Source organism: Oreochromis niloticus, linkage group LG20 (assembly GCF_001858045.2).
Source record: "Oreochromis niloticus isolate F11D_XX linkage group LG20, O_niloticus_UMD_NMBU, whole genome shotgun sequence".
NCBI lineage: Eukaryota > Metazoa > Chordata > Actinopteri > Cichliformes > Cichlidae > Oreochromis > Oreochromis niloticus.
This window is the reverse complement of record NC_031984.2, coordinates 35,821,722-35,958,385: the sequence shown is the minus strand read 5'-3', so window position 1 is coordinate 35,958,385 and position 136,664 is coordinate 35,821,722. Positions and strand designations below refer to the sequence as shown.

The window sequence follows — 136,664 nt, the reverse complement described above, 5'->3', positions numbered from 1 at the left end:
CTCACGTAGAAAATAGGTAATTGGTGAAGTGTGTGTGACTGTGAAGTCTCAATTGAATATAAAGCCGGGCTTGGACATCAATAGAATTGCTTGTGTGATTTTATGTGGTGTTTTCAAAGTAATTAAATTATTTTAGGACGGGACTGGGTCCTAGGAAGCGCATTGCTCAGAGGTAACGCTTGCCAACGGTTCGGACGCGCGCCGTTGTCCTCTATGACGGATAGTCAGCTGGCTACTGTGGAATTTGGGGCACTCCAGAACAGCTAGTGATTGGATCACTTTTACTGTCCGGGACAGTAGGTTGCGCTTTTTTGGTCAGTAGAAACCGGGTTTCGGGCGTGTAACCTTAAGACTTAAAACTTCCGGAAAGTCTTGGCTGAGGAAGGCCAAAATAGAGCTTCAGGTAAAGTTTGGGTTGGTTGACGCTTTTAAATTGTGTTAGGGCACTAGAGATAAGGCCGCGGTCCGGGACCGACAAACGGTTAAATTGATCGTAAAAAACATGGGGTTTATCCGCTGGGCGGTTATCGTAAATTTGTCAAAATTGTGTAGGTGTTAAGAGGCCTAAAATCTGTGCAGTTGTAATTAAAAGACGTCTGTGTAATATAAAATAAGAAATCTTTGTGTGAAGGGAGTCTCTGTGTCAGCAGTGCACTGCCTGTTGACTTCTATTTTTAGATGGTGTGTGAGAATGCAAATGAGGCAGCTGCTGCGGAGCGCATGAGAGGATTGTTGCTTTCGGTTTCGTGTGTTATCTAGCTTGATAACTATTGTTTGTAGATGTTCTCAAATGCCTGTGACTAAATAGAGTTTGAATTCATTACTGTGGATGTGTAGTAATTCACTGTGTTTTAATATATATATTGAGTGCATTGTACAGTACCTAAGACCACCATATATTTTTCTGCAGTAACCTCTCTTGAGCAATAAATGCTGGTGTGTTTTAGTTTTTTTTAGTTATGTGTGTGCTGTGAGAAGCTGTGAGGATGATGAGAGGTTTCAGTTGTTTTTCTTTGACTTGCTCTTTCTGATTATGAAAAGCATGTCCAAAATACTCGTATGAAAGCGTATTTTGAGTGAATTTAACCGTGTCAGTGCTGTCAGTATTTGATTTGAGTAACTCTGCGTGATTTGTGCCAAATAATAAATAGGTAATAATAACATTACGAAGGTTGATAGTAGAGTGAGTGAAAAAGTGGAAGTTTGAGAGAAAAGGCAGTGTGTGTGAGACAATTCATGATGTCTGAAAGAGCTTAGAATATTTAAAAGTGTGCATGAAATAAGGGTGTATTGTTTTTAGACGAAGATTTAGTAGAACTAAAGAGGGTTTATGGACTGTAGATATAGAAAACAAGAGTTTGATTAATCTGTAGAAACAGGAAAGAGAGACAGAAAATACTGTGCTGCTGTGTGTGAGAGGAAGTGGTGGTTGTGAGAGGAACTTTGCATGCCCATAAAAGGAGCTGACTGTGTCAAGACAGCTGACAGAGAGAAACAGACGAGTTAAACTCTAAGAAGATGAAGCGAATGAATGTCTTAAGAAGAAAGTAATACAATTATATTAATTACATGTTTTAGAAAAGAGAAAGACCGAGAAAATAAATAGAAGAACTAACAATTACATTAATGAATTGAAAATGCACGTACACAAATTGTTACATGTGAAATTATTGTTGGAAAGTTTAATACACACATGAAATAAAGAAAGCAGTTTACACTCCTTTAATTTCCTGAACCAGTGTGTCCCCTAACCTGATAACACCATTGTCCAGTTGGCCCCTGTATCAGGCGAGTATGGAAGGCTGGATAGCCCATGACGGGTAAGATCCCACCTGAAAATCCTGGGACAACCTAAGGCAGGCACAGTCACGACTACTTGACCTAAGTCCGTGTGAGCTCGGAGTCACTGGTGGAGACGGGACTTCAAGGGTAAAGCCGCTGGGCAGAGGCGGAGGGGAAATGTCATTAACAATGACCAGTGATGAGCCAAAGAGAGAAAACACACCCTGTCTAAAAGGAGTCTGAAACACAGTAAAAGAAACATTTAAAAAACCACACATACAAACAGAAAATGCACTAACCTTACAGAGACAAGCTCAGGAAGATTAATGCATAGATAGTGATTAAACTTGGCTAAGAACACAAACACATGTAATTAAATCAGCTTGCTAATTTCATGAGTGTTAAAATGGTGTGAATGTTGAAGAAAATACACTTGGATAAAATAGAGTTGAGGAATAACTCAAAAGAAGCTGTATGACAGGGGAGTGAGTTATGGAAAAAACAAAAGAAAAGTGATTAAAGTAGTTTTTATAAGAGTGACTTAGGAGTGCTCTTGCACTGATTGATCAAAGCAAGTGATTAGTATAGAAAGAAAATGAAAATAATTGAATAATGTGATAAGGTTTAAACATGTATTTCTCTTGTCAAGTTAACTTGTTGAGATATGACTCAGTATGCAAATTAGCTGGAGTGAGGGGTGACGATGAAGCTTCCTGTGTGTGTGTGTGATTGAGGCTTTCAGTTGAGGAAACAGAGCAGTGACTGAGGAGAATTGTTTGGCCAAATATATAATGGTAAAGTAACAGGATAATTGATTACGGTGGTCAGGACTGTTCAGAGGTGCAGATTTGGACAGGAAATTTATAATTTAGTGATGACACATTGTTTGAACGTGTTTATATCTTATGCTGAATCTAAGTATGGCACAGTGCTAAAGGGGGACATTGTTGTGTGCAGAACGGTGCAGCTTTTGATGAGGTACAGGGTGCATTGAACGGGTGAAATTTAAGATTGTTTCAGATTTTTGAGGCTGTTGTTTTTATTTTAATAGAGGGAGTTTGATTAAACATGGGCATGTCTGAGAGGGGCCCATAGTTTTTGTAGTAGTGCACTCAGAGAAAACCTGTCAGGTGATTTTGTTTTGTACTTTGATGAGCTAATAATCAGCTCTCTTTTTTCTCATTTTGTTCTAAGCAGGCCTGGAAGAGAGTGAACTAACGGCGCTGACAAAATTCTTGGGAGAACAAATATAAGGTGGGCTTTACAGATTATAATTGGCTGAGGAGGAGACCGGATTGGCTGTGAGTCTCTGTTTAAAAGGATTGTAGCGACTCAATCCAGTCAAAAGCATAAAGAACTATTTTTTTAGAAGGAAAAAACAAAATAAAACAAATGAATGAGCTCAATTTGCTATTGTGGAGTACCTGAGTATTTGCACAGGAGGCTCCAGTATTAGAAAAATCTTGTGTGAATGCATGGGAGTGAATGTGTGTGACTGGACCAAGGTGAGGATTAACAAATGTCGACAGACATTTCACCCAGGCGGTAAGAGAAGAGTGGACGTTTTGTCCTGCCTTGTTTTTGTAGGAAAATAACAGAGACTGGAGGGTGAGAATGTAGCTTAACATGAGAGTGTGGAGCTGCAGACTTAATCCTTTAGTTGCTAATTTTGAGTTATTGATGGTTGCATTAAGAAAATTGTGTGGTATTAGCTGTGTTTCGATTAATGTATCACATTATGTTGTTGGGAATGTTAAATGCTACAGTGGAGAAAAGGTTTGATTTTACTAATGACTGAACATGTTATTATTAACCATAGCAGGTCACTGTAAAAAGTCAATTAACGTTTATAGTGAAAAAGCAAAAAACTTAAACAATATCTATGAATAACAGGGAAATTGAAGACTTAACATTTAAACGGAGATATGTAATAACACACACTGGTCCATGTGAATTAGGTTCTTTCTTGAAACGGTCAGGAATTTAAAAAGTAGAATATAGCCGACAGGGGCATATGATAGGATGTGGTACTGGAAAAGGACAAGAGCAAAGTGAAGAAAGAAAACCTATTGTGTTTCGTGTATTTTAGAAATTCAAATTAAATGGTACCACTAGACTCAGAGGATCAATATGAAAACATGATATATGCAAATTCTGTATGAAGTACATGACTGATGACTGTTCTGTCCTGAGCTTTTGTTTCCTATAGCGCCCACTTGACCACACCAACAGCTTTTCGCCAACAAAAAGGAGGGTAATTGCGAATATTCGAGGGAGAAATATTATCAGTAGTGGGAAAGGTAAGCCCCGATGGGGGTGATAACACTATAGCTTTCATTTAAATTCTTATAATTTGGCACCAAACATAAAACTTCTCCAAAACTCTGTTGTTGTTGTAAAACTAGTTTGTCTTGCATCTGAACTGCGCAAACAACCCTAACCCATTATACATGTGGTCCACTCGTTAAAGGGGGGACCGAGCACCTTAGATTTAAGAGGAAATACTGTTGTACTAGAAGAGAGCAGAATATACCGGAGAGGTTTTCTGGCTCATGTCATCAGGAGGAGATAAAACGGGAGCCAGGGCCGCTACTTAGGCGCCGTGTGGGAGAGAGAATGTGCATGTTTAGGCTTTTACGATGGTTTATGCTCAAAAGTGTTGTCCTTGCTTTAGCCCAAAGACTGAAAGAATTGGGAGAACTTAACAACTCAAGATTCTTCAAATCTTGACAACAAGCATAAAATTTTCCAAAATGTAGAGACAGAGTGGAGATTTAGATAAACATAATTTAGTGAACCACAGAAGGATGGAGTGTTAGAACCTATAATATGGTAAAATAACACGCAATAAAATGTGGACCATGTGGAGTATGTTTATACTAGTGTGCAGACATTGGCTAATCTGACCAGAGAATGCAGTAAAACAGGATTGTCGAAACAGTCGGCGTTAAAGTCACCTTTCACAGTCCAGACTAGGATGGCGTTGGACATGCTAAGGGTGGAGAGAGGTTGGAGTGACCAAGGTATGGTTATGTATATTTCAAAATGATACAGCTCTGGATAGCCCAGTTACCAGGGCATGGAAGGATGATAGACATTATTAAAGGAGGAGAAGAAATTTTCTGGGATTGAGGATCCTCTGGGTAAGTGGTTGACTTAAACATGCATAAATCAAAAGCTATCATTTTAGTATTGAATGTTAATTGATTGATAATTGGCCACGTTTACAGCTGTACTGACTTGTTATAGACACAGTCTAGTTCATGTTGAAGAACTGTAACTAACAGATTGAAAACAGTGACACTAAGAGAGGAATATGCAGTGCCACACTATCAGATGCCAGTGACGGTTGGGCTCAGTGATGAATCAGGTGAGCTGGATTAATGGCTGAATAAAGACATAGATTCCCCTGATGTGGTCAGTGAGGGAAAACCAGGGGGGATAAAATTTAAAAAAAGAAAAAAGAAAAAAAAAAGGTGTTTTTATATGTGAAGTTCATATTAGTATAGGTTTTGTTTCCAGGAAGTTCCAAGGATCCAGACTTTGAAGGGAGCAGGAGTTCGAGGAGATGTGACATGATGATTAAATTGATTTTGTTCCTAAACACAGGTTTTCAGGGCCGGAGCAAAATGCCTGAGAGGAGGATTGCTGAGGTGTTTGGAGAGATGATATGACTAACCTTTTTTCCCTTTAATTTCTTAAGCCCGGGTGACGCATTTTGAGTTTTATTTGGACACACATGTGAAGTCCAAATAAAAAAGGGGGATTGAAATGGGGTTTAGGATCATTTAATGACATTTTGGGGGTTTTTGATAATTTAGATATGGCAGTACTGAGGCAGAAATTGTTATTTTTAAATAAAGTTATTTTAAAGTAAAATGAACTGAATTCTGTTCAGAAGATAAAATGCTGGTGTTCATAAGAAGCTGTACACCAAACTTAAAGGGAATTGTGGGACACTTTGAATAGAAGACATGCTTTGGGGAGAAAAGCATATTTCCCCAGTTAAGATTTTATGAGTAGAAAATGTGTGATTTCTTTTTGATTTTTAGAATAAGTTGTTATAATGTAGGCTTTAAAAAAAAACCAGATAGTAAATAGATTTATTTCTAGGGTAAAGGAGAGCTTGTTATGAGAATGCTAAAAGTGCCGCTGACCCAAATGAATAGCATTCAAGATTACACACATAGAAATGATTTCATACACATTGCATTTTTTGGCGCTATGGCAATTTATTGTGCAAGATGACAGAGCATGGAAGGTCGTACACGCTTACAGACATATAGAGTCCATAAACACACATGACAGTATTGATTCCAGGCCAAAGGCCTCAAATCTATTTAGCTTCTAACTGAAAAGGAGTTTCGCTTGTAACCAAACTGTGTGACATGTAAAATATTGAGATAACACATGCAGCTCCACATGAGTCTTATTATATAAAATGCAGCTACAGAATAACGAACGCTTGTTGAAGTGACCAAGATTTTTCTTTTTTGCTTTAAACCAGGAGCAAAGGGGGGAAAGTTTATATATTTTGGTTAAGACTGATAAAATATAATTAGAATGTACCATTACATTAAGAGCAGCAAAATGAAATAAAATGCTGTACCAAAACAGGTTATAACACAGGAAATGTGAGTTCTAAAATGAAGTTAGTGTCAACGTACAGAAGTTGTTTCTAGGCAGCTTTTAGCTATGATGAAATTTGTTCAGGAGTGATTGATTATATGCTTAAACTTAGTTGATTAAAATGGTTGTTTTCCTTTGATCTTTTAACAGAATAAGTGTTTATGATGATTTTCTTGTGAGAGGTGACTTTAGGTCAGAGCTACGTGCAGCTGAGGCAGTACAGGACGTTGAATAGAGTGAACAACAGGAAACATGTGTGAAACCAGCGCTTTAAGACTGTTAAAATGCTGTAGATTGAGATGAGTGAAGTTTAAGACTGTATATGAACAAAAGTCAGAAGGTCAAAACATAATTAGGTTCATGCTTTTGAATAAAGAGAACAATTGAGGAACAGAGTAAGTTGGCGAGCCGTAGGAGGAAAAAGTGTTTTGTTTCCTTTGCAGGAGGCCTGATGGACCACGAGAGAGGGACCGAGGAAACACCTAATCTTACGCATGGAGTGTTCTTAGGGGGGAGCTGGCGTTTTATTACTGGACCAACTAGATGACATGAGGTTGTTGTCTGATTTGCTGAGCCAGAGGACGGCTAGAGAGGGTCAGAGGAATGACACAAGTGAAGTGTGGTGACCCTCTTCAAGGGTCACCAAGAGAGGGAATGTGAGGAAATGAGGTGTTATTTTTCTGCCATTTTTATTATTTCAGTTTACTATTTCTAGTTTCATTATTTTGTTATTGCTATTGCATCATAATCATATAACAAGCATTTGCATTGACGCATTTATTAATAGTGATATTGCATTTAGATGTTTAAACATATTGGCACCCAATTAAGCTTTATTACAGGTGCAGTTATAACCACTTTAAACTGTTGAGTTGGATTTATAATCTTAAATGTTTATATGCAGACTGCAGTGTGAAAGAGTAACTCTGTGCCAAAATAAGACAGGAAGTTACATGTTTTTGAAGTTACATGCTTTGCAGGAAGTGAAACCGAAACCAGAGTCTGAGTGAAAGTTAGTCTGAGGAGCAGTTTCGATGATGCTATTATCTTTTATACTTTTATATCTTTTGATTAAGCTTTTAGTAGAGGTTCTTGATTAAAACATTTATTCAGTAGAGTACACATACATAGTTTCGGTTCGGTTATTACATACACGAGAGCGGCTTCTGTCTCTCTGTCTGGTGAGAGGTCAGGAGCTAGTCGGCAGGTGAAATGGGGTGCGATTGTGGTTAGCACATAGACACACACGTAGACACCCACACACACACACACTTAGAGGGATCATTTATAGGTGAAAGTTTAATCTGTTTTGCTTGGGGTTGCTTTTAGACTATATTAGGAGGAGCGAACATATTGGCAACCTTTGAAACCTTTGGAACTTCTGTTATGAAAATGATTATAATCATCTATACACAATTGCATTTTGTGCTTATGAAAGAGCTGTCGCTCCTTGGTCAAGTGAGGGTCAAAACTTTTGGTTGGCGTTATGATCAGCAAATCTACTGTGAGTTTGACTGGAGCTGTGGAAGGATCGCAACACACGCTGACAAGACATGTATATCAGGTTATTTTTATGATCTCTTATTTGTTTACATTCTTTGATTAAGTTTTAAGTAGTACCATTTAAGTAAGACATTTATTCAATATATTACTGTAAAAAGATTTTTATTAAATGCATTGCTGTTTGTGATTCGTATTGCTTGCCGGAAGCTCGTCCTTGGACGGCCTGCTGGGCGGGAGAGCACGCCTGTGTAACATGTCTTGATAAAAAGAGGAACGGAATGTTCCAGTAAGATAGCCACATACTGTTGTATAGTCATTTTTCTGAGAAGAGCGAAAATATGCCGCCCTGTTGTGTGGGCACCAGTGACTATAAATGCACGAATAAAAAGGTACACTGTGTGACTCTCTTCTGAGACGCTCACCCATGTACATGTGATTCATTACGCTGTCTCATTGTGTTCTGTTTATATTTGCAGTTTGCCATTTGGGATTTTCCCTGAACATTTCTTGGTCCTTCGAGCCGGATGGGACGGGCTATTTAAAGCAGCTCCCATAAGAGGCACCTCACCAGGTCCCGTCGGTGCGAGAAGCCCACGTTGAAGTCTGCCGGCAGCTCACGCACTAGGTGTGTGATAAAGTCCAGGGACGTGAATTCGGGTCTTGGCCAACGTTTTACAAGCGGTCCGCACCGTCGGGGGCTGATCAGGTGCATCTGAAGAAACCACCACTAAGGTAAGACGGAAAACTTTGAGACAGTGAAAGTTTGCGTAAAAGCGAAAACGAAACTTAGAGAATAAGCTCGCCCAAGAGGGGCTGGAAGCATTAAGCTCGTCTAAAGGACTGGTAGCTAAAGATAACGCGCGTCTAAAAATTGTTTGTTCTATACTGTTTGTTTATGTTGGTGGAATAAGTTGATTTTTACAGCACAATAAGGAGGCTGAACTATTCCACTAATTTGTTTACTGTTGGTCGCTGAAGTACTGGTGAACTGAGAGGAAGGTCGTGTTTCATCACGTAAAGGTGACACCGCTTTCAAGAATAGCTTGAAAGTAGAAGGGCGTGTCAGCTACCTCTCTCTGTTCTCGTGCCAGTGAAAGCGCCGCAGGTGTGTGTGTGTATTACTAAGCGCTAAAAGAAGCATAAACTAATAATGGGTAATAAAACAACAAAACTCAATGCTGACGAGCAGTGGCTAGAAAAGAAATGTCCAGGCGCCGGACAAATTAGTGCATATAGATGGAGAAATCCAAAGAAAACTAAATGTCCCACGTGGGAGGGAAAATGCATTAACTAAATTATAAGAAACCCTCCAAGCAGAAATAAATACTGAAAAGGAAGCTAAAAAGAAATCAAAGCATACACAAGAGTTGTAATATTTTAAAGCATGGAAAGAGGAATGAAGTGGAATAAACAAAAGGTTAAATTAAGGTTAACTTAAATTAAAGCAATGAAACAAAATTGGGAAGACAACCAAGCTGAATGAATAGAATGCGTGAAACCAGATAATTCACACAAAATATATCAAATAAAAAAGAGAGATGCATAAGGCATATTAAGGCTGTGTCATTGTTCAGCCAAGGGAAATGTCTCCAGCTTGGGAAGGTGTGAAGCTGCAGATTCACACAGACCCGTGATGGATACATAATAAAATATAAACTAATATACTATTGTATATTAGTAGTAAAGTAGTGTATTGTAATATACTGTTGCTGTTATAAAAAAGGAAAAACAATACAATAATAACATTAATAATGACATACTATTAATAAGAAGAGGCACCTCAGTCAGTTATGATGCGAGGTGGAAGATTGTTAAAAGTAGTCTGATTCAAGCTTAAGGTTTGCTCAAACTCAGTACAATGATATATGAGATGAAGAAAATAAGGAAATAACTACACTAATCAGGTGCATAGAGACACTTGACCTGCTTGTAAACCTGTCATCTTAGATGAGACTTTGTTGAGATGAAGAGCAAACCTATACTAACAACTAATGAGCCAAACCCTGTATACAACAGCTAAAGCTACAAGATTGAGAAGCTGAATTAAATATGTGGACACTACCAAGCTGATGAGGAGCGGTGATGCGCATGGAGATGCTGGTTTTGCTCACTACAATTGTATAAATAGAGTTTGAATTCATTACTGTGGATGTACAGTGAGTGACCTCTATATATCTAGAAAAGCATGTCTGAAATACTCGTATGAAAGCATATTTTGAGTGATTTTAACTGTGTGAATGTTGTGAGTAGTAGGTTTTGAGTGATTGGGTGTGATTTGTACAAAAATAATAAAACATAAGTAATAATAACACTACAAAGGTTCATAGTAGAGTGTGTGAACAAGTGGAAGTTTGAGAGAAAAGGCAGTGTGTGTGATGATTCCTGATGTCTGAAAGAGCTCAATTTAAAAGTGTGTGTGAAATAAAGGTGTATCGTTTTTAGATCAAGGGATTTAGATTGTTTTTAGTAGAATTAAAGAGGGTTTTTAGACTATAAATACAATGGAAGACAGAGTCTGCAGAAACAGGAAATGTGTGCCTGTCGGTGACAGGAAACCGTGTGTGTGTGAGGAGATAGGTTGAATTTAGAACTCAGTGATAAGATGCATGAATTAAACCGTATTGTAATAAATACTTGCAATGAAGAAAGCAGCTTACACTCAATTAATATGAACGCAAAGCCTTGATGATGCCATAGGCAATTTGTTTTATTTTTGTTTGTTTGCTTAGTAAGTTTGGAAAATAAATCTGTGATCATACTTGTGGATCACAGTGGCACATAATGATTAGGCATATGATTTACTAATGCAGATGTAATAACTTTATTCTAAAATTCAAGGAGAACAAACAAGAACAACACCTTCAGTTGTGTCTTGTTGTTGTTCTCTGTGTGCTGAGTTTTGTTTTTGTTCCTTTTTTGAAATGTTGCTTGAGTAATGAGCACTGTAACTTCTGAAGTAGCTCTCACCATGCGTCCTTGATGATGATAAGTCCAGAGCCAGCTGAGAGCTGGGTTGTCTGTTTTGTTTTATGTGACAAGGCTGAAAAATTAAAACTTAGTTTCTTGTTTTGAAAAAAAAAAGAGAGGTTTTGTGTTTCTCAGCCAAGAACAACTACAATTTCATTTTCTGTTTTGAGACAGGATAATAATAATAATAATAATAATAATAAAACAAAGAGTGATGTTTTGTTTAAGTGTTGAAGCAGGCTAATACTGCAACATACCGTCTAGTGCATGATCTGCGAGCAATATATGAAATCATCTTGTTTATCTTTAAATAAACTCCAATTATGGAGACCTGAAGTCACATGCTTAGGGCACACCCTCAGGTGAAGGCAGAAAGCTACTAAACAAAGAAAAGAAGCTATACAGAATGCACCACAGCCAAAAAACTAAGTATTCACATTCTTTCTGACTCTTAGTGAGCCTGAGTTATGACCTTGGCTCCCTGTTTTTCTGCTTCCACCAAAGGTGGGGGTGACGCTCCCGTGGCATGTGCTCTGTTCTCTTTACTATCACAAAGAAAAAAAAAAAAGAGAGGCCTCTGCTCTCTGAACACAATACTCTTTTCATAACTCAGCGGTATGAAATGTCATGAAACAATGTAACTCACTCACAGTAAATCAGCAGTATAGGATAATACAAACCTATCTAATAAATCTAATGATTTTCACATTCTTTTAACTAAGAAGTGTGATGCAAACTAAAACTACATCATGATTACACAAGAAGTATGATGTGGCCTACAGCAGTATCATGATTCACTCATTTTGATTACAGGTATAATGTAATATATGACAGCATAATAATCTCTCAACTGCTACAAGCACATTTGCCTTTCTTAACACACGCGAGTGAAAGGCAACTGTTAAGAAAATGCCCTTTTGGGTGAGACAGGCCCAGAGGCCCTGCATGCAAGCGTACTAACACACATACATGCAATGAAGAACAGCTTACACTAGAGCACACACTATATGTGCGCCTCTATATCTCACATTGGTGTTAAAACAGGAAAAACTTAATAGTTTTGTTATCAACTGCTGAATTTACCCACTACTGACATTTAACTCTCCAGCTTGCAGGACAATAGGTGAAACGTTTGTGAAAACAGAGAAGGAAAAATAAAGACACAGAGAGAGTCTGGTATGACCAAGCAGTGACCAGACAATAAATTTAGTTGGTAATACAATAAATTGTGAGATGCTTTCTGCTTGATTGATGCAACACAAGTAATTTACTGTATGGAGGAAATTCTCTTTTGTGATAATCTTTTGAACGTGCATTTCTGTTGACCTGTCAATTTAGCACATTATAAGCTGATATGCAAATTAGTTGATTGATATTAGATTTGAAAAAATAACTGTATTATAAAATAAGTGAATAAGATGTAACAACGGTTGAAATTAGTTTTTTGTTTCTAGTGTGTAGAGAAGGTTTTATCATGGCACACATCTGTTTACATGGGAGGAAACTCCTCATGTGATGCGACATTTAGCAATTTGCAAGTGTGCAGCACATCAGAAGAATGACTATGAAATTACAAAGGGAAACAATTTTACTGACAAAGGATGAACAAAAAGCAGCTCCCACAGCTGAGCAAAAGAAATGGCTGAAATGCGGAGCGCAACTAAGAGATGACTTGATGATTTGTGAAGGAAAACCAATACTTCCAAAATCTCTACACAAAACAGCAGCCTTAGTGACACATGGAGTTACTCTCCATGTGTCAACAGGAGGGAGAGGAGATATAATCTCCAAAACACTTTTACACTCTAAATTTCGAAACTTCAGCAAAAGAATTTGTAAGAACATGCATGATTTGCCAAAAACACAATGTACAAGGAAATCTTAGACCAAAGAGAGGTCATTTTCCCACACCACCTCATCCTTTTCACACAATCCACATGGATTTTATTGAACTAAATGAATGCCAAGGCTCAAAATACGCTCTAGTGATCATAGACGTATTCTCAAAATGGCCAGAAATCTACCCAGTAAAGAAAGCAGATGCCATTTCAGTAGCAAAATGCTTATGTAACCATTTTATTCCAACATATGGCATCCCCACTCTGATCAGATCAGATAATGGGACACACTTTGTCAATGAGGTAATCAGCAAAGTCTCTGAAGCACTAGGATTCAGCATCAAATATCACTGTGCTTATCACCCGCAAAGTGCAGGATTAGCGGAAAGAACTAACGGCACAATAAAACAGAGACTTAGAACATGTATGGAAGAAACAGGGAGACCATGGCCTGAGTGTATAGGCCTAGTAAAAATGTGGATGAGACTAACACAGGGTTCTCAGAAACTGACAACTTTTGAAATCATTCATGGCAGACCATTTCCACTGCCAATCACAAGTGAACCTTTAGATAAATCAATCAGAGAGACCACACTAGCAGAATGGATGTCGAAGCTACTAGAAAACAAAGATATTGTTTTGAACAATAAACTGCCTTCTGAATCTTCTCCAGTATCTTGCAGGTTGAAGCCAGGTGATTGGGTCCTGATTCGAGTTCTCCAGAGAAAGAATTGGAGCTCGCCCCGCTGGGAAGGCCCATACCAAGTGCTTATCACCACACCAACCGCCTGTAAGATAGCAGAAAGACCATCTTGGATTCACCAAAGCCACTGCAAGAAAGTGAGTGACAGCCCAGACTCATAGACTCCAGCACCCCTACCCTCAGGTGATCTACCTGGTGAAGAGAGGGCTGATTGGGTATATCCCGCCCTCTACTTCTCGCCAGTAGTCTACTCACCCGAGGATCTAGGTGTGTTTGGCTGTCATGAAGACACTTGCCGTCCTAGCAGCTGTCCTCCTGCTCCTAGCAGGACTCCTCGCACTTTTCGAGGACAATAAAGAACAAAACACAAGCCAAACGTGCCGCCAGCTTTTCAGGCGTTGGCTATCAGCATAATAAAATCATCATCAACGAGACAAGCTCATCTACCATCTACTCGCTTAACTTCCTTAGTATCTTTCAGGGACCACCCCAACACGAGATAATCACCATTGAAGACGCTGGACTTGACAATGGAACGTGTGACCAACTTTTCTGGATCAACTTCAACGTGACAAACCGGAACACATCCATTCACTTCCCAGTGTTCTTGGACCAAACCCCAGGGAAGAACCACTCCATGTGCTACCGGCAAGACAACGGTAACAGACTGCTTGGAAACACCACTAATTGTAATCAGACCGCTGGAAACGGAGAAGGTGCCCCTGTGAACACAGCCAACCCCTCCAACGGCACCTATTGGGTGCAAGGAATGGCCTGGCTGTGTGGACGACGTGCCTATTTCATACTGCCCCTGGGATGGACCGGAGTTTGCGCTCCCATCTTCATCTCAGATCACACCTTCAAAATAACTACGGGAAACGCCACAAGGACCCGACGACGACGAGACGTCTCTGCAGTACAACCACATGACCCTATCTGGGGATCAGATGTTCCACAGGAATTTAAGCTTTGGACAACCGGCCAGAAAGTGACCCACGCCCTGTTTCCCTGGGTAGGAGTCGGAAAACATGCTTTACGAATTGAAACTCTGGACTACCGTTTTGGACTGTTCCTGAATGCATCCTGTAACATAAACGATAAACAGAATCAAGAAATTGACGCTCTGCGCATTGCAGTAATGCAACACAGGGTGGCGTTAGACATGATCCTCACTGAAAAGGGAGGACTATGTGTCCTCTTTAACAACACATGCTGTACATACATTCCAGATAATGTTCACTCTTCCAACATGACCGACGCCTTACGCACGCTGAAACAACTCAGGGACGCTCAGCAACAGGACTACGTCACGAACACTGAAGACTGGCTTACCTGGCTGTTAAGTGGTTCCTGGAAATCTCTTTTAATAAAAGGACTGGTCTTTGTTGGAGTTCTTTTACTTTTACTCTGTTGTTTTACTTCTTGTATTTTGCCATGTATACAATCAATGATAAATAAAGTTGTTGCAGTCCGTGTACAGGCGTACTTGACCCTGCCCATGGACGAAGATGAAGATGACCCTCCTAAAGATGACTTATCCATGATGTTGTAATTGATCTGTGAATGACATGCTGATTAAAAATGCCAAGCCAAGAAATCATGCATAGATAACAAACAGATTGTTTAACTATTAGAGAAGTCAAACAACAGGAGGGAAATGTAAAAAGATTTTTATTAAATGCATTGCTGTTTGTGATTCATATTGCTTGCCGGAAGCTCGTCCTTGGACGGCCTGCTGGGCGGGAGAGCACGCCTGTGTAACATGTCTTGATAAAAAGAGGAACGGAATGTTCCAGTAAGATACTGTTGTATAGTCATTTTTCTGAGAAGAGCGAAAATATGCCGCCCTGTTGTGTGGGCACCAGTGACTATAAATGCACGAATAAAAAGGTACACTGTGTGACTCTCTTCTGAGACGCTCACCCATGTACATGTGATTCATTACGCTGTCTCATTGTGTTCTGTTTATATTTGCAGTTTGCCATTTGGGATTTTCCCTGAACAATTACACATCAGTTTCAGTTGTGTATGTGCTGGCCTTTGTCTGGGGAGAAGGTGAGAGGTGAGACAAAGTGCAGCTGCGGTTATGACATAACCACACACATACATACACATAGTAGTAGGCTCATTTTGTGGTAAAGAGTTCAGATTTAATTCTGCTATAACTGCAAGAGTGCCGGCGTACGCGACCGAGCTGTTTCAGGAAACCGATCTGCTGATTCCAGCGACAAGCGAGAGCGGTGTGGGGGAAAACATCTGCATGGAGGCGAAGACGCGAGGTTCTTTTAAACTGTGTCAAAAGTCAACTGAACGTTTGTGGTTTTGGGTTGACGTACGCTGTATTGTGTCTGCTTTATGCATGAAGGGAGGGGGGGGGCTGTATTACCCCAACCCTATAAAACCTTTGTTTGAGTATTGGTAGACAGAGATCTGATGCTGTCTGCGAACAGGGTTAGATCTCTCCGCACGTGTGTCATTAAATCTTCGTCTAATTTCACCCGGCCGGATCAGTGGTCATTATTTTGTATTCCTCCTTCAATTTCTGAACCCTAACAATATGTATATATATATATATGTATGTATATGTATGTATATATACATATATATATATATATATATATATATATATGTGTGTGTGTATATATATATGAAATCTAATATATTATATCTAGTATATTAAATCTAAACATCACAGACCTACCCTGGACCCCCTTATTACTTATATCCATCCATCCATTTTCTTCTGCTTATCCGGGGCTGGGTCGCGGGGGCAGCAGCCTAAGCAGAGAAGCCCAGACCTCCCTCTCCCCAGCCACCTCCTTTAGCTTATCCGGGGGAACACCAAGGCGCTCCCAGACGAGAGATATAATCTCTCCAGCGTGTCCTGGGTCTGCCCCGGGGGCTCCTCCTGGTGGGACATGCCCAGAAAACCTCGCCCAGGAGGCATCCTTGTCACATGCCCGAACCACCTCGGCTGGCTCCTTTCAATGTGGAGAAGCAGCGGCTCTACTCTGAGACCCTCCTGGATGGCCGAACCGAAGGGAGAGGCCAGCCACCCTTCGGAGGAAGCCCATTTCCACCGCTTGTATATGCGATCTCGTTCTTTTGGTCACTACCCACAGCTCGTGGCCATAGGTGAGGGTAGGGACGTAGATTGACCGGTAAATTGGGAGCTTCACTTTTACACTCGGCTCCCTCTTCACCACAACAGACCGGTACAGTGTCCGCATCACTGCAGGCGCAGCACCAATCCGTCTGTCGATCTCCCGCTCCCTTCTCCCATCACTCGTGAACAAGACCCCGAGATACTTAAACTCCTCCACTGGGGCAGGAACTCATCCCTGACTCCACCCTTTTCCAGCTGAGGACCATGGCCTCAGATTTGGAGGTGCTGATTCTCATTCCCACCGCTTCACACTCGGCTGCGAACTGTTCCAGTGCGAGCTGGAGGCCCTTACCTGATGAAGCCAACAGAACCACATCATCTGCAAAAAGCAGAGATGAGATCCTGAGACCACCGAAGTGAAAGCCCTCCGCCACTTGGCTCCGCCTAGAAATTCTTATAATAAAGGAAAAATCACAAAAAAAGTCTCGCAATTTTTATAAAGTAACAGATTTCATCATTAAATACTTTGTATTATTACAAATATATATATTGTACTTCCTTACATGACATGCTTTTTGGTAGTGTGCAAACGACAACAATCCAATTCACTTTCTGCAAAAAACAGAAATAAAAAAAACCCTCAAGAGAACCAACAAATCCAGTTTTTAATTAAATACTCTTAAGCTGAAGATTTGGTTGGCCTCAAAACTGCACAGATAATAAAGCAGCAAAGAAATCTTTGCCTCACAACATTCAAAACTTGTTCCAAATCATCTGACCTGTGAGGAATCCTCATATTCAGCAATCCAGTAATAAGGACTAATGGAACATATCGTCACAGGAGATAGTGTGTGTAGCATACATCAGTACATAACTTCACACATCTGTTTAAAAACAATAATTGCACAAATAAAGGAACAGTTTATCTCAGTGATTGTGGTGATAAACTGTAGATCAGCGCAGCTTTCTCTTCATTTTTGTTGTTCGAGGCAAACTTAAATTATTCATTAAGGTTTCTCTTTGTTTTGTTTAATTGTGAAAAGGAAGTAGGTCTTGATAAGTGTCACATGGAGTCTAAGGCTCATCAGCACTGTGTATGCTGTGCAGAGCAGTGAGGAGTGCTCAGTCCGTTACATTGGAGAACCTAAACAGCCACTCCATAAACACATGGCACAACATAGAAGAGCCACATTGAAAGCACAAGCTGCAAATCTGCACCTAAAGGACAAAGGTCACTCTTCGAGGATGCCGATGTTCACATTCTGGACAGAGAAGACAGATGGTTTGATAGAGGAGTGAAAGAGGAGGCCAATTATGCATACTGTGTACGGTCATCTTTGAACATGAACATGAGCTTACGACTCATGGCACCACTGCCTTAGATTACTCTAGAATGTAGAATGCCTATTTGACAGCCTTTTAATTACTTAATAGTTGTGACATGCTTCATTGCTATATGACAACATTCATCTAAATCCTTTTGGAAGACGTACACTTTTCCATGTTTATGGAATAGTGTTTGTCTGCTTCCACTCTAAGCCAGACTAAAGATTTTGTTGGTGGTGGATGCACAGACAATATCAGCTGGTCACAGGATGCCTTCATCAGATGAGCAGTTTGTTTGTTTGTTGGATCAAAAACAAAAACAGGAACAATCAGTCTGCAGAAAGATGATGATTACTTTTGCAAGAATTAGAATTTACAAACACACAGACTCAATGAACCTACTGTAGCAGACCTGCAATTTCCAGGTTGAGGTTGACAGCAGAAGCACCCGTAAAGTTGATGGTGTCCGTTGATTCAGTCACATTTCAGTTCACCACTTGCATTCATCGTGTCTTTACAATGCACTGCTTGTGTCCTCTGTCCTCTAATCGCCTGCCTGTGACCTCAAGCAAACCAAGGATGTGTCAAAAATGAAAATACAGCTGTGTTGGGCTGTATCAAAACAATTCACGATTTAGTTGTAAAATTATGTCATTAATATTGTTTATAAAAAGGTTTACAGATATTACATTGGATTCAAGTTTCAGCTTTGGCTGGGCCACTCAAGGACATTCAAAGAGTGGTCCTGATCCAGTCCTTTTCATTGTCCCATTGGAAGATGAAACTTTGCACTAGTTGGAGGTCCAGATTGCTCTGGAGCAGGTTATTATCAAGCATGCATCTGTACACTTCTACATTCATCTTTCCTTTGACCATTACTAGTCTCTCAGTTTCTAATCTCTCCCCAAAGCTATCCCCACAGTGATGCGGTGCTGTTGGGATGGTACTGACCAGGTGATGGGCCGTGCCTGGTTCATCCAGACATGATGATTGGCATTCAAGCCAAACAGTTGAACCTTTGTTTCATCAGACTAGAGAATTTTATTTCTTATGTCATGCATCATTTACTGAGCTTCTGTCTGGCAGCTCTACCATACAGGGCTGATTGTTGCAGTGCTTCAGAAATGGGTGTCTTGGAAGATGCTCCTCACTGCACAAAGCAACGCTGTTGAAGTGACCATCGGGTTGTTGGTCACCTCCCCATCTAAGGCCTTTCTACCCTGATTGCTCAGATTTGCCAGGCAGGAAGAGAACTGGAGGCCACTCTGCTCATTGGGACAGACAATTCCTTGTAACTGGACACAAACAAATATATTCTAGCATCCACTTAACTTTCTTTTGTGGTCTTCCAGGTCTTTTGGTGTTAGACCTGTGATGGGCCCCTGACCTGTCTCTTGCCCAGGGACAGTTGGAATAGGCTCCAGATTAAGCTTCAAACTTTCTTTCTTTTCTGGGTAAAACTTAGAGATGGGGTTGGATCAGGTGACCCTGAAGCAGTTTACTCCTAATGTTGGTCCCAAGCCCAGGTAAATCAGGAGTGTTGCATTGGGAAGTGTAAAATCTTTGCCAAATCAGACATGTAGATGATCCTGGGTTAACAACGCTGCCAAATCGTTGTTCAGTAAATTATGTGCAGTTTGTTCAACTGATTGCTGCTTGTTAAACTTTTTTCTCTCTATTTTCATCTGGGACCCATCAGACCCAGTGTCGGCTGAATGTAACAAATGAACACATTTCAGTATTTTCTCAAAATAATTCATGATTTATTCTCCCCAGTGTAAGACACAAAATCATTTGTTTTAAATTTACACAATCAGAAATCATCCAAGCTTCTTTCTTCATTATAAGGCACACACAGCAGAAACTAAAAGCTTCACATCCTCTCGGCTATAATGTGTTCATGAACGTTCACTCATGTAAGAATCTCCGTTGAAAAATACAGAACATTTGTTTGCAACTTGTAAAAAGTAGTAGAAATGTGTACACACATAAACTGAGTTTGCTTTGTTTTAAAAGTATTTTTGCAAATTCTGAAATCAATTCTAACCTTCGATTTATTTATTTTATTCAAGTTGTTATATATTGTCAGTTGCAAAGGAATGATTTTGAAGTGCTTCAGTAAAGATAGAAAACAGCAGAGCTACAAGTTACTAATGATGTTGTCATGGCCTCTCACACTGAGCCCTGTGCAGACACTACAATAAACTGTTGGCATTATAATAGTTGTGCTGGTCTAATCTCATCTGTCTGATACATCATTTGTTTATGTGAATGAAGATTTTTCCTCATGCACGAGTTCTGCAGGATTGTGTGTTCGGACCAGGACGTTCCATATTCTACATGCTTCCCTTAGAAATTATTATAATGAAAGTGTTATTATTAAATAATTAGAAACACATACACTGCACATGATACCTAATAGTTTTTCTGATGAATAAAATGTCTACCATCATCCCCATTTGAACTTAAAAATGTCTGTTCGACACCTTTTCAATAGAAGGCCTTCTGTCTCATTACTGACAAACAAAACCTAAAGTGCCAGAATTATTTTTAAAAATGCAAGAATCGTGTAAACCCAGCTAAACTGACTCAGCTGTAGCTTAAATTTTCTCATTTACTTTTAAGAAGCTGGTACCAGAGGTTTGGTCACACAGCCACAACTCAAAAGCCAGCAGCTGCAATCTCTGGTCATAAAAACTGAAATCATTCATTAGGAAAAATGTAAAGTTGTTTTAAAGATGTTCTGCAGACCTCAGTGGGCATGTACCACAGCAGGTCCTTCCATCCTGTGCTTTGGATTTCAGTGACTCCAAGTCTAATTCTTATTTTAGGTCCTCGGTGTTTAATCAGCAGACTATACAATAATGGTACAATTAACAGTCTATCAATAACAGCCAGAAAAGCTGAAAAAGTACAACATTCACATCTGAGAAGTGATACCAGAGAATTGGAGGCATCCTTCCATTAAAAATCCATTTAGAGTGCAGATTGTCCAAATTCTTTTATTACGTGTTTGCACTTCTGTGGCAGGAAACGAAGAATTCATAATAATAAAAACTTCCAGCCTCCTCATCACACAGAATGGAGCAATGTTGGTCACGCACAAAAATAAGAACCATGAAACTGTATCAAGCGAACAGCACTGAGAAATCGTCAGATGTGCCCCTAGTATTACTTACCAGGTTTGTAAATTTGTATGGAGCCTTAATCAACAGTTTCCCTAATTTGTTGTTCCTATATTTCATCATTTGATTTCCTTGTTATTAGTTAGTCACAGTCACTTTAACCAACACTGACGGTGAGTACAAAACTTTTGCTTTCACTTAGTTTTTGGACAGATTTGGATCATGCTCTGGTTACCTGGGTGAACAGTCCCATTTCAAAAAATAAACTTAATTCCATTTTAACCAGTTAGTTTTACAGGATCGCTCTGCAGCAGATGACATTCTTTCTAAGTGTTCAGTGACGGCTGTGACATGCAGGTCAGCACATCCATGTTAATACCCTCCCCCCAAGCTAAAGCAGAACCACATGTGTGTGCATCACACTGCTGCAGCATTCAATCAGTATCCAAGGAGTCATGGCAGTTATCCTCACGTTTGCTGGCCACCTGGTGAAGTCAGAGGGGAAGGTTAAAACAGCTGAGGAAACTGGCTACCCCAACCCAACAACTCCACCCAGGAGAAAAACAGACATGCTGAGAGTGACAGGACCCCGACCAAAGCACAGGAGCATCTCACAGAGCAGCAGGGAAAAAAGAGTCAGAGCCAAATCCACATATTTCTTATCATTTAATTAAGTGATTTGATATAAAACATCATTAAAATGCAGGGAATAAGGAACAGCAGAAAGAGACCTGGCAAAGAAAGCACACGGTTCATGCTGATCAGAAACGTTTAACCTGCCTCTTTTGCAAATGTCCAAAAGCTCAATTTTGGTTTTTTATGCTTCCAAATAGTTTGTTTGTTGTGCTGAAAACGCGAAGAAACGAGGAAGAAAGAAATGAGCAGACACCATCAGACAGGAAAGAAAGCTCCCCTGAAATATACCGATAACACCTGACTGCAGAGCTAACACGTTAGCCTTTCATTTGTCTCCACTTAGGTTTGTCTACAAACCAATAAATAACAGAGTAGATAAAAATAAGAGAATCTACATATTCCAGATCAATTTGATACCGATTTGCAGATTTCACAGTCTAACATAAATTTCCTTTCACTGTCAGAGCTGTGCTAACGTTGGCGCATGTTTCCTGTGACTGCTTGTTATTTGTTGTGTATTGTTGATGAACAGAGCGTTTCTGGGCCGATGGTTTACTCCAAAATGAACTCATGAACTTGTTTTAGTTAAACATTGTACTGGGAGCATAAAACTGCTTTTCAAAATTAAAGCGCTAACCTGTGAGTACCTGTCACTGGTTTAAAAATGCTCAATGTTTGACACATATACCCTATAATTACTTTACATGAGCAATGCACTCTGGGTAAATGATGTAAACTGATGGCACTTCAGAGCAGTCTTTATCAACTGCCACTAACAGGTTTCACAGAGTATAAAACATGGCACAGTGTGCTACTTTTGGCTTTGATTTCCAGCTGAAAGGAATCGAGGGAAGTGACACTGGTCTGCACAGCTGTCTTATTAGAAAGGACCCACAACACCTACTGTGGTGTTCTTGGTACCAATCAACTAAAAGAGCTGACAAATGGCAGATAGAGTCCAAACATCCTTGAATAGTCTGAGAAACATGAAAAATAAGATATGCTTTCCTGCTAGGTGGTAAACCAATCACGGCCACAGTTCCTGTTCCTGAAAGCAAACCGGTACTCATCACGACCCTGATCACAGAGGCAGCGATGAATCCACATTCGTGATCATAAAATGAGCGAGTAAGTCGATTTCCATATAACAGATGACCACTCTTCCTCTCAGCAGAGCAGCAGTGGCTGCACTGACATTCTCACCTTGCTTTAATGTCAGATATGTTTTCCAGCTCAGTTTGAACCATCTGTTCAATTACCCAGACTGCAATGCAACTTAAATAACAATGGTGGCCTGTGAGCAAACAAACACATTATTATATCAGATCTTAATGTTAGTATAACAGGCTGTGCACACATTCAGTCAAGGTGCCTTTTAAATGTGAGTTCATGTGGGAGGCTGTTCTATTATTGCTGCTCCACATTTAAAACACATGATAATAAACACAGATCACGTGTCCTGTCTAACTCTCCAAGAGGACTTTTCAGTGTCGTAACACAATGAAAACAAACATTTTCATTTCATTCAGAGATCGTTCATCACTACAGGAATGTGGGTAATAAACATGGCACGTTAAGCCTATTTTTAAAAAAAGGGAGTTTTTGGGAAAGGAGCGCCGAATTTTTGACGTGTTGAAAAGTTGAGAACACTGAGATTAGATGGTTTCAATTTCAAACATTAGACCAATTTTACTAAATCCAGGTTGGATCAGCACAGATATCTGCTGGCCGTGTCTGCAGTGGATGACTTTTACTTACTCTTCGTTATGTTTCTCTAAGAAATTTGTACATTAATGAATCTTTCATTTTTCCTATTCTTTTTCATTTCCCAACTTTTTGTTACTGTTTAGCCTGACAGCAGCCATAAAACTCATTATTGTAGGCGATTAAGACACCAGCCTGGAATGATGGGTAAGCAAGCAGGAGAAAAATAATAAAACAGTAGCCCCTTGTGCTCAAATTTTCACCACTGTAATCAACAATGTTTTACATTCCACAACGAACGTGAAGTGCAAACAGATGTGCTAAGAGGACTAAATGATTTACTGCAACTCTGTAAGGACGCTACTCTTTTTTGCTACTCTGCTTTTAACTGAGATCTGACTTTGCCTTCAGTCTCTTAGAGTAAACATGTGCAGTGAAACTCTTTATCAAGTCATTCAACACGAAACAAAAACTGTAGAAAGAGCTGGAAAGGGGAAGTGTGTAATGCCATTATGCCAATCCACTCCAAAACGATCCATGTGAGTTTAGAAAACAGTTCATTGACAGAAAAGGTTAAAGTCAAAACTGAGAACCCATCCCACAGAGAGAGCACTGAGCCAGCGACACACACACACACACACTCGAGCAGAGGACATCAGGGTTCAGTTCTATTTTATCTCTGCTGTTTATACCTTGCTCCTGAAGAGAGGCTTAGCTCCGGGCCCACAGTACTCGTTGTATATGAGCTTGAACAGGAAAAGGTGGAAGAGAGTTATGAGCGAGGCCACGCTGAACCAGAAGAGGAAGGGCAGGCCTGGGTACCTGTTGGCCATGTGTTCCTCGTGAGCAAGGATGGCCTTGAGGTGCAGAGTGTGGCGGAGGTCCTGCAGATGGCGCAAGTCTGTGGAGATGTAGAGCAGCGGCGTGATGGGCTGCGTCACCATGACGGGGAAGGTGTGGCCTTTAATCTCTGACGTAAGCTCCACGGGCTCGTTGAGGCAGCCGGCCTCACAGGCATACAGCTTCACCGGCTTTTCCTGCGGCTTTACCGACACGTGGAGAAAAGGCTTTCCATCCACATCCAACAGCACCGCCAAGTTGATGAGGTCCTGGTTGTAGTGAATGCCTCTCAATGCGTAGCTGTTGTGCAGCACATCTGGGTCGGTCTGGAACTGCAGATGGTTCTCTGTGAACTGAAGGCCACCAAAGCTAAGCACCATGCCCTGCATGACTCCATGGGCCCCAGCAGCTACCAACACCTTGCAGCCTCTTTTGTGCAACGTCAGAGTCCACAGCGTGACCAGCTGCAGGATCTGAGCAGTGCTGCTGACTCTCTCAGGCCACAGGTTTTCTGCGTGCATGGTGGCGTGGCCGCTGAAGCAGTGGTCAGCGTAGTTGAGACTGGATTCGAGACTGGCGCGCTCCTCGCCATTTAGCCTTTGGTCCAGAAGCGGAGCCGCGGAGGAGGACAAGATGTAGTAGAGGGTGGTGTTCACGGTGCGGCTCGATGGCGTGTGGGAGTCGATGATCTTCCTCATTTCAATACCTGAATGGAAACAGAAAGCGGAGTTATAGCTTCACCCAAATTTGGCACGTAGTGCATACAAGACTAGTCTGAGCCAGATCATTCATTACTTTATTTCTCATTTTTATCGCATCAAAATCATTATCCAAACTGGCTCCATAGTGTAGTGGTTTGCAAACGACTCCCTGGGCCCCTTCTGAATAACACAGCAGGTGAAAGCAGCTATTGAAAATACATTTAACTGTACGCAGAGAGACACTATTGGCTGACAGGAAGCTTTGACAAATTAAAGACAGGGTCACACACATCCACATTGCAGTGGGGGCTGCTGATTCTGATCATTTGCTTAGTTTTGCTACTTTTGTGTTATTTTTGGCATTTTTGTAGATTCAACTAAAGAAATGGGAACAAATGTTGTGTTTTTGTGACTGCTAATAAAAAAAGTGGGTCTTTGCCTCAGACACGATAGTTACTAACTTAACTAAAAAAAAAGAAGCTTCACCTTTGGACGACTTGCAAATGACTGCACTGTTTTTATTTAGCCTTAAAGGAGGTTTAGTTACTGTCACGCTTGCATTATTGCTTCACGGTGACACCATCTATGATCGTTTTTGGTATTGTTCACTGCAGCTCTGATGGACTGAGGAGATTTACTGAAGCTGTCCCATAAAACACAGCCAGCTACTGCTACTCCTCACCTGAAATGAAGAGCTCCTTCCAGGCTTTCTGGTGGTCTTCGACCAAGTTATCCTCACTGGTCCTCAGCAACTCTTCCAGCTCCTTTTTGGCTCCGTCTTTGAGGGCGCTGAAGGTCTCCTCCAGCATTGAGGACTCGATGGACTCTGAGGTCCACACCACACTCACAATGTTGTCTACGTGCTCTGACTTAGCCAAAACATGGATCCTGCTGCTTAGCTTTTTGGTGACCACCACGACCAGAACCATCCTATTTTTTTCCACCGGCACCCTGCCAGAGGAGAGGATTACCTCTCTGTCATCCAGTTTCTCCACACTGGTGGAGAACTTGCTACCGAAAGAGGGATTTCCAGACGATAAGTCCAGGTTTAGAGCCCTATCGGAGGGATTGTTGATATGGATTCGCTGCAGAAATACGTTAGGTCTGCTTCTGTGAGCAATAAACTCCTCTCTAATAGTGACACAGTCTCGGGCTGACTGCAGGGTGGCTGGTGAGGCGCAGCGGACTGACAGGACCGATCCCTTCCGGAACCACAGCATGTTAGCCTCAGCCTCGGCCAGCGCCCCATCCAGGCTGACGGTGACTCTGGGAGAGTACTCAGTCTGGTGTACCGGAGCCGAGCCGGGCTGTGAGGATGAAGCTACCCAAAGTTTGTTAGACTCAATATCAATCAGAATATGGCCGTTACCAGTTACAAAAGGCGTGTCTAGCCGTTCCTGAGGTGTGCTGTATATGCCTTCTCCTCGGTCTACCAGGGACTTCCACCTGTAGATCTCAGTCAGGAGACACTGCCCGGCCGCCCCTCCGGGCATGGCTGAGCCACTGAACAACCTCCATCTTCGCTCGGCTCCCAGGTACCAATAGAAAATGAGGAAGAGCAACAGTCCTATAAGGAGTCTTCTCGCCCAGCTGCTCGATAACAAGCCTGGTAGCCCCTTCAGTCGTTGCTGTAGCCACATTTTACGATCAAAACCCGGCTGTGAGTCTGCTAAGGACAGCACCCAGAGGGCTCGGGGTGAACACGCGAGGATGTCTCACATGGAATTTCGTTCGTACTTTCTCCAGGAGCGAAAGCTGACAAACAGGATTCAGGCTAAATGAGCTCGTTAGCTAGCACTGTGGACAAAAGCTGCACAAAATGTGCGGACGCTTCTCGCATTGTAAGCTCTGCTGGTATCCTCAGGAGTGAGCCATCAAGATCTCCGTTTGACTTCAACTAGAAAAATCGAATAAATAATTAAAAGCGATTCTCTCCAGAAACAACTTTGCCATAGGCTGACACTTCTGGTTTGTCAGAAATGTCGTAAAGCAAATCGGCAAAAATTAACGATCGGCAAACATAACGACCGGAACTGTCGCAAAAACCAGTAACTTTACGACAAACAGCGCTTCGGATGGAAAACAGGATGGACAGGAAAACCCTGCGGAACTGATCATTCAACAGCTCTGGTCAGAGCAAAGTGGAGTTACTGGTGCTTTATGGTTGCTGCTGTTTGGGTACAACATCAGTGACGACAGCTGCAGTCAGAGGGGAGGAGATCCAGCGTTTGTCTGTCTGAACTGACACAGAGAAAATGTGAGGTGTTCTGCACTAACTCGACTAAGGAACATGAGAGTCATCATTTTTATGAATATCATAAAATTATGATATTTCACACCTCAGCAATAATCATATGTCCCAAAAATAAAATGAAAATAGGGGAGATGGACTAGGCTGATGAACAGGATGTTTGAGATAGAAATTAAACTGATGGAATAATTGATATTGGTCTTTTATTGTGATTTTTGGACAAAAATGTCATCTTTTTAGAAACTGTTTTGGTGACCTGTGTGTGTGTGTATAAAAATGTGTTAAACCATAAAAAAATTATTTTTTGATTAAACCAGTGCTTTTGTAACAACAGAGGGCAATAAGGATGGGGGGAGTTGGAGGCTGCATGCTCTGTTGGCTATGATTCGTTTTCTTTGTGTTTGTTTAATCCAAACAAAGAAAATGAGAGTCAGACTTACTCACGCTCCACCTTAGCGTGAGATGGTCGTACCTGAGCAAGGATCCCTGAGAGAGTCACACACCAGCCAGTGTGGGTAAACTGACAATGTCTCTGACGGTGCGACCCCAAAGTAATTTCAGAAAGGCAGGCTCTCGCTTTGACCAGTAAGAGAGTGGAGGAGGCCTGGGTTTAACCTGATCCATGTGAAACAGCTGTTTGTGGGGGATACCCCACCCTCACTCAACCCCAGCGACCCCGAGTGACTGGAAGTTATTGCTTGCCTGACTTTCAACAACTGGAAATATCCCCCTGACTGTAACCCCCGGCCACGATCTCGAACTCCTCCCAGAACGACAATAAGTCATTTCAGAGAGGCTGGCTCTCGCTTCAGCCACTGAAACATCGGGGGACGGTTTTGATCTGACCAATGAGCTGAATTTACTGACGAGTGAAATCAACCAAGACAGCTTTGCAGACTCTCCAGAAATGCACAAGTCCTTACCAGCTGCTCCATAACTCAGTGCTGGTTGGTCCCCTCACCACATTCAGGCGTTTTTCCACTTAAAACATCGCACTGTCCGATATTTTTTGATAAACTGCCATTTTTACCCCCCAGTACAAAAGACTGTGCATTTAGATCTGATCCAGCACACCTGAAGAGAGCAGCGGACACAAATGATTGTGAAGAAGCGAAGAAGCCACGGGGCGATCGTGGCTCAAGAGTTGGGAGTTCACCTTGTAATCGGAAGGTTACCGGTTCGAGCCCCGGCTCGGACAGTCTCGGTCGTTGTGTCCTTGGGCAAGACACTTCACCCGTTGCCTACTGGTGGTGGTCAGAGGGCCCGGTGGCGCCAGTGTCCGGCAGCCTCGCCTCTGTCAGTGCGCCCCAGGGTGGCTGTGGCTACAACGTAGCTTGCCATCACCAGTGTATGAATGTGTGTGTGAATGGGTGGATGACTGGATATGTAAAGCGCTTTGGGGTCCTTAGGGACCATAAAGGCGCTATATAAATACAGGCCATTTACCAAGAAGCGAAGGACATTTGATGGCAGGTCTTAGATAATCGTGAGTTATTGTGTCTGATGGTGAAAAAGTAAAGCTCTGTAATTTCTCTAAAACTGTTTTGTGAACACTAATGTGATCATCAAAGACTTTTTTAATACAAATTATATTACTATGCTTTGAAACGATGTCAGATTTTCATAAAACATGTATTAGTATGTTGTAATGTTTTTCTTACACTGTGTGTAATTTTTATAGAAACCTTATTCATTGTATGAATGTGTAATCATGTATCTTTGATAAATAAAACATTTTATCTTGTATTTGTCAACTTTGTGGTTATTAAATAAAGATTAGTCACATATTGCACTGATAAACACAGATGGCTGATGGAAAAATAAACACAGTGTTGTGCTGCTAAACTCTGAGGTTCTAAGTCACCAACGTTCAAATAAGAAAAGGCCAAGAGGAGACGAGCAGTACTGAGTCTGCATGTAAAACATGAAAACTCCAAAGCACTGATACGTGTTCTCACATATGTGCATTTAATCTTTGTTGTGGTACTTTACTGTTCCAATGAGACAAAAAGATGTAATTTTAAAGACCACTCCCCCCCCCCAGCCCTCATTTTTCATATTCTCTTAACAGCTTCGATCTATTTCCATGGGCGAGAATGTTGTATGTTAGATGTTGTTTTAATCAGATGATTATGGGGTAAATTGCAGCACTGAAGGCAGAACATACATATAATGCTGAGTGCAGAAAGAGAAGAGAAAGGAGACAAAGAGAATGAGGTAGAGCAGGCACCCAGGATGGCAGCTGGGGAGCGTCCTTGGACTAACTGTTTTTGGATATGTAGCAGAGAAAAAATGATAAATAACTGTAAATATGTTTTATATCATAGATTCCTCAAAGTAGCCGCCCTTTGCTTTGTTGACAGCGCTGCAAACCCTCGGCCTTCTCTCAGTGAGCCTCATGATGTCATCACCTGACATGGTTTCCCTTCACAGGTGTGCCTGTCAGGGTTCATGTGTGGAATTTCTTGCCTTCTTAATGGGGCTGGGACCATCAGGTGTGTTGTGCAGAAGTCAGGTTGGTACACAGCTGACAGCCATGTTTGACAACTGTTAGAATTCATATTATGGCAACAACCAATCAGCTAAGTAAAGAGAAACAACAGGCCGTCATTACTGTAAGAACTGAAGGTCAGTCAGTCTGGAAAACTTTGAATGTGTCCCCGAGTGCTGTTGCAAAAACATCACTACAACAAAACTGGCTCACATGAGGACGCCCCAGGAAAGGAAGACCAAGAGTCGCCTCTGCTGCTGAGGATACATTCATCTGAGTCACCAGCCTCAGAAATCACAAGTTCACAGCAGCTCAGATTAGAGCCCAGATAGATGCCACACAGAGCTCCAGTAGCAGACACATCTCTACATCAGCTGTTCAGAGGAGACTGTGTGAATCAGGCCTTTATGGTCAAATAGCTGCTAAGAAACCACGACTGAGGAAAAGCAACAAGCAGAAGAGATTTGTTTGGGCCAAGAAACACAAAGAATGGACATTAGGCCAGTGGAAATCTGTGCTTTGGTCTGATGAGTCCAAATCTGAGATGTTTGGTTCCACAAAGGTGAACTGATGGTGTCTACATGCAGGGTTTCCACTGTGAAGCATGGAGGAGGAGGTGTGATGGTGTGGGGGGGCTTTGCTGGTGACACTGTTGGGGATTTATTCAAAACTGAAGCCACGCTGAAGCATCATGGCTACCACAGCATCCTGCAGCAACATGCCATCCCATCATTGATTTTTCAACAGCACAATGACCCCAAACCCTCCAGGCTGTGTCAGGGCTATCTGACCAAGAAGGAGAGTGATGGAGTGCTGCACCAGATGGCCTGGCCTCCACAGTCACCTGACCTAAACCCAGTGGAGATGGTTTGGGATGAGATGGAGCGCAGAGTGAAGGCAAAGGGGCAACAGGTGCTCAGCATCTCTGGGAACTCCTTCAAGACTGTTGGAAACCATTTCAGGTGTCGACCTCATGAAGCTCATGGAGAGAATGGCAAGAGTGTGCAAAGCAGTAATCAAAGCAAAGGGGGGATATTTAGAACAATCTGAAATATCAAATATGAAGGAAGGATTAAGGATTAATCTCCATTTCATATGTTTCTGCCGTCAGGTTAGGGGTAGGAATTAATAAGGATTTGGTGATTCCAATTCCATTACCAACATCACTTATCAGTTCAATTTCCTATTGATTATCTTAGCAATTCTCACTGGGTTCTCAGTGGCTGCACTTTGAGAGTGGCCACCATTGTTAAACAGCATATCAAAGACATTACATTCATGCAGATGATTTGCATGTTCTGGGTCAAATGTTTGTACATGCTGGAGATGTTGGAGGTATTCTCCCCCTTTGTTGTGATCAGTGTTGGGGTTGTTACTCAAAAACATCATTAGTACCCATTTTTCCACCTCTAATTACCTCTAGCTGGAGTTTAACGAATGCAATAACACTTTTTAACATCAATTAAATTAACCACTAACTAACAAAGAACTGGTATACCAGTATTCGCAAATATATCGGATGTCAATACCAGATTAGATATACCTCTGTCTCAACCTTTCATTTGGGTTCTAATGTTAAGTTTATGATTACTTTGGATAATGTGACTGGCACTAATGTTTAACATTTCCGTTGTTTCTTTTCATGGTCAAGTTATAGTGAGAGCTTTAATTTGACAAATTGAGTTTACCCATAGTCTTTGTAAGAAACTTATATACAACCACTGGTTCAGGCTACGTGCAGATACTCATGTCTGCAGAACAGCAGGATCCCCATGTGCACAGTTCTCTCCTGCCCACTGTGGGAGTAGGCGTTTGCTTGCGATTTTAACAAGTGGGCTACTATGTTATAAAAGAGCCTGGATGGCAAATCTTTACACAGATGCCAAACTGCTGTTTTACTACTGTTATTGTTCTACTGCAACTGTTGTATAGACAAATACACGGTTTGTGTGCACACACTGAGAAACTGCGAGGAGGAGAGAGAAAGGGCAAAGTAGGGGAAAACAAGGAGAGTTAGAGAAGGCTGAGCTGGCGGATCCAACACAGTCGTAGTTGACGTTCGCTAACGGGACCAGTCCGGTTCAAAAACAGGGACGTTAACCTGGCAAAAATGAGACTTTCATCTTTGCTGTTGTTTTCAGGTATTGTTGTCTGTGCGCTTTCCGCTCTGGTAAACTCCGAAGTAGAGGGAATTCCTGAAGGTAAGTCTGGAATGCTGGCGGAGATAACGCTGTGCCCGCACCCCACGGTGTTAGTGGTACAGTTTGTAGCAAATGTTGTGTAACGAGACGAGTAAAGCTCGACACGCGGAGACTTAATTTATTTGATAACAGGCTGAAAAAAGCTGTGCTGCAACCACGCGTGTCACAGAAATGTGTGGATAGAGTTCAAGCCGAACAAAACAAAAGACGCTGGCGACAAATGATCTGACTGCATCTTTATGAAAAGCCCGGATCCGGTTCAGTGTTTGTCTGTTAGAAAAACTCAGATTTCCCCACTTTGCCTCGTAGTGCTTGATGCATGTCGAAAAGCTGTTTTTCAGTTTTCCAAAATAAAAATCACTGTTAATAAAACATGAACGGAGTTTATTAACGTTTCGTCAGCGCTTTCCAATTCAAAGCAAACTGTAGTCGCTTCGGGCTGAGGAGGGCTGCCATGCCGCTGACGTGGACGACGCTGCTCTGAACTGCTGTATTGCCTCTAACGCATTCACGTTAGCCTATGCGAAACCTATATTATTAATAGTGTGCAGGGGATGTGGACCTGATTCTGTGATGCACCCACAAAGAATACAAATATAACTTTAGAGACTTTTTTCCAAGCCTAATTCATAGCGACATTAACCCCGAGCAGTTCATCTACAGACCGTAACTCTTAAAGCCTTCATCACAGCCTGTGCAAAAACGTATTTGCTCCTCTGTAGAAATGTAACTACATGTCACCATCGACACAGTCGCACAAGTATAGCCCTGCATTAAAGCTTTGTGTGTAAGAGCAAATATGCGAGCATCAAAATACCATCATATTACTAATACAGCACCTCTTCTTTCTGCTAGGTTATAGTTCACAGTCACACATGCGTTACATAAATACTCTTTATGGTGGTACTGTAAAGTTTTGTCACGCTTAAGGCATTGTGAATTCCTCTGTCATGCTCTGGTTTCCAGACAAACTTCTAGTTGTGACTGTTGCTACCAAAGAGACTGATGGCTACAGGCGTTTCCTGAGGACAGCGAAACACTTTAACTATACGGTCAAGGTAAGAACTTCTGGGGCAAAGTTTTGGACAGTTTATTCCATGCTCTGTAGACGTGAGGCCTCACAATCTCTTTAAAACAAGTCCCTGGTGTGTGTTTTGAGGAGTTTTATCTTAACACAAAACTGGGTCCTTTTCAGTGGATTTCAGTCATACTAATATGTGTTGATAATATAAAGCTGAAAATAGGGGAAGACATAACCTTATTGGCTGTATTTTTAAAGGATGATGTATTTAAATCTTTAAACTAAAAGATGATGTGTATGTTTTTAAGGTTCTGGGCCGAGGTCAGAAATGGAAGGGAGGTGACTACATGTCAGCCCCAGGAGGAGGCCAGAAAGTACGACTTCTTAACGAAGGTCTGAAGGAGATGAAGGATGACCACCAAATAATCCTTTTTATTGACAGGTAGAGTGTCTATCCACTATAATGCTAGTCACTATATCCTAGTTATTCAGCCACTGGTCCAGTTTCATTTCATGTTACATGAATCTGCCTTGTTCTGCCTTTTGTCAGCACACAAAAATTTAGTAATGTGTAGTTTGTGATTTTACAGCTTGATGACAAATTAAGGAAGAAAACTGTGTTAGTAGGTGAGAAATATACTCTGTTTGGAACCTTTTCAGAACTGTGGTGCTCTGCAGGCTGCAGTTAGCATCCCGTCATTCTGTGTGGCATTGTGTGTGTAAACTCTAAGCAGGTTGATTCTGATGTATCAAAACGGTAAGAAGAAAAGAGCTCAGTGACTTTGAAATGACGGATCAATTTGTGTTTCAGTAGGAACAGTGACTAGAAACACATTTAGACATATTGGAGGAACATCAGTCCACATGGTTAGAACAACAGCAAACATTTGATGAGCGTGATATTTGGCATTGATACGTAAGGAAAAGATAGGAGCACTAAATATTAGTGCATGATGTAATCAGGCTGTAGGTATGAATAGTCAGCAGTTAAAGTGATTAATATTGAACAGCTGCACTGCATTAAACTCTCTTTGTAAAGATGAATGCACATTTGTGACTTCATCATGAGTCAATTGTGTAGAACATGAGTATAGGAAAATACAGCTCCAGTTTCTGTTGCCTACATTGCAGAGGAGGTCTCTGCCTCCACACCTAAACAGAAAAATGAGTACGGTCAGGGGTTAAAGAGGGATTCAGCAGATGGGGGAACTCTAAAATCAGCTATAGTGGCTCAGTGTAGGGAAAAAAATCACACTTACAATAATTTCTATTGTGCGCTGCAGTAGATTTGTTTTAGCTGACCTGCAGCTCTTTGTGGATTTACAGAACTGAATTCACCCAGATGTAAGCAGATGTTTCACGAGCTATCTTGGCTGATTGCTGCCATCTACACTGACAGCACAATGTTTATGCTGGACGGTCTGAAGCTGCTATGAAGGTGGACTTCAGTGAATGAATCTAAGCATCATCAGATAAAGTTCATATTAATCTCTGCTACCCTTTATGTAACCCGACACTGACCATGAACACCACAGCTGCTGTGCACCCGTCCAGTACAGTGCTTTACTTAGAATCCGTTGTATGACTGCAAGCTAACCTGTTTATCCTGCACTAAAGAGCAGATTCAGTAACACAAAGGTAGAAGGCTACACCTCAGTTTGTCTTGCAGGAAACCTAAAAAATAAGAAAAAAACAAAACATCACATATACAGAAGCTGCATCTGATTTAAAAATGAGGACTTGAATGTAAACCTAAAATTTCCAGTATATCAAATACCACTGAGCAGTCCTTACCTTTGAATATAACCTCTCTTCTTTCTTTCTTCTCTTCCACATTTTATACCAAACTAGGCTAACTGACTCAATGCGCCGAGTTCAAAATAATGCAAATATAGAGTACAAGTGTATAAGAATTGCCTCTGTATAAATTTAGTAGCCACTTATTTAAAACACATTAGCAGTTCTTAACTGTTCCTGCTGTTTCTCTAGTCTTTTAAGGTAGCGTGCTTTGAATTGAGGAAAAAGCTCCACTTATAGCAGTTTATTTGCTGCATTACCATGTTATGAGTCAGTATACTAAATTCAGAAGATATTACTGTTGCAGTGTTTATGTTTATTTCATTTAAATGGCATGTTTTTGAAGTACATTTGATGTACTTTAGCTGTACATGGCAGCTAAAGGAAAAGTCCTGATATTTTGTAAAGTTGTAAACTTCTTTATGGTGAAGCATGTAATTATAGTGAAATCATGAGAGTGTGTGTTGTTTTTGTTACAGTTCCTTTTCTGGTAGTAAACATAGTCACAGGCAAATTAACTCTGGCTGGTATCATATAATAGCAACGCCTTCATCTGTTTTAATTGTGTCACTGGCTTCACACAGTCCTGAGCCACACTGTACTGAAGTTTTCTGTTTTCACTCCCTTCATGACTTAGCTATGATGTGGTTTTCGCCTCGGGTCCCAAAGAGCTGCTCAAGAAGTTCCAGCAGGCCAAGCACAGGGTTGTGTTCTCCTCTGAGACCCTCATCTGGCCAGACAGACATCTGGAGGACAAATATCCCCATGTCAGGGAGGGCAACAGGTTCCTGGGCTCAGGGGGTATGTTTATCATGTACTGCTGAAAAGAGTAATAGTGCTGTGTAATTTCTGTATGTGTGTTTTTGCCTAACAGCAAGTATTTCTCCTGAGAAAAAAAACAATATTTTTATGTCATATTTTTGGTTAGAGAGGCTGAGTTTGGGTCCAGAACAGTCCAATAGTTTGGTTATTGACACCTGCGTCACAGTGTAGCCGTGTGGAGGGTCACATAGATTTAGGATGCAGGACACAGCGAACAAAGGATTTTTCAAAAAGGGAGCTCTTTAATAGCGCTTTAGCTAATCCAAAGTTTATCATTGTTCAAGGTAAAAATCCAGAACACAAGAAATTAGAAAACAACAAAACACAGAAAAGTTACAGAGACCAGTGCATACAATGTGAGAGTGGACAAAGCAAATACTACTGTATGTAGCCACACTGAGGCCTGATGAAAAACTGGAGGCCAGCTGGCCAACTTCACAGTAAAACAGGCAAATTTATAACATCCTGACTACCAACTCTCACGAACTCTTACTACAGAGCAAGGAAACACACAAAAAGACCAACACACAGACACAGAATGGAGACAGTTTCAACAGATATTGAAATATCTGTTCATATGGGATGGGAATCTATAGGAATTTAGCGATTCCAATTCCATTGTTGATATCACTTGTCCATTCAGTTCCTTATCAATTCTCTTATTGATTCTCTACATAATAGCTCTACAGCCTCGAGTACTAGAAGTCAAACTCAGCAGAAAGTATGTATTAATGAAAATCAACCCCGAGACTCTGAGGTAGCTCAGTGTGACCATGACTGAAGCCTTTAAATATCTTTTTAGTTTGTTTTAAGCACCTCTAACATACGTAAACAGATCCAAATCCAAGTGGAGGGCAGCACTGCACATAATGTTGTTTTAGTATTTTATTAATTCAGTACTTTCTTAACGTTGTTTTGACATTTGCACACTTAGTCAACTGGTGCCGTGTAAGCAATTATAAAAATGTAAATTATAAAAAATAAAACATTTTCAGATGGTATTAAATGTTAAACAGCTGCTGTATGTCTCACATCCAGCAGGAAAACCTGGGATGTAAACGGACTGGTTCTCAACCTCAGCACTGAAAGCTCTTTATACAACATGCCTCATTCACCCAATCATAGGATAGGACAGATCGTTTTATAGCAGGTCGTTACTCAGCACTGCACTGGTGACATAAACCTGGTAGAGCTCATTATGCTCTTTGAAACAGACGCCTTCACTTTCCCTCACTGTGTCTGCATGAAGGTCATGAACAAATCTGTACTTCTAACATATGTGATCATTTCCTGTCTCATTTCTCTTGACTTCTCCCAGGTTTCATTGGCTATCTCCCCAACATCAAAGAGCTTGTTGCTAATTGGACAGGAGACGATGGTGACAGTGACCAGCTGTTTTTCACCAAGATTTACACTGATCAATCAAAAAGAGTAAGACTTATTCCACTGCTGTAATAACTTTATGAAATACCACCATTTTTTCATAAATGCCCCTACAGCACAGTAATTACAGGAAGTAATGCTGCTAACATCTCCTGCGAACTGAAATTCAGCACTTTCTGTCCACATGGTTCAAATTACAGGTCTTTTAGCCGATTGGGCATTTTCCTGGTTCCTGTAAGGCTTTTGATTTGAAACATGTACCAGGGGCTTTTTGATGGTAATGATGAGCAATACACAAAACAGTAGTGCTGAAGACACATGGTTTTCATGCTGAATGCAGCATAATTAAGACTGTAGTATTCTGATGTTAGCTATCATGTGAAAGCAGGTAAATATACACAGTTTGTTTGTTCCTGTAGAAGCTTTCATCTTATCAGACACATGTAACATAATCAATCAAAAGAATGTATTTCCTTCTTTCAGAAATCTATAAATATCACCCTGGACAACAAATGCAGACTCTTTCAGAACCTTCATGGAGCACTTGGTGAGTGCACTGAATTTTGTTTTCTTTGACCAGCAGGCCATGGTTGTTGATAGCACACGTAACACTGCCCAGCATCTTCTCCTGCTCTTGTTTACTAGAATGCACATTATAGCTAAAAACAATCAACAAGAGACAATAAAAACAGTAACAGAGTAACAACTTTAACAACTGTTTTATGTTTGGGTTCATAACTCAACTTATTAAATTGTAGCATTTTCACTTTGACCTACGGATACATAGATGAGGTGATACTTTTGGACAATAACTTAGAAATTCATACACAGTGGTGATTGTTTTAATACCCCAAAGGTGAAGGGTCACCTTCACTGTGACATTGTAATGATTTGCCAGAGTAATTTTTGTGGCATTATTTCCTTTGCTGAAATGAACAATCACTGGCTGCATTAGCAAGGTGCATAAAAAACAAACAATGTAAGCAGATGTGGCATGGTGACTAAACTATACCCTTCATTTAGATGTTACATTTATTTCCTCTGTTGACAGGTCTGTAGTTACACTGTAACGTCTCAGGAGGAGTGCTCCATGTACTCCGTCACCAAAATATACAAAGATCATTGTAAGAATGAGAGAGTTAAAGTGTCTTTACAAGAATAACAGTCAGTGTCATACTGTTTACAGAACAGTTGTCCAGTTGGTGGCAGGTACAGTGTTTTGTGTGTAACTGAACAAGTCTAGTAGAAAACACATGTCACAAGGTTTGGCAGGAAAGGCAATATGAGGAAGTCCCTCTCTGGTAATGTGTGGGATCGATTCAAGTTTATTTATACAGCACCAAATCACAACAACAGTCACTCTCCGGGAGCTTTATATTATAAGGTAGACTCTACAATAATACACACAGAGAAAACTCCAATAATCATATGACCCCCTATGAGCAAGCACTGGTCCAGCCCTAACTATATGCTTTAGCAAAAAGGAAAGTTTGAAGCCTAATCTTGAAAGTAGAGATAGTGTCTGTCTCCCGAATCCAAACTGGAAGCTGGTTCCACAGAAGAGGGGCCTGAAAACTGAAGGCTCTGCCTCCCATTCTACTTTTAAATACTCTAGGAACAACAAGTAGGCCTGCAGTGCGAGAGCGAAGTGCTCTAATAGGGTGATATGGTACTACAAGGTCATTAAGATAAGATGGGGCCTGATTATTTAAGACCTTGTATGTGAGGAGCAGGATTTAACAGAGCCAGCGAAGAGCTGCCAGAATGGGACAAATATTAAACCATATTTGTAAGAAGAGCTCTGACTTTGTGTCAGCCTGGCTACAGGCTGGCTTCATCTCATTCATAATCAGTTTTGTGTGTCAGAGGTGAAAATCAGCTGTACCATAAATGCTGTCTCTGTGTATATTCTCCACCAAGTATTTCAAACTCTGGTAACAAATTCTCATTTATATCGATGAGCCAAAGCGAGTTTTAGAGTAAGGGGGGTGGTTTACACCCAACAATGTATGTTTTGTGGTAGCTAGGTCTTACAGTAGTTAACTTGTTCTTTTGTTCTTCTCTGTCTATCTGAGGTATTTATCTTCGGTGTTCTCTTGAAACATTTAAAATCTAAATGTGTATTTTTGATATTTCAAATCTTAAAAACAAGTCTGATAGCTGATCCACATTTGTTTGTGTTTCCAGATGACGTGGTGCTGAAGTTTGAAGATCATCAAGTACGAGTCAGAAATGTGTTGTATGATACTCTGCCTGTCATCATCCATGGGAACGGGCCAACAAAGGTACCAGCTTATCTGTTCCATGATATTAAGCTGCAGTCACATCGCACAGTTTTAAATGGCTTTACTTCTTTCGTGAGTCTTATCACACCGAGGAGCTGAAACCAGTATGACAAGTTAGTCATACTGGTTAGTAATTAATGTGTTGCTTTTGTTGAAGATTATGTTGAATGGTAACAGGACAATAATACTTTTAACCATTAATACATCTGTCTTAGAGCCATACTTTCTATTTAAGCTGTCAGGTCATTGTCCTCTGTGGAAAAGCTAGAGCAGATCCCATAGCATCGAGCACCTGGTGACAGTGGGGACGAATAACTCCTGCTCAGTAGACAAAGACCTTTGCCAGAACCTGTCTGAGGGAGGGGCAGCCAGTGGAGACGTGTGGGGATGAGAAGTGTGTTGTGTCAGAAAAATCAGGGTAATGGCCGACATCACTTTCACAAAATTAAGACTTTTCTATATATTCTACTGAAATCTGAAAAGGATCAGTTGTAAGTTATGGAGAGCCAGGAGTGACAACATGAACTAATTAACTATGCCATGAAATAATTAAATGTTTCATTAATTACTTAATTACATAAATATCTCAATAATTGATAAATTATTCATTTAAAACATTTAATACGTTGTTTATTTATTTGTGTCCAATTTTATTAAATTATTGACACATTTAATTGATTATTTAATGATGTATTTATTTAATTTATTTTGGCATTCCTGACCCTGTGGCTGCCTTCATGAATTAATTTTATCTGTCAGCTTCACGTGTCAAACTCAGGGGGCGGGGTTAACGCTGATCGAGTGTAAACCATTGCTTTGGCCTGGTGGCCGTTCTTTCAGTGGGCGTTTCTCAGCGCCAACAACAAACATATAGAAACTAACTAAACTTGAAAAACCCTGTGTGTCTCTCACCAAATACACTTCTAATATGTTTTTAGCTGAGCATGTAGTGGTTTAATCTTCAGATATCTGGTCGGTTTGTCAAGCGTCTTTCGCAAAAGTGCTTCGAGGATTTCGCAGATGTCTGCCCAGCCCAGTCTCACGGCACAGCGTGTGATAGACCCAGCTCAGGCCCCGGTACACAACTGTCATAACCCACACTGACTGTACACCGACTTCATTTACTGAGATTATATCTATCGGGTCTTCATCTCCTGATGTTCGTATGTGTTTCAGTCGCCAATTCTGAATTATAACTAACATTAAAAACATGTTTAAGGAGGAGAGAAAGCAAATAAATCCGATTAACATCAGATCTTTGGGTTTTTGCTCAATAATCAGCACGACCTGCGTATAAATGCATAAACTTTAATAAAAGAGTGTTTGTGTTTCTGTCATGTAGTAACTGTTAGGTTTAATTGTACAAAGCTTATTAGGTGCTATGAAACGCATACAGACTTCAAGATGTTTGACTAATATTTTTATTGGGAATATTAATCATGAGGGCAAACAGGCTGTCAAGCTGGAGCCTCAGAGCCCAGGTCAGCATATCCCGGATATCTTTCCATTCTCTGGAATCACTGGTCCTAACACTGAGCCCAGGATAAACGGTCACACGAAGCTGGTTATCAGCTCTGAGTTAACCCAGAGTTTCCCCAGCTGGGTCACATGAAAGTGTCGGCAGCATCAAACCAATCTAACGGTCATCCACGAATCTAATTTACGGGTCATATCCGTGTTCTTCCACAGAAAATCAGCATTATTAGTGCCAACTATTCCAGAGACGTGAAAATCTGCAGTCAAACGAATGTGAATGAATGTGATTGGTTAAACAGGTGTTCCTGCGTGTTCTGTGTTATCTGCATTTCCATCAGCAGCAGATTAGAACCAAGTATAATATTATTTATAGATTTAATAAATCACCGAATTAATGCATGCATGTTCCTGTGACAATGCAACGCACTGTTTACTCTTCATTCGGTGATTGTAGTACAGCAGGCTGCACGCTGCTCATATAAAACATATTCCCCCCTTTTAAACACTTAAAAAATTCTGTAAATAGAAGAGTGAAAACATGGCACTTCCAGCTGATTTTAGACGGAAACAATAAAACCTGCTCCAAAGGTTTGAGTTTTCATTTTCTCAGCTGTTAGGCTCTGCCTCCCATTCTACTTTTAAATACTCTAGGAACAACAAGTAAGCCTGCAGAGCGAGAGCGAAGTGCTCTAATGGGGTGATATGATACTACAAGGTCATTAAGATAAGATGGGGCCTGATTATTTAAGACCTTGTATGTGAGGAGCGGGATTTAATAGAGCCAGCAAAGAGCCGCCAGAATGGGACAAATATTAAACCATATTTGGAAGTAGAGCTCTGACTGTTTGTCAGCCTGGCTACAGTGCTGAAGAGAAACCTGGGGTTGTTCTTATTTTCTTCAATCAGTGACGAATAGTAAGATGTTCTGGCTTTGCGGAGGGCTTTCTTATAAAGCAGCAAACTATTTCTCCAGGCTAAATGATGATCCTCTAAATTTGTGACACGCCATTTCCTCTCCAGCTTACGAGTTATCTGCTTTAGGCTACGTGTTTGAGAATTATACCACGGAGTCAGGGACTTTGGATTTGAGGCCTCAGTTTTCACAGGAGCTACAGTATCCAGAGTCGTACGTAGTGAGGAGGTAAAATTATTAACAAGATAATCGACCTCTGTTGGAGTAGCGTTCAGATAGCTGCTCTGCTCTATGTTGGTACAGGGCATTGAAGATGATAACAGTGGGTGGATTATATTCTTAAAGTTAGTTACAGCACTTTCAGAAAGACATCTACTGTGATAAAGTCTACTCTCCACTGCTGTGTAATCAATTATTGTAAATGTAAATGTGATCAGGAAATGATCAGACAGCAGAGGGTTGTGTTGAGTCTGACATGTTTAGTACCTGCCTATAAGGCCGGGTGGATGATGGAAAACAACAAATAAAACAGTATTTTTAGTTTGCCTTCTTGGGTGGACTGGGTTAAGTATCAGGCTTTCAAATGAACTGAAACTGTTGGTGTGTTTGGTTGATTGATAAGCTGGGCTGGACGATTGCTGCCATCCCCGCCTCGGCCTGTGCTTCACTGATTCTGATAAATAGTAAATCTGAGGGTCGTCTCTGTGACATATTATCTAATTTATGTTCCAGTAATCTAATGATAATCCAGATATATTTTTGAGATCCTGAAAATCTGTTATTCTCATCTTTTAGTACGACTAAGAGATTATCAGTGTTAGATTATTAGATGTGAGATTGATATACAATGAACTACAAGAGCACACGACTGTTTTCCAGCTCCAGATCAACTACCTGGGAAACTACATCCCCAACACATGGACATTTGAGTCCGGGTGCACAGTGTGTCGTGAGGATCTACGGTCACTCTCAGCTCTTCAGGTCTGTTTACATTTCCTGACAAACTGTATCCGTATTATTTCCCAAAACTTCCTTTGATGCCTGATAAAAATGGCATAAAGCCTCATCCTGGAAGAACATGACACTTATTTTTTGTTTATGTGTGTGTTTCTAACAGGAAAATGAATACCCTCTGGTAGTGATTGGCATCTTCATTCAGCAGCCCACTCCATTTGTTACAGTGTTCTTCGAACGGCTGCTGAAGCTCCAGTATCCCAAGAACAAACTCAAACTCTTCATTTTTAACAAGGTAACTACATTTTCCTGACACTCAGCAAAAATATGTCTGCTATAGTCTGACACAAATTAGCATCACACCAGAACACCTCACCAAGATGTAGATATGCTGGCTAAATGAAACACTGATTTCATTTCATAAAGCTGCTATTTATACACACACACACAGCAGGTGCTAGTATAATGTACAGAAGGATCATTATGTGACTCACAGCTACTCCAGCAGAGTCTGTGAATAGAAACTTGCTCTGTGGGACTGTAGTTTTATTATCTTTCAGGTCACTTTATGGAGAAACCCAAAAGTAATGTAACGAGTAGTGTAACAAATTACCCTCTCCTTGGAGTAATTAAGTGATGTACTGTATTACTTTTAAAAAATGTGTTGTGTGTAATATGTGTAATACACTACCTGCTTTGAATAACGACACTGATGACAACAAAGAAAGGAAAAACCTCAACAAACACGCACAAACATTTGACCGCACAGCGTGCAAGTATCTGCATGATGGTAATGTTGATGTGTTGCTTAGCGATGGTGGTGACTCTCAAAGCAGAGCCAGTGACAGTCGGTAAGTGATATCGATAATGGAATCAGAATGGTTACAGTATCTACTCTTATCACAGGTGCATGATGGGTACTGCACCTTCTTACTTAGTTACAGTTAGACTTTGATGTTTTTGAGGACTGAAGAGAAGTCCTTTAGAAGGACATTTTCAGTCCTTCTAAAAACACTCACAGATGCACAAATTATTAACCTGCTGGATTTAACTTAACTAAGTAGCTAATGAAACAGATTGATTTTGGCAATTTTAACAGAAGATGGGTTCGTGATTTTCTCGGTGACATGGATCCAGGAGAACAGTTTGTTAGACTGCTGTGTGTGGAACCCAGCAGTGCGTTCAGCCACAAAGAGTTGGAGGGAATCAAGTACTTGTGATTTGAAAATTCCTTGAAATTCATTTCCAGAGTTGTACACAGTGTCCTCCCTGTCCAGGATGTCCATCCTCATCATTGAAAAACAACTGGCCTGTGGGTGTAAATAGACTGTGAATCCTGGCCTGATGAGTTAGCTCCTCTGTGTCGTACCATCTGCTTCGCCAGAGGTTGTTTGGTTTTCCCAGTGTATAAATCACGGCCGACCTTCTAGCACTTAACAGCGTACACTATATTACTCTGTTTGGGACCAATGTTTCGGCAAATTTCTGGCTAAAGTGTTTTGGGGTATGAAAGCCACAGAGACGCGGTGTTGTTAGCTGTTCCGATACTCCTCATATATAAGGGATCACTAAAGGTTTTTGCGTAGGCAGCAGTTATCCTTTGCCAAATGTGCTGCTGGGTTAACCTTTATGCCCTCCTCGGACATTTCTGTACATTCTTTTCAACTTTTTTTTTTGGCAAACATTTAGGCGGTGTTATAGCTTCTGGCATTTTTTGCAGGAAATCTTTTGTCGAACCTTTGAAATCGAGTGTCTTTTACTCTTACATGTCATGAATGCTCTGTCGATGCATTTTTACACTCTTTAAACACCCCAAGCAGTTCTGCAGAGCCTCGCTGGCTTCCTGATTCCAACTCCTTGCAGACTTGGTGGCAACAGGAAGTCTTCAAACTGCAGGAACATACTGAGGTGCTTACTGGACAACATTGTGGGGGGAGATTTATTGTCCCGTGTTTTGCAGTCCACATATTACTGCAAAGTGGGCAGACTGGAGTCCAGACTGGTGTGGTTAAAATCACCAGTGATGGTGATGAGAGCCTCTGTGTGTTTATGCGGTAGGTCAGCAACGGTCATGTGTATGATCATCATCATCATCATCATTTATTTATATAGCACTTTAAAAACACACCTGGTAGACCAAAGTGCTGTACAATACTAATATGTACATAGTAATAAAAATAAATAAAAATAAAAATAAAAAATCAGTTACCCACAGAGTTAAAAGCCAATGAATAAAAATAGGTTTTTAATAAGGACTTAAAAACTGGCACTGATGTAGCCTGTCTAATATGGAGAGGAAGGTTATTCCAAAGCATCGGCGCTGCAACAGAGAACGCTCGGTCTCCTGTAAGTTTCAGCCGTGACTTTGGGACAGAAAGCAGCAGCTGCTCAGCTGACCGAAGGGAACGAGTGGGGACGTGGGGCTTCAACAAGTCAGCCAAATAAACAGGTGCCAGACCATTTAGAGATTTAAAAACCAATAAAAGGACTTTAAAACGGATCCTAAATTCAATTGGAAGCCAGTGTAGAGAGGCCAATATCGGAGTGATGTGATCAAATTTTCTTCTGTCTGTATGATGTCACATGCTGCTGCACCATTAGCTGATGAAGATCATTTGGTCTTCTGCTTTCTGATTGGCTGATCTGTTCCCTCCGCCCCCAACCACCATACTCCTCACCACTGCCTACAAGCTCGAGTTTTACCACACATCACAGTCGAAGCGCAGATTGTGGATTTGTGACTTGAGAGGATGCAGTTGAGCACTTTTATTCAGATTTGTGATTATAAGAAGTAAAAACATAAATAAATATGAGTAAAATTTGAATTACAAGTTTGCAGCTCTAGTATATTTGTGAAAACATCAATCTGTGCATTTGTAAATATTTTTTTGTAATCATAAATTTAAAACACAAGTGTGTAAAAAACATATTATTTCCACACATTCTCACTTCTTATTCAACGTTTTGCAACATATTTATCTTGACAGCAGTCTTCCTGCTCTGCATATCTCTGTGTTTTCCTTTTCCCTCCAGGAAGCTCATCATCAGCGTCAGGTCCAATCTTTCCTGAAGGATTATGGAAGCCTGTATGAGAAAGTCACAGTCATCGAACCTGAAGAAGAGATGGATGGAGCTGCCTCTCGGAACCTAGGCCTGTGAGTGCTGTCCAACCAGAACGTGACACATTTTAAAATGTTTAATAACTGAGTTGCAGAAAATGACATGTAGTCTTCATTATACAGTATTTAGGTCAATAACAGATTGCTCTTTAAATTCTGTTATAATATATGTGCTAATCTATCAGTGTGTTTTCTTTTTCAGTGATCTGTGCCGGAGGGACCAGGACTGTGACTATTTCTTCAGTTTGGACATTGAAGTGGTCTTAAAGAACAAGGATACACTCAAAATTCTGATTGAACAAAACCTGTAAGGAAATGTTTTGATACTGAGTCATTCGCTGATGTGCTGGCAGTAGTCACAGTCACATTTAACTTCTTTAGCTCTAGTGCATTTACGTGAGTTGAGTATATGTCTAGATGAAGAAATGTAACACATAGCACTTCCTGAATGGCCTCCTGTAGTCCTATTGTAGCACCAATGATAACTCGAGCCGGTCGGCTGTGGAGCAACTTTTGGGGAGCCCTGAGTGGAGACGGCTACTACGCCAGGTCTGAGGACTATGTGGACATTGTACAAGGACGGAGAGTGTAAGTTGCTTATTTGCTCCCTAAAAACTTTGTCAGCATTTAGAAAGTGTAATTTTTTTGCATTCCTCATTTTTTACCATAAAAGGCTGATGGGGTATTGTCGTCATGGAAACCCAAATCTGCGCCTGCAGGAACTAGTGTATCTAGGAAAACTCTCAGACAAGTTTGAATCTTGGTGACCTCGACCTCGACCTCCAGGTCAAGGTCAGAGGTCAAGTTTCCAGAAAATCCTGTGAATACAATACCTCAAAAAGGAATTAGGATTTTCAAACTGGGACTATATATTGATCTTTTAAAAATCGAATGAGTTTGATTCTCAGCAACCTTAGCCCCAGTGTGTATAAGAGTGTGTGAGCACAGGAGCTGGATGAGAATTTAAAATAGATGGAGAGTTTAGGAGAGGTGAGAGTGGTGAGAGGCAGACCTGTCTTGATAAAGTTAGTGATCAAGTGATGGTAGAAATTGTCAAATGGCAGGAACTGCTGCAGCTGTTTGTAGGTACTTGGTTCAGACCAACCCGCCTGGACCTCGGCTAGATCCACCTTCACTTGATCCTTCAGAATAGTAAAGCTCTGGGATGAAAGTGTGTCATCATGGAGTTCGGCGGGAACAGGAGAACAGCGACAAAAACCTCAAAACCTCACTCTCTTTGAGAATAAAGCCGAAATTCCAAGATTGATGTCTAAATTCAATTTCGAGAAAAAAGCTGAAATGTGGAAATATGGAGATGTTGTATCTATAAAATGCTTTGACTGACAGCATCTGACAGCGATTGTGCTTCCTCTGCTCGACCGTAAATTCAGCTTTCATGGCTCTCATCACCTGTCTGGAGATGGGAGGGATGTATGTCTGATCTGCTGACAATTAATAATTGCAACAACATCAAGAATAAATTAGTATGTTCCTGTAGGATTTCTTATGCTAGAACCATAACTTCAGTTCAAGAGTGAGGCTTCAGGTGAGAAGGCAGAGGATGAGATGAGGATGAGGATGGGAAAGGTGATGGAGAAGGCAGATGAGAAAGATTAGAAAGAAAAAACTAGAAAGACAGAATAAAAATATAATGTAAGATTTTTAAATGGTCAAATATTGTTTGAAACAGATACTGGTGAGTTTAAAATTGAAATAACTTATAACAAGTACTATGTATCTGATGCAGGAGAGGTATTCTGTACGTGCAGAGCCTTAGTATATGGTGTTCTTTGCTTTGTTCCCCTGAGACGTTACGGTCTCCTTTTTCATTTGCTTCACGTGTCATATATCACATCAGCAGCTAACAGTCAGCTTGCATCAGTCATGACATTTTGTTCAACTCACCACTAAATAAAGAATGAATAAGCTGAAAAAGCACTGCAGTCCTGACAACAGTGCCTGTAGGGTGGGCTTGTTAAATAATGACCAAGAGAAATTTGGAGCAGCTAAGACTTCATTGGAACATTTGTTGGTACGTCAATTATCTGTTGTTTTTAGGGGCGTCTGGAATGTGCCATATGTGTCCAATGTGTATCTGGTGAAAGCCGGCCTCCTCCAAAGAGAGCTGAAAGACTACGAGCTGTTCAGCTCCTCGGACCCTGACATGGCTTTCTGCCACAACATACGCAACAAGGTCAGTAAGAGAAACAGGAAACTGTTTTTTTACCTAAAGAAACGTTTAAGTGAAAAACTGTCCACAGTAGTGACTGACCTGTTGTTTTTGCTCTCAGGGAATCTTCATGTATGTAACCAACATGCACACATTTGGCCGCATCCTGTCTACAGAAAATTACCAGACCGGTCATCTACACAATGATCTGTGGCAGATCTTTGAAAATCCAGTGGTGAGATGGTTGAAGAAACACCTGGAAACATTAGTAGCTGTTGTAGTGTCTGTGGCAGGTCAGAGAATGGTTATTGCAGTGGCAGCAATGAAGTTGGGGGAATTAAGCTGCTATGTACGATTTACAAGCTGTTTTAATTTTATAGTGATGTGTAAATGTTAGCTACAAAATCAAAACATTCATATAAGTACACAGTATCTCACCACTCAGTCACTATGTGTGATATTGGCTCAATTTATTTTTGCATGCCACCAAACATGCTAACGTTTCAGTTTTATGACCTTTATTAGAGGATGACAACATGCAGGTCATATTCAGACTTTTCCATAGATGACAGATGAACACTTTATCGATCCCAAAGGGAAACTGCTGTGTTACAGCAGCAGGACAACAAATAAAAATATTACAAACTACAATAAATAATAAATAGACAACAAAGATAGTAAAAGTGCCACAGATGCCTTGTAAGGGCCTCTTATACTATGAGATACAAACATTTAAGAGTAAAAACAGTAGACGTAAGACTGACATTGTGTAGGAGACAAGTGCAAACTGGATCCATAAATCATATGTACACATGTACATGAAGGTATAATGCAAAATATGTTTGGGATCTTATGCCTGACACGTGTGTTGTCTCACTCCCATTTCTTCCTGTCGCGTGTTGAAGCTCGACTTGGAAGCTTGTTGATATCCAACCTTGCAAAATATGAGATTTCAGGTGGTCTTAAACTTTTGACCAGGACTGCATCTACACTACACATCCACTATAATTGTTAGTATTAAAATGCTTTGCCATGTACACTGTAAAATAAGAGCTGTGCTTATTTCCTCCCTCTGTGCTCTTCTTCAACACTGTCTCAGACATCGTGTCTGCAATCATCTTAGATCCACACACATATTTCAAATATTTTTCTGAAAAATCCTGGAAAGGAAAATTAAATTTAAAAGTGATTATCCACAGAGAACAGTGTCTGAGAAAGTCTTTTGTAATGTTCACAGTGAAATTCAGTTTGTGTTTTGTTTGTGATGTGGTGGTAGATACCAATAACAGTATTAAGAATAGATATATGCACAGGTGAGGTACTGGACCCTAGAGCAGGAGGTTTTCCCACAGGAAGCAGAGATAGGAGTTACTGAAATAATCCTTGACTCATCGACTAATCAAAGAGAAATTGGCAGATTACCTGCAGCCCTAATTTCCACTGGACTGTCTCCAAGATTTAAACCAATCGATTAGTCACTGAGGCACAGAAGCACTTTCTTTATTTGAGTTTTTTAAGATTTTTTCTTCTTCTTCTTTTTTTTATAACATTATATGACTTCAGCACAAATGATCCATGAGAACATTGTAGATGTCATTATAGGGGATTTCCATATTACCAGTGCTGACATCAGCATAAAGTATCAAAGTGTTAGTATACAGATCATCAACATTACTGAGACAATCAGTTTAAACGTTTTTTAAAGTTACCGTCTGATCTTCATATGTAAAAGAAGAATGTAAAAGAATTTCTATGTCTACACGAAGGTTTGATGAGGACACGGTGTAATTTGCAATGAGCAAATCTGTATGTTATATTTATTTCAGGACTGGGAGGAGCGCTACATCCATGAGAACTATACCCGCATCATGAAGGACAAGCTGATTGAAAATGTAAGTTTAAACTGGAGCTGAGCTGAAGTCAGATTAACCTGTTTTCATTAAAAGAGGCAAAACTAAATACATTGAACTCCTATCAACTTCCCTATTTCTTAGAAATATTGTGGCACAGTTAAGAAGTTAGTTCAGTCACTTCTGCCACAACCAGAGGAACTAACACCGTCCTTTAAGAGACAGTTGTGTTACAAACTGTTACCCGGTGCTTAATGCTGTTGTGTCTTCTGTCTTCCAGCCTTGCCCAGATGTGTACTGGTTCCCAGTCTTCTCCAGTGTTGCTTGTAACCACATGATTGAAGAAATGGAGCACTATGGAAAGTGGTCAGGAGGGGCCAATGTGGTAAGGCATCTTATTATTAACATTAATCATGTAGTCATGATTATCGATAATAACATGTCAGTCATGTAATAAGACAACATCATTGAGCTTCAGTGTTCTTTATATTCACTCTTCACCCTTTTGTCTTTGTTAGTTAGCATTATTTGTCACAAGTTCATGTCATTTGCATCTTCCAGCTAAATACCCAACTCTGAAACGTTGGGACAACTGCTCGTGTAAAAAAATATAAAATATATATATAAATATATATATAAATTTCAGAAAGTCATATTTGTTTTCAAATAGAACAAAGAAAACGCTTATAAAATATATTATTTTAAGAAAAGTACTAGCTCATATTTAATTTGATGGCAGCAACATCTCTCTAAAGGTAAAGACAGATGTTTACCACTGTGTAGATTCCCTCTTCTTTCAACAACGGTCTGTATTTCACTCACTGGGCTCACGTCCATTTTAGGCTTTTTAGTAGATAAAGGCTTAATCAAGAATTGAGCTGCTGTTTGGTGAAGGCCTCGATGGGGACTGGCGGCGGCTCCCGGGCCTGGCAGATCCCTGTGTACTAATGAGAAGTGACGAGGTAAAAAAAGGGGAGGGACGGCTTGCAGAACTGGGGGATGTGTTTGGAGGCGTGGCCCCGCTGCTGAAATTCAGTTATCTCAAATTAAAACTGAGAATAGTTTTCATTCACGCTGAACAACATCCTGGGAGAGGAGTGTTGTTCCAGGCTCGTCTGATATAGGATTCTAGCTCCTCCACAGCTCTGGGTCTTCATCGTCATATTGCTTCATAAATGTTTTCAGTTGGTGAAAAGTTAGGCCTAAAGTTCAGCACGTGAACTCTACCAAGCTATGGTATTCTTACAGATGCAGCGTGTGGTTTAGAATCGTCTCGTTCTGATCCCAGCATATGTTGTTGTAAAGTAATAACAACAAGCAAGCTGCAGCTTCCATCGACACCGATGCACCTCAGTACCAACAGAGACGCAGGCTTTTGAAACGAGCGCTGATAAAAAGTCAAACAGTCTCTTTTCACTTCAGCCCAGAGCAGCGTCCATGTTTTCTTCTTCGGTCTATTTTAAATAAGCTTGGGCCCAAAGAGAGAGACGGCACAGCAAACTGTGTTTGCACTGATTGTCACTAGACTTGTAGTCAAGACCGCCTAATCCGAGACCAAGACAAGACCAAGACCAGAGGGTATCGAGACCAAGACAAGACCAAGACCAAGACCAAGTTGAGACGAGACCAAGACCGAGACCGAGTCGAGACGAGACCAAGACCAAAACCAAGACCGAGACAAAAAAGTCTTTAAACTGCAGCCAGATGCTGCTTCGTTTACGGGTGTCAGGCATATTTATGTGTTTTTGCTTTCGCACAGCCCTCCTCACCGCTGTCTACTGTCTCGCTCAGTTACTGAGAGGACAGACGCACGCTCCACTTGACTGTTGCGTCTCTCACCCTCTCTGTTTTTCACATAATGATATTATCCTATATCCTCGCATGTGATTGGCCACAATATGGAGGGATTGGAGCATAACTGAGCCACTGTGTGAGAGCTGAGCAGCCAAAGGAAATTAAGTGAGGGTAGAAATGACTGAAAGATTATAAGGCTCTGTTTTGAGTTTTGTTCAAAAAAGAATGACTTCATATATATATATACTTCTATATACATATTCAGGACACCTTAAACTAGTTTTTTAATTAAGCAGCAAGGCAGAACAAAGTCGGGCCTGTATCAAGACACAGGGACTAAACCCCAATTCAACCAGACCCAGAACTGATCCGGAATTAAAACAGGACTACAACAGTAACCAAGACAGAACCAGAATCAGAACTAGATGATAGTAGCACTGAAAATCATCATAGACCTGCACTACACTTATGTTTTAATTCTACCAAAGTCCACTATTTAGATTCTGAAAAGTTTATATAATTATTTAGCCTTGTTGTTCAAACAAGCCTGCAAAACTTAATAAATATAGAATTTGAAAAGTAACAAATGGTATCTAAAAAGAAACACTAGGCACTAGATACATGTTCTAATGAGTTTTGGCAAACAACCATGTGACAAACGTGTGTCTCACCTGCTCTCTCTCCCTCTCTGTTCCTCTCTCTCCCTCTCTCTCCCTCTCTGCTCCTCTCTCTCCCTCTCTGTTCCTCTCTCTCCCTCTCTGTTCCTCTCTCTCCCTCTCTCCCTCTCTGTTCCTCTCTCTCCCCTCTCTCCCTCTCTGCTCCTCTCTCTCCCTCTCTGTTCCTCTCTCTCCTCTCTCTCCCTCTCTGTTCCTCTCTCTCCCTCTCTCTCCCTCTCTGTTCCTCTCTCTCCCTCTCTCTCCCTCTCTGCTCCTCTCTCTCCCTCTCTGTTCCTCTCTCTCCCTCTCTGCTCCTCTCTCTCCCTCTCTCTCCCTCTCTGTTCCTCTCTCTCCCTCTCTCTCCCTCTCTGTTCCTCTCTCTCCCTCTCTCCCCCTCTCTGTTCCTCTCTCTCCCTCTCTCTCCCTCTCTGCTCCTCTCTCTCCCTCTCTGTTCCTCTCTCTCCCTCTCTGTTCCTCTCTCTCCCTCTCTGCTCCTCTCTCTCCCTCTCTCTCCCTCTCTGTTCCTCTCTCTCCCTCTCTGTTCCTCTCTCTCCCTCTCTGCTCCTCTCTCTCCCTCTCTCTCCCTCTCTGTTCCTCTCTCTCCCTCTCTGCTCCTCTCTCTCCCTCTCTCTCCCTCTCTGCTCCTCTCTCTCCCTCTCTGCTCCTCTCTCTCTCCCTCTCTGTTCCTCTCTCTCCCTCTCTGCTCCTCTCTCCCTCTTTGTGCTGACAATCAAGCCAAACACCAACATCATCAAATATACAGTTGAAACCAGATATTTACATACTCTTCAGATAAAAACACTTTTTTAATTGCAACATCAAATCAGACTAAATGTTTATTTTCTTTTAGATTGATAAATATAAAAAACATATTTGTTAACTTTAAGAGTAAAGAGAGAAACTATCTGTATTTCTTAATTGTAAATGGCACCAAATTGTATTCAAAATTGAGCCACACTTATGGAGCTCCACGATTCTTTTCCTGGTGTTTTGGTTGACATCTCTTGATTTTCCCATGTCACAGAAACAGGCTCTGTGTTTTGCCTTATATGCATCCACAGGTGTGCCACCAATTTACTCACATGGACTCTACTAACCTATCAGAAGCTTCTTCAGCTCAGAATGGAATTGTCTGGAGTTTTCTTATTAATTAACAATAAACTAAGTGTATATGTTCTCCTAAATTGGATGAAAGTGATTAAAACAGACAGCTCCCTCTTTTTATTCTGACATTTAACTAATTCAAAAGATATTTCAACATTTATTTATCTAAAACAAAACAAGTTTACTCTAAATTGATGTTTAACAGTAAAAAAAAAGTTTGTTTTCTCCCTAAAGTGTAAATATCTGGTTTCATCTGTGAATATACTGCTGTGTATTGGAATTCCTCTTGTTTTGCATAGAAATATACTGAACAACATACAAAGCATAATATATAAAATAACATCTACCTGAGTTTTTTCTTTGAAAGAAGCTTCTTATGTCCATTGTTGTGTTCATCAGTACACAATTGAAACCGATTTAGAGAGTTTGTTTAGCCGTGGAGGGTAACAACTGAAAATATGAAATGTAAGCTAAGACTCTCTAAAAAAATCAGCATTGTTGTTGTTCGGCTTTTTATTGATCCATTTGTTGATTCACTCGAAGAGCAAGTAATGCAACCAACTGATCAGTTTGATATCAATGTTTTGTGATACACCGTCATATTTACATTATTAGTTCAGTACGAATGATTTGCTTTGGTACCTGGTCAAACTTAAGCTGTCCTTTGTCTGCAGCAAACTCGCAGGCAGCAGCTTCTCCCCCCTCGCTCACATGCGTGCTGCGCTCAGTCGCCCAGTGCCTGAGCTCGGATCATACCAAAATTAGGGGGAATTTACGACGGTGCGCTCTGCGCTTCGTGTGTTGTTTTTGTTTTATACAGTTGTCAGCCAGGCATCTAACTAACAAATTACACTCCAAAAAACCCCATGCTTCTGAAAAAATGACCCGGGCTTAAGCCCAGTAAGCCACCCCCCCGCTACGTTGATGGTTGACTCCAAATCTCCCGAACACTATGTCGATTTGAGAACGGAAGACCGAAACAGCGAGACCAAGACCGAGACCAAGACAAAAGTCCGTCAAGACCAAGACAAAAGTCCGTCGAGACCAAGACCACGTAAAAGTGGTCTCGAGACATCCAACTCTAATTGTCACACAGATTTATCCAGACTCTGAATCCTTCGATGATATTGTGTAATGATAACGAGATCAGTTTTGTTGAAGGACATTATTCTGAAGTTGTTTCACAATTTATAGATGCGGTTTTTTGCAGACTGCTAAACCTCTCTCTGCTCGTCTTTATTTGATGTCACTGACTTGTTACTTATTAACCAAATTAATTCAGAATGTTCAGCTCCAGTTTCTTTTCAGTACTACTTACTTTTTCAGCCCATTTTGATGCTTTTTTGATGCGTTGCTGTCATCAGATTCAAAATAAGCCAGAATGTCTTTTTTATAAAGTCAGTTTTCCCAATTCATACATTTAAAATTATTAAAATGTATTATTATTTAATATGTTTTCTATGCTCTGTTGTGAATAAAATGTGGTTTTAAAATACGGAGATTTACAAATGACTGTATTCTGTTTTTGTTTACACTGTACAGGGTCCCAACCTTTGTGGAATTTGGTCCTGAAGACCTCCTTTACTTTAACTATATACCTGATACAAGTTGGTATAAAGTTTCTTGTTTTCCAGGATAACAGAATCCATGGTGGCTATGAGAATGTCCCCACCATCGACATCCATATGACTCAAATCAACTTTGAAAAAGACTGGCAGAAATTCTTAGTGGAGTATGTGGTACCAATCACAGAAAAGATGTTCCCTGGATACTACACCAAGGTAAGAGCATCACTGACACACACTTGTGAAATGTTTCAGAGAAATTCAAGAATCTCCTTCCATGTGAGATCTGTGAAGGATGTTCTCAGCTTTACTGTAAGAAGGACACTGAACACATTCTCAGCTCATTTACGTCACCTGCTCTTGACATTTTGGTGTCGCATGCACTGATTCATTTTTTAGCTTTTTTTTAAAAAAATCTGTAGTACGCACATATGAGTCTTTGTAGAAACAGGAAGACATTTCAAGCAATGGAGGGATGTAGTGGTGGTTTTAGACAGTTGTTGGACATTTATCCAGGTGTATGGGTTTCTATTATATCCATAGTATCTTTCCATTCTGTTACATATTCCAAAATACAGGGGATGACCCCCCCCCGTTAATGGCACATGAGTACTTCTTTAAGACCAGCTAGGCCGGCCACACCCCACAGCTTACGTATAAAACAGCTGCTCAGACATGAAACCTGTGATCGTTTGATCTTTGTGTGGTACTGTGAGTGTGCAGTTCAGTGTGTGGTGACAGTGTGTGTCCGTTTACCTTTGTGGTGAGAGCCTTTCTCAGTAGCCTCGCAGGATTTCTGTTACGACCTTTCTGCATCTCAGGTGTCAGCCGGCGAGTGAGCGTTCTCCAGCCTGCAGGACTTATGCCCGGCTTATTGCCCGCGCCGTCACGGGTTTACCTGGCCAGTGGGACCTGGCTGTAGCTGATGCATTAGCTCCGCGAGGAAGAGCTTGTCTGTCCTCCTAGGGGAGCTCGGCTTGTTCTCGTGTCGCGAGTTTTACTCAGGCTTCCCAGGTCATAACACATCAAGCATTCCATTCAAACCACAATTAGCGATAAGAGCAGTGGTTTGGGAACGCGTATATGTAAGCTGTGGGGCATGGCCGGCCTAGCTGGAGTGTCTTAAAAAAGTATCCAAGGGCCATGACAGATGTAACTGTTAGGATGTCTTCTAAGATGTTGGAATGGAAAATACTGTGTAATGATCAGGTGATGACTGATGATTTTGATAACTGGTTATTTAACTGGTAGAACAACTAAAGGACAAAATCAGCAGTTAAATGTTATGAACTCATTGAATAAAACCAGATAACAGCCGACCTCTCATTGGTTTCTGTGCTGCTATCCTGTGTGTGTATTACTGACCAGCATGTCTTACCATCAGTGTGTTGAAGTGTAGTGAGATATAAACCTGACAAGCAGCCCCTTCTCATGCCACATCATGACAGCTACACATTCACAATTATTGTAGCACATCAATAGCTGGTAGCCTACCTGACTACCAGCTGTCAGTTAAAAGATGCTCCATTATTGTAGCGATGATGATGCAGATGCTCAGCTCTCTCTGCTTCTCTGTTCCATCTCTGGAGGTGAATGCTGGACCAGGAACCAGGATTATGCTTTTATTTAACTGTGTACAGGGGGCTACAGGCAAACGTTTGCATGATTCCCTTTCCTCTGTGTGTTTGCAGGCTCACTTCGAATTGGCCTTTGTAGTTAGATATAAGCCAGACGAGCAACCCTCTTTAAGGCCACACCATGATGCCTCCACATTCACTGTAAACATTGCACTCAACCAAGTAGGCCTTGATTACCAGGTGAGTGTCAAGTGCTCCATTTCCACCTACATTTCAGTTAACATGTATTTTGGTTTTATTCACACAGATTCATTCTTAGGACCCTCACAGGTCAGGACCTTACAGTGTTACAGAATGAAATAAACCCATTCTTCATGCAAACATTAAAAGAGTTGTTAATGATCACTTTGATGATCTTTCAGAACTGCTACAGCCATCAGCTGTTAATATGTCGTGTTTTTGGTTGCAGGGTGGTGGATGCAGGTTCCTCCGCTATGACTGCTCCATTCAGGCTCCTCGTAAAGGCTGGGCCCTTTTGCACCCGGGCCGCCTCACCCACTACCACGAAGGCCTGCCCACCACCGCTGGTGTCCGCTACATCGCAGTGTCCTTCGTGGATCCCTGAGCTCACAAAGATGGCACAACTTGACCAACCAGGACACATACTGACCACATGGTCCAGCATCATTTTCTGCATTATCCGATTTAAAGCAGAATTGTTTTTGTTTTCATCAACTCATTTCCTTTAATCTGATATAGCTTCTGTCACACTCACAGTTATGTTTGACTTTCACATGGTGATGAACTATTAGCTGCATTAGACGAACTTTTCTGTAGTGAAACATGAAAAACACACAATTTTATCACCAATTAAGATGAGAACTGTTTATTTAAAGTGTCAGACTTGATCTTTTGCCCATGAGTATTTTTCAGCAGCAGTCTGCAGGTGTTACCCTTCACATACTCATTTGTATTCAGGTCAGTAACCATCAAAGGTGTAATTTGAATAATTGTTGACTGGCTCACTGAGGTTTGAAAGACCTAAGTTATCCATTTGTTCACAGGTTTTTTCATAATTAAGCATTTTGGGAAGGCGTACCACTTCTTGTCAGATTTTGAACAGCTTCAAAGGGATATTTGACAAACCAATAGGTGATGTCACAGCTCAAACACTTCTCATGTGAAAGAAGGAGGTGAGGTTTTGGGAAAGCGTGCACATAGACGTCGCACATCAGGAAAAATAAGATGAATCAAGTCTCCACAGCCACATAAAGAAAACCTGTACATAGACGATATATCACACATTGAAAATGTTAACTTTTAAAGATTTTTTTTTTATTCATTTTAAACATATGTTAATTTTGACTTTAGAATACTTGCAGTGCTGAAATCACCAAGAGCTCCCCCCTCACAGAATGGCAGCTTCTGTTGTTGGAGAACCAGTATGTCATTCAGCATTCATGGTGCTGGATGGACGGACAGCTGGAGTTTGATTGGTTTATTTTGTATTTCTTAGATCTCACTTCTGTTTGGATTTGAAAATTCTCTGATATGGTTTGTTTACCCAGTCAAGTCATCTTACTAACTACTGTGATGCTAATTGGTCCTGACATCTTCCACTGTGTGCTGATTGTTGCCTAGTAACATTTCTCAGGTACAACATTCATTGTCATGTTGTGCTAGTTTTATTTAAATTATTTTCCATTTATTGCAATTTGTTTCAGTGGCTTCTTGTAGTCTTATTGATAATGTTAATTATAAATTGCACATTCTTGCTGTTGCAGCCTTGTATGCAAGTCTGTCTGTATTTTATTCCAGTTGTGCGTGTATTTCTGACAAGTTCATCGCTGCAAAAACTAACATGGATCAGCCATAGGAAACCTGTAAATGCTTGGACCCATTAGTTTTGTTGGGCCATCCAGATGCTGGTACAGATGGCAGGTTGTGTGGTTCTAGTCATGTCTTCAGCTGAATTTCTTTCATTACAGGCAGGTTACCTTTGATTTGTAAAAATAAGTTGTGTTTTGCTTGATTTTACTTCAGCAAGTAACTCTTTACTGTAGCTAAAGCAGCTTTATTCAGACACTCCAAAGCCTTTTTTGTACATTGTATTAGATAAAAGCCACACTGAGAAGTTTCATATTGGAATCAGAGCTCACTTTTATTCTTGAAACTTATGTTCATGAGCTTAAATTTGTATGACTGAGGTTCAGTCTCACTGAACGATCTGACCCAAAATCATCGAGCTCTGTATGTAAACATATTTAAGAATAATAAGGATTAAAAGCCTCAGCAGTGGTCAGTGAGACGGTTTGTCTTATGAAGCAGCGCCTCTGGTTTTGTGGTTCAGTAGCGACTGAGAGAGCGCCATCAACGCCAGGAAACCAGCCAACCAAGAGAAGTCTGATACCAAATGTTAAAAGTTTGATATTAAACTCTGTAATAATTCTTCCCCATGGATGCACAAGTTCTTTTATTTGTATAGCACTCCAGTTCCTGGCCAATCACAAAAAAGTGCTTTTTAGAAAATAAACTGGCGACCTTATACTGATGTCAAACAATCTGACAGAACAAACTCAGCAGTTAACAGGTCAATAACTATTGGTGGGTGTAGATGACATTTTATTCTGTAATTTAAAACAGTGACATTAATAAGTGTACATCAGGTAGTTAAAATACAAAGCTAAACATGGAAAAAAGAAAAACATAAAAGCAATGTAAAAACATTTCAGGTCAGAGATTTCTGTGGTAACGTTACATTTCACAACAAAAGTGGTCACAAGCGGAAGCGATCAGAGAAGTTTGGAGACTCCGGGACTGTAAGAGGAACTTCGCTCTTCTTCACAGCTACAGGTTTGTAGTGTCTGATGGGCTGAGCTTTGTGCACCTGCAAAGTGTGACATACACTGTCAGACCACAGACACACTGACAGCCTGTAAAGTACTAATAGGGCAATAACATACAAGTATACAGTATCATTACACTGAGCCCTGTAATGACTGCGTGTACAGTTTCACACGACCAGCTCAGACCATCTATCACACAGGTCATCCTGCTGGGCCTGTCTTATGTTTGTGTCTGATATTTGATATGAAGCACCTTGTGGTGACTGTTTTGATTTGGTGCTGTATAAACAAAATTACATTGAATATGTAAGTTATATATATTTAAGGATGACATCTCAACATTATTTGATGTGATTTTATTTCGAGCGATACGATAGGGTTTATAAAAGTATGCTCAGGCAGAAGCTATTAATTAAATCTATTTGTTCCAAATCTGATAAAAAGCAGCTTTCTGATTCTCAAACAGAGTTTCCATATTAAATATTTCCAACATTACATCATTTTCTGTTGTCAGTGGGGTAGGGCTTGGTTATTTTCTAGTAGTCTTTGTACTGCCTGCAGCAACTTTATATCCCTCCTCAGCATCAAGCGAGGAACACGACCAAAGTAAATGGTCTCAAAGTTTAGAGGTCAGTCCAGTATAGCTTGGGTTTTGGGAAATCCCAAAATACATGGTCGTGGTTTGCATCATCTGAACTGCACTGTCTCCAACAGAATTTGGGTTCTTAGATTTGTCTTGATGTGGAGTTTTGAAATCTCTCATTACGTTCTTCCAGCAGTGCTCTGTCCAGGTCAGAGGGTTAGCTGAAGAACACTGGAATGTGCAAATCTTACCAAAGTTAATCCAGTGAGTAACTGAATCACATAAACAGTAACACATGTAGTAAGGAAACTTGTGTTGGTCAATTATTTCTTTGTTACAAAGAAATATTTTTATATTTTTAAATATTTATACAATTTAATTCAAACAGTTTGATATAATTTCACTTTCAATCTGAAAAATGTTACAAGAGCCTTAAGATAAATATGGTGCCCCCCATGGCCCCCTTTAGACTCGCCCCTGTTCGCTTGTAAAATAGGACAGCTGCTGTCAGCCTTCAGCAAACAGTATCATTTAAACATGCTATCAGACTAAGTTAGCAGTTCATCTGCAGGTTTAAATACCATCTCTGCTGCAGATTTCTGTGTGAAACAAACATCTTAGCAGCTGCTGAGTTTGCTTTTCTCCATGTTGGAGTTTGTTCATCAGCTGCTAATGAAGGATGAAGGACTCCTGATGGTGATCACAGGAGCAGCGTTTTCTTTCACTCAACCTGAGCTCAGCGTCTCAGTTGCAGCTCCGCCTCTCTGCAGTGTATGAGCAGACTCTAGCTCCACCTTAAATGGTGCCAGCATCATCATCACTGTTGCTGTTGTGTTAACAGTTTGTTTAAAACTGGGGGCTGTGTGAGCATTTTTATATCCATCCATCTGTAGCTCTACATCTACACACCAGCACCAGGCGCTGCTGATACTGTCTGCAGTTACCTGCTCTTGTCGCAGCCGGGCAATCTCCTCCTTCTGTCTCTGCTCTTCTTCTCGTCTCTGCTCTGCCTCCATGTGTGCCCGCAGAGCCTCCTTCTCACTGGTCACTCGCTCGTACTCCTGCCACTCTCGGGCACGCCGCTCTGTTGCCAGTTCAAAGGCCTCTACAACTATGGAAGAATTATTGCCTTCAGAGTGCAGTGAGAGATGACAGTGAAGACAAAGGACACAGTGAGTGACACAAGCTTGAAGAGTGGTTCAGCCTCAGCAAAGCTGAAGCACTCTTCAAGACACATGCAATTTTCAGACAGTATTCAACACCAGTGCTGCACCTGCCCATTACTTTTATCATCCATTAGTCATTCTCAGATGAATCAGACAATAGTGAGAAACAGCCAAACAAAGATATTTATGTAGAGTCAGTAAATGTGGCTCCAGTGTTTAATACTCAAATTCAAAACTACTTTTCTGATAATTGCACTGAATACTCCTCGCAGCAACAACAGGGCGCAGACATGTGGCTGCAGGTGTATGGCAGCGTTTTACATGACAGCTGAAGATGGAGGTGAAGCAAGAACCTCTATGCCAAGGTGGAGTCTCCAATCAGTCTCCAGGTAATCTCATTTGCTAAGAGCAATATGACGCTCATGTGTGTCATTGACTTTCCTCAGAGAGAGAAATAAAATAAAGCAGTTTATACTTTATAGTTTGTCAGACTGTCATTTGTGGCATTCAGCTGAGGAAAGAAGATGTGACAACAGCACAACAGACGATCTCTATACAGCTGCAACGATGCTAATAAATGCAAACGATCTGTTTTAGTCTAAGCTGTAGGACAGACGTGGTCTCCTGCCGTCCTTACCCACTGCAGGCCGGGGCTCTTTCTTGGGCCTGAAAGGCTCCTTGTGAATGACCGTGTTGGGCCGAGCTTTAAATATTGCTGCTTCCTCTTGATGTTTCTGTTCTTCTTTCACCTGCGAGGTATAGACAGTATTAGTGTTATTCAAATTGAAAAATGAAAATAAAGAGAAAAATCCCATCATACCATCTGCTCCCAGCGGCTGTTCTTCACAGCTCCCCGTTCATCCAGAAGCAGCCTAAAAGGCTCTGGCTTGGTAGGCTCCAGCTTCTTCTTCTCTGGCAGGACCACACTGTCAAAGTCAGGCAGCGGCTGGGCCTTAAACTGTGGAATCTGGAAAATATTCAGGCGACAGAAAGTCACTCAGTAACTTTGTACTGTGAAACTCTCGACGACAGACTGAAAGTCAGACTACCTCTTCGTTTCGCTTTTCCTCCAACTTTTTCTCTCTCAAGGCTTTTCTTTCACGCTCCCTCTGCTCAAAGGAGAAAGGACAGACCTCCACACGGTGGTTCTCAGGTAGCCGGGGCTGAAAGGGCAGGCCAAAGTGAGGCACTGGGGGGGCCTTAACTGGTGACGGCTGCTTGACCTGACAAAAACGACAGACAGTTTTATGGGTACAGCTGCGGTAGACGGTGCACAGAGCTATAGCAAACACACGCGTCCTTACCTCCTCGACCTTGCGGTCTACTCGAACCCTCTTCTTGAGGGCAAAGGCAGGAGACTCGGGAACAGTCGGATTTGCAACTTTCTTTTCTGGCAGTCCCTGTTGATGAGAGGATTCTTAAAAACTGTATTCCCACATAACAAAACCTTCCTTTCTGCAATGGACAAATTAAACTCTGAAAGTCATCAGTCTTTAAACTTACCACAACTCCTTCCAGAACCTTTTTGGGCAGAGGATTGGCTTTAAAGTTCTGGGGCTTTTCGTCACCCTCCTGGGGCTTCTTTGTAGCCTGTCTCTCCTGGAGCCTTTTTTCAATCTCCAGCTCGAAGCCTTCGGGTACGGTGGGCTCCTTCACTGCGGGCTTCTTTAGGTCCTCTGCACTCTCCAGTATCTTCCTGTTCAGCTCCAGCGCCTTGATTTTAAAGCTGCGTTTAAAAGCCAACATTAGTCAATAATCACTAGATCAACACGTAATGGTTCACAGTGAAGTGACCCAAATGTAAGCTTCTGACACAACCAAACTACAACTGTGGACTGTAGCGGCTAAAACACATCACGACATCAACCAACACATTTCAGTATTTTGGAGCTCTGTAACTGTTGAAGCTGTACCCATGCACATACTGATCCATGGCTCCAAAATAATCAGCAGTATTTTGTTCAATAATGGTCCTTAAAGAAACCCTGCAATGCTACATTTTCCATGTGTTAGCAAAAGGAGGAAGTTTACAATGGCCCATCTGAAACATCGTATCTCACTCATCTTGATGCATTTATTATTTCTATGCTATTGTAAGTCATTATTGTCAGGCTGTGCTACATACTACCTGAAAAACCTTCAGTTGATGCCAAATACTGCACCAAAAGTACTGACGGGGACTGGAAAGTAAGAGAGCACACATACCGGCTTCTTTTTTGGCTCCAGATTCTGATTTAAAATCCTCCCCTCAAACACAAGTTTGGATTCAGGAGACAGACGCTCTCTCTACTTTTAAGATTAGGCTTCAAACTTCCCTTTTTGCTTATAGTTAGCACTGGATCGGGTCACCCAGACACTTTAAATACAATACATTTTTTGCAAAACCACGTTTCCCAACACAGAGTGATGGCACATCACAAGAACCGTCTAACAGAAAAAGCCAAGCTTCTCACTTTGCAAGTTTTTCCGCCTCCTCAGCCTCCAGCTCAGCAGTGCACTTAACAGTAGTCGGTCGGCTCCTCTGACGAGTCATCAGGTGTGGGGAGTGAGGCTGAGTGAGCTTCAGGTGGTTCCCCTTTGCTGTGGCGGGTCCTGTCGAAACAGGACGCAGATACAATGAAAACCTGCAACAATGTTTTTAAACCCTTATCTGAAGAGTGTCACAGAGAGTCAGCATGTGCCACACCTCTCTCTTGACTTCTACGACTGTGCATATGGTAGCGGGTGGGGGTTCGCTTCTGGAACTGCTCGATCTGCTGGGCCATGGGCACATAAGCGCTCGGCTCTTCCGCCTTTCTCTTGTTGCCTGTTGACAAGTTGAAAGGTTTGGGCACTGTGGCACCTTTCCGAGCCTTTGCCTGAAAACAAGTATAATCAGGTGTTATTTTTTTCATGTCACTTTAGCTCAAATATGCAGATGTTTCATCGCGTTTCTTTTAGCTGTTGTTAACAAAGATGAACTTTATAGTGAGTTGCAATGAACTGGCAATAAAGCAAGTTGTGCCACTTACTGGGGAGGAAGGTTTGCGAAGCTGACTGACAAAGTCCACTTCCTTCTCTGTGTTGCATGAAGTCGATGCCTTAACACGAGTATCTGTACTGAAGTGGAAGTCTTTCGGCACAGTTGTAGACAGGAACATCTTCTTCGGTGGTGGATCTGAAATGACAGTGTTCGGTGGTTTTGTTTTGTTTTTTTAAACCCAACAAGTAAAGTGAACATTTTTAAACCCCAGAACTCTAAACTCATCAGAACTGCTAACAGGGGTCATTCTGACTCATCCTGCAACAACCGTCATTTCATTACAGATCGTGAACTTAAAAATGCAAATGAGAATAAACCAATAACACATAAAACTGACACCTAAACAATTTACTTGAATAAGAACATTATAAAAAGTTAAACATGTGGTAGTGCATGTGCTAAAATAGATGAGGTGTAAAAACAGTGTTAAACAGACTGTCTGCATTGTAGCTTAACCACAGAGCCAGCTACAAAAATGTAAGAAACATTTAATTTCTATAAAAAGTAAAACAGTCAAGTTTTATCAGTTTCCTTCACATCGTCTTTGCTCATCGGACACAAGCACCACCCACACTGCAGCTCAGTTCTGACCCGTCTGCTTCACCATTTGATTGGGTTAGTTCTCCACACACTTGTCTGCTCAGCTCACCCAGCATGCCTAGCAACACTTTCATTTGACTTTAGTCTCTATGGGTCAATGACGTCTGTGACAGTTCAGGGTATGAGTGGTCAAAAGGGAAAAAAAAAAAAAACAAAGAAAAAAAAAATTCACAAAAAACCTAATTTTAGGAATATTTTTCGAAACACAGGCAGATCAAAAAAATGATGGAGTTTTATTTTTCACAGCTTATTTTTATTTTTAATGCCAAAGGGTCAAATGTACCCGTTGGCAGTTCTAGAGTTAAAGTGTTACTACTGGCTGTAGCACCACAGTCTGAAGCATGTACTCACTCCCAGCTAGAGCAGCCTTGTAGCTGGCCTCATTCTTCTTCCGGTGAAGAGCAACTTCCTTCTGAAGGTTCCTGATGCGCTCCAGCTCCAGCTCCTCAGAGGTGCTCGGCCTGTGGGTCACAGATTTTTGTAGACTTTAATCTTTAGTAAAAGTACATCTGTACCCCAGTCTCTCGTTTAGAGGCTCAACATGTCAACGTTCTCCTCATGACCCGACTACTCAAATAAAAAAGGCAACTGGCAGAAAGTTCAAGGACTCATTTACACTAAAACCCAACAACTACACCCAGTGCTATCCCAGACACTACACCTGCTACCATCATCCACCTTCCCACATGTTTGGGTGGGGTGCTGTCTTAAAGAAGGATTCCTACAATACGAGTACTGGAGGTCAGCCCACCATTCATCTCCATCAGCTTTTAGAACAGAACAAACCTGAACAAGAGAAAAGCAGCGCCCCTCAATTCAAGCACTTCATGAAAGGCAAACCCTCAGACTGAGGACTGCAACCATTCATCATTTTAACTAAGTATCCTGTTGGTTATTCTGTCAATGAATCACATAATCAGACAAGAAATGATTTTTACTTATGAGCAATAATCAAAAGAGAAAAAACGGCTCAGTTTCCATTTTGCAAATGTCAGTGCTTAACAGGAAAAAACAGAAAACACTTTTTGAGGAAAACACTTTAATATAAATAATCTGAAGAACAGTCAGAGGTCAAAATCAAATAAGGTATACATAAAATCTCTAATCTGACACAAATAAATGTCTGTGGCATTTGGCTGTTTGGGGAGGGGGAAAGCTTTAGAAGTGACATGGCAGCACCAGACGGACCCAGAGCGACACTGAGGGCGAGCTTTCTGATGTGAGGGGTTTCGTCTGTTTTTTCAAAACAATGAGGCGACTCCTGAATGTCACAGATGCTGGCTAAGAACCAACCGAAGGCAGGATGAAATATATAAACACCTGTTTTTGTGAGGCCTGATACATGAGGAGCACTCTGCAGCGGTTACCTGTGCCTCGACAACAGCCACAAACAGGAGTGACTGATACTGCAGCAGTAAGCAAAACGACCAGGCTGGAGAGTTCAAACAGCTGGAGACCAGCTACCACCCACTCTCACACACAGTGTGTAACAGTCCTCTGTCATGGTGCACCAGACACAGCCCTGCTTTATCACCCAGTGCTCCTTTTCCACTAGTACCTACTCAACTCTGCCCCAAATGCTGGGTCGTTATAGCAACAAAGCAAAAACCCTGTGATGTCATCCGTACGCGGCAAATGCAACACCAACAGAGGATGCTGATGGAGGATGGTGATGGTAAACCTGCTGCTCGGTCTGCAGGCTGGTGTCACACTAAGGAAGCACAGTGCAGGTTTTTGTTGCAGCCATTTCAATTGTTAAGTTAAAAACAGAAATAAAAGGAAAAGGCAGGTTTTATTTTTCAGTGTGACCTTCAACCATTTCAACGATCCTCCTAACGTCTTCAACTCTGCCAAAACAACAGATGCTGTCATTTTGCTGTCAGATGCACTCATTAACGTTTATTTACAGCTGTTATAGGAGCATAGAGCACCAACATGTGACCACACCTCTCCTAACCACGCCCCCCACAGCAAATCACACAAATCCCTGTTTCTCCACAATAACCCAGTGGCAGCTCATGTACTCTGTGGGAATGATTTACCTGACAATGGAAAAATACTTTACTGTTACGACACTAATGTGACAAATGAACACTGAAACTTTTCTGGCTGTACACTGTAACAACACTGTCCCTGCTTTGAACGCTTTAATCCTGGCAGCAGTGTAAGGTGCTCTACGAGCTACATGGTGGTGACTAGGGCTGCCACAAACGATTATTTTGATAGTCGACTAGTCACCGATTATTTTTGCGATTAGTCGACTAATCAGATCATGCATCCATTGGACGTAAAACGTCCAGCTTATTGCACCAGCATGCATCTGCTCTTATATAACTATCATTAGCTTACAGCTTGAAGTGTTTAAGGTATGTGCTAACTAAAAATAAAGACAAGATGATAGTTTATTACACTTTTAATGAAATTTGCAGATTGTTTCAGTGAAGTTTAATAAACTCAGCCGTCTGCTCCTTGCTATCTAAAATATAACAGGACACCGGAGTATGTTCTCGAGCATCTCACACTTCTGATAATCAGCTGTCTGCTTGACGTTTATTCATCTGTGTAAAAACTATAACTTTAATCTCAGCCAAACCGATTTACTCATAAACAAATAAAATACTGAAAAAAGCCAAACAATAACATTTTTAAGTTATCTAAGTGACTTATATATCATTTTTAACCTGAGTAGTGAAAGACGGCGGTGAGTTTGAAAACAATTTGCCGGGAGTCCGGTGTTCTCACCGGCTCTAATGAGCCTTGCCCCCGGCTCGCTATCGAGCTGGTGGGTAACAGACGTCTCCGAAAACGTCGGAGCGCTTTTGAAAATATGTGGTGTCTTGATAAACCGAGCAGATATTTGAGGTTTACACAGCTACATTCTCACCTGAAAATATGTTAAACGTTTATTTTGTGACCCAGAAAGAATAATAAGAGTAACATTAAAACTAACTAGCTGCCGCCATTGTTGACAACTGCGCTGGGCCGCGCTATGAATTCTGGGACACAGTTTCTTCTTCTTCGGGGTTTAACGGCAGCTGGCATCCTTGTACATGCAGTGCTGCCATCTTCTGTTTCAGTCCGTTATTACACTCTTAAATCCTACTACTTATTCCTGCGTCTTTTGGGATCTTACAAAGCTTCAAACGACGCGTCGACTATTAAATTAGTCGTCGACGATTTTAATAGTCGACGTAATCGTGACTAGTCGACTAATCGTGGCAGCCCTAGTGGTGACCAAACTGGAGCGACTCTGGCATCGCTACTTTCAGGGATTCAAATAAAGCTGCACAGTATGATCACAGGTCCCCCAAAATTCAGAGTTTCTCTTCATATCTTCATTTTCCCTCCATGGACAGATGATCCAAGCAGTCCGTCTACTATTTGCAGTCACGATCAAAATAACGTTTTACCCACGAGGGTAGCGAGTCAGGTCATGTGACTGAAAACTGTGAACACACTTCTCACAAAAGTCCAGATTCTCTGTTTATGTGACAAATATCCGATTTCCACTTTTTCTCTAGTTTTATACTCTCCAGCCTTCATTTTGTTACCAGTACCAGTTCATCCTCCATTCTGCTTACAAACTTGGAACCTGCCGTCTATTTTGAGCTGCCTTAAAACCGCTCGCTCTACCCTGAAGTAAATAAATATGAGTTAGTTTAACTTTATCATTCTACCCAAATGCTGAACATTTCCAGCTGAGAGCATTTTAACATTAATTTCAAGTTCTTTCTCATTGTACATTCAAGGATAGATAAAGGTGTAAGGCACAGTCTTACTCTGTGAGTGTGGAGGTGGAAACTGCTGCGTGATGATGTTCTCTCTTTGAATTCAGCCGCTCACTCCTGCGGGGACCCAGCCCGGAAATCAGCTGCTCACTCCTGGATTTTTGGGCAACAGGACATCTACATTAAACCGCTACAACTGAAAACTCGCAGAACTAAAGCTAAGGTGAAGAGATGGTTCCTTAGCTTTCTAACTGGTAGAAAGTGTGCATGTGCTGGACTCAGAGCTATAATACTTACTCTTTGCATTTCTTTGATGGTGGTGCAGCTGGACCACTGGTCATCTCTTTACGCTTTGAAACTCTAAAATAAATTAGAACAGAAGCTGTTATCAAACTTGAACTGATTACACACAGATGCTGTTCTATAGGGCTGCACGATTAATCGTTAAAAAAATCGCGATCTCGATTCATACTTATGTGCGATCTCATTTCCAAATGACAACGATTAAAAAAAACAAAAAACAAAAAGACGACGACGATTGTACCGCATTTTGATCCGGGACGTAATCTGCATGAAAACAAGCGCTCCCTCTTCCTGCTCAACAAATGACAAGGGCGGAGCCTTATACCACGTGATACAGAAGCTGTGCCGTGATGCGCAAATTGGCAGGGAAAAAACAACGGAGAACACGTCAGGGATGACGAGAAAGTGACAGGAGAAAGTCCGTCCCGGTCAACCACCCAAACATCAATAACAGGAACCTTATTCAGCGCTTCCCTATACACGTCGAACTCCCGCAGGCACAAAGAAATTACGGAGGCTATCACTTATCACCTGACCAAAGATATATCAACACTGTGCAAAACGAGGGATTTAAGAAAATGATCAACACCCTAGACAAACGCTACACAGTGCCGTCACGCAACTATTTTTCTATTGTTGCACTACCTGCTCTATACACGCAGTGTCGAGCAACGGTGGAGACAGAATTTCAAGCAGTACAACATTTTGCCGCAACCACAAAATGTGAGACATTTATTGTTTTTATGTTCATTTATTTTTTTTATGTTCAGTTTCAACTGTTACGAAGTTGATGTGCAGTTAATAAGTGCAATAAATATTTATACTGGAAAAGAAAATCGTGAGAGAATCGTGATCTCAATTCTAAGCAAAAAAATCGTGATTCTCATTTTATGCAAAATCGTGCAGCCCTACTGTTCTATAACCATCGTGTTTTTACACAGGGACTGCATCAGACACCTAAGCTGCAGCGGTTAAGGTTTGGACTCTGCATGGTATGAAGAGTACTGCACACCCAGTTAGAGGAGTTGCCAATACATACATAGCCATACATTTATATAGTATTTATTAATGTAATTTGCACTTGTCTCTTCCACAATGTCAGTCTGACTTTTATTGTTTTAAACCAGCTTCATTTTCACCTTCTTTCCTTCCAGCACTCAGCAACAGTGGCACTTTTATTGTGATTACTATTTTTACTCTTTATCGTTCTGCTGTAACAAAACACTTTTCTTTGTGGGATCAATAAAGTATCTGTCCATATTTATCATGTGGGGCTTGTGTATAACCTATTTAATACTAATGATATACAACAGGAAACCATCTGTGAGAATTCACTCTGAATTTCACGAGTGCTGTCTCGTGTACAGACCCTCAGAGGTTTGGCAAAACCCAACAAGTCTTCTACTGAGCGTTTCATGTGGGAAAGAAACCTTTTGTGTGTTTCACATGGTTGCACAAAAGTAACAACTACACCAACTGTACCTGCGTGGCTGTGCAGGGACTTTATTATCTGGCCTTTGCTTTGAATGGGCGTCGTTCTGTGTATGACGTTTAGCACCCCAGGACGTCACAATGTTTGCAGGTGGAGATGCAGATATGCTGGGACCTGGAACATAAAAACAATTACACATAGTCTCACATTAACCAAGTTACAAGGACAGAAAATTATGAGTAAAGATGCACGGGGGTGTTGACTAACCAGAGTCACCATCAGTGTTTGTTTGAGGCAACATCGCCTGCTCAGGCTCATCACTTGTCAGATGCAGCTGGTCCGGTCTTGAAGGTGTGATAAGATGATCACTTTCTCCCGCAGCGTGCATTTCTGCCCATGAGATTCGATAGTCAAAATTAAAAACAATTTCTGGTCACTAATACACTACAGGTGTAAATTTTTACACCATCACCGATGTTTCTGTGCACACACACCATGTTCCATTGGTGTAAAGCTCCCACTTTTTCAGTTAGAAACTTGAGGGGCCATTCCAGTTTAGGAAAAAAAGAAACTATTAACCTAATAAAGTCGGACTTTAATTGGAACGCTCAGTCAAATCCTCAGGATTGAGGATCACATAGAGGATCAAACGCCATTAATCCAAAAGACACTATAGTAGTTTGTTGACCTCGAGTGTCGTCGATCTGGAAAAAGACCCAAGCTAAAAACGACTCTTCTTCCCTCCTATTTTAAATATCACAGTCAGGACGCGCTGGTTAGCTCAGTGAGAGACCAGGAAACCATTGGCCACGTGGCCAGAGTGCAGCGACGCATGCTTGAGTCTGAGCTGCAGCCCTTTGCTGCATGTCTTCACCCCTACTCTCGACTTTCTTGTCTTCATTGCTCATCTATTAAATAGAGGCATAAAATGCACAAAAATGTTTTTTGAAAACAATTGCAAAACACCACAGTCGGGACTAACACGTGGTAATATTCCCTAGTCCTCTGGATTAAAATGGAGACCCTGCTCTTCATTTATCCGTAGCCACTGTGAATCCTGTATCCAGTTGTAAATTATGATAGCCGTCGTTCCCTAATCTAACATGAGCTTAACTCTAGTCAGCATACTCACATTGGACCCTGTTCTGCAGAAGAACGCCAGAGTTACCAATCTCACAGTTAATTGTAAGTAAGTACAATTTATTTATATAGCACTTTGCACAGATAAACATCACAAAGTGCTTTACAAGACAAGAAATGGAAATAAAACAATGTAACAGTAAATAAAACAGCAATGTAAAACAATAAAACAATAAAAACAACATAAGAAGAAATTAATCAAATGCTTTTCTAAATAAAAATTTCTTCAGCTGTTTTTTAAAAGAATCAATGGAGTCCGTACACCGTAGAGACAGTGGAAGAGAATTCCACAGCCGTGGTGCCGCTGCCGATCACCACCAGTTTTAAAACGAGTGCGTAGAGCTGGGCGATATAAGATTTTTTCATATCACGATATGTTTTTTTCATTTCAGGCGATAACGATATATATCACGATATAAGCCAAATAACTATATTTGTAAGATTTAAATGTGCCATTGCTCACAAGTAAAATGTGAAATAATTAGCAGCTTGTTTTAATTAAAATATTTATTTCCCATAATAAGTTCAACAGGGTAGATGTACTTAAGGAACATGAGACTTCAGTTTCAGATAAAGGCAAATATTGTAAACTACACAAAAGGCAGCCGCTAAAGCGTTTAAGTTTCAAAATAGAACAAACAAAACAGACTAAATTGTCAATTCCACTTAGAAACAAAATTTTAATTCTAAAAATAAATCTTAGGTCGTTTTACAGAAGAACAGACAAAATTGACTAACTTTTGTCAATATCAAATAAACTGAGAACTAAAAGGAAATTCTCAGGCTACGTCCACACGTACATGGGTATTTTTGAAAACGGAGATTTTCCGTTTTCGTTTTAAAAAATAATCCCGTCCACACGTAAACGCAGAAATGAAGGAAAACGCTGCTAGGAACATGCCAAAGCAACAGGTGGCGATATATTCCTAACCGTGTAGAAATGTTGGCCAATCAGAAGTCTAGAAGCCTCGGTAGGAAATAGTAAACAAAGATGGGGCATAGAAACAGAACCGAGTCCTATGTGTGGAGGGACAGTAACTATGTGTGTATATGTAAGCATTTAAACACTGCAGAGAGTACAATTAACAGTAACAGTATTGTAGAAATTCATTTCACCCAAACAATAACGTGGCGCACAGTGTGACGTCAAAAAAGGCGCACACCTTTGACGCTGCGTTTTCTCCGTTTTTCTTGTCCACACGTAAATGCAAAAACGGAGTTTTCGAAAATATCCACCCTGGCAGGCGTTTTTAGAAATCTCCGTTTTCAGTGACTGAAAACGCCGTTTACGTGTGGACGAAAGGTCCAAACGCATAGAAAAATCTGCGTTTTCAAAAATACCCGGGTACGTGTGGACGTAGCATCAATCTCTCCTTGTTGCATAGCTTAGCTTTTCAAACAGTTTTAACAGTTACTTTAGTCTGACAAAAGCCGAATGACGAATTAGCGCTTTCAGTCAGAGATTGAGCATGCACCGCTTTATTGTATATCCAGACTTGCTTTCGGCACAATTTACAGTGCGCGCTACTCTGTTTTTTGTCAGACTTGAAATAGCCGAAATACCTTCACACTACGGAACTTCTGTGGCCATTCCGTTTGACAATCTCTCCAGCATTGGAACCATCATCTGTTTTTTCTTCGGTAACCTTCGCTCACGCTCTCGGTTGATTTTTCTGTAGTCGGCAAACTCATTTCCTTCATTACCCGGGCGGCCCGGCTGCAAAAACAAATACACATGTGCGCCTTGGCACTTGTGCTGTACGTAACAAGTCATGTGACGTGACGCTGCGGCTGTGATTGGTTCGGCTCTGCGCTACTTAATTTGGATTGGCTGTTCTTTTTTTTTCTTTTTTTTAAAGAGGACAAGAGAGATGAGGCCTATCGCAATAGTTTAATTTTTCTATCGAGAAAAAGTTATTTCGCAATACATATCGTTATCGTTTTATCGCCCAGCTCTACGAGTGCGCGGTATCACCACCAGTCTCTGATCTAATGACCTTAAAGCTCGAGAAGATGAATGCGGTTTCAGCAGGTCAGATAAATATTGGGGAGCTTGACCATGTAGGGCCCCAAAGGTTAGAACTCAAATTTTAAAATGAAACCTAAAACTTACAGGCAACCAGTGAAGGGAGGCTAAAACTGGAGTAATGTGAGATCTTTTCAATTGTGATACTTTGTTGAACATGCTTCCTGGAATAGGGCCCCGTTGGTGTCTTTTATTTGGTTTTGAAACCATTATGAGGAAACAAACCACGATGCATTGCCATTCCACAAGCAATCACTGGTGTGTGTTTATATACAGCATCAAGAATTCGATGGGGATGTGGTGAATAGCACCTAGAGGCCAACTTCAAGCCTGTAGCACAAGTTACCATCAAATGTGGGCTTTACCAATGAGATGCTCTGTCCCCACTGCTGTTCTACACAGGCCTGAACCCCCTCAGCCAGACTGTTAACACAACTCGCTAGGGATACAGACTACAGAGTGGAGTTGACGTTAGCCACTTTCGCTACAGGGAGGACATAAAGCTGTATTCAAGGAGTGAAAGTGACATTGATTTACTGATCTATACAACAAGGATCTACAGCAGTGACACAGGAATATAATTCAGACTGGAGATGTGTCGCTGGACGGTAATAAAGAGAGGGAAGGTAGTGAGAATTGAGTGGGTTGCACTACCAGAAGGCAATATTGCAGATATCGAGGAAAGCTACAAGTACCTGGGAATCCCACGGGTAAACGGAACGCCACAGTCACCAAATACCCAACATGACAAATCTGAATTTAAAAAACTGGACTAAATTTCAATAAAACTCATTTTCAATGTAAAAGATACACACAGACTTCAAAACAGATCACGTCTTTTAAAAAAATATATAATACAACAGTCTTAAAATGCATATGCAGGGACACTGAAGCTCTTGTAAATATGAAATTAAATAGTAAAATGATGAACTGACTGGTTCATATATAGTGCTTTTCTGCTCTGAGCACTCTATACAACTCGCCTCATTCAACCATTAACACAAGCACCTTTTTCAAGAAATATCAAACATTAGTACCCCAATGGATGCATCAGAGAGGAACTTGGGGTTTGTATCTTGTCCAAGGATATTTGGCAAACAGACTGGAACAGCCCAGCATCACAGCACCAAACTTCCAACTAAAGATGACCTGCTCTACCTCCTCAGCCACAGCCACCCAGTAAACTCTCTACTTTCAAAACACTTGGAGATGACAATATGACCTGCGAGTGGACAATTTGGATAAAACTGTTAGCCATTATCCTAAGATAAAGGATACTGGCAAATGGTAGGAATGACGCACGCATGTTTTTGTGAAACAAGTCAGCAAAAAGCCGCCTTCAAAAAGTGATCGCTGCCTGTTAGTGTTAGATCCGCTTTTGTAGCTCTCCATAACAACAGCCACTTTCTGTATGCTCAGCAGGGTATCCTTTAAAATGCATATTGTTGGATAAAGATGTCCAGAGGACACTTACCAAACCACTTGTCGTCGGTTTCAGCATTCACTAGTTCTTTGAAGTCAACGACGTGGGACGGGGCATCAAACTCGTAGCGCTCCGAAGTATCCCCGGACTCGTTCTCGGCCATGTTTTCGGGTTATTTCTTCAACAACTCACTAAACAGGAAACTACGAAGATTGCAAACTTCAAATTATTAACCTTTCAGGTAACAGCCGTTTTATTTGCAACAACCAAACTCAGGTGACTTTCATCCACGTAAACCACAGCTAGGTTGCATTCTATTGCTATGGCTTTTGATGGGAGACTATTGGCCGTGTTAGCCAAGACAACAGACCAAACTGGCTGGAAAAGGTCAAAAGCATTTACTTCTCATCTCCTACGAGAATTTATCCCACAGTAATGTCACGTTAGTTTTGTAACTGCGGTTCCGAGTCGCTTTTTCTTCATAGAAACTGGAGATAAACGGTAACATTGCCGAGAAAGAAACAACTGGCGAGCTAGCGTTACATACGTCTTCACAAGAAGGTACTATTAACATAAATCCAACTACAAGCTCATCCCATTATACACATAACAATACGCAACACTGTATACCGCTCATTAAAAACTACATCTGAAAATAAGGCAACAATAAATAATGTAAATGAGTGCAAAAACTCACCGTCTTTGCTCACTGGGACTAAAAGGGAAAACAAACAAGCCGCGCAGCGCTCAACGGAAGCGTTTAAATTTGCCACTTGTTTGAACCAGCCAATCACAAACGTTGTATTCGCCAACTTGTCACTTATTGGCTTATGCAATGTAAAACGTATTACGTAACCACGTAATCACGAAAGTTAAAATCTGCGTGATTTTGTACAATGTGTGTAATTTGTGCTCCAGTCCACACAAGAATATTGAATATACGTTGTTATTTTTTAGAGCTACACACCCACAAGTTGTTAAATTCAAACTGAATCATCCAAAAGTACAAATGTTTAATATGTCGCTTTCTTTTCGTTCGCTTAAAGATCGTTAAATAGGCAGACGCTTTTTCTTCCCCCAAACCTTTCTGTCTTATAAACAGTGTAAATGGGTACGTTCACCAGCTAAGGAAAAACTGATGGAACAAAAAAATAAATAAGTAAAAAACATCAGCAAACGTTGCACTTACATATCATGATGTCAGTATATGATAACACATACAGATAAACACACACAACTAAATTATGAAATAATGAAATGCAGGACTGATTTTGTTGTTAGCTCTGCGACAGACTAGCGACCTGTCCAGGGTGTACCCTGCCTCTCGCCCAAAGACAGCTGGGATAGGCTCCAGCGCCCCCGAGTGTGAAAACGATAAGTGGAAGCGAATGGGTGGATGGATGGATGGTTTTGTTCCTTCCTATTTGTCTTATGACCAAGACGTTTTCCAAAAGTAATGCATGTTCTTTTCAATTTAGTCCTCATCAAAATAACAATATGCAACACTATATACAGTTTATTAAATAAATGAAATATTTCATCACACATACATCTTAACAGTCCTACTGAGTATCTTCCTAGAAAGTTTGCTACAACCATTCACTGTCACAACCTTTCTGGCAGATAGGACTCACACAAGACTCCAAGCTAGAAGTAGCTTATTTGCAGGATAACAAGGGGAGCAATGATACAGGCTTGGGTCTCCAAAAGCAGACAAATCACAGTTCCTCCTCTCTATAGAATGATTCCTTACCAGACATCAGCCCACCAGTCAACTGTCTCCAAACAGAAAAAAGTCTATCACGCTATAAATAATGCATCAATTAGCCTTTTTCTTATTAATTCATTTAAGGTTATTTATTTGAGGTAAGCACCGACGATCACTGATGATCAATAAACCAATAGGATTGTCTCTTTTTTTAAATGGGTTTGCTGTGGGGATGGTCTGTGCTCAGGCTAAATAATCAGTAACTCCCCTCAGAGTTACTGTTACTGTTACAAAGGAAACAGCTGATTCTTCTCTCACCCCAACCGGTCGCAGCAGATGGCCCCGCCCCTCCCTGAGCCTGGTTCTGCCGGAGGTTTCTTCCTGTTAAAAGGGAGTTTTTCCTTCCCACTGTCGCCAAAGTGCTTGCTCATAGGGGGTCATATGATTGTTGGGTTTTTCTCTGTACCTATGAAGCGCCTTGAGGCGACTTTTGTTGTGATTTGGCGCTATATAAATAACATTGAATTGAATTGAATTGAATTTTATTATTGTAATACTGTTAACATCATCATGTTCTTAAATGTAGTAAAGTGAAATAAACACGAGGTGACATTTTATTTATGTCATAGTATATTTCTAAGAGTGTAGCAGATAAAAACACTGACAGCTGCAGAGGTCGTGTCTGGTGTGTTGAACATGGAACAGGAAGTGCTGATCTGAAATCTGGTCAGAATGAATCCAGGTGAAGGTGTGTCACAGGTTGGACTGACTGACAGCGTAGCATGGGAGGACTAACATCCACTGTGAGTGCAGATAATATAAAGTGTGTGCTGTAGTTGTAGTGCTGACCATCCTCACATCAACAGTTTAATGTTGTTAAATTACAAGCACAGATCAGCGCAGACACACCTGCATTGTTCTTCAGTGTTGTAGCGTCACCAGTTAAACTTGCATGCTGTTTAATGTCTAAAACAAAGTGTCAGCGACTGATGTGCCATGTTGGAAACAACAAGCACAGAATTACATATTTCCTGGTTTGTAAGTAGCAGCTCCTGAAAAGCAAGTCTACTGCACATCTGTTTGACCAACACCAGTTAATGTGAAACACCGGGACACACAACAGTACTGCTGATGTTTGTTAGAATGTTTAAGGTAAGGATTCAAATTTAGGTGCATTTTAAGGGTCAGTCAGTGAGGTTCAGCTGCTGTGAGACCCCAAGTGGCAAAAATAATGCCATCATTTGGCAGCACTGTTGATTTAGGTGGAGAAAAATGTGTCTCGCACCGATATGAAACGTGTGCGGAAGAGGGTGAAGTCATCCAGAGGAGAAGAAACTGATGCACAGAGTGTCTGAGATGACACATCAGTCATTCTTTAAAATTCTGTCTTTGTGCGAAATGTTCTCTTAACTTTATGGAAAGCATTATGTTTTATAATAATCACACACACACACACACACACACACACACACACACAAAGTGTACATCAAAAATGTTAAAACATGTGCTTTAAGTGTATAGTCCTAATTAAATGCTGTTAATTTGAATCTAGTATGTGACCTTGAAACGATTACTTAGTCAGATTACTAAAACGATGTTTTGGTTTGTTTTTCAGCTGGAGTCTGTGAGCCAGGAGAACTGGAACTGGCATCACTATCAACATTTGGGCGCTTTACTGGAATGGGCTGGATTTTGAGTCCAGAAGGCCCTCGTGTAATTTGATATTTACTTTGACGCATGGTAAAAATTAAACAATATATAAACTCTTGTAAAATACAAGACATCAGACTGTCTGTCTCCATTTTCTCCACTTTAATTTTAAATATATTTTGTATACTCTATACTCGACTTTGTCTACTGTATGTGGTCAAAACTGCTTGGTCCCATTAAAACCTTTGCTGAGTCACATTGTATTTGTTTTTCCTTTTGCTTTAAATCTAGACTCTGCCAGCCAAGATATTTGATGGAGTGCTGAGCAACTCTGGGTTTGCATTCTTTATTTAACACTCTGCTTGGCCAGTACAACCTAACAGAAGGATTTAAAGTAAGCTGTTAGTAACAAGTGATCAGTGCAGACTAAGTGATATTTTAACCCCCAAGTATGTGACTTCATGATCCAAAGGCCAAGCAGCTGTACACTGACTGCACTGGTGTAGTTATCAAGAAGAGGGGACTGTTTTAATCTGACAGTGGCTTGTATGGCAGTTCTCCAGATGGGACAGTCTCTGATAACTGCATCATTGAGAAACTACAGAGCCCCTCTGATGACATGGTCCAAAAAATAAATAAATTGTGGCCACAAAATACTACTTCGTGGGCACGAAATGGGTATAACGTGCCCACGAAATACTTATTTAACGTGCGCACGAAATGCTAATTTGTGGGCACGAAACACTTGACTGATAACCGTGATCCTTCCCAAACCCTTGCAGTTGGTTGACAATAAAATCTATCCCGGTGTCCAGGTTGTACTTATGTCTGTAAAGCAACTGGGCTCTCAATATCCTGTTTAAACGTCTCTCCGTAATAATGGTTCCTTGCAGTGCCAGGCTTTTCAAAATGTATTTGTAGCTCATTCCCAGCCTAAAATAAAACTCAATCATACTGTCTCTGTCCATGGTGTATAGGTTTAGCCTATTCTTATGCTTATGTCTCTACGCAGTTGTCCAGGAATTGTATCAATATGATGTGCGCACGTTATCTATTTCGTTGCCACAAATGCGTAATTCGTTGCCACGTTGTACCCAATTCGTGGCCACAAATAAGTATTTCGTGGGCACGTTATACTATTTCAAGGGCACGAAATACTATTTTGTGGCCACAGTTTATTTATTTTTTGGACCATGTCATCAGAGGGGCTCCGTAAGAAACTGATTCAAATCAGTTCATTCAAAAGTTATTACCTTCAGCTTTTTAAGAAGTGCAGACTTTTAAAATGACTAATATTGTATAGTCGTTTAATAAAAAACAGCACAAAAAATTATGCTGATTCATGAAAATTTTAGAATACTTCTCCCCTCAAAGTTTTGTGTATTTTCCACAAATTGACCACTGGAAAATGGACAGATTGTCAGGTTAAATGTGTGATATTGACAAAATTCCACAATTCCTATTAAATGTGACATCAGCCAGCAATGTGACAACCAATCCCTATGTTAATAATTCCTGAATATTGTATGTGTATGTTGTTGTTTTAAAGTGGGAAAAATTATTTTCCAAATAGGATATGGGATAAATAAACTATTTCTCATCATCATCATCATCAGAACAACAGACTGACAGAGCAACCAGCTTTGTTCCTGTGCTGCTACAGACACGACAATGACTGAGGTGCAAACCTCCTTGCAGCTTTAATTAAATTATGATGATTCAGCATTTAGCCGCTGGCCTGGCCTTTCTTTTATTCTTTCGTGTTGTTTACTATTTTCAGTATGATTATTCAGCATGTGTGGCTGTTTGAGAGTAATTATGAAAACAGTATAGTCTTCACATACTCACAGTCTTGACTTTTAGTGCCCTGACTCACTTGAAAAAAACATTCATATGTGCTCTCCAGAATTTTGACTTGTGTGGGTAATGCACAGGGTAATATATCTGCAACACGGGCTATCAGCGGTGACCCTTCAGTATATTGAATCAATAACATAGAACTTCAGAAACAATAAAGGGGATGCTGTGGGTGTCAGCCAACCTTGTTTCATATAATTTAATAGAGAAAGCGCCAACTGCGCTCTAAACACGAGCACTCCGTTAGATTCAGCACTCATTCCAGCAGAAGTTTGCACCTCACAAAACGTATGATGCCTTTTCTATGGCCTGCTTTAACAACGTGCTAACCTTATTTACAGCGCCAACTGCGCTCTAAACACGAACATCCCTGGGAGGCTGTACTCAGGGGCACAACCTTTCAGGCTCTCGGTTAGGGCTAAACAAAATATGGAGACTTTTCATAATATGCTATTTTGGTTGGCTAAGTTGCCGTTCACTCATGACTTCAACGTATCCTATTGGCTGAAAGTATGTGATTTGGCCGGGACAATCCTCGTAGCGCTTTCGGGGGCGGGACTGTTAGTTCTGACAGGAAAACTAAAGAAAGGCGAATATCTCGCAGGAAAAAGGTAAAACTGATTGCTCAGAATATTCCTTTGCTTTTTTTTTTTTTTTTTTCTTTTTTAAATTTCTAGCGTTGCAGCTGGTATCAAGTAATATGCTTCCTTCTCTAAAGTGTGTGTGTTTAGGTCGACAAGAGGCCAGCTATCATGAAGAAGTAAGCAAAGTTAGCAAGCTAATGATTAGCTTCCTTAGACGAAATGGAAACTGCAGCTAGGTAGAAGTTAGCCGACACTCCCGTGACCTAAAGAGGTCAACGGGCTACTTCAGAACTGAGGAAACATTAGCGTGCCAAGTTTTATGTAACTTCATTTCACCAGCGTTGAGCTGAGTTACAAGTGCCCCCTCCATTGGAGGCAAGTATCATTAAGGAAGTGAAGTTCTAAAGCAACATAATATTACAAAATCCCCAGATCACCGAGGCTTAAACTCTCAGGAGTGTATAATTGTGAACTATATCGTTAATGGTTCGTATAGGTATTTACAGAAAGACTAATCGTTTATAGTATAACTGGAAAGTTAGTTAGGAGATCGATGTACTCAAAATATGTCTGCCTTTACTGAACTGCGTTTGAGCGGACGTCTGAACCTTCAGGAAATAGTGATGTCACAGAAATACATCCTGAAATTACTGCTTTGGATAAAGAAGAGTCACAGCGCTTGAATGGGTTTATCAAGACAATTTAAAATCCAAATTGTGGCATTTGTGAGCCAAAGTATTTATATTGGGTGCCATATTTAGTCAAAAGGACAGAAACTTGGTCTTAACTATCATAACTGTACTTTATTGTGTAGTGATGTGTTCAGTGTTGGTTAAATGTTTTATTGCCACACACCCCAAAAATACTACAAGAAGTTTAATTTTTGACAGGATTGTCATATGTAATAAAAACATGTCCACTAATGCTTTTAGCAAAATTCATATTTATTAATGTAAGAGATTAGTTCAATAGATTCATTTTTCTAAAAAGGCAGCTTGGTCCAAAATAACTTGGAAAGTTGAAAAATAAAATTTAGCTTTTAATAATTTCAATTATCAAGGGAAAAAAATAACCCAAACTACCTGGCCCTGTGGGGAAAAAGTTATTGGCCCCCTTGAGTTGAATTCAGTTGCACTCACCACCGAGGCCTGATTACTGTCAGACCAGTTAAATCAAGAAATCGCTTAAATACAACCTGTGTCACAATGTGAAGTAGGCTAAAAGATCTCAAAAAGTAACAAACCGTGCCAAAGTCTAAAGAAACTCAAAAAGAGTTGAGAAACAAAGTAACTGAAATCTGTCTGGAGATGGGTACAAAGCCATTTTTAAGGTTTTGGGACTCCAGGGCACCACAGTGAGAGCTATTACCCACAAATGAAGAACACTTGGAACAGTGGTGAACTTCTCAAAATTGACGATGGGCGTAATCATGCACAGACTGATTTGCACGTTTACAACACAGAAGAAGTCCAAACATGGACGAACTAATTTCCCCCCAAAATTAGGGCTGTCAGCCCTAACGTGGTCATCACGATTAACGCGATTAAAATTTTGAATGGGCTCAACCCATCTGGAGCGCAGAATGAGCAGACTTTGGACAAACTGCCGAAATGTGTTGACAGAGACATTTCAGGAATTTTGATTCAGTCTGCACTCCAGATGGGTTATTTGTTAATCCCGTTAGTCGTGATGATGGCGCGTTAACACTGACAGCACTAAAAAAAATATAAAGTCGCCAATTTGGCATTTCTATGGCTTTAAATCAGATGACAGAGGTAAACTTAAGGATGTAACCAAAGCGGTGTGTCACTTGTGTGTCCCACTATGGTGGGAGCAAAGTACTCAAACACGGCTAACTTACATGAGCATGTACGTGTCCACCATCGGGCTAAGTATGCTAGGCTATCACCAGCTTCTACAGCTCCATCAACAAGCATCTGGGTGCACTCTGAGGAGGGGGCATTTGCTCGCAGATGAAAGAGGGTGCTGTTAAAACAGCGCTATTATTATTATTATTTTTTTTTTTTCTGTTGACTGCTTCTATTAGCTCCATCATTATTAGCAAACTTACTCATGGGCAAATAAATAAATAAATAAATACTCTTGGAAGCTAGCTGCCCAAAGTAAGTAACATCCAAGCCATCAATACATATGGCCAACCATTCATCTAATGCCCATCTCCACTAGTAAGGTAGCCACAGTAGAAGATATGTCACTGATAACAAGAACAGTACATGCAGGCCTTCACCTGAAGTCGAGCACTTCGAGCCTCTGCGAGAAATGGAAACAGGCAAGGTAAGGATTAGTAAGTGTCAGAACTGCAATCCTTGATGAAACACAACGCATCCGCAAATACATCAGGAAGATGACCTCCTGAGTTTAGCTGCTCCAAGAATGCCTAAGACAGCTGAAGATGGAGAGTGATGAGGAAGAGGAAGTATGGATGACTGAGCCCCTGTGTGGGCTGTACCATTGACAGATGAAGGAAGTGAATGACATCAATGACATTTTCTTTCCAAGCTCTTTAGACTACCAGTTCCTAGAAGAGGCCGGCCTACAGGACAGCACAGATGCTGTGATCATGCCACGTGCTGCTATGGATCTAAGCACCAGATCATAGAGGCGGCTGTCACAGCTGACAGGACCCAAGTTACAAACTGTGCAAAGGGACCCTGGAAACTGTGAAACGCATAGTACCAGGATCAAAGCTGGTGAGTGTTGTTCCTGGAATCTGCTGGATTCCAGGAACAACATCTGAGACCTCTTTCCAGGAGAAGAGAGCAGTCCTAGGAACAGCTAAGATACAGAACGCATAATAGCAGGATGTCAAGTTGGGACTGGTATTGGTGATTCTTCAATATGCCTCCTGTCTGGAAAAACTAGTCACATGCATTGTTCAGGTGTGATTTGGGCCATTCTTCAAATTCTGTGGTGGTCCTTGGCTCCTGGGCGACGCTTCTGATAAGTCTTTTCCTGCAGGGAACCATCCGATCCACAAAGGATTGGATGGTTCCCAACATCTGGGAAGAATTTCATGTCAGTAGCGCCTTTACAAATATATTCGCTTAGAAAACATGTTCGATACTTATTTTACCTGCTGTATTTAAAAACTAGTCCACCTACCTAGATACAACAAACTTCTATTTTTTTTAACAAACCTGTGTTGTGCCTAATTTAGGGAAAATATGATTCAACACCACTTTTCTCCGTTGGACTTGGATAAACTTTTCTTCCATGTTTTCATTCATTGTGTGGTTGAACTTCATGCAGCTGTACACTTTTTTTTTTTTGTTTTTGTTGGTGTTGCAAACATGCATCACAACGCACGGTTTTCAAAGCTCAACTGTTGAGGATTGACCATGACATGTGTGAGTACTCGCACTCTGCTCTGCAGGAAACCGTTATTTTGCAGCACAAGCAATAGAAAAGAATGTGTTTCAGAGTGTGTGAACAGGCCTATTGGCTTTAAATGTTTTACAAATCCCTGCATTCCATTTTGAGGCTCTCTGATACAGTTGTGTCTGGTTTAGTAACAGAGGGGACATGAATAATGTCCTCATCAGGCACTGCACCTGCAAAGACAGGAAATAACCACAACTGACAAAAGCTAGAACTGCTTTGCCTAACGTTCAAAATAAGCTGTGATGAAACATTACAGTTGAAGTTATTTTGTGATTGGTGAGAAATGTGCACACATTTTAGGGACCTTACTTCAGCTCTGTCCAAGCACACATTTTTTTTTTCTTCTTAGTTTTACGTAGTATTTTCACACCTTTTCATATTTCTTATTTCACTGATGTTGTGTTTTCACAAGAGCTCAAACCACTCGCCCTATCAAGTTTGTCTTTGGCAATAAACCTGTGTGTTAATTTAAATCTCTAACTTGGCTGATGGATTCTATACTTTGACTTTTTTCAGATGGCGGCAATCAGAAAGAAACTGGTGATAGTCGGTGATGGAGCCTGTGGCAAGACTTGCCTCCTCATAGTGTTCAGCAAGGATCAGTTCCCTGAGGTCTACGTGCCTACAGTGTTTGAAAACTACGTGGCAGATATTGAGGTGGATGGTAAACAGGTAAGCTGTTCATTCTAACAATAAATGTCAAATTGTTTCATATTTATTGTAGTACAGTAGCATAGCAGTGTGTGTGCTATGTGTGAGGCTAAGAGTGTTAGGACAGGACTCTTTCTGTAGCTCTCCATAAGTGCTCCTTGGCTCTTTGACAGCTCTTCTGATAATTCTTTTCACTCTTCTGTCTGAAGTCTTGTGGGGAGCATCGGGTCGTGGCTCGTTGATGTTCTGCCCCAACAGTACTTACTGGATCCTTCAGTAGTTTAGAAATTCTCCTGTAACCTGTTCCATCAGTATGGTTCCAAAGATCTAAGAGAGCCTATTTCACATTATTATACATAATTTATGGACATCAGTGGTTTGACTTGTTTGCATGGGTGGATTGGATGGTTACCAACATCTGGTGAGAATTTCATGTCAAAGACAACTTAAGAAATATATTTGCTTAGAAACTTGGTGACATGTTCAATACTTTTTTTACCTGCAGTATGCAAAGTGTTAAGGCCAGTCAAACTTCGATACAAGAGCAATGAATATATGTTCAGCGTAAAGAGGCACATGACAAACTAACCACCTTCTATTACAGTTTTAAATCTCTGTTTATATGTAACTGTACATACTCGTGATTTCAAACTGAATTTCTGTTATTATTGTATCTCACCTGCAGTATCTGTGCGGCTCACGCTTTGGATTCACTGATTAAGCAAAACATGATCTGGAGCTGGGTCATAATTGTACAGCTTAGCAAGAAAACAAACAAAAATGAATCCATTTCCCTCCCAGTTGTAAAACTGGAGCGAGATCTGTCCATCCAAAGTGTCTATGAATGGAAAATCAAAAAAATTGTCGATGTGTTACTCAGTATAGAAATTACTTGTAGATCACATTAATCTTGAGGGAATGTCTGCCTCATCAAACAAGGATCTTGGGGGCAGATGTCACCTAGAGGTTGGTGGGTTGTGCTGCTCTTTTCCTCTCTCCTTTCTCCCTCTTAAGTTTGTCTGCACCTTCATCAGTCGAGTGCTCATGCCCTCGATTTTAGGACTCTGTGTAAGCTAGAACGCTAATCAATGATTTACACCTCACACACTTACATACATGCCTGAATGGCTTCCATCACCTGTCTTCATAGCATGCTGTTACATGGTAAAAATGGGCCTGTGTTTGATGACCCTAAGCAGAATCGGTGTGTGTAGTAGGAGTTAACTATAGTCCCTCCCCTGCAGGTGGAGCTGGCCTTGTGGGACACAGCAGGTCAGGAGGACTATGACCGACTGAGGCCTCTGTCATATCCAGACACAGATGTCATCCTCATGTGCTTTTCCATTGACAGCCCTGACAGTTTAGGTGAGCCTGTTGCTGTTTGTTTCATAAAAAAAAAAAGGAAAAATCTTTTATACCTGCTGCATGTTTACCTTGTACACATTGTACTTGATGCAGAGAATATTCCGGAGAAGTGGACTCCAGAAGTGAAGCACTTCTGTCCCAATGTGCCCATTATTCTTGTGGGAAACAAGAAAGACCTGCGAAATGATGAGCACACACGCCGAGAGTTGGCTAAAATGAAACAGGTCAGTGATGGCATGGACTCATACAGTTTCATATTAATCCCACCACACAAATACTAACATAACTAATGACAAAAATGTCCATAACTTTTGTCTGTCAGCCTTTAGTCTACTACAGTTTCCACTAACATTCATTAGGTTTTTTTTATAGGGCTGCAGCCACTGATAATGAAGAGAAATATATTTACTAACTTTTGTTTTTGACATAAACTACAAGTGAAAAGTTTGGACACAGCTTCTCATTCAATGGTTTTTCTTTATTTTCATGACTGTTTACATTGATGCCTTTAATGAGAATCTACAAAACTATGAATGAACCACATGTGGAAATAACTCAAAACATGTTTGATATTTCAGATTGTTCTAAATATCCCCCCTTTGCTTTGATTACTGCTTTGCACACTCTTGCCATTCTCTCCATGAGCTTCATGAGGTCGACACCTGAAATGGTTTCCAACAGTATTGAAGGAGTTCCCAGAGATGCTGAGCACCTGTTGCCCCTTTGCCTTCACTCTGCGCTCCATCTCATCCCAAACCATCTCCACTGGGTTTAGGTCAGGTGACTGTGGAGGCCAGGCCATCTGGTGCAGCACTCCATCACTCTCCTTCTTGGTCAGATAGCCCTGACACAGCCTGGAGGGTTTGGGGTCATTGTGCTGTTGAAAAATCAATGATGGGATGGCATGTTGCTGCAGGATGCTGTGGTAGCCATGATGCTTCAGTGTGGCTTCAGTTTTGAATAAATCCCCAACAGTGTCACCAGCAAAGCCCCCCCACACCATCACACCTCCTCCTCCATGCTTCACAGTGGAAACCCTGCATGTAGACACCATCAGTTCACCTTTGTGGAACCAAACATCTCAGATTTGGACTCATCAGACCAAAGCACAGATTTCCACTGGCCTAATGTCCATTCTTTGTGTTTCTTGGCCCAAACAAATCTCTTCTGCTTGTTGCTTTTCCTCAGTCGTGGTTTCTTAGCAGCTATTTGACCATAAAGGCCTGATTCACACAGTCTCCTCTGAACAGCTGATGTAGAGATGTGTCTGCTACTGGAGCTCTGTGTGGCATCTATCTGGGCTCTAATCTGAGCTGCTGTGAACTTGTGATTTCTGAGGCTGGTGACTCAGATGAATGTATCCTCAGCAGCAGAGGCGACTCTTGGTCTTCCTTTCCTGGGGCGTCCTCATGTGAGACAGTTTTGTTGTAGTGATGTTTTTGCAACAGCACTCGGGGACACATTCAAAGTTTTCCAGACTGACTGACCTTCAGTTCTTACAGTAATGACGGCCTGTTGTTTCTCTTTACTTAGCTGATTGGTTGTTGCCATAATATGAATTCTAACAGTTGTCAAACATGGCTGTCAGCTGTGTACCAACCTGACTTCTGCACAACACACCTGATGGTCCCAGCCCCATTAAGAAGGCAAGAAACTCCACAAATGAACCCTGACAGGCACACCTGTGAAGGGAAACCATGTCAGGTGACGACATCATGAGGCTCACTGAGAGAAGGCCGAGGGTTTGCAGCGCTGTCAACAAAGCAAAGGGCGGCTACTTTGAGGAATCTATGATATAAAACATATTTACAGTTATTTATCATTTTTTATTTGCTACATCATTCCAGATACAGTTCCAATCAAAAGTTAAAAACCACTTGAAAAATGGCAAAAAATCATATTTTGCATGTTTGGATCTTAACAAGGTTCCAAGTAGAAATTCAACATGCAACATGAAGAAATGGGACTGAGACAAAACATTTTTTGAGCATGCAATTTATTGAAAACAACGCTTAAACTGAAACACGCAGTTTTACAGCTGATGGAAAGTTTAGGACCACACCTCAAAAAATCCGTAAACCCCCCAAAACAGAAATTAAAGTTACAAACATGAATTCAGTAATGAGTAGCTCCACTGTTATTGTTGATCATATCAAAAATTCGTTGCTTGATTAAACTTAAGACAGGCTTGTACATATGGCGTACTGTGGTGCTTGATACATTTACAGTACAGAGTTCAGATCGGGAGTGTCTGTAATTGATTGATCTGTGTGCTAAATGTGCTCACAGCCAATCTGTGGGAGGGATCAAAGACTTACTCCACTCAACGACATGCAAATCAACATTACTTTTATGTAATGTTTTTATTTCTGGACCTTTGGTTACTCTTAGTACTCTCCATTAAAATTAATCTACCATAAACATTAGAGTGTGTTCATTTCTTGTAAGTGAGCAAACGTATTTAAATCCCACAGAGGATCAAATAATGATTTCACTTCTTCTTTTTCATTGGATTGAGCTGGTTTTCCTTCATGGTTTTGTTCTTCCCAAACAGGAACCTGTGAAGTCAGAGGAGGCGAGAGAAATGGCCAACCGGATCAATGCCTTTGGTTACTTGGAGTGCTCAGCCAAGACGAAGGATGGTGTGAGGGAGGTGTTTGAGATGGCCACCAGGGCGGCGCTACAGGCTAAGAAACGAGGCAGAAAGAGTGGCTGCCTTCTGCTATAGAGCGTCAAGTTACACAGGTTAGGGAGGACAGGAGGAAAGGATCCTTGCCAACAAAAACATTCCTCCTGTTTCTATTTGTCACCATGCTGTGCAGAATTGAATGGGGCCTTTTCAGGAATAAGGGAGAAAAGTCAAACTAGGTCAAAAGGGGAGTGTAAGCATTCATGTCCAAGGTTACACAAAAGCCTTTAATATGTAATCATATCTTTGGATTCATCAAACCTAAAATCAAGAGAACATGGAAAGAAGGAACCATCTCTCTTAAAGAGGTGCGTTGGATTTCCAGACCTATGAACACAGTTAAGTGGTCTCCGTTATTCTAAATTGCAGCCTGATGGTCTGTACATGAGACCATCTCTAGAACAGATTCATCCCAGGTGTTCAGTACATTCACAGCTATATACCATATGAACAAGTTTCTGGAGGACTTGGCTTATGGTGTTTCTTTGAGTTTAACACCCTATTAGTCTGTACTTTTGTCATTTCCTTTATTTCTCTGCAAAGACCAACCAACTCTATACGGACCTGATTTCCTCCTGTATGATGATGGAGTAACCTGTCGCTGCAGGTTCATATTCAAAATCCACACTACCGCTCAAAAGTACGAGTCACCAAATGTCAAATTAAATAATTCAATAAAAATCACACTTTTATTCTTTAAATGAATCCTAAAGTGAGTAGAAAACATATTATTGATATTAAAAAGGTTAGAAATAATGATTTTTGCAAAAATAATTGAGTTTTTCCAGCATTCTACCATCAGTTTGCTGACATTTTAGTTCATTCTTCCAGAAGCTCCCAGTTTAATGTGGGTGAGAGTGGACTGAGACCCAATGACTGTGCTGGGCTCTCAGCTGCTTCTGTATAGTTTAGTAATTCTATGGCTCACTGTGCTGTTGCAGTCAGTCGGCATCCAGAGGATCAGATGTGGTCCTAAATTTCCCAGAATTTCCCACTTTATCCCAAAGACCCCCAAAACTTTTACATGTTGCCACTTGACAGGGGGCGAGCACACCTCCACCACCCTTCAGTCTTTGTCTCTGAAATATTCATTTTGACCCAAATACCTCTAAGTTAGGTTTATCTGTTTATAAAACTTTCTCCCTGACCTCCTCTGTCCAACATCTACGTTCTTTTTCCCCCCACTTTATTTCTAGAGCACTTTAAAAACAACATGACCGCTGACCAAAGTGCTGTACAGAAAATAAGAGAACAAAAGACTAAATCAGTAAAAATACATACAAAGGATAAGATGATGTCAACTCTCACTTAAAAGCCAAGGAGAAAATGTGTGTTTTTAAACGGGTTTTAAAAACAGTGAGGGATGGAGCCTGCCTGACCTCCAGAGGCAGGTCATCCCACATTTTGGGAGCGAAAGCTGCAAAAGCTCGGTCTCCTCTGGATTTATAAAAGCACCTGGTTAGCTGATGTAAGAGCATGTGACAGCATGTAAGGGTGAAGCAGCTCAGGGGCAAAACTATTAAGAGACTTAAAAACAAAATAATTTTTAAATGGATTCAAAACAGCAGACTCATGTTTTTGGCCTGTTGCTCAGTTGGGCTGTTTTATAAAGGGAATAATATTGTGTACAATGTTCTGGGCAGTTTCCTGCATGCAATAGCGTTCACTGTCATAGCAGATTATGGTTGAACACACAAAGGATGATGTTTCAGTTACTCAGCTAAAGGTTTAAAAGTGTAATTAATTAACCATCTAACATGATAAACTTGAATTAGTAACAACATGCCAGTGGAACACTGTGCTAAGAATTGGCCTTTCTACTCCAATACAGGTATTCCAATAAAATTACAGCAATACATTACATTAGTTGTGCATGATGTAGCCATGGACTCTGGTTCATTTCTGATTTTTTTTGTTTTTGTTTTTCAAAATAAAAGTCTGTGCTTGTCTTTCAAAACAAGGACTTTCTGCGTGATGCCAAACCTTGTGTGTAAGATTAAATTACCAGTGTTTTGTACAACTTTTCAAAATTAGATTGCTTGATTTTGTTTTTTAAGTCATTAAACTGATGTGGACTGTCTAACACTGTATGTAGTTGGCTATAGAAGCGTTAACAAAGGCAAATGATCCTGAACAGAGTTTTTGTTAACTGTCAGATATTAAAGAGGCCTTGGTGTACCTCTGACAGAGAGGAGTGCATGTTTATAGAAGAAAGGATTGTGTTCGAGTCAAGCAGTTCCAGTTTTAATGCGACACCTCCATGTTTCTGATCTGGCCTTGTTCACCTGCTGTCTTGAAGAATTCAGTATAATGTACAATTTCTACAACACTAATTCCATCAGTGCTACAGTTAGACTGTAACTAGAAGGCTTTCTAGCCTGCACACACCTGGTAAAGGACAGTGTTTCTCTTCTAATATCTTTGTGTTGGACTGATGGAATTAGGGCTCTGGAAATTTACACTATACTCCTTTAAAGCATGTTGTGAGGCTAGTATGCAGCTCATTATTTAAGTACAAGTTTGAACATTTATAGTGTACCTATATGTTTTCTTTTTCTTTCCTGCTCTGCATTCCATTGTATGCTATTTTAACTATGGGATATTCCATCAGCTTACTTTTGTATTATTTGCACATAGCTTCAAATGTCTGTGTCGTATAAAAACACACAATGTCCAAATTCTGAAATGCAAGGATCTTCTATAGGATTGGTTATTTGTAAGCAAAATATTCTTTTATATCCAGTAGTCTTTTGTAAAGTTTTCTAAAGGAAATACATTTGAGAACGACCAAATCTGCTGTGTGTGTCACTTCTCATGTGTTTTGTCCCCTTACCCACTTAAAGTGCCCAAGTTATGGTTTGTTCAAGATGGTGAGGTTGAGTCTGTGAAGATGTTCATGTGTCTGCAAATTCTTTTTTTTGTAGTGTATCTGCAGACTTCACAAACTCAACTTCCACATTTTTTCCAGTTCCTCCCTCAGCCCTTGGTATATCTACAGCTATATATATGTAAATAGATGAATGACCAAGCCCCCCCCCCATTATGTGGGCTCTGGTGGCTCTGTTTTCGCCTTTTGACAGTACAGAGGAACATATTCCCATCGATGCTAAAACCTCATCAACAGCCAAGTATAATCCCCACTTCATATTGCAAACATTCAGCTGTTATAATATTCAAGTATTACAGATAAGCAATAACTCTAGCTTTTACCTTACAAAGGAAAAAAAAAAAAGGGCCAAAGTGTAATTACCGGCCAACACTTGGCAGACTTAGGACGTAAGTGGGTGTGAGCCCCACATTTAAGGGCTTGAGATGCACAGAGGCTGGAGAAGGTTATGAAAGCCATTCTAAAAACCTGACAGTTTAGCAGTTCAACAGATAAAATGACTGTTGCTGTTTTTTGCAAGAACAATGCACTGCACATCAAACCTCATCCCAACAGTGAAATATGGTGGAGGAAGCACGTTTTAGGATCGAAGCCTGATCTCTTCAGCCTCAAATATATCCCATTGTGGACACAGACAAGTGGAGACTCTGAGTAGTGATGACTTTAAAGTCTGAATAATTACAAAATTCACACCACTTGGACCTGAGCAGACACTAGTGGGCATGTAAGTGGAAGTACATCTGAGGCTTTACAGTCATTAAAGGAACAATAAATTGAATCAGTGAGTCTGATTATTTGCACTGGATCTGGGGAGCGATTCACGAGTTGAATCTTAGGACAGTTTGATGAAATAACAAATTACCCAAAGCATGAATGTAAATTAATATCAGAATTGTTCAAAGAAAAATCAGGGAGTCCTGCGCTTAACTCACATGAGGTGGTGTAGCATGATGCAATGATATTGTATGATCAAGATATTCCATAACTGTTGATGAAGAGACGCCTCGCAGAAGGACTGGTCCAAAGTTGTTCTTCGTTATTGTGCAAGTGTCACGAGCAATGATGAAGGCTGGTCCAGTGAACACTGTTAACATTTTACAACAGCACCAATAAATAAAAATGAACTCGCAAGTTCCACTTTATTGCTTTGAGGAGTCTCAAAACATTCTTTTTTGGAGTGTTATATATGTATATTGTAGTATATATATCACTGTGTAAACAGAGATTAGTTTTTCAGCAGTACCAAACACAGCTCCAGGCTCTGTCGGGTTTATGTGACCAGTGATGGAGTGCTGGATCCCACAAGCCACCCACCTACACAGCAAATATCCATGTGTGCGTTACTCTAATCAGGTTGCTTATCTTAGCTTTGAGCTCTACATACTCAAAAGAATAACATATATTTTTGTTCTCTACATTTTTATGCTATACATAAATTTAGTTAGAAAAACACAAAAACAACTTATTGTGATCTTTGACTACAACCCAAAGCCCAAACAGCAGCCCTCAGTTAAAAGAGTATCTTCTTACCAAAAATTAAATCCTGTCGAAGAATGCAGTATCTAAGGAGATGACCAGATTTGAATCAGGTATGATTACGGCATTTAATGGGTGGAACTGCAGAAACTGAAATTGCACTTTGTACTTAAAAGGTCTTACTATGACTATAAATATAGGAACATAGTTACTCTGAGGTCTGTATGACACCTGCAAAGTGTTGTGCAGGATAACTCCTACATGTCATTCTCAGATCCAGCACTCATGTGGTTCAGCCATCCTCTGAACCTGCTGTTATCAGGCTGAGCCCACTGAACAAAACTGCATGAAAAACACCTGTGAAATGTAACAACTCACTATATTTAATATTAACATGATGTACAACAAAGTGTATGACTTTTGTTTAGAGTGTTTCTGAAGATTAGTTCACATTTTTGTGATGTTTCTTGCAACTGTAAATGTGAACAACAACGTTGTGCCTCAGACACAGTGAGTTTAATCTTCATCTTCTTTCTATAATATCTGGTGGAGTCCTGTCACAAAGTCCTGATAGTATGGCTCTGAAATGACAACAAAGAGAGAACTAAGGCAGTGAGCCGGTTTTTTAAATGTGGACATTTTGCAAACACCCACAAACCTGTGTCAGGGTCAATGTACGAGTGTCTTATGAGGAAGTCCAAGACTACCATGGCAGAGTTGGGTTTGAAGTCATCAGTGGCCAGCAGTTCCTTCACCTGAAACAAGACGCTATATTTTATATCTTTGTGTCATCAACCCATGCAGTACTGGCTCCTAGAAGCTGAATTCCCAAATTATAGTATGAGAAAAACACCAACCTTATCTATGGGGAGGAGGTAAAACTCCTGCACCTCTCCATCCCCTATTCTGGGCTTGAACTCCAAAGGAAGTTCCAAATCAAAGACAAACTGGCTTTCTGGAAACACACCCTCTTCATCCTCATATGTGTAGCTTGAAAATAAAATAAGCAAAAGCAGCTAAAGTGTCTCTTTGAAAATCCAATGATGTAACTAACTGTTTCATAAAGCAATGATTCTCCAGAACAGTTTTAACAGAATTGTGTTTGTTCTGCTTGTTACAGCAACACGATCGAGCTGCTGAGAGGTTCTAAGCAGGTGCACATGGTTGAAGATAACAGATCTGTAGATCAAAATCAAACAATCAACAATCAAAACTACAATGTAGAAATTTAAAAAGATATTGCAAATAAAAATAGTTCTGGTTTTACAGACAGAAGCTGTCTGATGGCTTTCTGTGGTACATCACAGTGGGATGAACCTTTTGCACAGTGCCTCCAGTTACTGTCCAGCAACTCATATACTGATAAAAAGAAAAAACTCAACTTCCACATTTTTTCCAGTTCCTCCCTCAGCCCTTAGTATATCTACAGCTATATATATGTAAATAAATGAATGACCAAGCCCCCTCCCCCATTATGTGGGCTCTGGTGGCTCTGTTTTCGCCTTTTAATCTGTTACTGTGTAATCACTGTTAGTTGGAGTCTTTTCGGGAGATATGTCAGTAAGATAAAGTGTAGGCTACCCTTAGCGTTGTTCTTTAACCCCTCTTTTTCTTAGCAGTGTGTCAAGCTCACCTTACTGTTGCAACTGGACGAGCCCTCTTAGCTATGGCTGCTGGAACACAGGCTTCCTCCTGACACTCTTTGACCAGAGTGTGTTTGATGCCAACACCAGCAGCCAGCCCACCTGCTGCCTTCGAGGATACAAGCAATACACTGAAGAAACTGAAGTGGAATAGCTTGACATGAGATGCTGCACCAATGCTTTGATCACACTATGGCAGTATGTCAGTGTTTCAGTCTATTCTTACCATGTTATCCAGGAGCCCAGGGTACGTCTGCTTGGTGTGGGAGCGTCGTGCCAACCACATGCAAACCTCCTGACGGTCACTGACAGTGTAGCCATTGATATGAACTCCATACCGCTTCACCCCAAAGAGACCTGCAGTGTAGCAGCATGGTCTGCTCATACAGCTCAAACACAGGTGTAATATAAAAGCCTGAGACGATGCTCCAAAACCTACTTGTAGCTGCTCTTTCCATCCACATCAAAGGGCAGTCTGCAAATCTGGGCATTACACTGTATTTCTGAAAGAACAGATGTTTTAGTTTTATAAGTGAGAACATGTAAGTTGATTTATACTTGAACATTTTTTCACACCTTCCACCTATATTTAAGACAGTGAAACTATCTTGCTTTGCCCTTTTCATTCCACCTGCTTATAACCATTCAGAGACGTAAACAAGCAGCACTGAACCCAAAGCCAAAATGTAATGCAATTTGGTTAGCATGGTGGTTAGGACTCTTGCCACACAGCAAGATGCTGCTGGGTTTGACTCCACCATCTGGCCAGGGCTTTTCTTTATGAAGTTTGCATGTTCTCCTTGTGTCTTCATGGGTTCTCTCCAGGTTCTCCGGCTTCCTCCACCAGTCAAAGACATGCAGTTAGTGGGATTATGTAAATGGATGGATGCGTACATTTTCATTGCTATAAAGCCTAGGTATATTCATCTTTACATCAACAAGTTATGGCATGTCTCAAAGCCATAAAGGGCTGGATGTTGTGTAATTTTCTTCTCCTAAAGTCGGATCAAACTGATGTTTTTGTACTTGGCCTTAAACCCCCAGAAGCAGGGTTTTTAATCAAATACTACTAAGGCATTGCCTTTGCCTTCATTAACACTGTGAGAAATCTTGGAGCTACTTTGACCAGCACTTTAATAAAATATGTGGGACTGCTCTCTTTCATTTGCACAATATTGCAAAAAATTAGAAACATAATTTCTCAGAGTGACGTTGAAAAGTGTGTTCATGTTTATTAATTCTAGGCTGGACTATTATACTTTATTATTATCTGAGTAATCTAAACACTCCTTAAAAACTTTGAGTCAATCCAGAATGCTACAGGGAGAGTACTGATAGGAAATATAAATAGAGATCATAATAACCCATACCCAAGTAACCCATACAGCATGATAATGGTTTGCATTGCAGTTCTCCCTGCCAAGGGTGGCACAACCAGTTCTTAGGTTTAGAGGACAAATAAACCTCTTTTCCACTAGTACCTGCTCATCTTGAGTCAACTTAACTAGACTCAACTTGGTTTAGGTCGTTTTCCAATATAACTGATTACCATATCAATATGTCCACACTGTGGGAGTTAGCTAGCTGGGAAAACCTCTTACCAGCTCGCATCAGGAACATTGGTGTGGTAGCTATTACATCCTTGGAGACTCAGCTTGTCCCTTTCAAGGCTGGTTCTTGAAACCATTCCATGACACTGGACATTAAAAAAATCATTTGAGCATGGTTGGTTATTGAAAATCCTTTCGGCAGACTGAAGGGAAGGTGCTGTTGCCTTCCCAGTCATGTCCCTACAAATGTACTCCTGTTTAACGTCACTATGAATTTTGACAATAAAGTTGTGTTCCGTCTCCATCTTTGTTTCTAAGTTCTATTTTTGCTGGTGACCAAGATTCAGTGACACAAATTAAATGTTAAAAGATAAATTTAACTTGTTTATGTTAAATCCTACTAAACACTAACAGAGTTATAGGAAAAACCGACACCAGTATGGCACAGAGTTTCTTGATATACTGTTGCTATGACTAAAGTGTGCAGTATCTTCTGCATATCCAAGACTATAGTGTTTTTTGTGATGACTACCTGGTGAAGAAGATTATTTCTTTTGGTTACTTTTTATTAAAAAAGGGGCCGTCACTGCACCAAAACTTCACTGATAATTGTTTGGTTCGTACTCTTTTCTTACTGGTGTTGTAACAGACAAAATAGAAAATCACATACTCAATGGTCACTAAATTCTTTATTCTAGTCAGCAGCAAAAGCCAAACGATTTAAAATGTACAAAATGAAGGCTGAAAAATGAAACTATACACATTTATTGCATTCATGATGTAAAGATACTGGTGACTGCCAGTGCTACCCCCTCAGCCTCCTACTGGGCACACCTAGGGTACCAATTTCAAAATCCTAAATTCTTGAGTTATTGCTTTCACAAGACTTTCAGAAAAATTGACCTCTGACCTTTCAAGCCGAGGTCACTGAGATTTAAACTTGTCCCAGATTTTTAGTAGTCACACCTACGGTATCAAGTTGAACGTCCTACGTGACTTCCTTCTTGAGTTATCACATTTACAAAATTAGGAGTGCATGCTGCCCGCTCGCCAACAGAGTGACGACAATACCGCATCAGCCTTTCACAGCTGAGGGGTAAAAATGTCACTCGCACTGGCAACTCATTGCCTGCACAAGCTCATCCAGTACAAAGAGGAATGCATGGATTAAGGTAGCACTCTAATCGCTTCCTCTGAAAGATGGCTTCTTGCTCCATTGCCTTACATCTCTCACTGAGAAGCAAATCGATTGTGCTGTTCATGGTGGGCCAGATTCAGGACACTGAGCCTGCATCTCTTCAAGTACACTTGTCAGGTCTGGTTTGGTGTGCGTCCTCTTCCTCTTGCAAAAGGCAGAAATGGGAGATGGTTAATGAAATCCAGTTTAAAAACAATATTAGGCCAATAAACGTATAACAAATATTTTGTTCTTGGAAGTGACTACTTAAAATACAGCAAGCGCCAAATAAAAGTATGGAGTTTGAGTTGATAGTTATCTAGGTAATTGTCTGCATATAGGAGACAATGGCATTACTTTTAAAATATCCTTGTTAGTTCAAAGTGAGCTTACCACCAATGGGATAATTAGCATAAAAGATGCATAAACCCATAAAGAACTCACCAACCTCATTATGGTTTCCAACGATGCTGTAGCTGAGTCGGGCCCAATCTTCCTCTTGTTGCTCGCCGGTCAGTGCATTGTCCATTTGATTGAACCGTTTCCAGTCGACCCACTCTGACTGTGGTGGTCCTTGATGGTCCTGCAATCGCTTTTATATTCTATAGGTTTTTGTTGAAATTGCTTTAACGTCCTCTGGTACCCCTGAGCAGCCACCAGGCTCAGAGATCTCCTGGTACACCTCATTTCAGGTTGTTCTGCCTGGTTCCTGCCATCATCAGCCACCAAGACCAAATAAATATGCATATCATGATTGGTCCAAGGTGTTGGTATTTGCGTAGACACTTCCCCAAAAATGGCGGGTCCGAATTTTGTGAATGACTTGCTTTTATGAGACACTGAGTTAGTGGTTCCCAAACTTTTTTTGCTAGGTTCCACTTTGCTTTACAAGAACATCTTTGCACAGCCTGCAGGCTCTTTAGATCAATGAACAGTTCCTCCTCGTATGTGCTAAAGTCAGCAGGCCTGTTCATCATATTTTATAGTCTTTGGCTTGGAAGGAAGTTGGTTTAGCGATGCTTCATCTTCTGCTTTCCATTTGTGTGGGAGCCTTGTCAAAAACTGTGCACTATGCTGGCAGTGTGCAAGCATTCGGGGCGCGCCCCCACGCACTTTGGGAACCACAGCAATGAGTGATGTCACTGACTGGCCAATTGGTGGAATGCAGTCTACCGACATCACATTTTTGGGTCGACTCTGCTCACTTGGAATCCCAGCAGATAGTAAAAAGTACCTGGAATCAGGTACTACTACCTAATGGAAAACCCAAAAAACCGAGTCAAGCCAAGTGGAGCCAAGTAGGTATTAGTGGAACAGAAACATTACTTTTTCACTTAGGGCTCGGCAGATTAAAACAAATAATAAGAAAGGTGGCAAAAATGTTTTCACAGCAGTGTTTATTGTATAGCATAGGCTGAATCAAAACACACTGTATAGCTGGTATTGGACTCACATCATTTGCTAAGAGACAAAGATGATTAAGTTAAAAGGTAAAAAACAAAGCATTATAATGGACCCGTCTGGTTTGGATCATGCCACACTATATGAACACAAGTACTGTGCTTACACATATCAAAGCTGTTCAGCCATGGAAACAATGCCATGAAGCTCCTGGTGCAGTTTTTGCGCCAATGTTAATTTCCACGAGATTTGGACTTGGCTAAGCAGAGCTTTGGCAATTTATATGCCAGTGGGTGTAACTTAATCTGAGTTGCCACAAAGTTACTTCTTCTAATAATACTACGTGTTGTAGATTGTGAATAATCTTGGAGGGAAGAAACTTCACAAGCAAGACTGTTGCAAAACTGGCACAAAGTTTCTGTGTCCAATACAAGACCCGGCCCCATATTTGAGCACGCACAAATAAAAAACTTTATATTGCAAAAGATGACTAGTGACAATTTCTGAATGGTATACAGCTATATTTCACTAGAATGCAAAATAAAGCATCCAAAACACAATAAATTCTTAGTAACAAAATGAAGAAAATACTTTTTTCATTCATTCACTTTCATGTTGAATTTAAAAAATAGGACAAATTGTATCACAGAACAGTTGACAGTCTAATCCACCCACAACGCCAGAGGTTTGTGGGAACCCTTCAGTTCTTTAATTGAACCGTTCTGTTTGCATTCTTTGTGGAAACACTACTTCCTCTATATTTACCCGAGGTTGTGCGTGTACTTGAGTCTCAGATGTTGCAGTGAGGACACACTTGCAAAGTTGAAATGTTTTAGTAAACTCTGACTTTGGCACAGGGCTGTCGGAGGCTCAGGCTTGGTTTTACAACTCGTGATACAGTTGGTCACGCGTAAAGAGTATGTAATGCTTACAGTGAAAATCCACACAAAGACACAACTGTAAACGCTGACGTTTGACTTGCGTGCCTCACCTCATCTCTCCATCCTTTAAGGCAGGTTAAAGAGGGCTCCTGTCTGAGAGCTTGCACTACATGACTCACAGCCTCTGATCTCTTCTCGTACGAGTCCAGGCTGTGGCAGAGGGTCACTGCACCCTGGTGTGGCGGACTGAACACGTCTGGATAGCGCGCTAAAAGCGAAGCTACGTGAGGAGGTATCCAGCCGACCTGGGCTCCTTCAATCTCAAAACGAAAGCAGCTTGAACGACGTGAACCTGTGGAGACAAAGTTAGACGTGGTTACTTCTCAAACTGCCTTCATCCGTTGCATCCTTTCTCTTGCTGCCACCCGCATACCTGGTAAATAAAAGTTATTCATTTTACGGAGGAGCTGGAGTATGTTTTCTGCCCAAGAGCAACTAGCCATTTTAAATGTCACTAAAAAACTGCATATAAGTCAGCTGCTAGCTATTGGCACTGCAGCCACTCTACTGCGCATGCTCACGAGACAACTGCTGTAGAGAGATTTGTCCCTGGGATCTGCTTGTCAGGCAGCACTTCCTCTGACCCGCTGGATAACGGGACCGTTAACAATAAAAACTGACGGCAACACAAAGGTCACTGCAGTAAAGATTCTTATTTTATTTGTATTTTTTGCCCATTCACACCTCATCTCCATCCATTTATCATGAAGTCTCCCTCCCTCTAGTGCTATGCGATATTGCAGATACCAAGTAAACACAGGGCCAATTATGATTATGATACTGTGACTTATAAAGGCAGCTTATTTCGAGGAGAGCAGCCATGATTTATGGTCATAATAAATTTTCAAATTTGCAAACACATCATAATGACTACTAAGTCACTGTTATTTCCACTTTTCACAATAATTAATTAACACAAAAAACACACCTTTTAGCCTTTTGTGTATTTTAAAGCTTTTTTAAAAAAACTATTTACCTGGAATTTGAATGTGTCGGTCCTTAAAATACTTTGGGGCAATTTCTCCTCTTTAAATGTGCTCTGTACATAAAATAGACTTGACAGACACTCAATATATTTATATATTCATTAATATATTCATAGTTCATGTTTGAGGTATATAGTCTCTTCTCTGACTCTCTGGGAGGACAGCAACGTTGACCTTTGACCTCTGTGCTGGGCTCTAGGTTTTTCTGAGGGATTCCCTTCTTCCTCTCTTTGTTTCTTTTGCTGCTATTTCCAGGTGGACATCAACAGGACATTCTGATACAGATCAGCAAACACTTTTTAGAATCAGTATGAGGGGGCTTATGCTCACTTTGTAATGGGTACCTGCACATTATGAAGTTAAAAGACATGAAATGGCTGAGAGGACAGCAAAGGAAGCCACAAAGAGTTTTTCAAACAGACTCTCGTTAGGACAAGGATAAAGAGCATAACAAGACAGGGAATAAAGTAAAGGTGGCAAAAGCAATGAGAGGAAGAAAGGAAAGGAGAGTGTTTTTACAAAATTTAAAGGAAAACAGAGAAACGAGAAGCACAAGAAAGCACAGGAGAGGTGACAGTCATATCTGGACTTAGACTTAGACACACTGATTTAAACAGCACAACAGAAAAATACCATACAGGAAAATGTGTCTGCAGTGGAGAACATGTTTTATTGCAATGCAGGAAATATGAGGGTATGCATAGACACCTGATCCAAAAACTGAAATGAAACTACACCTTATTGATTTATTCATAAAGAAGTGAAGAAGTGAAAACTATCAGGCTATATTTCATTTTTTTTTTTAAGACAGACTAATTTGTTAGGTAGTTTTTTGTGTGGCATTTCAGCCTCCACACCGATGGAGGGCAGTAACGTACCATCTGGGGGCGCGAACCACCAAAAAAAAATAACAAAAGAAGAAGAACTACACAGAAAACAATTCATGCTAGCTTGGTACGAGCAGGAAATCTTAATTGTATTTGTTTTCAAATTTAGGCTTCAGAAATCTGGAAAATAGAGCGGCAATGTTATGTATGAAGACAAAAAGAGACGGATATCAGCCAATTGGTTTTAGCAGGTTTACATTTTGGCAGTAATTTACTGGAATAGGTTCAAATTTACTAGATAGCATCCTTTCTGTCGGGGCAACACCAACACACCGTTTTCAACTTCACGTCCCAAGGCCAAGGTAAGCTTATTCAGTTCCCTATTTATTACTCTAATCTGCGGGAGTGTCGTTGCATACTAGAAAGCAAACACGCTCAATTCATTTCAATATGTTTCATTTCAATATGTTAGTTAGTTTGTTGCAAACAAATTCAAACCCCGACAAGTTAATTCCGTCATAAAACAGTGATGTCTCATGTAGTTTTTCAGTGTAGACAAAGTACACAGTAGATGCTGTCATTGTTTACTCTAGCTAGCAGCCATTTAGCCCCCGTATACAGTTGCTGACGTTCTGCAGTTATTCCCAGTATTATTGGAATAACCCTGCACATTCCCAGCCTTCTCTGAACTATGGTGTGTTTTTGCTATAGTCAGGAGACCATTTATTCTAATTACTAAATCTTTAACAACATTATACAATCAGTAACATCTGTCCACCCCCTGCTGTCACCTGTTTGTAGGTGAGCCCCACTGAGTCTCCATGGCTTCATCAGAGGTAAACATGCAGGAAATGAATGAGGTTGTGATCGTCACCTTACCAGAATCGGGGAGCGAGGACCTCCCCTCTGTGGCAGTGGAGGATAAAGCAGTGCTGGTGACTGCAGAGTTGACCCCTCAGACCGGGTAACACATACTCACCGCACACAACGGCTTGTGGTCAAAATGTAAAATAAATGTGAAAGATATAAGATGAGTAATGGAACTGCAAATAATAATATAAAGTTAAAAGAAGTACAAAGACTTCAAATGACCAGAAAGAGTTGTGTCTAAAAGACACAAAACATGAAGAAGCAAGAATGACGTGACTGAGATGCAAACACAGACACAGACATATGGAATGACTACAAAGTGAGATGGAAATGCAAAACTGCTATAAAGAGATACAAAACACAAAATGAAAATATGCAAAAGTGCACACTACAAAGAAATGCAACAAACACAGAAATGTAAAATCACTCAACATGTACAAAAGGGAAAATTTATAAAATGGCCTAAAAGATGACGGTCATACAAAGTGAGAGAGATACAACATTAAAAATAAACTCAAACAAGTACAATAAGATGCAGAATAGTTACATAAAGAACAGATAAACTGTAGGTGGTCTGCCAACTCCGGTTACTTGACAGTCATATATATACGAAATAACATATCGTACATGAAATCAAGTACAGCAGATGTACTGATGTGTAGAAGTTTGCTGAGCTGAGCCATGTTTTTCCCCCTCAGGGAGAATGTCCTCACAGTAGCACCAATGGAAGCAGAGGCCATCAGAGCAGATTCACTGGCAAAGGAAGACGCAATGATTGGTAATTTGAACGGCACTTTTCTTTATTAGCTTCAGCTGGATTGATTTTTCTTGTTTTCCACATTGTTTGGCTAATTTTCTGTAAAGAATAAACTGCCGTGCCATTTTTCACTCTTCTGAATTTTTCAGAAGTAAATAAAAGAAAGTGTAAGTGATGGCGTTACTTTACAGTTTACTCAATGTTCTTATGAAGATATTTGCGTCTCTGTCTTTGCAGTGAAATTAAGTGAAGAGGTGGATGTGGAAGCTGATGTGTTCTACCCAATCACATGCGGAGACGTCAAAGCCACTCTGATCTGGAAGAAATTCGTCTGCCCTGGGATAAATGTGAAATGTGTCCAGGTACACAGTCGTTTTTAAAGCACTTAGCTTGTCCTGAATCTACACTGACTTGTTTTTCTTTCCCCTCTGATCAGTTCAATGAGCAGCTCATCAGCCCAAAGGAGTTTGTGTGTTTAGCAGGGAAATCCACTCTGAAGGACTGGAAGAGAGCTATCCGACTCAATGGCACCATGCTCAGGTCTGGACTTGTTAATAATAGACAGTGACTGTAGTGGATACAAACCCCACTGTGCAGTATGTTTTTCAACACAACCTTTTCAGAGTGTGTGCAGGACTTCTTATAGCTGCCTTCATCAGACTTGATCATATTACAGGAGTAAAACCGGCCTCTGATGAATACTGGAGACATGCTATCATTGCGTGTTAGTTGGTGATCTCAAATCAGCCTTCTGTTCTGTCGTCACCTCGCTGGCGGGCTGATGCCGTGGACACCTAAGTTTGTGAATGCAGTAATAGAAAACGAGGCGACATAGGAGCTTCACATTGACAGCATAGGTGTTTTCACTAAAAATCTCGCACAGGTTTGAATCTCAATACACCCACTGGTTGGACATGCTGATGCTTACATATGAAATATCCAGCCAGGATCTGGCCCGATGGCTCGATTTGCCCCTGATATCTAAAATCTTTCATGCAAGTTAGCCATCATAAGATCCCTTCCAGTGTGGGCTGTAATATGATGAGTCTGTCTCAGGTGTAATATGAGAGTATTTAGGTAAAATGAATGCTGCTTGAAATCATCTGGCACCACTGAGCGGCTTAAACTTCCTCTCACTCTCATAACTGGATTCAACTTAAACAAAGGCTAGGTTTCTTTACTCCACCTTTAACATCACGATGTCTTCTGCAAAACTTTGACTTTGGCAGTATGTCACGATTTCCGTCTCTGCCTGATTCAAATGCATCACTCTCAGTGAGCTTTTACTCTCCGCTCCTTAAGTAGCTGCTTCAGTTTGAAAACCCGGGCAACGTTTTAGTTTGGCCCACGATGAGTAAATTGTCATCAGTTGGTCCTGTGATAATAAGGGCTGAATGGACATGACCTCCAAGGCTGGTGAGCAGTGATATTCTGTAATTCTACTGTTATGACACCAGTTCTGGAGCACAGAGCTCACCACGCCTTCCCTTTGCGGTGTCTTTGTTGCGGTCCTGGGGGGTAATGTCCGGCCTGGTAACTCCACACTCCCAGGCCGATCTCTTCGTAGCTCCTCCGTTCTGTTTGCGAGGGATCTGGTGTTATTGAGGAAGATGGATGGAAACATGGATTCACAGCTGGGTGCGATAGCCAGCTCTGCATCTCTGCTTTTGTTTCCTCTCCGTCCGCCGGCTTGTTGTTCCCGACAGCAACCAGTAGAGGGCCTGGTGGTCTCACAGTCTCGGGTGCAATGCAATAAAAAATAACTTTTTCATTCAAACTAGTATTAAATACTGTTTAATTTTTCTTTTTTTTGTGTGTGTATATTTTCTTCCCTCCCCTGTTTACATTTAATTTATTCATAAACCCGTAGAGATTCCCACGCTCTGCGGTTATTTATTTATTGTCTATACTTAAAATCTCCCCTAGATATTTTTTTTTGGCCTTTGGTTTGCATTGTAACTTATTTTCAATGTGTTTTGTGTCAGGATGGCACTCTTCTGTCAGACATGATAGACAGTTACAGCAAATTGTGCATCTTGTTGTCCTCAAAGCCTTTCATCATATTTAATTTCACAGGAAGATCATGGACTCTGGTGAACTGGACTTCTATCACCACACAAAGGTCTGCTCCAACACCTGCCGCAGTACTAAAATAGACCTGGTGGGAACTAAAGTGTCCATCAGCACTGATTCGTCGGGCGATGTGATTCCCGCCACGCCTTCATCAGCTGATTGTAAGTCCTTTTACAAAATGATTTAGTGCAAATCAAATACACTACATAAAAAATAATGACTGTGATAAACCAAAAATAAACACTTTTAAACAGTAAATACTAACAGACTCTGTTCACTGTACTGAAAACAAATACAAATAAGAACTGTAAAGAGTTTGGACGTGGAAATGTGATGTTTCCTTATCAGACTTTCATTTAACATAGACACGTGTCAGTTTACATCCATGTGCCTTTGAAACTTTCCTGTTTAAAAGGTATAATCATATATACAGAGTCACACACAATACTCACATGTACTCCATTACCTCAGTTAAATAATGCTTCGTATCTTCTTTGGCGGTCCTCTCTAAATAAGCATTAGTTGTAGAAATGTAAAAATAACTTTGCAGAGTCTTGGAGTGTGTTACACCTCCATGTGCAGGTTTGCAAACGTGATGAGGTCAGAATCATGAACATTAATCAGTAATCTTTTGCATTAGCCTCACTCAGTGTAATCCTGCCAACACAGATTTTAGGTTTAGCTCGATGCTTCAGCCGCATGTACGAGTGGGAGCACAGTTTTAACCTTCATCCAGCAGTATAGTTACAGGCAAACAGAAAACCGGGCTTCTTATTTCCGAGCTAGTTTTAGTGAACACTGGCAAAACATGTTACCTGTGAAAAATCCCATTTGGCAGTAATTCAGCCACAGTACGTCACTGTTATAAATAAACATAAAGTGAAGCCAAAGCGCAGCACAGATGAGTGGAGCTTCTGAACCAGCACCACAGTCACATGTGCTGTCTCTGTTGTAGTGAATGGAGCTGCAGCATCATTTCCAGAGGTGATGGAGGAAGCTTCAGGCTGGGTCACAGCCATCGGAGGTGATCAGCAACCTACATACACACAGTCACCATCAAGTGGAGTCACCTGACTCACACAGGTAATCATGTTATTGATGTGTGTGTTTGTGTGCATAGAGGACTCCATTGCGTTCTGGCGTGCAGTGAAGGAGGCGGGGCTGCTGGAAGAGGTGGTAGAGGACTTCCAGAATGAGCTGCAGGAGGTGCTGAAGGGGCTGCAGGAGAGAGTATGTGACCCACCGCTGCAGGTCAAAGGTTAGAAACACGCACAGGTGCGGGTCGGTTAGTCACCTGCCACAGACGACTAATAAAAGCAATAAATACCGATCGTGAAATAACGCAGCGTGACTGCTCTGTTTCTCAGATGCTGTTTTACTCAACAACATAGTGCAGAACTTTGGAATGCTGGACCTTGTGAAAAAGGTTCTGGCTAGTCACAAGAGCCAGATGGACCGTTACAGAGAGCAGTACACTCGCAGCTTAGCCGGTCAGTGCAGAATCCTGAGTGGTCTTTCTTGTGCTTGTGATTTGTGTAACTTTGTAGAAATGACTGCATTCTGCATGAAGGAGTAACAGAAATCTTGTGGTACTTCACCGTCTCCCCCGTAGCCCTGGAGCAGCAGTGTGACGAGCACAGGAAGCGAGCCAAGGAGCTGAAGAACAAATCGCAGCACCTCAACAACGTCCTGATGACCCTCACGCCGGTGTCTGTGCCTCCCGGGCCCAAGCGTCCCCGGCTGACGCGTGCTGTCTCCGGTCCTGCCGCAGTCAACGCTGCACCCACCCAGATCACCCTGCCTCTTAGCCAGCTGACCAGCCTCCCGCTGGGCAAGGTGCTGACCATGGCAGGAGCCCAGCCCAGCACCAATGTTGGCTCGTACACCCTCCTGACCTCCTCGCTCTCTGGGTCAGAGCTTTCAGCTGATGGCTCGAACTTGACAGTTTTGTCCACTGCTGCCGGTCAGGAAGGGACAGCTGCAGCCAGCAGCCAAGCAGCCTCAGGGGCCTTCGTTAAGTTGGTGGGACCTCAGTTCCAGCTGGTGACGCTGCAGGGTCTGGCCACCACACAGGGCGCCGCTGTCCAACAGCAGGTTGGCACCATCAGTGTTGTCGACGCCTTGGCAGCCACCGCCGACGATTCCGAGGAGGCAAACCAGCTGGATGATGACGATAAAGGTCAGCCAGAGCAGGTTAAAGAGGAAGACGGGGACCAGTAGGCCCAGCAGCAGTGAAATACAGCCTGGCTGTTTGCTCCCTCATCTGGCTTCTGATTGGCTTCAGTTTGCAGTGGACGCAAGGTGGAGGTGAAGGCCTGCGAACCCTTTGACTTTTCCACACTGTTTCATGCATTTCAAGACATCCATAGATCTTTATTAGAAACTGAACAGGTGTTGTGACTGTATATTTCATCTGTAATAAAATATGCATCACGTCTGTCTGCTTATTCCACACAGGAAGATTGTTTAGTTTGATAATAAATGCTTGTTTTTTTAAAGAAAAGTTCAGGACTTGAGGATTTTTGTAAAACTTATTTTTATAATTCAAAATTTCATTTAAAAAGAAAAAGAGTGAAGGGATTTTTGAATTGTCCTGACCTTCCATGACTGTTTGCTGTGATGTTACTCACTTAATAGAGTCTAAATTCACTAGATTAGAAAACACTGTTAAAGTACTGGGTCTTATATCGTGCTTTTCTATTCTACTTGAACACTCAAAGCACTTTGTACAACATGCTTTATGCTTTTCTGTCTAACATTCATCCTCTGACACATGCATCCGATAGCATGTTGGGATTTAACTCCACCAACCTTCCAGTAGATGACCTGCTCCACCTCCTGGGCTACAGCCACCAGTGTGTTGACACTTGCATGAACTAATTTGGTATTTTCCATTGAAAGAGAGCGAATACTACTGATATATTCAAAATTATTCACTATATGGAATCTGCTTTCTCTGCCCCGAGACTCTGAATCCTTCTGTTTTCCAAACAGATTTGTACATGAGCACAGGCTCCCTGCTTCATGCTGTTCTTTGGCACACTGGGTGTGGTCAGGAGAACACTTTAAAATAGGCTAAAAAACATTTAAGCTTAACCAGTACACGACTTACGCTGGTTGGAGTATGTATCATGAACTCAGCATTAACATGTAAATGACAAAAGCTTTGTGTTAATTATACTTCACATTGAGGAAAGCAGATGTACAGGTATTTAATTGATTGTTACTCTTGTTGCATTAAAGTTTTGTGACCCTACTTTGCATTAAAAGCTTTATTCTCCCCAGAACATGAAGATTATGAGTAAATCCTTCAGCTTGATAAACAAAGCAGGAGATTACAGCAGTCATTCCAAGCTTGGACACGAGCCGCAGTCATCGGATGGTTGGTGGAAGAACTCTTAACCAGAGGAGATCTGCAGCAGATTCTTTAGTTTTTGCATTTGCACACTTACATATTTCAGGTCATAGAACAAATGTTAATATTAGACAACAGTCTTTTCTTCTGTTATGAGAAAAAAGTAATTGCACTGTAAACCCAAGAACTGGTTGTGTTACCCTTGACAGAGCAATCAACAGATGACTGGCACTGAGTCATTTGGGTTACTGATTAGCAACACTGGTCTGCTTTTCTTTGCAGAATTGTTCTAATTCATCCACACTGAAGGGTTTTTTCATGAATCATTGTTTAAGATCATGCAATTTATTCACTTTCCCTCTGGGGTTAATAAAGTTTGTCTGATTCTGATTCAAGTCTGAGTTTTGATTAAAGCAGTATAACACTTTAGTTTTTTGGCATTCAGAGGTGGACGTGCTGGTTCAGGTCTGTGCTGCATAACACAAATGTGCTCGAGCTCCAGGGTACAAACTGATGGCTGGAATTTTCTGATCAAGAGCAGAATTCACTGTTATCAATTACAGAAAGTCATCCAGGTGCTGGAGCAGCAAAGGAACCCCAGACTATCACACTATCAGTACCATGTTTGAGCGGTTACTATGATGAGCTTCTTATGAAATGTTTGTTTTATACCACAATATAATGGGACTCAAACCTTCTCATCGGAGCACAGGATATTTTCCCTTGGATCATCAGGATGCTCTTTGGTCAACTGTCATTTTCATCTTGGAACTCTCCCATGGATGCCATTTTGTCCAGTCTCTTTCTTACTGTTGGATTATGAACTCTGACCTCCACTGAGCCAAGTGGTACCCACAGTTCTTTAGATGTTGTTTTATGAACTCCCAGATGATTCGTCTATGCACTTGGTGTGGCGATCGTGGCTCAAGAGTTGGGAGTTTGCCTTGTAATCGGAAGGTTGCCGGTTCGAGCCCCGGCTTGGACAGTCTCGGTCGTTGTGTCCTTGGGCAAGACACTTCACCTGTTGCCTACTGGTGGTGGTCAGAGGGCCCGGTGGCGCCAGTGTCCGGCAGCCTCGCCTCTGTCAGTGCGCCCCAGGGCGGCTGTGGTTACAATGTAGCTTGCCATCACCAGTGTGTGAATGGGTGGGTGACTGGATGTGTAAAGCACTTTGGGGTCCTTAGGGACTAGTAAGGCGCTATACAAATACAGGCCATTTACCATTTGGAGTAGTTTTGGTAGAACAACCACTCCTGGGAAGTTTCACCACTGTTCCAAGTGTTCTCCATCTGTGAGATTGAACCACAAATGAATCTCACTAAAGTTTGCTGGAGTTCCAAATCCTTAGAAATTGCTTTGTGATGCTTTCCAGGATGGCACATGTCAGTTACTTTGTCCATCCATTCATCTACCAGAATCACAGGAGGGCTAAAAGCTTTCCCAGCTACCATAGGACGAGAAGCCGGTTATCTTTGTCTAGTCTTTGTTTGATCATTTGTCTGCGTGGGCAGCAGGTGGCCCGGTGGGTCACACTGTTGCCTCACAGTAAGAAGATCCTGAGTTTGACTCCCCCTGTTCTCCCCCTGTTCTCTCCACTCTGGCTTCCTCCCACAGTCCAAAGACATGCAGTCAGTGGGGTTGGGTTAGTTGGTGAATCTAAATTGTCAATAGGTACAAAGAGTTGTCTGTCTCTCTGTGTTAGCCCGGGGTCATGGCTGTACCTACATCTTGTCCTTTGGCAGCTGGAATCGGCTCTGCCGTCTGAGGCTAAGCAGGGGAGGATGGATGGATCTCTTTACATGTATAACTGAAATTAAAACTGAATTAACATTCTTCAACTGAACACTATAAATTTTTAGGTAATCACCAGTGATTGGCACTGTTGCCTCTCAGGAAAAACCTCTTGATCAGCCGGGGCCTTCTGTGGATTTTTCCTGTACCTTTGTGGGTTTCCTACAGGCACGCCTGGCTTCATCGCACAGAACAGATATGCTGTTTATGTTTTATAACTTGTCATTGTAAATTAGCCATGCACAGTGAGAGAGATATGCTAAAGCTAGTACTGAAAATAATTTGTTCAGTAAGAATAGAAAAATGTCAAACGAGTCTATTTCTATTTTTTCCTTTTTTTTTCTTCTCTTTATAATAAGAAAGGGAATTAATAAAATCTGCATATTCTTCTCTGGTACAGAAATGAGCTAATTCACATTCATTCATCGTAAATGACGCCTATTATTAAAGTGCTTTAACTCCTGTTCTGGGGAAAGACTTCTGACGCTTGCCCACAACGTGGCGCAAGAACATCCTGTTTTAATGACTTCGCAGGTTCATCAGTTTTCTGTCTCAGGATCAAATTCTTGGCATTTGCGCTCCTGTTATTTTCATCCTGTAAAAACTGTTTATCTATATTTTGGAAAACTTGGGAAAATGTGTAACCACAACAACAACAATAATAACGATAATAAACTAATATAATAATAATAATAAATATTCAGGTAGTTGGCATTTAGATTCTGTAAAGTCTCAAAGTGCAGTCCGCAGACAGCAGCCGACTGATGCTAATTAAACTGTACACAGTGAGTTGGCCTTGATTTTTGTTGTCGTTAGAAGTAAACAGAATTATTTTCATTGTTTGTTAATATTAATTATATATATTGTTTTTAAAATTAACTTAAGTAGGCTAATGTATTAAGTCAAGTATTGTTTTGAATAATAAAACGGAAACACTGACACAAAGCCTACATCGTTTTACTGGAAAATTCAAATTTAGGACAAAACCAACCATCCTGAGAGAGCAAACAGCGGCCTGCCCGCAACAAGAAAAACAACAACGGAAAATTGTTAAATCGCTCTCAAAGCGAACATCGCGCCATTTCGTCCTACTTATCTGTAAAACAATATAATACATTAAAAAAGAGGGTGAATTTATTTATGATTTTATTAAACAAGCATTTATTGAAGGAAAGGCGATGATGCAAATAACACAAATGTTACACAGAAGGCAGCCGAATCTAGGCAAGCTCAGCAGGCATATGATACTTCAGTTATGGCATTTCAAGTAAACCTGTGCAAGTTCCTTTGAGTTCTCCTGCGACTGTGTCTATAGGGTCAGCTCGTCATAGGAGAAATAGGGCTCCTCCACTGAGCGCATAGAGATTTTGAAGTGACGACGCAGAAACCCTCCGTACCGCTTGTCCCACTTCAGGTTGTTCAACTTTGGTCGGACTCTCCTCATGAAGCCTCCGTAGCGCTTCTGCAGCTCCTCGGGCTCCTGGTTCTCCTGCTCCACGGAACTACTTCTTTTTGACTTAGGGCCGAATTTCCGTAAAAAGCCGCCGTAACGTTTAACATAACCGCGGAGGACGTGATCCTCTGGAGTGTCGTCTTCCTGCTCCGCTGTGTCTGCGTCTCTATCTTCCAGCTTCTTCAAAAAAAGCTCATATTTCTTGGGCAGCGAGGCAGCTTTCAGGATGTAATTGTCGCGCCACGGAGAGGTGAATATTTTATTCTTGTTCTTGTCGATCCTCTTGATGAAGCCGCCGTAGCGTTTGACCAGATCCGCCTGCTGGCTCTCCTCCTCCGCAGCAGCCTCATCCTGGCTGAAGTCGGCCAACCGCGGAGCCTGGCTGCAGCTCTCCAGCTGGCCCTCACACTCGGCGCTGCACGACTGCAGGACACAGACAAGATCGGGAAACCAGGCAACATTAGCAGGGCGCACTATACCTGAGCGCACGTTACATTTCCCACTTGTGGGTTATGTTTTTGGAAAAGCTTGGCGTATGCGCCTTACTTCCCAGCCAAACGGGAAATTTCAAAACTATATATACACACAGGCTGCTGCACTTCCAAGATTTTATCAATGTTTTTCCTGCTTTTTAACTCCAGAATTTAGATGATTACAATTAGAATAACACACCGAAGAATTTTCCATCATTTGGGATTAGCAACAAGATTCTGAAGTCATCTTAAATTTCCCGTTTGAACTTTCTTACCAGGCTGCTGTAAGCTTCATCGGGGCTGAGGATTTGCTGCGCGCATTTCTGACACTGTGAAGAACAATCTGTGTGGATGCAGGGCGGCAAGCTCAGCATCAGCACCAGGACATACCACTCCATTCTTTAAAAACATCCCGACACACACACACAGAGTCAGTGAGGGGAGAGAAACACCACATCAAATGTTTAACCAGACTGGAATTAAAGGAATTACTGAAACTGAGAATCACGTTAGCGGAACGCCCAAGTTTTTATGTTCCTTCTTCTATTTGTTATCAATATCAATAAAATGGAAATAAAATGTTCTCTAAATTAAAGTTTGAGAGAAAGAAAAAGTGTAAAAACCAGACTCGGTACCTCAGGAATCGGACCGATACTTCCAGCCTTGTTAAGAGTCGCAGAGGCACATCTACCATGAAACTGCTCGCTGTCCGCCCTCCGACACCCGTTTCTCTAGCGCGTCCTGGCGTCTATCTTTTTATTACTGGAGATTTGGCTGTGTCATCAGAACAGCTTCTATAATCGGACCAATAGGAGGGAAATATACTGCGTAAATAAACGCACTGCCTCCCCGCTTCAGGAGTTTTAACAACGCCCACACAGAGACAGGAGTAGCAGCGCGGTTCATCCCATCAGCACATCATTATTGTCATCATTCCATCTCTGAAGTGACCAAACCCTTGGCTGTAAATCATACTGACATCAATAAGAAAATGATTTTTCTTTTTCTGTAGAACACCATATATCTGAACTGAGCAGGAAATGGATCCAAAAGTGACCATTGTGCGTCAAAACAGAGCTTTTCAGTCAGCGGCAAATCCTCTGGGGTTCTAGACACATAAGGCCCCTCCAGGTTCACCACCGTTATCTTATGTAAATAATCAGACTCCACCACCGCCAAAACAACGCCCTATTAACATTTTACGTTGCTCAAAAATAATTAAAGGAACGCTTTAATTAAAAAAATCATGCTGGGTATCTAGACTCATATGGACTAGGGACAAAAGGATGCCACATTGTTGGATGGATCTGAGTGCTGAATTCAAAGACAACCTAAAAATCAAAGTGAAAAAAGGATATGGCACGCTAGTTCAGTTTGCCAAAAAATTATTGCAGCAACTCAAAAGGCTCCTTCGTCGTCGGAGCATGCTCCTAATGAACTGGCGAATGGTATCCTGGGGGATCACTGAGCTCCTGAACATTCTGAAGTGCAGCCTGGTGCCAGAGGATGGACATGAACATAATGTCCCAGAGGTGTTCTAATAGATTTAGATCAGGCGACCATAGGGGCCAGTCACTGGTATCTGTTCCTTCATCCTCCAGGAACTGCCTGCATAGTCATGCATCAGGAAGAACCCAGGGCGCACCGCATCAGTGTAGGGTCTGACAGTGGGTCCAAGGATGTCATTGCACAGTTTGTAGAGGTCTTGTGTCCCTCCATGGAAGTGCCTCCCCCCAAAAAACACTGACCCAGTGAAGAACCAGGCAACATAACGTTCTCAATGGCTTCTTCAAAGCCAGTGAGAACACCAGTGCTTTTCACCTGCCAATTCTATGACAAACTGGCATTTGCCATAGAATACCACAGTAGTGGGCAGTGAACACAGGGTCCACTAGAGGACATCAAGCCCTCAGACATCGTGCACATTGTCAGTGATGTAGTTTAAAGTTTGTCAGCCCTTGGTCCCCACACTGGTCTGGGGTCCCCAACAGCTGCCTGTGTTGACTGATGGCAAGCAGAGTTTCCAGTTTCACCTAAAAGTCCTGGAAGCTCAGGTAAAGAAAACAAACAAAAATAATTTATTCTGACATGAAATCACGTGTTAGATTTCTTCCTGCTGTCATACTTGTGTATACCTGGATAATGAGAACATAAATAGCACCACCCACACTGTGTCCAGTAAATCTGCACACATTAGCTGAACAACAGTACTTTATCAGAGAGAGAAAAATCTGCTTATTGGTAACTATTTATAATCCTAACTAACTGTTAAATAATAGCGTATGAACTGTGACTCCTCGTGACAGTCTGAAGTGTACAGTATCATTTTCAGTTGTCTGTTGAGGTTAATTTACTGTAAATAATCAGGTTAGAATGCGTGAAAGTCTCTCTTCATTCATGACAGGATCCTGCTGCTGTTTCATGTTGCAGGTGAATTAGTATTCCCATTAACGAGTGGATTTTACAAAACCCCAGATTAGTGTCATTACTGATCTAAGCTGACCTGTCACACACTTTTATCACTGTGGTAAAGCTTTATTGTGAAGTTGTATTTTACTAAAAATGTTTCTGCTGTGAACCGGTGCTAATGATTAAATGTTAACCCTGCATCAGGCGTCATTAATACCAATTAACCCAGTGTTTGAATAAAAATGAAATTGCTTAAAAAATGTAAGTGCTTTTAATGTGAGCTGTTACAGTGTTTACTTTTTGTTATTTGAAAAGCTAACAGTTTGGAGAAAAGCCATAAATTCTGTATTGTGATAGCAAAGCATTAACACTATGTGTAGAGTTGCTAATGATGTCCGAGACCTCACAGAGGTCATCATCTTCTGATAACACTAACCAGGTAGTTTTGCTGTCTAACCAAATAAAAAAATGAAATGTTCTCATATGGGAAACAAACTGAGGTGATGTGTGGTCTGTGGCTCGGCTGCAGGGCAGGGGTAGTGCAGTGGGTTCAGGGGGCAGTGCCATCTCCAGGGTACAAATGTAGCCAACATCCCTTGACTTTTCGTTCTGTCAAAAAACACACGTCCCTGATTTTTCACCACTATTTATTAAGTTGATAATGGTGCATTGAGGTCTAGGAGGTGGAGGAGGGTTACTGGGGTGGCTGTAACTTTGGGGTTTGAGTGTTCGTGGTTCAGTGTGTGGGTGCAAAGTGTATGTTTTAGAATTTAAAGGTTTTCAAGTAACAGTAACAATAATAAAGTTTTCAGGAAGTTAAAAAATAAGACTATGTCAACCCCTCCTCTACCTCTCAGCTGAGTTACACCCACTGTATTTCTTGGTTATTCATGTGACCCACATGGTCTGTAAACACCTAAAGGTTTGTTTATGTGATAAGCAGTAGCAAATCCAGCCAGTCTTTGTTTTACAGTGAAAGGATCCAGTGAAACAGATCAAGCATGACAGTTCAGGTTCATCAGGTTCAAGTTTGAAGTGAAGACCACCTGACTGTGAGTCTTCTCAGTATTTCTATATGGAAACATGATGATGGAATAACAATGTGCTGACACAGTCTACATCTGTTTTTGGTATCACACCCAGCCTTTTACTTAAAAAAGTTGATTTCTTAGTCTAATAAATGTCAACATTACACATAGTGACATTTAATTCTATTGGCAGACTTCATTCCATTTACGACACAACACCAAAAAGCAGGGCTCTAGACTAACTTTTTGACATGGGCGCGCCGGTACGCCTAACTTTAAAAATTTAGGCGTACCGACACAAAAGTTAGGCGCACTCAAATTTTTCAACCACATCGCTTAACACCGCAGAGACTTCATCAGAACTGTGAACATCACAGCAGATGCCTTTGTGTCAAAGTAACTGAGAATAAAACACAGAAAAACATGAAGCAGATTTTCCTGGTCTGGCGTTTTATAGCAGATAACCTTAAAAATATTCTGCAATATTCTGTAATTTTGCATAATTTTAAGAAGTTTAAATTTCTTCAGTATTGAACAGCAGAAATTAGGCTTTCTTGTCCGAGGTCATTTAAGTGAAAAAAAGAAAAAGAAAAGAAAAAGACAGCGGCCGACAGCGCTGCAAACAACGGTAGACTGGTGGGTAATAAGCCAATGAATAATGCAGAAAACAGAGATTTGAGACGGAAACTGTTCTTGAAGTACAGAGAGAGAGAGAGAGAGAGAGAGCTGTGCATGAAGTGTGATTTTTATCATGGTGGAAGCAAAACAGCAAAAGTCAGAGGGAATTCATGACGACATCGATCAAATGTGAAGCGTAGTTTGCTGCTTCTTTTGCTGCTGGCTCGGCGAATTTTGGTTGGAGAGACAAAACCTGCAGCTCAGAATCAGCGCAAAAAAGAGGAAACAGCGCGGACCCGACGCATCAGAATCGCTGAGCTCCGACAGCGTGTCCGTGTTCAGGCCGTGGGGTGAGAAAGGCGAGAAAGACAAAGCTGATTCTGATGCGTCGGTCCGCTCTGTGTTTACGTCTTTGTGTGGAATCCGTTAATGAATTGATATCACTTTATTCAAGCTACTCACCTCTCTCTTCCACCTGCACTTTCAACTGGACCACGGCCAATCAGAGAGGTCCCGCCCCTGACTATCTCTGATTGGTTTAGTCCACGATAGGGGCATAATGTGTGTCTGTTGTTGACCACACGGAGAGTTGCAGAGATGTTTTTTTTTTTTTTTTGTTACCTGAAAATATTTGGTCGCACCCTAGAGCTCTGAAAAGGCAACTCAAAAGTCTAGTTCAGTGACTCCAATTAGATGAGAGGGCTGGTTCCCTATGCCTTTGGTTTGGGGAACAGGTCCCGACTGGACCCTGACAGCTCAGAGTCCTTGGTCTTCTTGGAGTCTCTGTGAGGGGCATTCAAATGTGCTCTACTTGGAGAGTCTGTGGTCCTCCTGGGAGACTTCCATGCTCATGTGGGCAATGACAGTGAGGCCTGGAAAGTTGCATTTGGGAGGAACAGCCTGCTTGGACCCAAGTGGTGTTTTGTTATTTGACTTCTGTTCAAAGCACAGTTTGTTCATTATGGTGTGCATGTGGCACCAGGACACCCTAGGTCATAGGTCGATGATCGATTTTGCAATCACATCATCAGATCTGCAGCCGTATGTTCTGGTAAAGAGGGGGTGAGCTGTCAACTGATCACCACCTGGTGGTGAGTTGGATCAGACGGCGATCAGCTCATTACTATGGGCCATTCAATCCCTATACAACTGCTGCAAGTGCTTTGTCCACATTCAGTTGTATAGGGATTGAAGTAGGGTAATTATCTTTTTAATAATATTATTATTATTCACTGTTATTATAAAATCCTATTCATTAGAGTCATAGGGGACCTGGAACCTTTTCAGGCTATCTTCGGGTGTGAGGCAGGATAACCTTCAACAAGCTGCCAGTCTGGTTCCTCAACATGTTGGGTGGTTTAAGGAACACTTTGAAGACCTCCTTAATCCCACTGACTGAAATGTTAGTGTTTTATTTTTGTCAGTTGACACAAGACACTGACATGTGTCTACAGACACTCTGGTTGATGCTGTAGCCCTCCAGCCCCTGCAGCAAGGCTTAGCCGCTCGGCTTTCTGTTTTTTAAAGTAAAAGTCTTTTATTAAGGTTTGCGGGTTTCGTTAATCCTGAACTGTTGCTAACACAACTGTAGGAAACCGTTTGAGTTCTTCTATCAACATCTGACACTATTTGGTTTCATAGGTGGTAGCTATTTTGATGACGCCACTTAGACCCAGTTGTGTTCAATGTGACTAATCACTTCCTGTCTCATGCACAGAAAAAGAATACACCTTCGGGATTCTAGGCCCGTTTTTGTGAAAGATGGTCAGATGAGCACACAAACTGTTTTTTCTACCAGCAAGCCCTCCTCCGCACGGAGAAGAACAGACCCTGAAACTCTGAATGCTTTGCTCTACAGAGTACAAGATAAATCTGAGAAACAAAGTAACTCCCTTGGATCTGTAATTGAATTGGAGCATAGAACACAACAGTTACTATGGTTACCATGACATACTTTTTCACCTGCATTCATCTAGCTTTAATTTTTTTCCCATTGGTTTTAATTTCATTGAAAGACTGGTCAAGCTGCAAATTGTAGCTGTTCTAACAGGATGTAATCCTTACAGAAGGTTAATTCTACACTTTTGTAGGATTATGGTTTCCCTACATGACCACATTACAGTACAAAATACAGACTGATAAGTAAAATGCAATTCCTCCTGATTAGTGGCCAAAACTGGAGTCTGGAAGTTGTTAAAATAAACGATGTGTAACGATGGGAGAGCTTTACTTTCAACATCATCAGCTATTTTTTCAATTCAGTCTCGGCATTAGATGATGAAATAACTGACTAACTGAAACTAAGAGTTTCATAGCACAGAAACAACAGCAGCTAAAGTTACTTGAATTGGCCTCAGATAGTAGATTTGTCTGTTTGCTTGTCCTGCCAGATCTTAATGTAACTTCTGATTCCAATATTCAAAGACTATAATCACTGTTACAGCATAACGTCTGCACTGCCATGAGTCATGTAAATGTGCTAAATTTCAATTTGTTTATGTACTCAAAGACTCTTCTTCATACACAAACATTAATCATGTAATTCTGCAGCGTTCTGTGTTGGGACCAATACTTTTTTATGATATTATTTCACATTAATAACAGATAATAACATATATTAATAACAGATATGATTCGATGCAGAGAGGTCTATTAACACATAGTGAGTGAGAAAGGTGACTGGAAAGGAAAAACTCAATGCATCATGGGAATCCCCGGCAGCCTACGTCTATTGCAGCATAACTAAGGGAGGATTCAGGGTCACCTGGTCCAGCCCTAACTATATGCTTTAGCAAAAAGGAAAGTTTGAAGCCTAATCTTGAAAGTAGAGATAGTGTCTGTCTCCCGAATCCAAACTGGAAGCTGGTTCCACAGAAGAGGGGCCTGAAAACTGAAGGCTCTGCCTCCCATTCTACTTTTAAATACTCTAGGAACAACAAGTAGGCCTGCAGTGTGAGAGCAAAGTGCTCTAATAGGGTGATATGGTACTACAAGGTCATTAAGATAAGATGGGGTCTGATTATTTAAGACCTTGTATGTGAGGAGCAGGATTTTGAATTCTGGATTTAACAGGAAGCCAATGAAGGGAAGCCAAAACAGGAGAAATCTGCTCTCTCTTTCTAGTCCCTGTCAGGACTCTTGCTGCAGCATTTTGGATTAACTGAAGACTTTTCAGGGAGTTTTTAGGACATCCTGATAATAAAGAATTACAGTAGTCCAGCCTGGAAGTAATAAATGCATGAACTAGTTTTTCAGCATCACTCTGAGACAGGATATTTCTAATTGTGCAAATGAAAGAAAGCTCCTGTCTTTCTGTCAGTCCTGCTGTCTCCATCCATACACTGTAGCAGGTCTCACTTCCAACTGGCGTCCAGCTTCTGAGGCATACACACTGACAACATTCAATATCACACCTTCGACTTCTAGCTTGAAAGTCATGATTCTGTCTAACACTCCCTTCACCTCCACAATACTATTCACATGTTTTCCTTCAGAATTACACCTTCTCCATTTTTCTTCCTTTACATCTCAGTGGAACAGTTTTAATTCACCTTCCATGCTCTTGGCCTTGCTAACAACATTGGAGGTTCAGACTGTGCAGAATGCAACAGTTAAACCCAAAAGCACTAAAACTCAGCAGTCACCTCTATGAGTTGTTAAAAGTAAGCCACTGATAATCTTCATAATGGCAGTCTCTCTATAATAAACTGTAAAACCTGAATAAAAATGCTAAAACTATTATTACAATTCACAAGTGTTATTGACCGGGTTCAGAAACCTTTAATGAAATAAAAGGGTCTTAAGTTAATATTTAAAAGAATAAAATAAGCAATTATAGGAAATATTGATTTAAAACACTTGATTGGAGTGAAGGTTGCCAGGTTTACTGTGTCTCTGAGCGATCAATCAGTGTCAGGCCGTTACATGCAGGACTGCAGGAATCTTCTTAACTTTGTACTTCATTATCAGTGATGTTTTATATAAATAAATGTTCGTACTACTTTTACACACTACTTAACAAGCACATGAACTAACCTGTGAGGACCGATCGTATAAAACAATAGTATAATAACATCAACTACAAAGGGTGCAAAGTCTCACAATGTGACAGAAGATGACCCTTGAAAGCAGTCTGATTTCTGCAGTAAGACTTGCAACCAGTTACACAACATGCATGATGTGCCTAATAATTGTGCAGCCCTTGGTGATGTGTAGATAACCTTTCAGAGTTTTCACAGAAGCGCCACAGCTATGGGTGCATCATTAACATCCTTATGATGCAAACTCACACTTTCAAAATCCACTGAAAGAAAAGTGCAGGGATGTTCTGAAATTTAAAAAAATTTGACAAAATCCAACGAAACGTGTGTATTCATCATTATTTCTAAAGTTCAGGAATAATAATCCTTTCTTGGTAGGTGCTGCCAAAATAAAGACAGATGTCCACAAATAATAAGGAGGAAAATACACTAAACACTAAATGCTGATAAACCACAGAAATGACCTGTGAGAAGATCAGCAGCATGAAGCAATACAAAGAGAAACCAAACAAGTGTTCATAGGAGGGTTGATCCATATGAACGCGATGATTGGTCACTTCATTTTTAGGACTTCTGTTCTGTGAAACCAGCTTCCAGGTTAAATTCCAGTTATTTTCCGAAACATAAGCTGCTCTGATAGTTTTTGTTTCTTGTTTTTTCAGCTGCAGGTGTTTAAGGGTTTGAGACTGAGACAAAGATTAAATATAAAAGCATAATTCAATCATAAGCGTATTCTGTGTACAAATTTGATATGAGATCAGCAAGCAGAGCGTAGGTGCTGTTTCAGGATCATGTATTAATGCTGGTAGAACAGTGAAAAATAAAAATCATGGACTAAAGTTCCATCTAAGAATCTGTGTTTATTACTGATGCTCATCAAGGAAACACAAAGACATAACTTAATATCCTCCTATCTTCCAGGAATGGTGATGCTATTTTCTCGAGAATCAATTGTCAAATCTGTTGATCTCTAATTTGAAACCTAACCGGCTACTTGGGTCTACAGCATAAGCTTCCTTTACAATTTACCCCAATGTATCCCTCTTAGCCTTCTCTCTCTCTGTTAGCAGGTACCTCGTAGCAAACAACAGAAGTGTTACACCTGAGTTACAACAAACAAACAAACAAAAAACAATACAGTCAGTTTTCTTGCTGTTGTTGCCATGACATCATGGATAAATATGGTGTGGTTGAATTTATTTATGGCTTTTGATAAATCATTTTATGGTCAGATGTGGTTAATGTAGTTAGTTGTACTATAAAATAATATGTAATGTTTTCACTGACTAAACTGACGTGTTGTATGCCATCCTCAGCTGTAGTGTTAGCAACACACCCACACCGCTGCAGCCACTTAATATATCTTTTTTAAAGACAAAGTTATTTTGGGAGTAAGCATGGCCTAACAGAGTGACCGTGATATGCAAGTGTGACTCAGGTTCAGAAAAAAGCAAACAGTTTTTGACTCGAGGTCAAATGTTTGTGGTGAGATGTGAATCCTTAAACTGGGCTGACTCAAAGGCGACTGCTTATCACCAGTATGATACGTGGATACATCAGCGGATTTTATAGACTCAAACTGAACTCACGCTGTGTTGATTTTTAAAATATAGAGTACTTCGTTAAGGTCTTGAGCTATCCTTGTATCTTTTATAGTTTTCTTCTAAGGTGCTAGCATTTCCTGCCATTTCAAATGGTCGAGTGGACTTGAGCAAGAAGTTCTCCAAACTTTCTAAAGGTATTAAAAAATCTCTTTTGACATTTGCTGCTTTTCCATTTTTAGTCCGGTCCTTGTACCTGACCTGATCATTTTCAGAGGAACGCTTTATTTTGTTTGTTAAGCCTCTTAACACTAACCGATGAATCATTCCAGCATAGAACTGAAACGATAAACGAGTGTTGTGTTTGAACATAACAGACAACTTAGCAAAGAGCCAATGTTAAATTGCATTATTATTCACTTTGTTGCTAACAGTCAGTCACTGAGAAACTAAAGGAGATATATTATGTGATAGAGATAAACAGTCTGTGAATGTCCTTACAGCCATCTGTAGATAATAGTTGAGGCTTTGTCACGTTTTTTTGGCTGCGTGTCAGTCAGCGGTGTTTGGGGATGTAGAAACAGTAAGACAGTTTCTACATTCCATGTAAGTAAGACCCACCATGCAAAAACATCTGAAATAGTTTTGACTGGCATCAGCTTAAAGAGGCAACAGAAATCGAGAGCTTGATGCTTTTGACTCATTTCCTTGTGGCTGACAGTCAGAAACACTCCAGGCTCTGATCATCATGTGTTTTTCTTCTTCTTCAGGCTGCTCTCTTTAGAGGTCACCACATCTGCCTCCATCTCATCTTATCCCTCACATCCTCCGCTGTCACATGCACAACCCCAATTTCAACAAAGCTGTGATGAAGTTGTATTTTGTTTACAATAGAACATAGAAAACATAACAAACATAACAAACACACTGAAATGCAGAAAATGTACTTTTTTCACAGCTGTGGTGTTTGGTCCATTTAAGTCCAACTGTGGTTTATTTTTCCTCTTGATGTGGTTCCTTTTCCAGATGTGAACATTGCACTTGGGTGTGGACCAAAACAACCACGCTGAGACCTGTTGGAGGAGGTGGTCTGGGGCTGATTCCAAAGCGGTTTGTTTATAGTATGAAGGTGATCTGATCCCAATCTAAGCCAACTACAGGTGTGCAAGTTTGAGCTGATGTCTGCAACCCAGCATCTTCTGTTTATTTTGTATTTTTGATTTCTTACGTTATATTGAAATATGTTAAGTTCTTGTGATGTTATTCTTAGTTAGGGTTTAGTTGAAGTTTAGTCTAGTTGTGTTATCATCCTTGTGTATGTAGGTTTCTCTCCTATGTGTCCTACCTCTCTCGCTCCCTCTCTCTTTGTCAAGCTTGTGTGTTCCAGTTGATGTCTCGCCATGTTTCCTGTTTAACTTTGAAAGTCTTGTGTTTCCATGTTCAGTGTGTTTGGCTTTGCTTCCCCTGTGGTGTCTTGTTCATTTGTGTCAGCTGTGTTTCCCCTTCCCTCATTACCCCTCTGTGTATTTAAGTCCTCTGCTGTCCTTTGTTCAGTGTCACATCGTCTGTTTTGCTCCCTCTACGTCATGTCAGGTTTCAAGTGATTCATGCTTCATGTTCATGGTTTATCTCATAGCTTCTCTCATGGTCCTGCTCAGAATCATGCACTGTAAAATCTAATTAGTTCCCAGAACTCAAAAAAATTATGGAAACTCGTTGCCTCAAAAAAATTGAGTAAAGCTTAGCTAAAAATGACTAAGTTAGGACAAATTATTTATTTTGAGTATTCTGTACAAGCTCATTTGTTCCCAGAACTCAAAAAAATTGGATCAAGTTTACATAAGATGACCAAGTTAGGGCAACTTACTCATTTTGAGTACACTGTACAGCCTTTTTTTAGTTCCCAGAACTCAAAAAAATTATGGAAACTCGTTGCCTCAAAAAAACTAAGTAAATCTTACTTAACAAGACTGTTCTGTTAGGACAACTTATACATTGCAAGTCTGCAGTATTAAGAATAACTTGATATTTCTGACTGTACAATACTAATTGTTTACCTACTGACAAACATTTCAAGTTCAACTAAATGAAAAAACAATTTGTGGTAACCTGAATATGATTAAAAATAATTAACAACACTTTTTGTAATGATGTTAAAATGAGCCCAACTTTTATTTTCAAACACAACAAAGTATAACAGCCAACATACTGGACACTGTTCTGCTGAACAACAAACAATTATATTGCCATCACTGTTATTATCTTACAATGAAACAAAGTCTCAGATGTAATTATTCTGAAAATAAGTTTAGGCCTACCACAAGTTTGTTTTGTACTTACATTACTTATATAATCAAAATAAAATATTTGTTGTTCCGTCACAAGTGCAGTCTCTAATTTAAACAACACATTTGTTTTCCATTCCAACACAGGAGCTGGAATGTTGTAATATTTTAAGGATGGCTTGTTTCTAGTCCAGGCATTACTGCCTGAATGACTGTCATGGATCGAGGTGATCCAAATGTAGGTGCAGAAGAAAGTCTTTAACTTCCCTTAAGTACAGTGGCAGTGGATGTGGGTTGGAGATGCAATGAGCTTGAACCTGCAGGCGACCATCTTCACTGACCACACCATCTGTGACGGAGGACTCATCTCTCCTGGTGTCCTGCAAGCAAACAATCATATTTTAACTTAATTGCTTTCTTAAAACATTTTTTTCTGCTTCTGGTATAAAACAGACTCCAATTTAGACAATCTCAGGCTCCCTTCCCACCGGAGAGGTGACATTCAATGTCCCAATTGTCAGTCTGGATAGCTGTGACCACCACCCAACATACAATAATGTCATCAAAGCATCATTTTAAAAAGGGCTATGCAAACATAGCCAATAACTTTCATTCTAATGGTGTGCAAAATGATTTTGGGCACAAAACAGATTTTGCTGTTAGAAAACTTGCAGACTTCACTATATACAGTGTAGACCCTCTAAACTAAGTTTGGGGGATGTGATCTTTCAAGAAATGCAGACCAAACTGTTGTTGTTTGTTTACTTACACAGCATGTCTTGTAGAATTAACTGTGGTCACCAGCAACAGCATAGTGCAGTCATATCTCAAGTCTAATAACAGAAGACAGGAAAAGATCAGTAAAGAAACAACTTCCCCAAACCAAAGCACAAATAAAACAATAAGTAAAACAGGCGGATCTAAAGTATGATTAAAGTTCAGCCTGATTAATATAAATGTCACTGACAGTTGCTAATATATTGGAAAACCAAAATACTTACCACTGAGTTTATGTCTTTCTGTCCAACAACAGGAGTGCTGGTCCCGAGCCTCAAAGACAGTAAGAAGCAAGCAGAGGGAGAAAAAACAGAACATTTTTCAGAAACTGATTTGATCCTTAATGGCTGTGCAATCATTGTAACATAGAGTTTGCTTATGTTGTTAAATAAAGGCTAGATTTGACATTAATAGATGCCACAGATGTTCTAAAGCTGCCACAAAGCATGAACAACAAATGGACGTCTCTGAAAACGTCGGAGCATTTTTGCAAATATGTGATGTCTTGATAAATCGAGCAGATATTTGAAATTTACACAGCTACATTCTCGCCTGAAAATATCTTAAAAGTTTATTTTGTGACCCAGAAAAAGTAATAAGTTTTTTAGCCGCGCTCCTCTGACAAACATAGCCGACAAATGCGATCCTCCTTTTCCCCAGACTACCCTTTCTGGGTCACAAAATAACCTTTTAAGATATTTTCAGGCTAGAATGTAGCTGTGTAATGCTCAAATATCTACTTAATTTATCAAAATATCACATATTTGCAAAAGTGCTTCCACGTTTTCGGAGAGCTCTGTTATCCACCCCCCACATCCCACACCTACCCCACCCCTAACGGCTGCACCTCCCGAAGAATTTTGTCTGGGCTCTTATCTCACTTATTTATTTCAAACAATCAACAGAAAATTTCACCGACATAGTTTTATGTAAGGTTTTTAAGGCTGTGGAGTTAATTTTTAAGTAAGATGAGCCCAGCGGCAGCAGCAACGCTAGGCTAACACTAACTAGCTAGCAAGATTATAAACCTGGTGCTAAACTAAGAGAAGCCACAAAATCAGTTTGAATAAGAGTAAACATTTACTCACCAAGTCAGTAAAGATCCACAGCAATGACAACAATAATATCTCCAGGTTTGCTCAATATATTCCATAACAAATGCTGGCGCCATGAACATGCAGACTGATCCGGGAGGGAGGAGGACGGTAGTCACGTGGCATTTTCAAAACACATCTTTCATCCTTCCGCACTGAGAAGCAAAACTTCCAGCTTACTTAGTTTTTCTAAGTTAAGACAACTCAAATAAATGGAGTTTATCAGCGTTTTGCATAAAAAGTACTGGTAACTTATTTAAATCGAGTTCTAATAACAAATTGATAAAAAATGAGTTCAGCCTATTTAATATTTTTAATTAAACACAATATTACATTTTACAGTGTGTTCATGCCTCTCTTAGTCGTAGTTATTATAGTCTTTAGTTTTTTCAAGTTTGATTTTAGTTTTTGCCACTGTTTGTTTTGCCTTGTTTTTTGGATTCATGTTATCAGCCGAAATAAAGTTTTGCTTTTTGTTTAAACAGCACGTTCATTTCTCCAGTGTCTGCTTTTGGGTCCGCTTCACAAACACACCGGCCATCCCAGCTGTGACACCTGAAACCTCAACCACGTATGCTTTTAATTCTCAATGTGGCAAGATACTATAGATGTACAAGGGTCTGTATGGACTAGCAGCTAGCTGTGAAATGAAGATAAATTCTCCATGTTCTCCAATAGACCAGAACTGGACCTTTTCCCTCTTTTTACTTTTGTTTTCCTGCTCCAGACGCACCTCTATATTTTGTAGTGACACATTTCGATTCACTTGGAGTTAACTTGGGATTTTTCCCCTGTGAAAACAAACCAAACGACAGGAAAAAGCTACAAGTTAACTCATCAGCTGATTCAGACCAGAGTAAATCAACTATATGTGTAATATTAGCTCATGTTGAATTTGAAGGCAGAAATGCGTCACAAAAAAGTTGGGATAGGGACACATTTCCCCCTCTTCTGTTAGCAACAGTCCATAAATGTCAGGTGTCAAAGATGGGCTGCGTGGGAGGTTGGAGATGCAAAACGCAACTCAAAAAACCCTTTAATGCAGAGTTCTTACAGAGAAAATAATGCAGGTCGAAACCAGTGGCGGTCAATCAGGTCAAGCAAGGCAAGCAGTGTTTGCTCTAAAAATAAACCTAAATCAAAAACTTACCAAAATAAATCATCTCGTTCGCGTTTCATCTCCTGGTTTGTTTACATCCATCCTTTACATTACTGCCATCTTGTGGCCACAGTCAGCTACTGGAGTTGCACAAACTGAGGGGCAAACAGATATTTTCTGGTCATTTGTACATGCACATTGCGGACAAACCGATGGCTTTTCAACCTCTGCTAAACTGATGGAAGACCAGGCAAGCTGGCACCGCCTCCGCTTTCACTGCTCTGAGATCAGTTACAGTCTGGTCTTCAAATGGAAACACAGCTACCATTAGCAAGTAAAAGAACCTTCAGGGATTTATCATCGTAACAGATACGTTTCGTCTTGCTAACCACCTTGGCCAACACTTGTGATGTAGGGAAGATGGAGTTTGAAACTCCTTTAGCACATGAACAAGGAAAGCTACGATAATATTGGAGAATCTCTTCAGCACTGTAGCCAGGCTGACAAAAAGTCAGAGCTCTACTGAGCCAACCATCCCTTTAACGTTAACTAGTAATGACTTCATGAACTTCTTCACAAATAAAATTTTTATCATTAGAGAAAAAATTACCAATAATCATCCCACAGATGTAATATTATCTACAGCTACTCTTAGTACCATCGATGTTAAGTTAGACTCTTTTTCTCCAATTGATCTTTCTGAGTTAACTTCAATAATTAATTCCTCCAAACCATCAACGTGTCTTTTAGACCCCATTCCTACAAAACTGCTCAAAGAAGTCCTGCCATTAATTAATTCTTCGATCTTAAATATGATCAACCTATCTCTAATAATCGGCTATGTACCACAGGCCTTCAAGCTGGCTGTAGTTAAACCTTTACTTAAAAAGCCATCTCTAGACCCAGCTGTCTTAGCTAATTATAGGCCAATCTCCAACCTTCCTTTCATATCAAACATCCTTGAAAGAGTAGTTGTCAAACAGCTAACAGATCATCTGCAGAGGAATGGCTTATTTGAAGAGTTTCAGTCAGGTTTCAGAGCTCATCACAGCACAGAAACAGCTTTAGTGAAGGTTACAAATGATCTTCTTATGGCCTCTGACAGTGGACTCATCTCTGTGCTTGTCCTGCTAGACCTCAGTGCTGCGTTCGATACTGTTGACCATAATATCCTATTAGAGCGATTAGAACATGCTGTAGGTATTACAGGTACTGCACTGCAGTGGTTTGTATCATATCTATCTAATAGACTCCAGTTTGTACATGTAAATGGAGAGTCCTCTTCACACACTAAGGTCAATTATGGTGTTCCACAGGGTTCAGTGCTAGGACCAATTCTATTTACATTATACATGCTTCCCCTAGGCAACATCATTAGAAGACATAGCATAAATTTTCACTGCTATGCAGATGACACGCAGCTCTATCTATCCATGAAGCCAGGTAACACACACCAATTAGTTAAACTGCAGGAATGTCTTAAAGACATAAAGACCTGGATGGCCGCTAACTTTCTGCTTCTTAATTCAGATAAAACTGAGGTTATTGTACTCGGCCCTGAAAATCTTAGAAATATGGTATCTAAGCAGATTCTTACTCTGGATGGCATTACCTTGGCCTCCAGTAACACTGTGAGAAACCTTGGAGTCATTTTTGACCAGGACATGTCCTTCAATGCACATATTAAACAAATATGTAAGACTGCTTTCTTCCATTTGCGCAATATCTCTAAAATTAGAAATATCCTGTCTCAGAGTGATGCTGAAAAACTAGTTCATGCATTTATTACTTCCAGGCTGGACTACTGTAATTCACTATTATCAGGAAGTCCTAAAAACTCGCTGAGAAGCCTTCAGCTAATCCAAAATGCTGCAGCAAGAGTACTGACAGGGACTAGAAAGAGAGAGCATATTTCTCCTGTTTTGGCTTCCCTTCATTGGCTTCCTGTTAAATCCAGAATTGATTTCAAAATCCTGCTCCTCACATACAAGGTCTTAAATAATCAGGCCCCATCTTATCTTAATGACCTTGTAGTACCATATCACCCTATTAGAGCACTTCGCTCTTGCACTGCAGGCCTACTTGTTGTTCCTAGAGTATTTAAAAGTAGAATGGGAGGCAGAGCCTTCAGTTTTCAGGCCCCTCTTCTGTGGAACCAACTTCCAGTTTGGATTCGGGAGACAGACACTATCTCTACTTTCAAGATTAGGCTTAAAACTTTCCTTTTTGCTAAAGCATATAGTTAGGGCTGGACCAGGTGACCCTGAATCCTCCCTTAGTTATGCTGCAATAGACGTAGGCTGCCGGGGATTCCCATGATGCATTGAGTTTTTCCCTTCCAGTCACCTTTCTCACTCACTATGTGCTAATAGACCTCTCTGCATCGAATCATATCTGTTATTAATCTCTGTCTCTCTTCCACAGCATGTCTTTCATCCTGTTTTCCTTCTTTCACCCCAACCGGTCGCAGCAGATGGCCGCCCCTCCCTGAGCCTGGTTCTGCCGGAGGTTTCTTCCTGTTAAAAGGGAGTTTTTCCTTCCCACTGTCGCCAAAGTGCTTGCTCATAGGGGGTCATATGATTGTTGGGTTTTTCTCTGTATTTATTATTGTGCTATCTACTGTACAATATAAAGCGCCTTGAGGCGACTTTTGTTTTGATTTGGCGCTATATAAATAAAATTGAATTGAATTGAATTGAATTGAATTGAGAAGGGACAGCAACTGTGACCAGATCTCTGGGCAAAAACCTGATGTTCATGAGCTCAGACACACAGACTCGACTTTAAAAAAAAATGTTTTTACAAATAAAGAAGCTCAGGAACATCATTTTCATAAATATGTAATCCTGAGAGGACAGCAAGTAACAGCATATGCTTTATAGAATATGATGATAGAGTTTAAAAAGGATTTAAAGTATTTAAAATAAGCTCCGCCTTAAACATATAGAACCACATTTAAGACCAATGGGGAAGATTTTTCTCAACTTTACTTTTCTTAATTGAACTATAGAAGTAATAATATTATATAATCTTTTAGCCAGGAAAGAGTGCTGAGAGGCGAAGACACCCATGTACAGAACATAGAGCTGGGCGATATAAGATTTGTTCATATCACGATATGTTTTTTTCATTTCAGGCGATAACGATATATATCACGATATAAGCCAAATAACTATATTTGTAAGATTTAAATGTGCCGTTGCTCACAAGTAAAATGTGAAATAATCAGCAGCTTGTTTTGATTTAAATATTTATTTCCCATAATAAGTTCAACAGGGCAGATGTACTTAAGGAACATGAGACTTCAGTTTCAGATAAATAAAGGCAAATATTGCAAACTACACAAAAGGCAGCCGCTAAAGCGTTTAAGTTTCAAAATAGAACAAACAAAACAGACCACTAAATTGTCAATTCCACTTATTAACAAAATATTAATTCTAAAAATAAATCTTAGTTTGTTTTACAGAAGAACAGACAAAATTGACTAACTTTTGTCAATATCAAATAAACTGAGAACTAAAAGGAAATTCTCAATCTCTCCTTGTTGTATAGCTTAGCTTTTCAAACAGTTTTAACAGTTACTTTAGTCTGACAAAAGCCGAATGACGAATTAGCGCTTTCAGTCAGAGATTGGAAATACAATAAAGCGGTGCATGCTCAGACTCCACAATTTACAGTGCGCGCTACTCTGTTTTTTGTCAGACTTGAAATAGCCGAAATACCTTCACACTACGGAACTTCTGTGGCCCTTCTGTTCGACATGCTCTCCGGCATTGGAACCATCATCTGTTTTTTCTTCGGTAACCTTCACTCACGCTCTCGGTTGATTTTTCTCTAGTCGGCAAACTCATTTCCTTCATTACCCGGGCTGCACGGCTGCAAAAACAAATACACATGTGCGCCTTGGCACTTGTGCTGTATGTAACAAGTCACGTGACATGACGCTGCGGCTGTGATTGGTTCGGCTCTGCGCTACTTAATTTGGATTGGCTGTTCTTTTTTTTTTTTTAAGAGGACAAGAGAGATGGCAGTCTGGTGATATTCCTAAGAGTTGGTGATATTCCTAAAACTTTTCCACACAGGAGGGGCGCTAGTGCGCATGTGTGCGATGTAGACTCGTCGGCTAGAGCTCTCCACCGCAGCGTTCTAAAAAACATACAGGATATCACGATAAAATCATTTAGGAGCTGGAATAAACGACTCGTACCTGTGGATTAATTATTGCATTGTTTATTTAAAATGTCACCACTGAAGAAAGCCTCAAACCAAGGCAAGAATAAGACTATCGACGGATACATTAGCAACGCCAATGTTAGCGAGTTTGACGCTAACGACAGCTGTGCAAGCGGGGCCTTGGCTGAGCCTAAAGCTGGCACCCCAGACGATAAGAGTGAAATGTATAAGATATGCCAGGAAATATGCCAGACAATATCTAAATCAATCTTGGAGAAACTCGATGAGCGGTTTGATGCTTTTGAGGCTAAGTTCCAGTCGGTGTTATCCGTACAGGCCGACCTACAGAACCGCTTGGAAGGTCAGGAACTAGCGGTTAACGCGATGGATGAGCGAATGGGAGTGCTTGAAGCCAAATGTGAGGAACTGGCTAAACTTGTCAATCAGTTTCAACCTAAACTATTAGACTTGGAAGCCCGTTCTCGGAGACTTAACATAAAAATCGTTGGCATCAAAGAGGGCTCAGAAGAAGGGAGACCGACAGAGTTTATTTCCAATCTCATCCCTGAACTACTGGGTAAGGAACACTTCCCATATCCACTTAAGGTCGACCATGCTCATCGATCTCTATGGCCTATGCCGGCAGCGGGCGAGAAGCCACGTACCATCATCGCTTGTATACATCACTTTCAGACGAAAGAGCTTATTTTACGGCTCGCCAGGATGAAAAAGATGGAGTACAAGGGGAATAAAGTTCTGATCTTCCCAGATTACACCAGCGAAGTAATGAGTCAGCGCCGTTCCTTCCGGAACGTGATGCAAGCCTTGAGAGAAGACGGAATAAAATTCCACCTATGGTACCCGGTGAAGCTGCATGTGTACTGGAAAGGTGGGGATGTTCCAGAGGTCTTCAATCATCCAGCACAAGCAGAGGCGGCTCACCAGCAGAAGAAACACAGTGCTACAGAGAAGGAGTAATGTATGTATTTTTAACTGTATTTTAGATATAAAATCTTGGATGGCAGAAAACTTTTTACAGCTTAACCAGGACAAAACTGAAGTTTTAATCATCGGTCCTGAGGCTCAGAGAGAGAAACTCTTGTCTAAATTACAGGCATTTTCACTATGTCCTTCACTACAAGTGAAAAACCTGGGTGTTATTCTTGACTCTGAGCTTGGTTTTATCCCACATATTAAACATGTAACCAAAATTGGATTTTATCATCTAAAAAATATAGCCAGAGTCAGCCCTACTCTCTCTCGGGCCAACACAGAGATGTTGATGCATGCTTTTATTACCAGTCGCATTGATTACTCTAATGCCCTGCTCTCTGGTCTCCCCAAAAAGAATATTTCACCTTTGCAACTTTTGCAAAACTCTGCAGCTCGTGTGCTGACGAAGACCAGAGGGCGGGCCCACATTACACCGGTTTTACAATCGCTGCATTGGCTCCCCGTGTGTTTCAGGATCGAGTTTAAAGTTCTTTTATTGGTTTTTAAATGTCTTAATGGTCTTGGGCCTTCTTATCTTTCAGATCTGCTTTTACCATATGAACCCTCGCGGACCCTGAGGTCCTCTGGTACTGGCCTTTTGATTGTCCCTAAAGTCAGGACACATACTCACGGAGAGGCAGCTTTTCAGTGGTATGGTCCTCGTCTGTGGAACAGCCTGCCGGAGGAGCTCAGGGCCGCAGAGAACGTACATGTTTTTAAAAACAGGCTCAAGACCCACCTTTTTAATTTAGCTTTCACCTAACGTTTATTTATTTTATGCTTATTTATTCTATCCTGCTATTCTATTTATATTATTCAATTAGTTTTACCTAATACCGATTGATTGTATTCTTATTCATTTTTTATCTTCTTACTCTGTTTATACTTATATTTATATTATATCCCACTCTTATTTATTTTATCTTTTTATCCTGTTTATATTCTTATTAGGTCATATCTCCAGTGTTTCCTCGGAGGGGGCTCTCTGCACCGGGGCTGTGATCGACCGTGGCTGCTGGGGCTCTGTGGGTCCTCTCAGCCTGGCTGGGGGGCTTCTTTGCCTCCCTCCTGCTGTGTGCCCAGCCTGGAGGCTGCGGTCTGTGACCGGCTCCCGGTGCAGACAGCTCCCTGTGATAGTGTTTCCTCACTTGGCTAATGCGTACCCAGCCCAATTTTACTCTTTAGGTGTGTGTGTGTGTGTGTGTGTGTGTGTGTGTGTGTGGGGGGGGGGGGATGTGTGTATCATGACCGCTTCTGTTAATGACAGTGCGGGGAATGAGTGGGAGGGTGGGGTGGGCTGCTTTTAACCATGTAAAGCACTTTGTGCTACAGTTTGTGTGAAAAGTGCTTTATAAATAAAGATTGATTGATTGATGTATTGGTTGAGATTGCACATCTCTTTTTTTTTCTTTTCTCCTCAGTTCAATAAGGTGAGCAAGCTCTCAGTTTGTATCGTGCGTCACTCTGTGGACTATTAGACTGCAACGGGTTGCTCCTATTATCTGACTTTTCAACGTTTTTGTTTTCTTCATTTGTATGTTAACTATTAATGCATTGTGGCGCTAATCGGCTCTCGCCAAAAGCGCGTAGTTTATCAAAATCATCTGGCAATGTGTCACAGCTCTGTAATATATTCGAATATTCGAAAATTAATACTAGTTAAATAAGTGGTTGGTTGCGGTGGAGGGCATTGCGACTTTGACAAGTGAGGTTCGCAATTTGCCCAGCAGCCTCTGTTTTGTTTATTGGGGATAGATTAGCGTCATGTTTGGGAGACGCAGGGGGTTGGGCGGGTCTTGTTTGTTTGTCTGTTTGTTTGCTTTTCTTTGTTCTGTTTTTTGTTTGTTTGTTTGTTTTCTTTTTTTGTTTTGTTTTGTTTTGTTTTGTTTTGTGGCTCATATGTGTGTATTCTATTTTTTCTATGCTATGCAAGATTAAACTCTTGAATTTGATCACTTATAATTATAATGACTGATGTCCAGGGCAGTGTAAAGGCAGAGGGGGGAAATTTGCAGTTGATCTCATTGAACGTGAAGGGGCTGGGTAGTTCTATAAAAAGGGGGAAGGTTTTTAAGCATTTGAAATCTTTATCGGCAGATATTATCTTTCTGCAAGAGACACATATTAAAAAAGACACACAAGACAGATTAAAGTGCAATTGGGTATCTCAGATATATCAGTCACCATTCACCTCGCATGCGCGTGGTGTTGCAATACTCTTTGGGAAGAATGTCCCCTTCCAAATGACTTCTATGGTTACCGATCCCCTAGGTAGATACATAATGGTCTCTGGTACCATAAATTCTCATCCCTTAACATTCTTAAATATATATGGCCCAAACACAGATGAACCGAGTTTCTTTAAGAGAATTTTTGGTCTGCTCCCAGATAATGACTCTAATATAATAGTGGCTGGAGATCTTAACTGCTATCTTGACCCCTTCTTAGATAGATCATCTACACAATTTGTGTCAGAATCAGCTTCTTCAAAACTGTTAAACAACCTTCTCAAAACTAGGGACATGGTAGACATCTGGAGGATCCAACATCCTACAGGTAGAGAGTACTCGTTTTACTCACATGTTCATAAATCTTATACCAGGATTGACTATTTTTTAGTGAGCTCACGCCTCATTTCTCAAGTCACCAACTCCAAGTATTATAATATACTAATATCGGACCATAGCCCATTAACAATATCATTAAATCTTGCACTTCCAAAGCAGGTTTTCGCTTGGCGACTTAACGCTAACCTTCTTAAGGATGATATTTTTGTTAAGAATATAACCTGTAAATTGAAGAATTACATAGAACTAAATGATAATGGTGAGGTATCCGATTCAACTTTATGGGAAGCACTGAAGACTGTTTTGAGGGGCGAAATAATCTCTTATACTTCAGCTCTTAAAAAAGAAAGAGAGAAACGTCTATCGGAAATCAATAGTGTTCTTCCTGATCTGGAAAGAACGTATCAAGTTTCTAAATCTCCTGTGGATTATAAAAAGATAGTGAAATTAAAATATGAATATAATGATATAATGAGTGGCCTAGTTAGTAACTTACTTTGGAAACTGCGACAAAAGCATTTCGAGTTTGGGGATAAACCCGGTATGTTGTTATCACGACAGCTGAAGGGTGTTCAAGCTACAAGAGCAATACATAGCATTAAATCCAAAACAGGAACTCTGTTAACTAACCCAATCGATATAAACCGTCGCTTTAGTGAGGTCTATAGTGAGTTATATTCTCTTAAGCATAATGTGTTACAATCTGATCTTAATGGCTTCTTCGACTCTCTCCCGTTGCCTAAATTGAAGAACTCATTCCGGGATTATCTTGATTCCGAGTTTACTCTTCAGGAGGTTATCCAGGCTATACAATCATTCCCTAATGGCAAAACAGCGGGACCTGACGGTTTCTGTCCAGAGTTCTATAAGACATTTTGTGACATTCTTGCACCACTAGTGCTTAGGATGCTGCGCAACTCGAAAGAAGAAGGAAAATTGCCTAAAACTTTATGTCAAGCCAATATTACTCTCATTTTGAAAAAGGGAAAAGATAAGACTGACCCTAATAATTTTAGGCCGATAGCACTTCAAAATTTTGATCGTAAGATAGTTACAAAAATCCTGGCTACTAGATTGAACAAACATCTGGCATCCATTATTCATCCTGATCAGACGGGTTTATCCCTGGCAGACTTTCCTTTTTTAACGTTAGACGATTACTCAATATCATCTATTCTGACTATAAAAATTCTAAGGGAGCCTCTGTTTTGGCTTTGGATGCACATAAAGCTTTTGACCAGGTCGAGTGGCCTTACATGTTTGAGTCACTGCGCAGATTTGGGTTTGGTGAATCTTTCATTTCTTGGGTGAAATTAATTTACACAGAACCAATGTGCTCTGTTTTGACAAATAACAACCAATCTGCCCCATTCCTCCTGCAGCGCTCGGTGCAGCAGGGCTGTCCACTATCCCCAGCCCTCTTTTCCATTGTTTTGGAGCCTCTCGCTGTGGCTATAAGAGTGCATCCAGACATCAAGGGGCTCCAGGTTGGAAGTGTTGAATCACTAATTAGCTTGTATGCTGATGATGTAATATTGTACCTGCAGGATGCTGAACAATCTGTTCCTCTGCTCCTCAGCCTGATTGCAGCTTTTGATAAATTATCAGGATATACCATTAATTGGTCAAAGAGTGAGTTTATGCCTCTTTCCAACAACAGCTCACCAGAATTTCTGCAGAAAGTTCCATTCAAAGTAGTCAGGAACCATCTAAACTATCTCGGCTTGATTATACCTAGAGATCCCAAATTAATATTTAAAGTGAATTTCAATGAGTATTTGTCAGGGCTAAAGCAAAGCATTGAATACTGGAAAACACTACCTTTGTCAATGATTGGACATATTAATTCAATTAAGATGATTTCTCTTCCTAAATTTTTATATTTATGTCAAAATCTCCCCATTTATCTTACAGCA

General features: G+C 40.8%; 7 protein-coding genes across 9 annotated transcripts; 3 read left to right on the top strand and 4 right to left on the bottom strand.

Moving 5' to 3' along the window:
* Nucleotides 1–19,815: 19,815 nt before the first annotated feature.
* Nucleotides 19,816–28,210, bottom strand: kiaa2013 (KIAA2013 ortholog). The gene is made up of 3 exons (XM_005458801.4): nt 25,543–28,210; nt 24,012–24,865; nt 19,816–21,464 (listed from the first exon to the last, which is right to left on the bottom strand). Exons 1-3 carry the CDS (start codon nt 26,498–26,500, stop codon nt 21,414–21,416), a joined length of 1,863 nt encoding a protein of 620 aa, XP_005458858.1. The 5' UTR covers nt 26,501–28,210; the 3' UTR covers nt 19,816–21,413.
* Nucleotides 28,211–31,393: 3,183 nt separating this feature from the next.
* Nucleotides 31,394–58,085, top strand: plod1a (procollagen-lysine, 2-oxoglutarate 5-dioxygenase 1a). Of its 2 annotated transcripts, XR_002057738.2 has the most exons (20): nt 31,394–31,803; nt 32,770–32,861; nt 33,133–33,266; nt 35,259–35,422; nt 36,762–36,874; nt 37,310–37,373; nt 39,014–39,111; nt 42,380–42,481; nt 42,618–42,749; nt 45,488–45,609; nt 45,776–45,880; nt 46,036–46,161; nt 47,632–47,767; nt 47,865–47,978; nt 49,570–49,635; nt 49,874–49,978; nt 54,782–54,928; nt 56,404–56,529; nt 56,759–57,267; nt 57,354–58,085. XR_002057738.2 is itself a non-coding variant. In XM_003454245.5 (19 exons), exons 1-19 carry the CDS (start codon nt 31,713–31,715, stop codon nt 56,912–56,914), a joined length of 2,193 nt encoding a protein of 730 aa, XP_003454293.1. In that variant the 5' UTR covers nt 31,394–31,712; the 3' UTR covers nt 56,915–58,085. The 2 variants fall into 2 exon arrangements, 1 of the variants encoding a protein (XP_003454293.1); XM_003454245.5 differs by having other exon boundaries at nt 56,759–58,085.
* An 803-nt stretch (nt 58,086–58,888) lies between these two features.
* On the bottom strand, nt 58,889–74,755 carry tpx2 (TPX2 microtubule nucleation factor). Of its 2 annotated transcripts, none has more exons than XM_025901725.1 (16): nt 74,610–74,755; nt 70,237–70,359; nt 70,020–70,143; nt 68,532–68,594; nt 68,286–68,387; nt 64,858–64,967; nt 63,896–64,041; nt 63,571–63,742; nt 63,338–63,476; nt 62,388–62,610; nt 62,189–62,284; nt 61,934–62,107; nt 61,705–61,851; nt 61,522–61,633; nt 60,663–60,847; nt 58,889–59,176 (listed from the first exon to the last, which is right to left on the bottom strand). In XM_025901725.1, the coding sequence occupies exons 1-16, from the start codon at nt 74,719–74,721 to the stop codon at nt 59,066–59,068; spliced, it is 2,139 nt and encodes a 712-aa protein (XP_025757510.1). In that variant the 5' UTR covers nt 74,722–74,755; the 3' UTR covers nt 58,889–59,065. The 2 variants fall into 2 exon arrangements, with proteins under 2 accessions (XP_025757510.1, XP_025757511.1); XM_025901726.1 differs by having other exon boundaries at nt 60,663–60,829.
* Nucleotides 74,756–80,248: 5,493 nt separating this feature from the next.
* rhoaa (ras homolog gene family, member Aa) lies at nt 80,249–91,256 on the top strand. The gene is made up of 5 exons (XM_003454244.4): nt 80,249–80,384; nt 84,276–84,431; nt 85,655–85,775; nt 85,869–85,999; nt 88,330–91,256. Exons 2-5 carry the CDS (start codon nt 84,276–84,278, stop codon nt 88,501–88,503), a joined length of 582 nt encoding a protein of 193 aa, XP_003454292.1. The 5' UTR covers nt 80,249–80,384; the 3' UTR covers nt 88,504–91,256.
* Nucleotides 90,604–100,114, bottom strand: tpk2 (thiamin pyrophosphokinase 2). Its single transcript, XM_003454273.5, has 8 exons — nt 99,913–100,114; nt 99,590–99,831; nt 94,910–94,973; nt 94,697–94,827; nt 94,461–94,579; nt 93,685–93,817; nt 93,486–93,582; nt 90,604–93,408 (listed from the first exon to the last, which is right to left on the bottom strand). The coding sequence occupies exons 1-8, from the start codon at nt 99,980–99,982 to the stop codon at nt 93,362–93,364; spliced, it is 903 nt and encodes a 300-aa protein (XP_003454321.1). The 5' UTR covers nt 99,983–100,114; the 3' UTR covers nt 90,604–93,361.
* A 1,290-nt stretch (nt 100,115–101,404) lies between these two features.
* On the top strand, nt 101,405–108,308 carry gmeb2 (glucocorticoid modulatory element binding protein 2). The gene is made up of 10 exons (XM_003454272.5): nt 101,405–101,714; nt 102,154–102,316; nt 102,921–103,000; nt 103,217–103,341; nt 103,416–103,519; nt 105,056–105,213; nt 106,008–106,076; nt 106,173–106,310; nt 106,420–106,542; nt 106,665–108,308. The coding sequence occupies exons 2-10, from the start codon at nt 102,174–102,176 to the stop codon at nt 107,270–107,272; spliced, it is 1,548 nt and encodes a 515-aa protein (XP_003454320.1). The 5' UTR covers nt 101,405–101,714; nt 102,154–102,173; the 3' UTR covers nt 107,273–108,308.
* Nucleotides 108,309–111,335: 3,027 nt separating this feature from the next.
* pdyn (prodynorphin) lies at nt 111,336–113,006 on the bottom strand. Its single transcript, XM_025901980.1, has 3 exons — nt 112,760–113,006; nt 112,400–112,523; nt 111,336–112,074 (listed from the first exon to the last, which is right to left on the bottom strand). Exons 1-3 carry the CDS (start codon nt 112,816–112,818, stop codon nt 111,508–111,510), a joined length of 750 nt encoding a protein of 249 aa, XP_025757765.1. The 5' UTR covers nt 112,819–113,006; the 3' UTR covers nt 111,336–111,507.
* Between the last annotated feature and the right edge of the window lie 23,658 nt (nt 113,007–136,664).

What these genes read in the sequence shown, in the direction of transcription:
- kiaa2013 (XM_005458801.4), bottom strand. Translation starts at nt 26,500, where the DNA reads ATGTGGCTACAGCAACGACTGAAGGGGCTACCAGGCTTGTTATCGAGC. An exon ending in GAAGGAGCTCTTCATTTCAG is followed by an intron (nt 24,866 to 25,542) that starts GTGAGGAGTAGC and finishes GTTTCCATTCAG; the next exon opens with GTATTGAAATGAGGAAGATC. An exon ending in AGCCTCTCTTCAGGAGCAAG is followed by an intron (nt 21,465 to 24,011) that starts GTATAAACAGCA and finishes TGACTTCACCAG; the next exon opens with GTGGCCAGCAAACGTGAGGA.
- plod1a (XM_003454245.5), top strand. Translation starts at nt 31,713, where the DNA reads ATGAGACTTTCATCTTTGCTGTTGTTTTCAGGTATTGTTGTCTGTGCG. An exon ending in CAGGTTCCTGGGCTCAGGGG is followed by an intron (nt 35,423 to 36,761) that starts GTATGTTTATCA and finishes GACTTCTCCCAG; the next exon opens with GTTTCATTGGCTATCTCCCC. An exon ending in GCCTCTCGGAACCTAGGCCT is followed by an intron (nt 45,610 to 45,775) that starts GTGAGTGCTGTC and finishes TTTCTTTTTCAG; the next exon opens with TGATCTGTGCCGGAGGGACC.
- tpx2 (XM_025901725.1), bottom strand. Translation starts at nt 74,721, where the DNA reads ATGGCCGAGAACGAGTCCGGGGATACTTCGGAGCGCTACGAGTTTGAT. An exon ending in AACCGACGACAAGTGGTTTG is followed by an intron (nt 70,360 to 74,609) that starts GTAAGTGTCCTC and finishes TCTCATGGGCAG; the next exon opens with AAATGCACGCTGCGGGAGAA. An exon ending in TTCGCAAACCTTCCTCCCCA is followed by an intron (nt 63,743 to 63,895) that starts GTAAGTGGCACA and finishes ACTTGTTTTCAG; the next exon opens with GCAAAGGCTCGGAAAGGTGC.
- rhoaa (XM_003454244.4), top strand. Translation starts at nt 84,276, where the DNA reads ATGGCGGCAATCAGAAAGAAACTGGTGATAGTCGGTGATGGAGCCTGT. An exon ending in TGACAGCCCTGACAGTTTAG is followed by an intron (nt 85,776 to 85,868) that starts GTGAGCCTGTTG and finishes TACTTGATGCAG; the next exon opens with AGAATATTCCGGAGAAGTGG. An exon ending in AGTTGGCTAAAATGAAACAG is followed by an intron (nt 86,000 to 88,329) that starts GTCAGTGATGGC and finishes CTTCCCAAACAG; the next exon opens with GAACCTGTGAAGTCAGAGGA.
- tpk2 (XM_003454273.5), bottom strand. Translation starts at nt 99,982, where the DNA reads ATGGCTAGTTGCTCTTGGGCAGAAAACATACTCCAGCTCCTCCGTAAA. An exon ending in GAATAACTTTTATTTACCAG is followed by an intron (nt 99,832 to 99,912) that starts GTATGCGGGTGG and finishes TTGTCTCCACAG; the next exon opens with GTTCACGTCGTTCAAGCTGC. An exon ending in GTACATTGACCCTGACACAG is followed by an intron (nt 93,409 to 93,485) that starts GTTTGTGGGTGT and finishes TTGTCATTTCAG; the next exon opens with AGCCATACTATCAGGACTTT.
- gmeb2 (XM_003454272.5), top strand. Translation starts at nt 102,174, where the DNA reads ATGGCTTCATCAGAGGTAAACATGCAGGAAATGAATGAGGTTGTGATC. An exon ending in CTCAATGGCACCATGCTCAG is followed by an intron (nt 103,520 to 105,055) that starts GTCTGGACTTGT and finishes TTAATTTCACAG; the next exon opens with GAAGATCATGGACTCTGGTG. An exon ending in CCCACCGCTGCAGGTCAAAG is followed by an intron (nt 106,311 to 106,419) that starts GTTAGAAACACG and finishes TCTGTTTCTCAG; the next exon opens with ATGCTGTTTTACTCAACAAC.
- pdyn (XM_025901980.1), bottom strand. Translation starts at nt 112,818, where the DNA reads ATGGTAGATGTGCCTCTGCGACTCTTAACAAGGCTGGAAGTATCGGTC. An exon ending in GTATCGGTCCGATTCCTGAG is followed by an intron (nt 112,524 to 112,759) that starts GTACCGAGTCTG and finishes ATGTTTTTAAAG; the next exon opens with AATGGAGTGGTATGTCCTGG. An exon ending in ATGAAGCTTACAGCAGCCTG is followed by an intron (nt 112,075 to 112,399) that starts GTAAGAAAGTTC and finishes TGTGTCCTGCAG; the next exon opens with TCGTGCAGCGCCGAGTGTGA.